General features: G+C 48.7%; 1 protein-coding gene and 4 long non-coding RNA genes across 5 annotated transcripts; 2 read left to right on the top strand and 3 right to left on the bottom strand.

Annotated features, from left to right (window-relative positions):
* Nucleotides 1-5,327: 5,327 nt before the first annotated feature.
* Nucleotides 5,328-14,864, bottom strand: LOC144180112 (uncharacterized). Its single transcript, XR_013324344.1, has 3 exons — nt 14,759-14,864; nt 12,238-12,316; nt 5,328-5,746 (listed from the first exon to the last, which is right to left on the bottom strand). It is a non-coding gene; the product is annotated as an uncharacterized LOC144180112 (long non-coding RNA).
* A 238-nt stretch (nt 14,865-15,102) lies between these two features.
* LOC144165875 (uncharacterized) lies at nt 15,103-24,757 on the top strand. The gene is made up of 3 exons (XR_013321535.1): nt 15,103-15,218; nt 17,661-17,753; nt 24,628-24,757. It is a non-coding gene; the product is annotated as an uncharacterized LOC144165875 (long non-coding RNA).
* A 2,670-nt stretch (nt 24,758-27,427) lies between these two features.
* LOC144180106 (uncharacterized) lies at nt 27,428-31,613 on the top strand. Its single transcript, XR_013324343.1, has 3 exons — nt 27,428-27,584; nt 30,581-30,782; nt 31,339-31,613. It is a non-coding gene; the product is annotated as an uncharacterized LOC144180106 (long non-coding RNA).
* A 1,711-nt stretch (nt 31,614-33,324) lies between these two features.
* LOC144180099 (uncharacterized) lies at nt 33,325-38,322 on the bottom strand. The gene is made up of 3 exons (XR_013324342.1): nt 38,181-38,322; nt 34,977-35,178; nt 33,325-34,420 (listed from the first exon to the last, which is right to left on the bottom strand). It is a non-coding gene; the product is annotated as an uncharacterized LOC144180099 (long non-coding RNA).
* A 14,144-nt stretch (nt 38,323-52,466) lies between these two features.
* LOC144180091 (intraflagellar transport protein 140 homolog) lies at nt 52,467-119,702 on the bottom strand. Its single transcript, XM_077708500.1, has 5 exons — nt 118,560-119,702; nt 96,867-97,189; nt 91,452-94,191; nt 76,634-76,842; nt 52,467-53,743 (listed from the first exon to the last, which is right to left on the bottom strand). Exons 1-5 carry the CDS (start codon nt 118,749-118,751, stop codon nt 52,918-52,920), a joined length of 4,290 nt encoding a protein of 1,429 aa, XP_077564626.1. The 5' UTR covers nt 118,752-119,702; the 3' UTR covers nt 52,467-52,917.
* Between the last annotated feature and the right edge of the window lie 7,065 nt (nt 119,703-126,767).

Here is a 126,767-nt window from a genome sequence, read left to right as displayed (position 1 = left end):
TAAATGCCAGCAGACCTGGCTCTTGCGTATGTGCAGGATATTTTGTGTAACTTGGAACAGCGGTTTAAATTTGAAATGTTAAATTTTGCAGCAGCGAAACGCTTTTTTTATTGACACCTCAAGGACCCTTTTGGGGTCATTGCATGAGGGGTGGGCAAATAAAATGGCAGGCGGAATACAAGGTAGTGGTTCAGTAATGCTCGGTGTCGGGCTAATTAAAATAGTTGGTGCAGCATCTTTTGAAGGGAAATTCTTCAAGTCAAAGTGTACGTTTCTTATGTGTCCGTCTCCGTGAGCGCAGTTTCCCTTCAACAGGGTAGAGGCGCAATTTCTATCGCAGCTATAAAAACTCGGGGACAACTTTTTGTGGCAATGGAGAGAAAGCTACAGGGGGAGGGGGGAACTAGCTGCTCAGTTTTGGTGCGACAGATATGCATGCATTTGCTAGTTTGTTTCTTCACATGACCTTCGTGGTTGAGTGTGCTGAACCGCGATCACCGAGCTTACAGGCATATGGGTGTCTCCTTCCCTATATTACGCTTTATTTGTTTCTATACACAAGCCAGCGCTTTAACTGGAGAACTCAGACTGACTTTAATGCCGTGAACAATACCGTCAAACTCTGTTTCATCTAGAAATGACAAGAGTTTTGTCAGCGCTGCAGTTTTGAGGACATGCAGTGGTGTAAACTATTCTGGAGCTGAAAACTGGCCAGCAACATTGAACGTGTAGCATTGCCAGCACGCAGAAGGTGTGCAACAACACGCTCGCGCTTTTGCTGGTAAGCTCGCTAACCAAAAGAAATGCGAAAACAACAGAGTCCTGGTTACGTCAGTTTCACTTGGGAACACACGTTGCAGACAACTTCCTTTGTTTGTTATTACAGCTTTTGGTTCTCAAACTTATTGAAAATCCTATGCGCGAATAAAGTGGTGACTACCGAACAGAAAGAAAGGTTGCTGTCACTTAATGGCTGCCGTCGAGAGGACGCCACTTTTTCTTTTTTTCTTAAAAGAAGCTATACGACACCAGTGGCAAACGCCACAACCAAGAAAACCTAATTATCTAAAAAATAATGCTCTCTGTTCACATATTCTGGCTAATAATTTAGTGGAACTATCCATCCAAGAGTAAAAAATAAGAACTATACATTTTTTAACAGCTTAGGTTACACCCAGCAATTTATTTCTGTTGCACTACTTCCAGCTGCGCAGTGAAACGTCGTGACTCGGCCCTGTAGCCTTCACTGCATCGTTTGAAGTCCGAGAAGCCCACAGCAAAATATGCTTTGAGGGGAGGTTGAGAGCAATGGATCAACGTAGGTGGACAGCTAAAGTTTTTCGGTACCTCTACATGTGTTTAATTCACCTGCGTGAGTTGAAACAATTAACTGTTGTGAATTTTATTGTGATTAATCGATTAATCGGTAGGGTAGGCTATCAGTAACCAACCTCTAGCTTTCATCGCAACGATCGCTTGATACCATCGACGCCCTTGGCTGTGCACCCTATCCTGGTAGCGTGTGCTTCAGAAACCGACTCAATGATGCAAGCACGATATTGTCACTTGCAAGGGGTGTATGCCTTGTTTTGCTTGTCCTGTTTTTATTTGATGCAGATACTTCTTCACATGTGTTGGAATAAGGAAAGGGAGTTGTGGTAAGTTGCTCGATCAACAAGCAGGTTTTTAGGTGTGGTCCGTGTCGGGGAGTTCCTAAAGGCGACATGCCCACGGCTTTTCCGGTTTAGTAATTAGTGAATCGACAGAAGGCACAGTTTCCTGTTGTGATACATTTCCGTACACTGTGTACCCCACATGTATATTCCACAGAACTGGTCTTATTTGTCACATGTAATGAATATGTGCTGTGCTTTGCTCTTTGCAGTTTTATATCTGTCATAAATTTTGGTGCGACTCTCCTGTTTCTGAGAAACTAGCGTCACGCTGGAGAGGCCGTTCTGGTAGGTTGAACAAGCGGGCTTTCAGCGTGGGCGATGTTGTGGTACGTGTCACTAAAGGAGGTCTACATGCCCTTGGAAACATATATACAGTGGATTGGCGTTTTGGTGCGAGAGTCAGTAGAAGCAGCTGTGTATTGCAATAGCTTAAATATTAGTGTATTGCTTCCATCTTTTTTTATTATTGCGTATGTCACGTTAGGTTTCTGGTGTTTCTCGTGCGGGCCTGGATTCACTCGAAACTGTCTAAGTGGAGTGAAGTACAGTCTAGTCCACTTATAACAATATCCAAGTGCCAAGGAAATCCCATCGTTATAACCGATGGTTGTTATATGCGGGTTGCTAAATAAAAAGACGTAGCAGAGCTCAAAACACTTTATCTGCATGCAAGCAAGGTTGTACTGCTACCTATTTGTGGAAAAGAAGCCATACTCGGTCAGCTTTGTTTGCTGCACATGAAGCTGGCGCACATCTTTTTCACGATCATCTATAGGTGCTTCACCTAGCTGAGCGAAGGGTCCTTGGTGGAAATGACGTCCCTGAGAGAACATCATGCGTTGGCCTCCTGCGAAAGTGCTACCCGAGTAGGCTGTGCAACTGCATCGTCAGGGTTGTCACTGCGACCGCTGTCCGCAGCACGTATCCGCGCAACGATAGCCTCTTCAGTGAGGCGCTCACACGTTTCCAACACACCGGCCCTGACGTCTGATCCGCGGAAAAACAGAGGTAGTTGAAGAGGCACCCAGTCAAATTCAAAGCAGAAGGCACGGGGACGGGGCCAAAGCGGCGGCATAGGTTCCTCGTAAGCTGCGCAGTTGACTCGTTGTCTGAGGGGTGGATGGGATGCGATGCGCATCGCGGCGCATGGTGTCGGCATGGTTGGCGTGGAAAGCCGGCGGCACCTCACATTTTCGGTGCTTGCTGTAACCCGATTCAATCGGTATATCCGATATCGCGGCACTGGAGCATTGTAATAAGCGGTTTATTTTCCCATGGAAAGCATACAAAAGCGGACGGTGCCATAGCTGTTCATCGTTATATCCGATATATTGTTATAAACGGTATCGTTATAAGTGGACTCAACTGTATTCAGTATTTCTTGCTTGCTGTGAGCCCCATTATTTAGTCATGTTAGGTCAGAACTAATTAAAAGCCATGTGCATGTGGGGTGTACCTGTAAATGTAAATGTGTGAACTTTTTTTAACACAAAAGCGTTTTATGGCCGGGTACACCAAGATCTCACCGGCGTCATACCCGTCACGGAAGTGACATCGCCAGAAAAAGTTTTATTGACGCGGCACCACCCGGATTTGAACCACGAACTCTCTCGTCAGAACGGGAGGTACGCAGCGCTGTGCCCACTGCGCTATGAATTCAAGCGCAAGTAAGCCTACTAATGCACCTTATATCTTTCCCACTACCTTATGCCTTCAGATGGCGCTGTCGTCTAGGAGAGGTGAAGCGAAGTAGTTCATCATGACACTCATGAGCGCCGACAGTTGGTGCCTCGATGCCACGTCTTCGTGTGCGCGAGACGCGGGTGAATTGAGGCACCCTCCACCACCTACTGCTTTCGGTTTCGGTTCGGTTTCGTTTGCATGGTTTTCAAGGGGCTGTGATTTCAGTCGGATTTATGCAATGTTCTGGCGTCTGCAATCCAGTGTCTAACGTTCATGCGTCTAATGGTGCCATACCAACGTAATATAAATAGCAATGTGCAAGCAATAAACATTTAAATGCTCCGATGAAGGCACATTTAATTTTCGTGTTTTACCGATTCCCATGAAAGAGGCATCAACCACAATTTTTTTCAGCAAGTAGGCCTGCTAGACGCTCACTTTCTTTTTTTTTCAGATTTTCCTGGTGAGTACTAGTTGCTAAACTGGCTTGGGATATTGTTTCGCAAGTTTATTTAGTATAAATGCACTGCAAGATATTCAACATAAAAAATTGTCTCTGGTGAAACCGCCCTCTCCTGATATAAATTAAATTTAATGGGCAATTTTATCCTTGCTGCATTTTTTCTTGTTTGACATTTCAGTATTCATCAAGCAGTACACACCATGCATTGTTTGAGTTTTGGATACCCTGCATGCGTACCCTATACGACATATAGACGGAGACAACGGGGGGGGGGGGGGGGGGGGAGCTGGGGGAATTGCAAGTTCCCTCCCGGTATTTTCTGGAAAAGGCTCTGCCCCCCCACCCGGCGATGCTGATCCCGCGTATTCCGGTTTCGGCGATGCATCACCCACGAAAGGGAGAAAAGGAGGAGTGCGAGAGGGAAAGGCGAAGGGTTGCGGGGCTGTTCTGCCGGCGCACACACTCCCCGCTCTTGGCCCGGCGGCCGGTCGGCAGTGCACCCTTTTCGCTTGCGCCAACCGGCAAGTGTTTCAATCGCGCGTTGGATTTCGCCTTCTGGGACGGCTGCGCTGTGATTCAACCACACTCCTAGATCTGGATAGTTTAACGAAGTTACAACTGTGCCTGTGTTGGATTTCGCGTCCCCTTGTGGTGCCCGCCGCTGTGCATTTCGAAGTGCTTCAACCGGGTCGTTTGATTACGTTTTACGCTGCAACAGTGTTCTAAGTAATATTACCTAAATACTTTGTCATCCGTGTCGTTTGATTACGTTTTACGCTGCAACAGTGTTCTAAGTAATATTACCTAAATACTTTGTCATCCGTGCTGTTTTGCAATCGCAGTGTAGCGTTCGAAAATTGTCGCGTGAACGGTTGCTACGCAAGCGTGCATCCACAGTTTACCCTGTGATCGGCCGCCGCTGTGAAAGTCGTCAACCTTTATTATGAATGAATTCCTGGAGTGTGACAAATAGAAATTTAGCCTAATGCCCCATAAAGTTGGGCCTAAGTCACGCTTGGAATAAGCGATAAGTATAATCACTTGTCGCCCACCTTGAACATGTTGGTACTCATATTTTCGGACGATTGCTTTCAACCTTGTCATGATGGTTGCACTTTGTGCCCTGCTTTTTATGCGATGGTACAAACAACCGGGTTGCTTGTTTTGTTTTTTTCTTTATCGTATCTAGCGCTCCGCTCAGACGAAACGGCAGTTGGCACTAAATTTTTGCCCAGACAGAATTAAAACTGTCAAATACTCCTGCTCTGATCTTCGCCTCTTAGATTTAGACACGCAGGACGACCTTTGCACCGCCTCCTCTTCGCGATCGTGTGTTCACGGGTCTTTCTTTTTTGCTTGCAAGCCCCAATGGTGCTAGCACCCACATTTATTTGCGAGTTCGATTATGAAGCCTCCACTGATGACTTACGTTTGTCCACACACACTGACCAAAACAAGCTACAAGGGGCTTTGGTATCTAGTATTCTTACGCTGGAGCATGCTTCAAGGCATGTGATCACAAAAGCACTTAAGTTTACAGCAAATACAGGTTCTCAAATTGACTGAAAAACTGAAACATAACATTAAGCCTTATAAATCTTTACCTAGTATGTGTGCTAGTTCTGCATCAATTGCTAAAAAAAAAAAAAACCCGCAACACATGCTAATGAACTGATCATGAAAAAGTGACGTAGTGAATAGTAAATCTGTCTGCTGAAAACAATTTTTTAATAAAACTACAGATTTGAATATAGATTACATGTTGCAATGTATGGGCATATGAAACAGCAGAAACCAAGTCCCAAAACTCGAAAATTCTTTATTAAATGCTTTATAACCTCAAATATACATACATTTTACGTGCCCATCACGGTTTAGGCCAGGAACATCTTGGCTCAAAACTTTCCACAATTTCTGTCAGCACCTGCAACACCAAAAGAAACAAATAAACGCTTCCTTTTACAACCACACCGCAAACGTCAAGTAAATCTAAATTCACAATATTTGGCTACATTAATATGTACACAAAAGTTAGTTTAGCCTGCTTTTGAACTATTCTAAGTGCTTATTCTGAATGTTTTTTCTACGTGACACCAGAGATCCTTTGCTGATGCAGTCTTGTGTCTAAAACCTGCTTCAGTCCCTTCACACCAAACGGTATTTTTGACTTTTTTGAGCATTTGTACAAGGCCAAATAATGGCTTACACTAGTAGGATTAAAGTTCTAAGCTAGACTGCTTTGATCTCTGATCTCGTTAACAAACTGCACTGCCTTTCCCAATAGCTAAGCAGGTGCTTACAGTGTATCTGAAGAACAGCTGTCACACAATGGCCATACAGGACAACTGGGTCGGTTTATCAGTCAGGAATTATATGAGGGGGCACTAGGCTGAGCCCAGCTCATCGCACCACTGCTGCAAAAACAAAGTGGAAAAAGATTCTATTTTGGGGGTTGTAGTTGCCGAGGCCACTCTTGGGCTATGAAGCGTGACACAGTGCTAGGTTCGATTCACGTTAATCCTGACATTTGGGTATCTTAACTCGCACTGAAATCTCCACACACGGCGTTTCCGATTTTTTTTTCTTTTTGCCTTCACTAAAAAAAAATGAAAAAAAAAAAACTTCCTTGGGCTCAGCTGCACAATGCTTTAGGAACTGCTGCTACTGCTCAGGCACAAGTTGGAGCCATTACTTGACTAGGCACAAATCCTCAAGAGTTGAAAACTGATTTCAGCGCAAAGCGGCAAAACAGCACTTTATTAAAAACAAGAGAAGTGGGAAAGACCTTATAACAACACACGTTAAAGAACGACCTTTTTGAATAAACACAGTGTCACTTTGTAAATCATCAATGCCTGGATAGCATATCCTTCATGCACAAGTATACTTAGTTGCTCCTTTAGACCGACAACGATGGCCAGAAGAAGTCAGGCTGCTGCCTTACACGCCTTGTACTTGCTGCTTCGCCTTAATATTACCATAAGTTAGGAGCCATGTATCTGAAATACCCATCTGTTTGATGCTTTGAACGTGCCATGTAGGTGTTGCCGTGCAGTAATCCTCATTGGACGACGAGAACGAATGCAAATTAAATGACTCACGAGCGAAAAATGACGTTACCAAAGTTGATCAGTTCGCTACTCTGGCACCGCTTTACCATTGAGCCAATGCTGTGGACTTGTTTGTAAACAACCTGTAATTTCTCTGCGCCACGTAACATCATTGATAGTGGTTGCGGACTGAAGTAGCGTAGAAAACCGGGCTAGTTGGTGCAGATTCATCTTCGCAGCGCACAAATAACGGGACAAAAAGGAGGATAACACTGGACAACCACTGAACCAAAACTGAATTTTTATTGAAGAGACAAATATAAAGCCATCGAGGGTATAAAACAAAGATAAAAACATGACACATGAACCCACTATAAGCAACTGTACAGACAAAGCTCTCATGTACAGCTCTCTTCAAGATACGCCAGTTCTGCATCTAAAAGTGCTAAAGACGAGCGCTAACACACGAGTCGGACATTTTTCGAATTTTATGTGCTTCCACTATACTTCCCGCACCTTTTGTTCATCGTGCGAGAACAGTAATGTTGTATCATGAAGGAAAAGCGTACAACCACAATCTTTGCAATGGGTGGGAAGAGGGCCAGAAGGCACTCAGTGAACTGGCCAACATCAAAGCGACCACAATTGAAAGGAATGCTATAAACCACATTTAATCTACAAGGAACAAACTGTTTCTCATGTTTCACACCACAGCTGTTTGCTCGGCCCCTATTACTAATATTCTTTTCGATGGCGGGACAGCTGCAGTTTAACTTAATTTTGGCTGAAAACACCACATTGATGTTATATCTGCTCCCGACTTCTTTCAAGCGGTGAGATACCTCGTGCAGGTACGAGATTACAACTATCTTTTCCTTCACAACATCACAAGCAGGAGACAAGTTTTCTTCACCAAATCCAACAACTGAAGATGGGCCGACCCAATGACTTCGTCACCGTAGCCAGCATTTTTGGGTCCAACTAACTGTTCACCAAAGCTAGACTCAATTAGGTGAAAACAAGACTGAAAACAAAACAAGATGGCTGACCTGAGGCAGTTGACAACAATCCCATATTTTACAATCCTAGAACGTGCTGATGAAGAGTTCAGTAAAGGCTTCTTCGATCGCGGGCTATAGAGCCAACATACATGATTCTGCTCGAATTTTAACAACAGGTCCAAAAACTGGATTGTTCTTTCGTTTAGCACCTTGAACATAAAGGTCAGCCTAAATGCGTGACGTTTGAATGCTTTTAAAATGTCCACCATTTTTCTTGTAGGGTCATAGTTTCCACAAAGTACTAGGTAATCGTCAACATACCCGAAAGTTTTAATTGCCAAACCCTCCAAGTCACGTTCCAATACACGGTCAACATAAGCCAAGAAATGTCACTAACAAGGTGAGGAACTTTAGAACGTCTACAGATTCCAGATCTCTGCACATATACACTGTCACACCATCCTACAATAGTTGATGCTAAGTAGAAACGCAGAAGCTCCAAAAAGGATTCCACGGAAATCCTGCAACTTTGCATAAACTTAACCTCGCCGTTGTAGACGGTGATACACTTTTTCACAGAGACCAAAACTTGTTCATGCGGAAGGGAGTAGAAAAGGTTTCCAGCGTCAATGCTAAAACCAGAGCACCAGCCTGGATTACTGCGCGCGCAGTAACCTCATTTGTGTGCTGTGAAGATGAAGAGGCTTGCGCAGCGTGCCCTATCCTGGTCCTCTTGCACTGCAACATCTGCTACCTCAAACACGGAGATGCGCAGTGGACGCCAGGTCGGCACAGAAATTTTGGCACTCGATGGAGCACTCTGGCCGACTATGCCACTTATGGTTGTCTCCCATCCCTGCAACCGCAGCACCTTCTGCGGCACCGACGTTGATGACTGGATAAGCACCTACGAGAGTGCGAGTGCTCACAACAGATGGGACGCAACCTTGGGGCTGGCCAACGTAATATTTTACCTCAAGGGCCCAGCCAGACTATTGTTGGTTTGAGACACACGAAGCAGACCCGGCAAGCTGGGAAACCTGCAAATTGACATTACGTGAGCTGTTCGGAAAGCTTGTTGGCCGCCAACTAGCCGCGAAGGAACTTTCTTCCCATGCCAAAACCTCGATGGAGTCATCCGTCGCCTATATTCAGGATGGTGTTGCTCTGTGTCACAAGATAGATGCCGACACGTCAGAAACTGGCAAAGTAGGCCATGTGCAGAAAGGAATTGCTGATGGCGCTTTCAACCTGCTTGTTTATAAGGACTGCACCAGCACAGACGGCATCATTACAGTGTGCAGACCGTTTAAACATCTTGAAAAGGGCCTCGCAGCCTCTGGAAAATGTTTCTTTGGTTATCAACGTAACTACTTGATGCATTTCTTTTTGTCATTCCCCCCCCTGTAATGCCAAAAGGCGCTGTGGGTACCAAATAAAGAAAGAAAGAAACAAGCGAAAGCTCACTGTATTGCCCCACAGTTCACTTGACTGCCTAACACGGCTCCCACATCCTATTACGAGTATACCACTCCACTGGAATGTGCCCTTCTTTGTTCGACGACTTAATTAAAATAGTACGCCGTGAGCTGGAGGCTACGGCTACGGCTGCCCTACTAGTCCCGACCCGTGAATGAACGTCACCTTCCATCTCCCTAATCCATGCGATATACAGCAAGAGCTCGCAAGCCACACCATTCCACGCATTTGCTCTGTAGCTCACCCGAAAAACGCTTTCACTGTTCCTCGTGTCTTAACTGGTCCCCACCAATATGCCCCACGCCATTTTCAGACACAAAATTCCGAAGAGTGGAGTACTCCTGAAAACAAGCCAATATGCTTCCACTGCTGTCACGGTGGGCATGTGGCCCGCTACAGCTTTCGACATTGCCAGGCTAAGCCTTCGCCTCATCAGACGACTAATCAATGCAGCTCAAGGAGGTAATACTGCACCTGTGACCTGGACGACAGATCCTCTATTAACCAAGGAGTCTAAGCCCAATTTACTAGACGTTACTGTTGATGGTGTTGCAGCCCAGGCTCTCACTGACACAAATGCTCACATCTCTGTAATCAGCTTAACCCTCCGCTGGCATCTCCGCAAAGTTCTGACGCCACTCATGCAAACATTTGTTCGAGTTGCCAATGAGAGCACACCTTCAATTGCCGGAATGCGTACCGCCTGAATATGGATTGCCGAACACGATAGTGTTGTTCTCTTCACCGTCCTTGAAAAATGCCCCCATGACATTATCCTCGATGTCGATTTTTTCTCGAACCGTTCTCATTCACTGTTCTGCGGGACTTCTCTCTTTTGAATTTCCTTCTGCCAAAAATGCTCAAAAGCACCGTTCTCATTCCACAGATTATGTCCATTTGCTGTCAAATGCTGTAATACATGCCCCTGTGATCAAGCCCACCCGTTTCTCACAGTTATTTCTCACCAGATTGTTCGACAAGCCGAGCGGAAGCTACTACAAGCACGTATCCTTGAGTGCCGCCAGAAGCTACGAGCTTTGGAGAAGCAAAGCTTCTTTGCACGCCGGCAACTTGAGTATCTTATTCCTGAGGACTTCCCAGATGTGCAGCTGCACGCAAACTTCACCGCTAGCATGGGAGAACGCCGTCATAGAACATCGCAAGAGAGGAAACTGCAAGCACTCCGGCCGGACATGCCACAATGCACCCAAGAGGTCATCAACCTATCTCCGTACACACCGAACGAAGAGGAGGCTAAGGTTTTATCCCGTGGTTTGAATTTTAACACGGAAGCACCCCCGGAGCCAGGAAAGGTTATTTGTGCGGTCGAACGCGTGGTCGGCCAGCTTCCCTCTGAAGTATGGCAAGAAGCACGCACTCGTGCTATTGGTGTGCTCTCTGGTTTGCGAAGACATTGTGCAAGACTGCATTTATCGGTAGCGGAGAGGCAAGCCATCAGGAGCCTGCGGAATAACAGCAGTATCGCAATCCTTCCTGCTGACAAAGGCAATGCCACGGTCTTGCTAGATAGCAGTGACTACCACAAGAAGATGTTGGCCCTTCTCGAAGACCAGCAGACATATGCTCCTCTAGCCCGTGACCCAACTAGCAGGTTACAGTCCAAGGTTCAAGAACTGCTAACCAGGCTTTTCAAGCTAGTCCCTCCGCACCACAAGGGCCTCTACTACAGGTTACTGTGCATGAACGGTTCAGCCCCGGCAATCTACGGTCTACCTAGAATCCACAAGCCTGGCGTTCCTCTTCGGCCTATCGTCGACTTCTCGAGGTCACCGCTCTACCGACTATCAGGCTACCTTCACCAAGTGTTGAGCCCTCTAGCCGGTAAGACGCCCACGCACGTCGGAAACTCAAGTCTCTTTTCACTAGTGTCCCAGTGGATCTGGCAGTAGCCATGTGCGAAGAAGCACTAAACGCGGACATTAGTTTTCCCGATCGCACTCCCTTTGACGTCCCCGAGCTCTGCGAGTTGCTTATGTTTTGTCTGAGCAACACCTATTTTTCTTACGGGGGAAGCCTCTATCAGCAGACCCATGGCACGGCGATGGGTGCGTCAATATCAGTTACTACGGCCAATCTAGTTATGGAGGCTTAAGAGGGGAAGGTATTGGCAACCTTCACACCGGCACCGAGGTTTTTCTGCCGCTATGTCGACGACTGTTTTTGTATTTTAAAAAATCAAGAGGTCCCATGTCTTCTGGACAGCCTCAACGCCCAGAATGTGCATATACAGTTCACCGTGGAGTTCGAGCAAGACAACATGCTTCCCTTTTTTGGATGTTCTTGTTCGCCGCGATGCGGGCGCTCTCTCCTTCTCAGTGTACAGGAAGCCCACACACACAGGTCGTTACCCCAGTTTTGAATCTTGCCACCCTCTCGGCCACAAGACATCCGTTGTGTTGTCCTTGATAAAGCGCGCCGTACGCATCTGCTCAGATGACAGTGCACTGAAACGTGAATTAGGAACGATTCGCCGCGAACTAATCGCCAATGGCTATCCTAAGCGACTTATTTGACAAACCAAGAATAAGATACTACAGTCAAGAATGGACAACAACACGACATTACGAGCACGCTCAGCCATCCCCTATGTCCCAGGAATAAGCGAAGCATTGTCGCGCGTCTTTTCAAAATATGACATGCGCATTGCCCATGTACCGACCAGCAAGCTCCGCGACGACTGAAAGAGCACCAACGTGATGTAAGAAATCATAATCACATGACGAATGCCATTGCGGAGCACGCGCACAAACACTCCCACAAGATTGACTGGGAGAACACCGCAATTTTAGCCAAGGAAAACAACACATCATCTCGGCGTCTGCTAGAGTCACTTTTTATCCTTGTCAGCACCCCTGCAGATTTACCTCTTGCAGTGCAGGCGTCCCATCAAGCACCATCAATCAAGGCAGTGGCTGCTTCAGATCTCCCTCGTCTTCTGGATTCCTGCAAGGACATCTTCGACTTAGACAACCATCCACCAACCCAAACTTCTGCAGTCACCCATCATATCAACATCAACGATGCTTCACTAGTGTACAGGTGGCCCTATTGCGTATCACTTGCTGAACGACTCGTCATCCAAAAGGTAAAAAAAAAAAAATGCTCAGTAAGGATACAGTCGAACCATCTTCCAGTCTGTGGGTGTCTCCAGTCGTGTTGGTCAGAGAAAAAGATGGGACGTAGTGCTTCTAGATGGATTATGCAAACTTAACTATTATGAAGGAAGGCCTTATACACAGGGATCTCATTGATACAATTCTGCATAATACGTTTTTCTTTTCATTCCAAGCCAAAATCCCTTAGAAATAATGCATTTTCGTGCATTTGATACGATCACATTTTTGCTAAAAATTGGATAGCACGACCACAAAAGTGAACCTTGACCATTTTTACAAACCTTACATTTATTCTTCGGTATACTAGCTCAAACCCCATGTCAACAACCCATGACCTGCATGGCAGCGCCGGTTCTGCGACAAGAACACTGCTGCCGGGCGTGGGGGCTCTGTTCAATGAGGATGATATGTGAGGCGAGGCACTGTGCCATCTAGTGAAACATATCATAATCATAGAGTTTCTCACTTTTATCATAATCGAACAAGAAGGTTCCAATGCTCTTGGCAATCGACGACTTCCCTCCCCAACTTCTCGCCATGCTCTGTGCTTCCCGCTCCGTTCTTTGTTCTCTTTCTGCGCTGTTCCTGTGTTCGGTGGTGTTGCTTATGAGGCTATTTTTGTTCTTGTTCTATTTGACTAGTCTTGTTCTCCTTAGGCTGCCTTGTTGCTGTGCGGGGTGTGCTGCCAGGCTTGTGGCAATGTCGAGGAAACGGAAGGCACTCAGTATAAAAAGAAAAAGTGGAAATTGTACAGAAATTGGAAGAAAACCCGAAGAGGAAATGCGTGGATTTGGCACACAAGCTCGGTTTGCCAGTGTCAACGCTCAACACTATTGCCGGTCAGCAAGAGGAACTTCAAAAGAATCTGCAAGTTTCCGGCCCTGATACGAAACAAGCACAAGGTGCGAAGCATGACCAAATGGAAGACATCCTGCTCACATGGTGGGAGGAAGTTAGAGCGGCAGGATGAACGCCGATAGGTCAGTACTACGCGAAAAAGTTGACAACACTGCGCTCTCCTTGGGCATTGAGGACTCCAAAGCGTCTGGTGGGTGGCTTCACCAATTCAAGGCACAACGTGAAGTGTCATACAGAACAGCATCCGCCCAAGTGAAAAATACCAGCAGATTTTTTTTTTATTTTTACATTTCCGGAGAATTTTCTCCCAGACTTCGAAAAGAAAGTGCAGCACAAATTTACCGGCTACTCCACTGTTGCTCAATAAAATTGAGTTGCTGACGGAGAATGCAGATTTTTCTCCTTTTTTTTAACAAACTCTTTGATAATACGATTTTCACATAATGCTTTTTATTTCCCGGTTCCCCTGAAAAACGTATCAACGAGATTTCACTGTACATGATACATAGACAAGATGTGGCTGGCAACTTGTGAAGGGAGGTAACTTCGTGCAACCAAAGCCTGATTAGTCATGCTAATTCCTCCTATATTTCAATATGGTCTAACACCAGCTACCCCACTTCGGCAGAGCCAGTGGGGAACATTTCAACACTACTGTCACTGTGTACTGCAGAACGAACATCCATCTCGCATTTAAAAGCCCTGCACACGAAGCTGCATCGCGCAAATTTGTTCTATGGCCACTGAATGTCCTCGCTGAATGTCAAGGAAGCGTCCTCACCGACGCGCTTTGGCGTCGTCTATCAGCGGATTCGTATGTATACAAGCGTTTACAGCAAGAACGGTAAATATATTACTACGCCCTTCAAGCACATTTCGGCAAAATGCGATTACTTCGCCGCGTTCGCAGGATTGAGCCGCACAGTAGAGAACAGAGTCGTAGCATACTAGCAGGAATGAACGCATCGTACGGCTTCTTCCACGTTTCGTCACCCCGTGACTACAGTTTACCTCAACACCAATTTATAACGCACGCCCTTAAAGAGCTTACACTCTAAAAAGCGCTACAACCTTTCTGGTAACCTTGAGTGAATGTAAAAGCGTAGCCACCGCGCACATCACGTCGTAGCTAGCGCCGACTTCAATGCGAACGCGGTCGTCGACGCGGCTACGTGAACGTACCGCTGACAGCCTCAAGGAAAGTGTATTTGGGGGCTCTAGAACAACGTATTTAAATTTAGCCCATGTTTGCGAATAACAAATGATTCCTTGAGTGCTTTAGTTACATTGTCATTCAGAATGTGCCTAGCCAGTTATGTCCAACATACGGAGAGCGCACGGCGTTTGCAGTACATGGAAAGGTATATAATTACCCGTCCCTCTTGACACCAGCCCTTAAAAAATATCTTACCTTTCGTTTATGACGCAAAAAGATGCCGAGGAGAAAGCAGCAGGTTTCGTTATCTACAAGAAATCGATGCTGGCTTGCGCTTTGAAACTCCTACACAACAGGCAAGTGGCTTCGGCTTGACACGGCTTGACCAGTGTTGCTTTTGCCTTGCGGAAAATAAATCAACTAAAAAACTCTGTCACACGACTTTTATACTCTGTTACCTCCGCAAATAACGAGTCAGAAGTATTAACTCTATGCAAATAACAGATCACGAGCGGCTATATTTAGCCGGGCGTGTGACAGAGTTTTTTAGTTGATTTATTTTGCGCAAGGCAAAAGCAACACTGGTCAAGCCGTGTCAAGCCGAAGCCACTTGCCTGTTGTGTACGAGTTTCAAAGCGCAAGCCAGCATCGATTTCTTGTAGATAACGAAACCTGCTGCTTTCTCCTCGGCATCTTTTTGCGTCATAAACGAAAGGTAAGATATTTTTTAAGGGCTGGTGTCAAGAGGGACGGGTAATTATATACCTTTCCGTGTACTGCAAACGCCGTGCGCTCTCCGTATGTTGGACATAACTGGCTAGGCACATTCTGAATGACAATGTAACTAAAGCACTCAAGGAATCATTTGTTATTCGCAAACATGGGCTCAATTTAAATACGTTGTTCTAGAGCCCCCAAATACACTTTCCTTGAGGCTGTCAGCGGTACGTTCACGTAGCCGCGTCGACGACCGCGTTCGCATTGAAGTCGGCGCTAGCTACGGCGTGATGTGCGCGGTGGCTACGCTTTTACATTCACTCAAGGTTACCAGAAAGGTTGTAGCGCTTTTTAGAGTGTAAGCTCTTTAAGGGCGTGCGTTATAAATTGGTGTTGAGGTAAACTGTAGTCACGGGGTGACGAAACGTGGAAGAAGCCGTACGATGCGTTCATTCCTGCTAGTATGCTACGACTGTGTTCTCTACTGTGCGGCTCAATCCTGCGGACGCGGCGAAGTAATCGCATTTTGCCGACATGTGCTTGAAGGACGTAGTAATATATTTACCGTTCTTGCTGTAAACGCTTGTATACATACGAATCCGCTGATAGACGACGCCAAAGCGCGTCGGTGAGGACGCTTCCTTGACATTCAGCGAGGACATTCAGTGGCCATAGAACAAATTTGCGCGATGCAGCTTCGTGTGCAGGGCTTTTAAATGCGAGATGGATGTTCGTTCTGCAGTACACAGTGACAGTAGTGTTGAAATGTTCCCCACTGGCTCTGCCGAAGTGGGGTAGCTGGTGTTAGACCATATTGAAATATAGGAGGAATTAGCATGACTAATCAGGCTTTGGTTGCACGAAGTTACCTCCCTTCACAAGTTGCCAGCCACATCTTGTCTATGTATCATGTGCAGTGAAATCCCGTTGATACGTTTTTCAGGGGAACCAGGAAATAAAAAGTATTATATGAAAATCGTATTATCCAAAGAGGTTGTTTAAAAAAAGCAAAAAAATCTGCATTCTCCGTCAGCAACTCAATTTTATTGAGCAACAGTGGAGTAGCTGGTAAATTTGTGCTGCACTTTCTTTTTCGAAGTCTGGGAGAAAATTCTCCGGAAATGTAAAAATAAAAAAAAAGCTGCTGGTATTTTTCACTTGGGCGGACGCTGTTCTGTATGACACCTCACGTTGTGCCTTGAATTGGTGAAGCCAGCCACCAGACGCTTTGGAGTCCTCAATGCCCAAGGAGAGCGCAGTGTTGTCAACTTTTTCAAGTAGTACTGACCTATCGGTGTTCATCCTGCCGCTCTAACTTCCTCCCACCATGTGAGCAGGATGTCTTCCATTTGGTCATGCTTCGCACCTTGTGCTTGTTTCGCATCAGGGCCGGAAACTTGCAGATTCTTTTGAAGTTCCTCTTGCTGACCGGCAATAGTGTTGAGCGTTGACACTGGCAAACCGAGCTTGTGTGCCAAATCCACGCATTTCCTCTTCGGATTTTCTCTCAATTTCTGTACAATTTCCACTTTTTCTTTTTATACTGAGTGCCTTCCGTTTCCTCGACATTGCCACAAGCCTGGCAGCACACCCCGCACAGCAACAAGGCAGCCTAAGGAGAACAAGACTAGTCAAATAGAACAAGAACAAAAATAGCCTCATAAGCAACACCATCGAACACAGGAACAGCGCAGAAAGAGAACAAATAACGGAGCGGGAAGCACAGAGCATGGCGAGAAGTTGGGGAGGGAAGTCGCCGCCTGCCAAGAGCATTGGAACCTTCTTCCTCGATTATGATCAAACTGAGAAACTCTGTGATTATGATATGTTTCGCTAGACGGCGCAGTGCCTCGCCTCACGTATCATCCTCATTGAACAGAGCGCCCACGCCCGGCAGCAGTATTTTTGTCGCAGAACCGGCGCTGCCATGCAAGTCATGGGTTGTTGACATGGGGTTTGAGCTAGTATACCGAAGAATAAATGTAAGGTTTCTAAAAATGGTCAAGGTTCACTTTCGTGGTCGTGCTATCCAATTTTTAGCAAAAATGTGATCGTATCAAATGCACGAAAATGCATTATTTCTAAGGGATTTTGGCTTGGAATGAAAAGAAAAACGTATTATGCAGAATTGTATCAATGAGATCCCAGTGTATAAGGCCTTCCTTCATAATAGTTTAGTTTGCATAATCCATCTAGAAGCACTACGTCCCATCTTTTTCTCTGACCAACACGACTGGAGACACCCACAGACTGGAAGATGGTTCGACTGTATCCTTACTGAGCATTTTTTTTTTTTACCTTTTGGATGACGAGTCGTTCAGCAAGTGATACGCAATAGGGCCACCTGTACACTAGTGAAGCATCGTTGGTGTTGATATGATGGGTGACTGCAGAAGTTTGGGTTGGTGGATGGTTGTCTAAGTCGAAGATGTCCTTGCAGGAATCCAGAAGACGAGGGAGATCGGCGGTATGATCCGGTGGGAGGTCTGAAGCAGCCACTGCCTTGATTGATGGGACGCCTGCACTGCAAGAGGTAAATCTGCAGGGGTGCTAGCATTCATGGCAGAACGGGCACAGCATTGCAAGCGAAATCCCCCTGGGAAAGACTTGAGGTGTGAAACTGAAGTTGAAAAACTGAAAGGGAAGGCAGGTTTGGTTCTCTACCACAGTAATGAGGATGTGTGGCAGAGTGACGTTTCACAGAAGCAGCGTGTCTGTAATAGGGAAGACCATATAATAACTTTCAAAAGAAAAGCGAACATTGACCAAGAATAAAAATATATTGACGTTTCGGAACCACATACGGGTCCCTTGTTCGCAACGTAAGACAAGCCGTCGTCGTCAATTATATAGGCAGCACATGATGTAGAGAGCATGCGTAGACGGGAGGCAAAGTCCCATCCGTCCGGTTCATTGTGGCTGGCGTTGATTGGATAAAAAGTGACTCTAGCAGACACCGAGATGATGTGTTCTTTTCCTTAGCTAAAATTGCGGTGTTCTCCGAGTCAATCTTGTGGGAATGTTTGTGCGCGTGCTCCGCAATGGCATTCGTCATGTGATTATGATTTCTTACATCACGTTGGTGCTCTTTCAGTCGTCGCGGAGCTTGCTGGTCGGTACATGGGCAATGCACATGTCATATTTTGAAAAGACGCGCGACAATGCTTCGCTTATTCCTGGGACATAGGGGATGGCTGAGCATGCTCGTAATGTCGTGTTGTTGTCCATTCTTGACTGTAGTATCTTATTCTTGGTTTGTCAAATAAGTCGCTTAGGATAGCCATTGGCGATTAGTTCGCGGCGAATCGTTCCTAATTCACGTTTCAGTGCACTGTCATCTGAGCAGATGCGTACGGCGCGCTTTATCAAGGACGACACAACGGATGTCTTGTGGCCGAGAGGGTGGCAAGATTCAAAACTGGGGTAACGACCTGTGTGTGTGGGCTTCCTGTACACTGAGAAGGAGAGAGCGCCCGCATCGTGGCGAACAAGAACATCCAAAAAAGGGAAGCATGTTGTCTTGCTCGAACTCCACGGTGAACTGTATATGCACATTCTGGGCGTTGAGGCTGTCCAGAAGACATGGGACCTCTTGATTTTTTAAAATACAAAAACAGTCGTCGACATAGCGGCAGAAAAACCTCGGTGCCGGTGTGAAGGTTGCCAATACCTTCCCCTCTTAAGCCTCCATAACTAGATTGGCCGTAGTTATTGATATTGACACACCCATCGCCGTGCCATGGGTCTGCTGATAGAGGCTTCCCCCGTAAGAAAAATAGGTGTTGCTCAGACAAAACATAAGCAACTCACAGAGCTCGGGGACGTCAAAGGGAGTGCGATCGGGAAAACTAATGTCCGCGTTTAGTGCTTCTTCGCACATGGCTACTGCCAGATCCACTGGGACACTAGTGAAAAGAGACTTGAGTTTCCGACGTGCGTGGGCGTCTTACCGGCTAGAGGGCTCAACACTTGGTGAAGGTAGCCTGATAGTCGGTAGAGCGGTGACCTCGAGAAGTCGACGATAGGCCGAAGAGGAACGCCAGGCTTGTGGATTTTAGGCAGACCGTAGATTGCCGGGGCTGAACCATTCGTGCACAGTAACCTGTAGTAGAGGCCCTTGTGGTGCGGAGGGACTAGCTTGAAAAGCCTGGTTAGCAGTTCTTGAACCTTGGACTGTAACCTGCTAGTTGGGTCACGGGCTAGAGGAGCATATGTCTGCTGGTCTTCGAGAAGGGCCAACATCTTCTTGTGGTAGTCACTGCTATCTAGCAAGACCGTGGCATTGCCTTTGTCAGCAGGAAGGATTGCGATACTGCTGTTATTCCGCAGGCTCCTGATGGCTTGCCTCTCCGCTACCGATAAATGCAGTCTTGCACAATGTCTTCGCAAACCAGAGAGCACACCAATAGCACGAGTGCGTGCTTCTTGCCATACTTCAGAGGGAAGCTGGCCGACCGCACGTTCGACCACACAAATCACCTTTCCTGGCTCCGGGGGTGCTTCCGTGTTAAAATTCAAACCACGGGACAAAACCTTAGCCTCCTCTTCGTTCGGTGTGTACGGAGATAGGTTGATGACCTCTTGGGTGCATTGTGGCACGTCCGGCCGGAGTGCTTGCAGTTTCCTCTCTTGCAACGTTCTATGACGGCCTTCAGTTTGCGTGCAGCTGCACATCTGGGAAGTCCTCAGGAATAAGATACTCAAGTTGCCGGCGTGCAAAGAAGTTTTGCTTCTCCAAAGCTCGTAGCTTCTGGCGCGGCACTCAAGGATACGTGCTTGTAGTAGCTTCCGCTCGGCTTGTCGAACGATCTGGTGAGAAATAACTGTGAGAAACGGGTGGGCTTGATCACAGGGGCATGTATTACAGCATTTGACAGCAAATTGACAAAATCTGTGGAACGAGAACGGTGCTTTTGAGCATTTTTGGCAGAAGGAAATTCAAAAGAGAGAAGTCCCGCAGAACAGTCAATGAGAACGGTTCGAGAAAAAATCGACGCCGAGGATAATGTCATGGGGGCATTTTTCAAGGACGGTGAAGAGAACAACACTATCGTGTTCGGCAATCCATATTCAGGCGGTACGCATTCCGGCAATTGAAGGTGTGCTCTCATTGGCAACTCGAACAAATGTTTGCATGGGTGGCATCATAATTTTGCGGAAATGCCAGCGGAGGGTTAAGCTGATTACAGAGATGTGAGCATTTGTGTCAGTGAGAGCCTGGGCTGCAACACCATCAACAGTAACGTCTAGTAAATTGGGCTTAGACTCCTTGGTTAATAGAGGATCTGTCGTCCAGGTCACAGGTGCAGTATTACCTCCTTGAGCTGCACTGACTAGTCTTCTGGTGAGGCGAAGGCTTAGCGTGGCAATGTCAAAAGCTGTAGCGGGCCACATGCCCACCTTGACAGCAGTGGAAGCATATTGGCTTGTTTTCAGGAGTACTCCACTCTTCGGAATTTTGTGTCTGAAAATGGCGTGGGGCATATTGGTGGGGACCCGTTAAGACACGAGGAACAGTGAAAGCGTTTTTCGGGTGAGCTACAGAGCAAATGCGTGGAATGGTGTGGCTTGCGAGCTCTTGCTGTATATCGCATGGATTAGGGAGATGGAAGGTGACGTTCATTCACGGGTCGGGGCTAGTAGGGCAGCCGTAGCTGTAGCCTCCAGCTCACGGCGTACTATTTTCATTAAGTCGTCGAACAAAGAAGGGCACATTCCAGTGGAGTGGTATACTCGTAGTAGGATGTGGGAGCCGTGTTAGTCAGTCGAGTGAACTCTGGGGCAATACAGTGAGCTTTCGCTTGTTTCTTTCTTTCTTTATTTGGTACCCACAGCGCCTGTTGGCATTACAGTGGGGGGAATAACAAAAAGAAATGCATCAACTAGTTACGTTGATAACCAAAGAAACATTTTCCAGAGGCTGCGAGACCCTTTTCAAGATGTTTAAACGGTCTGCACTCTGTAATGATGCCGTCTGTGCTGGTGCAGTCCTTATAAACAAGCAGGTTGAAAGCGCCATCAGCAATTCCTTTCTGCACATGGCCTACTTTGCCAGTTTCTGACGTGTCGGCATCTGTCTTGTGACACAGAGCAACGCCATCCTGAATATAGGCGACGGATGACTCCATCGAGGTTTTGGCATGGGAAGAAAGTTCCTTCGCGGCTAGTTGGTGGCCAACAAGCTTTCCGAACAGCTCACGTAATGTCAATTTGCAGGTTTCCCAGCTTGCCGGGTCTGCTTCGTGTGTCTCAAACCAACAATAGTCTGGCTGGGCCCTTGAGGTAAAATATTACGTTGGCCAGCCCCAAGGTTGCGTCCCATCTGTTGTGAGCACTCGCACTCTCGTAGGTTCTTATCCAGTCATCAACGTCAGTGCCGCAGAAGGTGCTGCGGTCGCAGGGATGGGAGACGACCATAAGTGGCATAGTCGGCCAGAGGGCTCCATCGAGTGCCAAAATTTCTGTGCCGACCTGGTGTCCACTGCGCAGCTCCGTGTTTGAGGTAGCAGATGTTGCAGTGCAAGAGGACCAGGATAGGGCACGCTGCGCAAGCGTCTTCATCTTCACAGCACACAAATGAGGTTACTGCGCGCACAGTAATCCAGGCTGGTGCTCTGGTTTCAGCATTGACGCTGGAAACGTCTTCTACTCCCTTCCGCATGAACAAGTTTTGGTCTCTGTGAAAAAGTGTATCACCGTCTACAACGGCGAGGTTAAGTTTATGCAAAGTTGCGGGATTTCCGTGGAATCCTTTTTGGAGCTTCTGCGTTTCTACTTAGCATCAACTAGTGTAGGATGGTGTGACAGTGTCTTTGTGCAGAGATCTGGAATCTGTAGACGTTCTAAAGTTCCTCACCTTGTTAGTGACATTTTCTTGGCTCATGTTGACCGTGTATTGGGACGTGACTTGGAGGGTTTGGCAATTAAAATTTTCATGTATGCTGACGATTACCTAGTACTTTGTGGAAACTATGACCCTACAAGAAAAATGGTAGACATTTTAAGAGCATTCAAACGTCACGCATTTAGGCTGACCTTTATGTCCAAGGCGCTAAACGAATGAACAATCCAGTTTTTGGACCTGTTGTTAAAATTCGAGCAGAATCATGTATGTTGGCTCTATAGCCCGCGATCGAAGAAGCCTTTACTGAACTCTTCATCAGCACGTTCTAGGATTGCAAAATATGGGATTGTTGTCAACTGCCTCAGGTCAGCCATCTTGTTTTGTTTTCAGTCTTGTTTTCACCTAATTGAGTCTAGCTTTGGTGAACAGTTAGTTGGACCCAAAAATGCTGGCTACGGTGACGGAGTCATTGGGTCGGTCTGTCTTCAGTTGTTGGATTTGGTGAAGAAAACTTGTCTCCTGCTTGTGATGTTGTGAAGGAAGAGATAGTTGTAATCTCGTACCTGCACGATGTATCTCACCGCTTGAAAGAAGTGGGGAGCAGATATAACATCAATGTGGTGTTTTCAGCCAAAATTAAGTTAAACTGCAGCTGTCCCGCCATCGAAAAGAATATTAGTAATAAGGGCCGAGCAAACAGCTGTGGTGTGAAACATGAGAAACCGGTTGTTCCTTATAGATTAAATGTGGTTTATTGCATTCCTTTCAATGGTGGTCGCTTTGATGTTGGCCAGTTCACTGAGTGCCTTCTGGCCCTCTTCCCACCCGTTGCAAAGATTGTGGTTGCACGCTTTTCCTTCATGATACAACGGTACTGTTCTTGCACGATGAACAAAAGGTGAGGGAAGTATAGTGGAAGCACATAAAATTCGAAAAATGTCTGACTCGTGTGTTAGCACTCGTCTTTAGCACTTTTAGATGCAGAATTGGCGTATCTTGAAGAGAGCAGTACTTGAGAGCGTTCGTCTGTACAGTTGCTTATAGTGGTTTCATGTGTCATGTTTTTATCTTTATTTTATTCCTTCGATGGCTTTATATTTGTCTCTTCAATAAAAATTCAGTTTTGGTTCAGTGGTTGTCCAGTGTTATCCTCCTTTTTGTCTCGTTATTTGTGCGCTGCGAAGATGAATCTGCACCAACTAGCCCGGTTTTCTACGCTACTTCAGTCCGCAACCACTATCAATGATGTTACGTGGCGCGGAGAAATTACAGGTTGTTTACAAACAAGTCGACAGCATTGGCTCAATGGTAAAGCGGCGCCAGAGTCGCGAACTGATCAACTTTGGTAACGTCATTTTTCGCTCGCGAGTCATTTAATTTGCATTTGTTCTCGTTGTCCAATGAGGATTACTGCACGACAACGCCTACATGGCATGTTCAAAGCATCAAACAGATGGGTATTTCAGATACTTGGCTCCTAACTTATGGTAATATTAAGGCGAAGCAGTAAGTACAAGGCGTGCAAGGCAGCAGCCTGACTTCTTCTGGCCATCTTTGTCGGTCTAAAGGAGCAACTAAGTATACTTGTGCATGAAGGATATGCTATCCAGGCATTGACGATTTACAAAGTGACACTGTGTTTATTCAAAAAGGTCGTTCTTTAGCGCGTGTTGTTATAAGGTCTTTCCCACTTCTCTTGTTTTTAATAAAGTGCTGTTTTGCCGCTTTGCGCTGAAATCAGTTTTCAACTCTTGAGGATTTGTGCCTAGTCAAGTAATGGCTCCAACTTGTGCCTGAGCAGTAGCAGCAGTTCCTAAAGCATTGTGCAGCTGAGCCCAAGGAAGTTTTTTTTTGTTTTTTTTCATTTTTTTTTTTTTAGTGAAGGCAAAAAGAAAAAAATCGAAAACGCCCGTGCGTGGAGATTTCAGTGCGAGTTAAGATACCCAAATGTCAGGATTAACGTGGATCGAACCTAGCACGCTTCATAGCCCAAGAGTGGCCTCGGCACCTTCAACCCCCCAAATAGAATCTTTTTCAACTTTGTTTTTGCAGCAGTGGTGCGATGAGCTGGGCTCAGCCTAGTGCCCCCTCATATAATTCCTGACTGATAAACTGACCCAGTTGTCCTGTATGGCCATTGCGTGACAGCTGTTCTGTCAGATACACTGTAAGCACCTGCTTAGCTATTGGGAAAGGCAGTGCAGTTTGTTAACGAGATCAGAGATCAAAGCAGTCTAGCTCAGAACTTTATTCCTACTAGTGTAAGCCATTATTTGGCCTTGTACAAATTCTCAAAAAAGTAAAAAATACCGTTTGGTGTGAAGGGACTAAAGCAGGTTTTAGACACAAGACTGCATCAGCAAAGGATTTCTGGTGTCACGTAGAAAAAAACTTCAAAATAAGCAGTTAGAATAGTTCAAAAGCAGGCTAAACTAACTTTTGTGTACATATTAATGTAGCCATATATGGGACAAAATACACATCAATTGTGAATTTAGATGCACTTGACGTTTGCGGTGTGGTTGTAAGAGGAAGCGTTTATTTGTTTCTTTTGGTGTTGCAGGTGCTGACTGAGAAATTGTGGAAAGTTTTGAGCCAAGATGTTCCTGGCCTAAACCGTGATGGGCACGTAAAATGTTGTATGTATATTTGAGGTTATAAAGCATTTAATAAAGAATTTTCGAGCTTTGGGACTTGGTTTCTGCTGTTTCATATGCCCATACATTGCAACATGTAATCTATATTCAAATCTGTAGTTTTGTTTTCAGCAGACAGATTTACTATTCACTACGTCACTTTTTCATGATCAGTTCATTAGCATGTGTTGCGGGTTTTTTTTTTTAGCAATTGATGCAGAACTAGCACACATACTAGGTAAAGATTTATAAGGCTTAATGTTATGTTTCAGTTTTTCAGTCAATTTGAGAACCTGTATTTGCTGTAAACTTAAGTGCTTTTGTGATCACATGCCTTGAAGCATGCTCCAGCGTAAGAATACTGGATACCAAAGCCCCTTGTAGCTTGTTTTGGTCAGTGTGTGTGGACAAACGTAAGTCATCAGTGGAGGCTTCATAGTCCAACTCGCAAATAAATGTGGGTGCTAGCACCATTGGGGCTTGCAAGCAAAAAAGAAAAAGACCCGTGAACACGCGATCGCGAAGAGGAGCCGGTGCAAAGGTAGTCCTGCGTGTCTAATCTAAGAGGCGAAGATCAAAGCAGGAGTATTTGACAGTTTTAATTCTGCGTGGGCAAAACTTTAGTGCCAACTGCCGTTTCGTCTGGGCGGAGCGCTAGATACGATAAAGAAAAAAAAACAAGCCACCCGGTTGTTCGTGCCATCGCATAAAAAGCAGCAGGGCAAAAAGTGCAACCATCGTGACAAGGTTGAAAGCAATCGTCAGAAAATCTGAGTACCAACATGTTCAAGGTGGGCGACAAGTGATTATACTTATCGCGTATTCCCAGCGTGACTTAGGCCCAACTTTATGGGGCATTAGGCTAAATTTCTATTTGTCACACTCCAGGAATTCATTCATAATAAAGGTTGACGACTTTCACAGCGGCGGCCGATCACAGGGTAAACTGTGGATGCACGCTTGCGAAGCAACCGTTCACGCGACGATTTGCGAACGCTACACTGCGATTGCAAAACAGCACGGATGACAAAGTATTTAGGTAATATTACTTAGAACACTGTTGCAGCGTAAAACGTAATCAAACGACCCGGTTGAAGCACTTCGAAATGCACAGCGGCGGGCACCACAAGGGGACGCGAAATCCAACACAGGCACAGTTGTAACTTCGTTAAACTATCCAGATCTAGGAGTGTGGTTGAATCACAGCGCAGCCGTCCCAGAAGGCGAAATCCAACGCGCGATTGAAACACTTGCCGGTTCGCGCAAGTGAAAAGGGCGCACGCTTCGGTATTAGAGAGTTTTAGCATAGCGGCTCCCGTACGCTACGCTAAGGTTAGCGGGTAGCGGGACCGGACTGCGCATGCGCGCGCGGGGAGTGCGAGGAGGTTTCCCCTCAGCGGAGGGAAAGAGCGGGCATGGCGAAGGCAGGCCGCGCGGAACTAATCCACCCCACCGTGACGAATTTGCTCTCCCCAGTCGCGCCCCGCTACCCGCCGCCGTAGCGCTAGCGGACGGAGCACGCTATGCTAAAACACCCTATTCACTGCCGGGCGGCCGCCGGGCCAATAGCGGGGAGTGTGCACACCGGCAGAACAGCCCCGCAACCCTTCGCCTTTCCCTCTCGCACTCCTCCTTTTCTCCCTTTCGTGGTTGATGCATCGCGGAAACCGGAATACGCGCTGATCCCTGCCCCCTCCCCCCCTAATCTCCTCCCCCACCCGGCGATGCTGATCCCTGCCCCCTCACCCCCTAATCTCGTAAGTGCCATTACCGATGCCATTACCAGTTGACATTTCTTTAGAGTTGCCTTTAGAGAGAGAGAGAGTGTGTGCGTGTGCGTGCGTGCGTGTATATATATATATATATATATATATATATATATATATATATATATATATCATGATGGGTGATTGTATCACCATCATCATCATGTGCTGCAAGTCGGGGGCGGGGCCAAGACCGGAAAAATGAAAATTCTCCGTCTTTGCTATCTTGTATTGAGGCGCGCATGCATGGCACCCGTACGGTTGCCTGCATGCGCCTGATCTCGGAGGCCATGGGCGCACTCACACGTGTGAGTGCGCCCGTGGCTCTAAAGCGTGAACCGCATGGAGCGTTTTTTCACGCGATTTGCGCGCGTCGGCGTTGCGCGTGCGTTTTTTCGACGCCCGCGTCGACGATTCCGCGCCCGCGGCAGCATCTGCCTTCGCTAGATTTTGACGCGCGTCGCGCGCAGCAGTGGGAGGAGCCTGGCGACTTGCGCCAATGGGGAGGCGCGCGCCTCATGGCGGCGGTTTCAAAGCACTCGAGACAGCCGGCTCGCTCCGCCGGGGATCTTTAGGCTTACCCAGGTAGCACAAAAGAGCTTAAAGACTTCTACTACCGCGATTTTTCAGGACAAAAGAAACGGCTTGCAAACATCCCAAACAATCCGATCACGCATTCCCCAGGCAGCACAGAATGTCTAGAAAACGTCGTATTTATGGAGGAAACGTCAGAAAGGGATTTCAGACAGGAAAAGATGGCTTCTAGAAGTCAATCATTGCCAGGATAATATCCCTCCGACTATGACGCCTTTAAAACGTATTTCTGATAACTGCTTTTAGCAGTTCTTCCTCTAGCCTTCTTGTAGACGGCCGTAAAGTCCCGCGCTTGGGCGCGCACTGGTTTGAGAGTAATCGGGTTTGGCGCCAACGGTATGGCCTGATGTGACTCCATGGACTATGGACTGGGATAACAGTGGCTTTCCTCTCTGCCTCTACCTCCTCCGCAGCGTTCGCATAAGCTTGGGCCCGCGCTGGGTTGAGAGTAATCATTTTGGCGCCAACGGTCAGTTTGCGGCTGGGCACCGATCTTCGAGCTTCTTTGTGTAGCCCTCATTTTTGTAAGTATTTGCTATTTCTGCCCTTTTCATAGGTCACATTTTGTTTCGCCCGTTGATACCGCCGCGCTGTGACTCGTAAATGTTTCTGGTGCATTTGGGACAGTGATTCTGAAAAAAACCTTTATTTCCAGCCACAAGCGCCCGTAAAGTTCTCTTGATGTGTGCAGTTTCGCGATGTTGTCAAACACGAGTGTTTTATACGTAATACCGTGGTTAGTTTCAAGCGAGAAGTGTTTGGTTAAGCAGCTGCTCCTGGAATATTTTGTTCGCATTGTAACATTATTAAATGTTTTGGTTTACTAGCGCGACAACTTGCGCTCCATCTTGGCATCCTTGGTCGGAAACGCTGAGCTGCGCTTTTACCGTAATTTTTGGGAAAGGCGGCGTCAAAATTTTGCGGCATCTTTTGTGCACTAACCCAGGAGGGCCGCAGACGAACAAGTGGGTTTGTTTCACTCCTTATGAGAGAATTCTGTCGTCCCATGCCATGACGCAGTGCCTACCTGACAGGGCGTCGTGGGTGAACGTTTAGCCAGCCGCAGCGCCTGAGATATCCGTGTTTTGATGCCGATAAAGCCAATAAAGCTCTGCAAACTGCCTCCAGCACGGGTGCCTCTGCTCGAAGCGGCACTGCAATTTTACTGGCGACTGTTTATTTATTTTTTTTTTTTGCAGCATGCATTTCCGCTATTAAATCTACGCAGGTTCAAATCGCGATCTGTTTCGGCACCGACCCGACTGTTGCCATCGCGACATGCCGCCCCAGCCATAGATATGATAGACGTGGTAAGCATCGCAAGATGTTAAATCCTGGTTAGAGATAAGGCTCTTTCGGCAATGTTAAATTAAAGTAGTGCAAAAATGTCGCGCGATGGTTAGTTTAGCATATTTTAAGCAAATTTTAAAATATATCAGCTTGAAACATCAATTCTTCGGAGTAGATATTCGGCCGGCAGCTTTGCCGGCAGTATCCCCTTATTAGCTTGCTGCGGTCATATGATTAGTGCCGGCATGCTGTATGAGAACGCGCTTTGCCGGCAGACAGCTGGCCAGTTTTCTTTCGCAAGCTGCCGTGCAGCGAAGAGCTAGTGCCGGTCTTCCGCGCTGTAAGCTGTTATTAGCCGGCAGCTTTCTTGACAGTTTTCTGTAGGAGCTGCCTAAATATTTGCCGGCTGCTTGCCTCAGCCGCGGCGCGTCAATGTTCCGTCAGGTGAAGGGTGCAGGCCTTTTACGCTGCCGGCAGCTTGGTTTAAATAAAGGTCATATTCTAGGCCCAATTTTAATGCGCTGTGGCGGCGCAAATAACCGAAATAAGCCACCCGGCCGTGCTCTCACGGCAAATAATTATTCTGACACGAAATGCCGGCACTCTTTGCTCGCGAAGGACACTTCCGTGCCAGTACGACCGCGTGGGTTATTTCGGTCGTTTGCGCCTTCACAACGCATTTAAAATGGACCTAGAATCGGACCTTTACTTAAACCAAGCTGCCGGGAAATAATTATCCTAGCGCAAAAGGCCTGCACCCTTCACCTGACGGAAGATCTCTGTTCCGTGGCTAAGCGAAGCAGCTGGCAAATAATTAGGCAGCTCGCGACAGAAAACTGCCGGTGAGATCGCAACCGGACAGCGGCCGAATATCGACTCCCTTAATTTTTCCAGGCATGCCAGCGTTGACCTTTTCCTTATTGTCTTAACTGTCCCTTTACAGCTGATAAAAATCTTTCATCATTATCACTCACGGGATCGCTTTTGTCTTTAATTTCAAAACTAGAGGCTATAGTTCCCGCACAAGTTTGAGTAAACGCCAGTTTACCTAAATGTGAAAAACTTTAAGGCTGCCTGGTTGCAAACGAACTTAGTGCATTGTGCCTGTTTGCAGCCTTTACGATTGTACGATTCGTGAAGAGTAATGAAGTTGTAGGCTGTGCCGCCATCGTGGGGAGAGAAGGAAGGAAGTGGAAGGGTTGGCTTGTGAGCCCATCTGATGACGATGATATGGGTTAGGGTGCCTGGTTGAGAACAAATTTTACATTCTAAGGGGTATTTAGTTGGATAAAGGTGGTGCAGCCAGGTCGGGTGAGGGAAAGTGTTTGTGTGAATTCTACTGAGAGTAGTTTATTCGTGTTTGAGTAGGTTAGAATGAAGAGGGGAGGGATTGCCGAAGGGCGCGGTAATGCTGCCTGATTGATGTCTTGGAAGGTGACCAGGGGTGGAGTGTCCAAATCGCCCTCGGTAGCCTTGCAAAAACGGCCGTGGGCCTGCTGGTGGGCATAGTCGCTGCCCACCAGTGAGGAATGAGCTAGAGTCCAAAGAAAACCAATGTTCGAGTGGAGTGACCATGGCTCAGTAGCTGGAGGGCTTTTGGGACCACTTTATCCAACAAGAAGCTACAACAGGCAGCCTGGGAATCCGTGAGTATGATCGGTGACGTAGATTGCCAGAGGAACAGTGAGTTCTCGGCGACCCAGGCGGAGGGGGTGTTAAGGAAGGCGCAAGTAATGAGCTTATGTTGTGTAGTCGCCACTTCCAGGTGCCGAGACTGGGTACGAACTTGCATCCGTGTACGCTATGTCATGGTGTTTTCCATATGCCCGTTGGTGGGCCTGGCGAGACATTGACCTCAGTGAAGTGTGGGATGCATGTTCTTGAGTAAAGGATAAACTTTAATGCGTTGCCGCCAGTGGTGAGGATTACTGCTCGTTAAAGCACATTAGTGGAATTTTGTTTCATTGCTGAGGCATAGCCTGCACGGTTAAGAGTTCAACTCCCTACGTCTACAGTGGCACTGAATATGCACCACTGTGTCTTTGTTTAGGTCGCGCTGGGGTAGCCGTTTAGGATAGCCGTGAGCAGAGTTGTGCTGTCATTTATACTGATATGTTTTGACTGTTTCACTGGAGCGAGACCTAGGCCATAAAACATAAAGTAGCTGTCCCTCTCCGTACATCTGCAACTGGTCTGCATTGCGCGTCTTTGTATTGTTTTACCAATGCAGCTGACAGGAAGCTCATCATGAAGGAGCTTGCTTACGTACGGCAGCAAAATGAGCAATCTTCTGAACCGATGGTGCGAGAGGCCTCAACTGAACATGGACGACTGGAGCTTTCCCCTGAAGTGTGCTGAAGATTTAGGAAGACTGGACGACAGCCTTCAGGAAAACAAGGACCTCGAACGCAGCCTGGCAGGCCATTCTAAAGGTGTTTGAAGTTCCCGCCTCACTTGCTGTTTATTTTCAAGCGACTTGCAGGCTTAGGTGGCGTATCCATTGGCCATGCTGTGGGGCTCAGTTGCGGTTCTTATTTGTAGACGAATTGACGGCGAACTTCAGCTACTCGAGCCAGAAAAACAAGGCTTGTGCCGCCTCGTCAGAGGTTAGTCAATAGGTAGTTTGGGCTGTCAAGCCTGCAGTGTTAAATGAAATAGCACCATGCTTGCTGCTTCAGCTTGCCCTGGTCCAACTTTTTATTATCTTATTGCAACTGCTTAGTTTAGTTAAATTTATCTGGTAACGTACAAGAGGCCGTAAAAAAGGGATGTTCTCTGAATTATGCGTGCGTGTACAATTCTTTCTGGGAGGCTGTGAGAGCAAATATGCAAACACGAGGAGCCATGGACGCAGAAATGAAGACTAGTCATCATGATCCAGCTCAAGAATGCAAAGGCACGAACGTAAGGCTCACATTGACTAACACATAAGACGGTATTTTAAACGGATTACACATCTAGGCGTCTTTATTGGCTTTTTTTCTGCAGTTCATCCAGACAACTTGAACAGCTGGAGGTACGACCAGTACAGCGCAGCTAAGGAAAGTGCAAGAAATGGGAAAGGCGTCGTCGACAGAAAGGTCACAGAGGATTTGCCCCTCATCAGTGCAGAGAAGAGGACCCCATTATCTGTTGTGGTTGTTGAGGGTATTTTTTTTTTTCAAGCATGTATGAACCATGCGTATTGATGAAAAGTTTTGGCATTTAAGATAGGTTCACTACTACTGGTGATAATAGCTAGTCGTGCTGCACATGGCTTTTTATTTGTTTAGAAAAATTGTGCATTGTTTTCTTTTTTTTTTTTTTCAACCATGTATGAACCATGTGTATTGAAGAAAAGCTTTCGCATTCAAAGATATGTTCACTCCCGCTGGTGATGCTTTGTTAGTCATACTGCACGTGGCTTTTTATTTGGAAGGACGTATTTAACACTGCTGGCTCCAGGTGACCACTGGTATTCTGCCTAGTAATTTCGTGGTACATTTTTACAATTTGATCTATCAGATAATATCATTTTTTGTAGAACAAGCGCTTGCATCTTATTGTTTCAGTTTAAAAACAAATGTACAAAGTTGTGGACCTGGTGGTACAATTTTCTTCTATTTATATTTTTTCGTGAAAGTTTTATTTGTGCTGCATACTTGCTTTCAAATAATCATACACAACTGTACAAGTTATGGACGTGATGGTGAGAGTTTCTTGCGTGTGCCTTTTTTGTGGTGTTTTATTTGTGCTTCATTCGCACCTTCCAATATCCATAAGCAAGTTCACACAGTTATGGACTTGATTTTACAAGTTTCTTTCATTGATTTCTTTTGTTTTTGTTTTCAGAGTTATGTTTGCCCTCCATTCTTTCTTTAAAAATAAGAAAGTGTAGAGTTCTGGACTTGTTGCTACAAGTTTTTTGCATTGCTCTTTTTTTGTTCAATGTTTTATTTGCACAGAATTCTTTCTTTCGTATGACCACTGTAATGTTTTTATATAAGATGCTTCTGGCAGCTGGAAAGGACGCTTTCACCGCATTGTGTTCTGAATTGTAACGGTATTTTTCTCCTCAGTACATTACCCCCATGGCTTGGTCTCAATTTAATAAAATCTTTGCTCGAGCCAAATGGCTTTTAATTGCGAATGCATGCAGCAAAGCCGCTGCATTCGCCCCCAGCATCACCTCCGGGGGAGGGGGGTATGGGAGGGGGGTTCATAAAGCCGTATTTAATACGTCTAAAAAGCGGCTCTAAATATCCCAAGAAAGGGATTCTTAGCATCTTTCTAAAGCCCTTTTCTAGACCAGAATTATCAGAACGTCTTCTAACCCTCTAAAATGCGGATTGAGTCACATTAACAGACTTATACAGCTCTTGTAAAATCCCACTTCTAAACCGATTTTCGAGGATGTTTTAAAGAGAGTAAATAAATCGTCTAGAAATAGTAATACCCGCTGGACATTAGACGTGATTTAAGACCTTTCGAAAACGTCGCGACCCAGGTAGCACAAAAGAGCTTAAAGACTTCTACTACCGCGATTTTTCAGGACAAAAGAAACGGCTTGCAAACATCCCAAACAATCCGATCACGCATTCGCGACGTTTTCGAAAGGTCTTAAATCACGTCTAATGTCCAGCGGGTATTACTATTTCTAGACGATTTATTTACTCTCTTTAAAACATCCTCGAAAATCGGTTTAGAAGTGGGATTTTACAAGAGCTGTATAAGTCTGTTAATGTGACTCAATCCGCATTTTAGAGGGTTAGAAGACGTTCTGATAATTCTGGTCTAGAAAAGGGCTTTAGAAAGATGCTAAGAATCCCTTTCTTGGGATATTTAGAGCCGCTTTTTAGACGTATTAAATACGGCTTTATGAACCCCCCTCCCATACCCCCCTCCCCCGGAGGTGATGCTGGGGGCGAATGCAGCGGCTTTGCTGCATGCATTCGCAATTAAAAGCCATTTGGCTCGAGCAAAGATTTTATTAAATTGAGACCAAGCCATGGGGGTAATGTACTGAGGAGAAAAATACCGTTACAATTCAGAACACAATGCGGTGAAAGCGTCCTTTCCAGCTGCCAGAAGCATCTTATATAAAAACATTACAGTGGTCATACGAAAGAAAGAATTCTGTGCAAATAAAACATTGAACAAAAAAAGAGCAATGCAAAAAACTTGTAGCAACAAGTCCAGAACTCTACACTTTCTTATTTTTAAAGAAAGAATGGAGGGCAAACATAACTCTGAAAACAAAAACAAAAGAAATCAATGAAAGAAACTTGTAAAATCAAGTCCATAACTGTGTGAACTTGCTTATGGATATTGGAAGGTGCGAATGAAGCACAAATAAAACACCACAAAAAAGGCACACGCAAGAAACTCTCACCATCACGTCCATAACTTGTACAGTTGTGTATGATTATTTGAAAGCAAGTATGCAGCACAAATAAAACTTTCACGAAAAAATATAAATAGAAGAAAATTGTACCACCAGGTCCACAACTTTGTACATTTGTTTTTAAACTGAAACAATAAGATGCAAGCGCTTGTTCTACAAAAAATGATATTATCTGATAGATCAAATTGTAAAAATGTACCACGAAATTACTAGGCAGAATACCAGTGGTCACCTGGAGCCAGCAGTGTTAAATACGTCCTTCCAAATAAAAAGCCACGTGCAGTATGACTAACAAAGCATCACCAGCGGGAGTGAACATATCTTTGAATGCGAAAGCTTTTCTTCAATACACATGGTTCATACATGGTTGAAAAAAAAAAAAAGAAAACAATGCACAATTTTTCTAAACAAATAAAAAGCCATGTGCAGCACGACTAGCTATTATCACCAGTAGTAGTGAACCTATCTTAAATGCCAAAACTTTTCATCAATACGCATGGTTCATACATGCTTGAAAAAAAAAAATACCCTCAACAACCACAACAGATAATGGGGTCCTCTTCTCTGCACTGATGAGGGGCAAATCCTCTGTGACCTTTCTGTCGACGACGCCTTTCCCATTTCTTGCACTTTCCTTAGCTGCGCTGTACTGGTCGTACCTCCAGCTGTTCAAGTTGTCTGGATGAACTGCAGAAAAAAAGCCAATAAAGACGCCTAGATGTGTAATCCGTTTAAAATACCGTCTTATGTGTTAGTCAATGTGAGCCTTACGTTCGTGCCTTTGCATTCTTGAGCTGGATCATGATGACTAGTCTTCATTTCTGCGTCCATGGCTCCTCGTGTTTGCATATTTGCTCTCACAGCCTCCCAGAAAGAATTGTACACGCACGCATAATTCAGAGAACATCCCTTTTTTACGGCCTCTTGTACGTTACCAGATAAATTTAACTAAACTAAGCAGTTGCAATAAGATAATAAAAAGTTGGACCAGGGCAAGCTGAAGCAGCAAGCATGGTGCTATTTCATTTAACACTGCAGGCTTGACAGCCCAAACTACCTATTGACTAACCTCTGACGAGGCGGCACAAGCCTTGTTTTTCTGGCTCGAGTAGCTGAAGTTCGCCGTCAATTCGTCTACAAATAAGAACCGCAACTGAGCCCCACAGCATGGCCAATGGATACGCCACCTAAGCCTGCAAGTCGCTTGAAAATAAACAGCAAGTGAGGCGGGAACTTCAAACACCTTTAGAATGGCCTGCCAGGCTGCGTTCGAGGTCCTTGTTTTCCTGAAGGCTGTCGTCCAGTCTTCCTAAATCTTCAGCACACTTCAGGGGAAAGCTCCAGTCGTCCATGTTCAGTTGAGGCCTCTCGCACCATCGGTTCAGAAGATTGCTCATTTTGCTGCCGTACGTAAGCAAGCTCCTTCATGATGAGCTTCCTGTCAGCTGCATTGGTAAAACAATACAAAGACGCGCAATGCAGACCAGTTGCAGATGTACGGAGAGGGACAGCTACTTTATGTTTTATGGCCTAGGTCTCGCTCCAGTGAAACAGTCAAAACATATCAGTATAAATGACAGCACAACTCTGCTCACGGCTATCCTAAACGGCTACCCCAGCGCGACCTAAACAAAGACACAGTGGTGCATATTCAGTGCCACTGTAGACGTAGGGAGTTGAACTCTTAACCGTGCAGGCTATGCCTCAGCAATGAAACAAAATTCCACTAATGTGCTTTAACGAGCAGTAATCCTCACCACTGGCGGCAACGCATTAAAGTTTATCCTTTACTCAAGAACATGCATCCCACACTTCACTGAGGTCAATGTCTCGCCAGGCCCACCAACGGGCATATGGAAAACACCATGACATAGCGTACACGGATGCAAGTTCGTACCCAGTCTCGGCACCTGGAAGTGGCGACTACACAACATAAGCTCATTACTTGCGCCTTCCTTAACACCCCCTCCGCCTGGGTCGCCGAGAACTCACTGTTCCTCTGGCAATCTACGTCACCGATCATACTCACGGATTCCCAGGCTGCCTGTTGTAGCTTCTTGTTGGATAAAGTGGTCCCAAAAGCCCTCCAGCTACTGAGCCATGGTCACTCCACTCGAACATTGGTTTTCTTTGGACTCTAGCTCATTCCTCACTGGTGGGCAGCGACTATGCCCACCAGCAGGCCCACGGCCGTTTTTGCAAGGCTACCGAGGGCGATTTGGACACTCCACCCCTGGTCACCTTCCAAGACATCAATCAGGCAGCATTACCGCGCCCTTCGGCAATCCCTCCCCTCTTCATTCTAACCTACTCAAACACGAATAAACTACTCTCAGTAGAATTCACACAAACACTTTCCCTCACCCGACCTGGCTGCACCACCTTTATCCAACTAAATACCCCTTAGAATGTAAAATTTGTTCTCAACCAGGCACCCTAACCCATATCATCGTCATCAGATGGGCTCACAAGCCAACCCTTCCACTTCCTTCTCTCCCCACGATGGCGGCACAGCCTACACCACCTACACTTCATTACTCTTCACGAATCGTACAATCGTAAAGGCTGCAAACAGGCACAATGCACTAAGTTCGTTTGCAACCAGGCAGCCTTAAAGTTTTTCACATTTAGGTAAACTGGCGTTTACTCAAACTTGTGCGGGAACTATAGCCTCTAGTTTTGAAATTAAAGACAAAAGCGATCCCGTGAGTGATAATGATGAAAGATTTTTATCAGCTGTAAAGGGACAGTTAAGACAATAAGGAAAAGGTCAACGCTGGCATGCCTGGAAAAATTAAGGGAGTCGATATTCGGCCGCTGTCCGGTTGCGATCTCACCGGCAGTTTTCTGTCGCGAGCTGCCTAATTATTTGCCAGCTGCTTCGCTTAGCCACGGAACAGAGATCTTCCGTCAGGTGAAGGGTGCAGGCCTTTTGCGCTAGGATAATTATTTCCCGGCAGCTTGGTTTAAGTAAAGGTCCGATTCTAGGTCCATTTTAAATGCGTTGTGAAGGCGCAAACGACCGAAATAACCCACGCGGTCGTACTGGCACGGAAGTGTCCTTCGCGAGCAAAGAGTGCCGGCATTTCGTGTCAGAATAATTATTTGCCGTGAGAGCACGGCCGGGTGGCTTATTTCGGTTATTTGCGCCGCCACAGCGCATTAAAATTGGGCCTAGAATATGACCTTTATTTAAACCAAGCTGCCGGCAGCGTAAAAGGCCTGCACCCTTCACCTGACGGAACATTGACGCGCCGCGGCTGAGGCAAGCAGCCGGCAAATATTTAGGCAGCTCCTACAGAAAACTGTCAAGAAAGCTGCCGGCTAATAACAGCTTACAGCGCGGAAGACCGGCACTAGCTCTTCGCTGCACGGCAGCTTGCGAAAGAAAACTGGCCAGCTGTCTGCCGGCAAAGCGCGTTCTCATACAGCATGCCGGCACTAATCATATGACCGCAGCAAGCTAATAAGGGGATACTGCCGGCAAAGCTGCCGGCCGAATATCTACTCCGAAGAATTGATGTTTCAAGCTGATATATTTTAAAATTTGCTTAAAATATGCTAAACTAACCATCGCGCGACATTTTTGCACTACTTTAATTTAACATTGCCGAAAGAGCCTTATCTCTAACCAGGATTTAACATCTTGCGATGCTTACCACGTCTATCATATCTATGGCTGGGGCGGCATGTCGCGATGGCAACAGTCGGGTCGGTGCCGAAACAGATCGCGATTTGAACCTGCGTAGATTTAATAGCGGAAATGCATGCTGCAAAAAAAAAAAAAATAAATAAACAGTCGCCAGTAAAATTGCAGTGCCGCTTCGAGCAGAGGCACCCGTGCTGGAGGCAGTTTGCAGAGCTTTATTGGCTTTATCGGCATCAAAACACGGATATCTCAGGCGCTGCGGCTGGCTAAACGTTCACCCACGACGCCCTGTCAGGTAGGCACTGCGTCATGGCATGGGACGACAGAATTCTCTCATAAGGAGTGAAACAAACCCACTTGTTCGTCTGCGGCCCTCCTGGGTTAGTGCACAAAAGATGCCGCAAAATTTTGACGCCGCCTTTCCCAAAAATTACGGTAAAAGCGCAGCTCAGCGTTTCCGACCAAGGATGCCAAGATGGAGCGCAAGTTGTCGCGCTAGTAAACCAAAACATTTAATAATGTTACAATGCGAACAAAATATTCCAGGAGCAGCTGCTTAACCAAACACTTCTCGCTTGAAACTAACCACGGTATTACGTATAAAACACTCGTGTTTGACAACATCGCGAAACTGCACACATCAAGAGAACTTTACGGGCGCTTGTGGCTGGAAATAAAGGTTTTTTTCAGAATCACTGTCCCAAATGCACCAGAAACATTTACGAGTCACAGCGCGGCGGTATCAACGGGCGAAACAAAATGTGACCTATGAAAAGGGCAGAAATAGCAAATACTTACAAAAATGAGGGCTACACAAAGAAGCTCGAAGATCGGTGCCCAGCCGCAAACTGACCGTTGGCGCCAAAATGATTACTCTCAACCCAGCGCGGGCCCAAGCTTATGCGAACGCTGCGGAGGAGGTAGAGGCAGAGAGGAAAGCCACTGTTATCCCAGTCCATAGTCCATGGAGTCACATCAGGCCATACCGTTGGCGCCAAACCCGATTACTCTCAAACCAGTGCGCGCCCAAGCGCGGGACTTTACGGCCGTCTACAAGAAGGCTAGAGGAAGAACTGCTAAAAGCAGTCATCAGAAATACGTTTTAAAGGCGTCATAGTCGGAGGGATATTATCCTGGCAATGATTGACTTCTAGAAGCCATCTTTTCCTGTCTGAAATCCCTTTCTGACGTTTCCTCCATAAATACGACGTTTTCTAGACATTCTGTGCTGCCTGGGTACCACCCCGGCAGATATTCCTTGGGCTCATTCAGTAGCGGCGCGGATGATGTTTTATAGTACCGTTTTTACCCACATTATAAGCTCCTTTACCGCTCAAGCAACTTCGTGCGTGTCTTGAGCGGCATTTTAGAGAGCGCTCAGAAGCGGTCGCTCGAGCTCCCGACGCCATAGAGTTCCATACTAATTAGTATGAAACTCTATGCCCGACGCCACTTCGCAGCCGAAGCCGCCGCCATGTTTCCGCCGCCTGCCGCGCCGCGCGCAGCGTGCGGGTGGCTCCGCGGCAGCGGCAGCGCGCCTGTGGCGTGCGCGGCGCGTTTTCGCGAGCAGAAAACGCTCCATGCGAAGTCGAAAAGGGGGCGTGGCCGCGTTTTTCGCCGAACCGCGGCGCGCGTAGCCCAAGGTCGCTTTCCCTGGCGCGGGCGCAGAGGACGAAAATTCGGACTTTGCAGCCTGTGTGCGACGTTTAATAAAAAACAAGTTACCGCCCACCAGTGCAGGAGAAAGGTAGAAGTAGTTACTGGTGCCTTTGAATTTTCGACGTAGAGTACGCCCGGGGTGAGCATGAGTGGATCTGTTGCACAGAATAAGCACGTATTCTTTTTTGTAGTCACGCGTGGTTCCAATTAATACACAACACTATTTTCCGATTTTATTTCTGAAAATCTCGTACATGTTTGGAACGCACCGAACGTGCGTTCCGAGCAAGAACTAGATTATGGGAATTAAACCGAACGAAATGCAATCATTAGTCAACATACCACATATATACAGGGTGTTGCGACGATAATTGGAACACTTTACAAAATACCGGGCCTGTGCCACCCTCGAAATGTTTCTTGCCAGGCTAAGGTGCGGTTCAAGTAGCCCGAAGAGCCGCCTGAAGTCGCCTGCAGGTGCGGAACCTGCAGTTTTGAGGACAAATTCTTGTTCATTTAAAGCTGAAAATAATTGGGCTACGTCAACGTCTGATCCCTGTGCCCGCTCCAGATGCTGTAGACGTCAACATATACAGCCCGGCTGCATTTCGCGCCGCATACACCGAGCTGCTCCGGGGACCTGCCGCGAGCCGATCGAGACAGTGCCGCCAAAGTGTCCCGCTTTTTCGCTGGCGGAACAGCACGGCCGGGAAATGGCGGAGCAGCAAGAGCGTTATATAGGGATACATGTGGTCTGGACTTTAGTGTGTCATTCACATGTCTTTACACTTACGCAAAGTGTAATAACATATGACAGAGCATGTCACTGTATTTTGTTCAGTCAACTATCAATCCTCGATATGTTTATTTTTCTACCGGCAATGCATTACATTGACTATTGCGGTTCCATAATTTATGCTGTATGCAATTACGTGGACGGTGGACGGTAGCTACTCCATAGAAACTCTGTGCTCGCAGCCTTTTCGCTTCCTTTCTAATGGCGGCGCAGCGGGTGCACAGTGTTGCCAGAGTGGCTTGCTGCTTTTCCGCCAACGATTTGGCCATTTTGCAAAGGGTCTATTTCCTCCACATCAACAAAACTGTACAATTCTCTTTATTTCAGAGCTTTGTCTTTTTGGCACTATATTCCATTGCTTTCTCGGCCTCCCTCTTGGTTAGAATCAGCATTCCGAATTTGCTTAACCGGAATTTTACTGAAGCCATGTCTGTTCGATTTAACGGCTAGAAATAGAATGAAATTTAAGAAACGTGCAACAATTGCTCAACATTCAACAGCAGTGCAATAAGGCTTTCCACTAAGCGTAAGTTTACTATTCACGTTACTAGCACAAAAAATAACAAAAAGATGATTACTTAAGGACGAAGACGCACGGTTGCTAGCTTCACCTCCATAATATACGAATGTGCCGCACGTACAGTCCAGTGCGATTCGAAGGTTATTGCGGGAAAGCTACTCTTTCAAATGAAGCAGACAGGGCACCAGCTTTAGCAAATCTTCCATGCAGGGGCGGATCCAGCCACTCATTTTAGGGGGGGCGGTCACTTGAAGTACAAATGAAGAGGGGGAGGGTGACTTGTTTTTAGTAGTTACTATTGTCAAAGGAACCCCGTCAGAGCATAAATACTGTTAATTTTTGCTCACAGTGGTTCTACTCATTTGTTGTAATCAGTTTTCCAATCTTAATGAATTTCAAGAAATACTACAAATATCCGGCTACCATACTTCAGATGTAGGCACATTTCGCTGTGCTAAGCCTTTGTTAGGAATCGGGTTGCGTGGCCGGTGCGAACACGGGTTGGTGTCGTGCCGGGCAGTCATCAGGACAAGTTGATGTGAGAAAGAACGCTGTCTTTATACAAGTATTTACATTATCCCGATCACAGTGAACAGGCAAGGCACTTTCCGGTGCACCGGCACCATAATAAATGAGCCGGTTGACGTCCAATCATTTTCCCTCTTTCCACGTGGTCACCAGAATTCCACTAATTGTTGGATATTTCCGGGGTCATAATGATGAGCACATACCTGCACTTCAAAAGTGAATGTCCCATTTATAACCAAGCATTACTGCAGATACAGTGGGAGTTCATGTACGAGACTGCAGAAACAATGCCACAGAAATATGTGCAGCTAGAGCACCACGACGTCTGGTTGGTAGATTTGGGAACTTCTACTGAGAGTTATAATGTGAGCAATCCAATGCTACAACACAAATTCCAACCTCCGTCGTCCACGATTTCCGTTGGCGAAGCGATCAATAACTTTTTCACAGTCAACAGGGATGTCTCTGTGCGTATGTAGCAAGGCGAGGCCGGTCAGGCGTGTCTCACTCGTCTATGATCGCAGCCATGTCTTTAAGCGGCGGAGCGTAGAGAAGGATCTTTCGGCGCTGGCGACGCTGACAGGGAGAGTGGCCAGTATTTGTAGTAGTGCTTTGATCGAAGGAAAGATGTCGACGTCGCACATGCAGAATGCATCAACAGCAGTCGCAGGGATGTCGGCTCCTTGTTCTCTTTCACGCTTCCACTTTTCCCGCCATAGCCGCAGTTCTGCTGCAATAACACTAGCACTTATTGGGCCGTGCCTTATGAGCGATCCTTACCGCTGGGCAATCTGCTTGACTACTTTTGCTTCGTATTCTGATGCTATGGTACTCAGCAGCTGGGACGGCAAAAATAGGAAGAGCTCACAAACTCCAAAAGTATCATAATTGAATCTCCATTTCAGGTCTGCCAACACATTATCCAGTAGAGGAATATGCACTGATGTCCTGAAGAAGCTCTCTGGATCAAACGCTGGAGTGTTAGACCTGTATGACTGTCTCTTCGTGATGCGAGGGAGCCGCAGCTTTGTTTCAAGTTCGTCCGCGAGCGCGACGGCTTTCTCGTAGAGAGGTGTGAACGCCTCTTCACTGTCACGCCTTTGAGCAGTGAGGGCAGCTACAGTGTCTGTCAGCGTATTCCTTGCTGTATGCACATCAACGCACTCCTTCTGGTAGAGACGACTCAACAGAAGCGTGTGAGCCAAAAGGTCCGAGAGGCAAACTATCGCCATGATGAACTCACCATCGCCAACGGTGACGCGGAGCGTCCTTCCATTTGCAGCGCTTTGAAGCTCCTTCCAGTTGGCGACGGCGTCAAGAGCTTTCACCACGAATGTCGCTCCACCCATCTCGTCTCGCAAAGGCTTTTCAGCTGGTAGCCATTAGTTTTGGTGAGGCGGTGAAGAAGGAAATTACATCCTTCATAACCCCCACCGCGTTCCTAACGGCTTGAACGCGCGATGACTTCGAGATCGACAAGTTGAATGCGTGGTTAAAACACGGAGAGTGAACTGCTTTTGTGGCACACCGCTTAATTTCTGACACGGCGCCACTCAGCTCTGACACCATGAGGCTGCATCCATCTGTAGCTATGCCGACGCACCTGCCCAAGTCGAATTGTAGGTCCTTCAGCATCTTCAGAACCCGCTCACCAAGTACTCTTCCTGTCAGGATAGGCTCAGTTATGTTGGCGTCGACAGCATGGCTGTCATTGCGAGGGTGAACAAATTGGAAAAAGTCCTCTCGTACAGCGTTCTCGTGTACATAGCGCAGAGCAAGACTTAGCTGCGACGTGTGAGATACATCGGTTATTTCGTCGAACATAATGCTGTAGACGCCCGACTCGTGCACCCACTGAATAAGGGTAGCAAGAACCTCTTCTCCACAGCACTTGATCAATTCGTTCTGGGTCGTCTTGAACGTGGCTCGAGATGATGTGCTGGCAAGGTGCTTCTGAAGTTCAGTGTCCCCGCTTGATACTCGAAAGCGCAGAAGCTCGCGGAAATTGCCCTCATTCGAAGTCATTGAGGCCTCATTTGACCGCTCAAGAAGTCTTCCGCCGTCTCGATGCCCACGAAATGGTATGTTTTGGCGCCCTAGAAAGATGATAGACGTTATAATTGGGCCCAGCGGGTTCGGTTCTCGTTTACTTGATGTAGACGCTGATTGCTGATTTGGTTGGCTACATCTTTTTCGGGTGCCTTCAGACGTGCGAGAAATTCCTCCCCTGCCTGCATTGCTTCATTGTGGTACTTGCTTGCTTCATGTACAGAAAGATCGCCGTCCTTTCCCAGAAGTTTCGCAAAGGATGTGAGTGGCTTGGTGACCAGTTTTTGGAGGGGGACATTTTTCTGGTAGCCTCCCATCGCACCTGTTACGAATTCAAAACGCAGTACTTGCAGTACAGGCCCTTGCTATAATCGGGCAGGACAAGCCACTTGAACTTGTTTAAATGCGACCGACTTACGTATCGCTTCTCATTTTTGCCATTTTTCCGGTGAAGTGAGAATGGAAAACTGTAGTTATCCGGAGGGCACCAATGCGTTTCCAACAAACGCCGTTTAGTGTAGTCATCGACTCTCCTACCGATGAACTTTCCTATGTCACTCGAGAATTCCGCGGAGATGCTCGGAGATACCACGTCCAATCTTTCGCTTTCAAATTCGGTAGTCTGGTAGCATGGAGAAGAAAGGGGTGAACATTCGCCTTGCAGAGGTAGCGATGCGCTACATGCTGCCGACCGGGGAAGAATACAGGTGTTAGCGTATTTCTCGTCCAGTCGTAGCGTTGCCACAACTGCTGATGAGGTGGCCTGTTCCGTGCCTTCGACTGCAACATGTAGGGGTTTCTTAGCAGCAGGAAGGAAGAACTTGTCGATCTTCTGCGAACTTGCCCTCTTCATTCTTCAGAGAGAGCTTTGGGGTTGCAAACAGACGAAAGAAATTGTGATAGTCCAATGCTGTCGGTGTACATGAGAAGCCGCAATTGCGAGCTTCATGTTTTAAGATGTTTCATGTATCAATATGCAGAATACAAAAAAGTAATATTTGCTGACCTGACGATAGAACGAGAACTCATGACTTAAAGCCACATCCTAGAATCTGTACAAGAGTATATGAGCATTTAAATTACTAACAGGGGAGCTTACCCATGAAAAGAAAATTCTTCGAACAATAAATGGATACACACAGGTGATTGCGCAAGCACTGCTCCACTTACTCATCTTCAATTGGGCGTGGCATCGTTTTAACAAGTAAAACAGTGCGAGAGCAACTTCAACGTGCAGAAGCATCACAGACGACGAAAATTAGCAAACGGCGCAGTGCTTAGGCATATTTACGTAAACCTTACAGGGGACTTTCAGCGGAATACTTTAAAAAGAACTGTTCATCGTGTAATCGAAAGAATGAACCACAAAGCGCGTAGCGACATGATGTCGTGCTAAGCTTGAGCAAGAGATGCTGTATCAGCTTGCGATAATCAAATCGCTTGTACTTTAGCAAAATTATTTCAGTCTATGTGACATTGCTTCACTACCTTTGAAACTCCCCAGCATAAAATCGTGGGCAGTGTTCATTTCATCAATATGAAACAACACATGCTCGTATACTTTGTAAACGCATGTTTAGAAAAACGTACCTTGAAGTTTTATCATATGAATAACCTATACAGCTGCAAAAAGTACTTAATTCAATCACTGATGCATATCGTCGTAGCGGGTTCTATAGGATTTTGGTACATTCCTCGTAACTGCGTTAGAAGGGTCAGTATAGTAACTACAACATCCAGGGTATGCTTGGCTGAATACTGGCGTGACTGGCATCTCGAATACTGCAGCTAGCAATGATAGGCACGTTTCAAGTCTTCTTGTACTCTAAAACGAAACAATTAAGGGGTGCGGGTATCAAATCTAAAGTTCTAAACGCAAGCTATATATTTGCGCGTGGCCAACGCTTACCTCGAGTCGTCAGGATTGGTCAAGTGGCTACTACAGTACCAGTCGTCAGATTCATGCGACTCGGCCGACGAAATCACGTGCTGGTCATGTAGTGAGCACGTGAGTGTTTCGTCACCTTCAACTACATGTCACATCTCCTTCAACTTGTGCCGCAGTACTGAACCAACTGAACCACCGAACCTTCTTGCCTCGTCGGCTGACGAATGACAATAAAAGCCTACATACTGATCGGTTGCTGGAACTAAAGTGTCTTTATTAAGCGAAGAGAAATGGTGACCCCCCCGCCCTCCCTTCACCGGTCCCCGATAACGCGGCAGCGCAGGCGTGGAACACTATATCTCACGTGTCATACATCCGGCGGGTCAGGTAACGCGAACCGCCCGAGCAAGCGTGAGAAAGGCCCCTTCAGTGAGCCGTGAAGTGCGCGTCCACTACACTTTTGTTTATTTTGATAGAAAAAAAAAAAAACAGAGCGGTTAGAGCGGCTGTAGCAATCCCGGCTACGCAGCGGCGGCCGCGGCTTATTGCACCGTCTGAATAAATACAAAAACACACAGAAATGTGGGAGGTCGCTGCTCTTTTTGTTTCAATCTCCTGAACGACAGCATGCGCGAAGAAAGCGGGGGCAGAGAGAAAGCCCAAGCACGGCTGCTCCCCCCGCCGCTCCGCGAAGCTGTCGATTAACTTGCGCCGGTTCACGGCTGGTGCACCTGCAGCTCCTCGGTTTGTGAGGGTAAACCGTGCTTGCCTAGCTCGGTTTGCGATAACCACGGTTAGGAGACTAACTTCGGTTACGCCTGCCGTGTAGCTACCTCTCAAGCCGTGAAGGCCGATCATAACAGCCGTTCTAGCCATTCGGCTTCCTCTGCGCTTAGGGCAGTCCTGTCGGGGCAACCTGACCAAGGAGGTGGCCACAGGCACTGAAGGGAGGGGGATGTTGACACAGGCTTTGGGGGGGGCGATCGCCCCTACCGCCCCCCCTCTGGATCCGCCACTGCTTCCATGCCAGTTTCGTTATCGTCGGCGTAGATAAAAGGCAACCAAGTCTGTGCTTGATAACAACGAATGTAAAGCTTGAAACCCAAAGGGTGGCAAGCAGGGGTTTCCCCAGGCATCGAATCAAGGGGGGGTGTCTCAATGGCTCTTGGGGGGGGGGGGGGGTTAATAAACTGGAAAAGCTGTTTTTTTATCCCACTAGTTAAATAATGGACGTCTGTTAACCAAACGCTCATCCCCGTGACGAATCGATATGTTATTTATTTGCAGTTCTTATAATTAAACTTGCACACGTCTTACTGGACGCAGCGTGAAAGCAGCGCTAATCATCCAGGGTCCATAAAAACAAAAGCAATTGAAGACCGGGCACATGGTACTAGGCCAAATAAAGACGCTGAAAAAAATCTTCGAATATCGAAAGCGTGAAATTTTATTTATACATTTACAGAAACAAAGCGTTTTTATTGCGAATGCTCGCAGCGTGGTCAGCCTCAAACCACTTTGCCCCTTTCTTTTGAAAGCCTTTTTTTGTGCACATACGAACTTGCCACGAGCTGTCGAAAAAAAGGAAATAAATACGTGCAACGCTAACAGCAAGCTCGGGGGGCGCACTTTTGTTTATTTTGCCCGAGGCTACTGCCAAGAATAGCAGACGGGCAGCCCGCGCATGCGCAGATCGATACTGAAAAAGGTCCATACAAGGACTGGCAAGAGTGAAATTTGGGGATTCAAGGGGGGGTGTCCAGAAAAACTAGGGGGGGTCTACACACCCCCTAGGGGGGGTGTAGGGAAATCACTGGTGGCAAGTCAGTCGTGCGGGCCATTGTTGTAGCATGGAACAGCCGACAAGGGAGAGAAGAGTGCGAAATCTTGATTTTCATGGTTCGAAAGGAAACCGTAGGCCGGTGGCACGCTTGGCCTCTCGATGCTGGCGCGATAACCTTCAAATCGTGCTCGACTGTACTTCATAGCTGATACGAAAACTTATTAGTCCCTTTCTTAAAGAAAAATCTAAAACACGCGAATCTTTAGTAAACACCCAGTGTTGGCCTCCACTTCCGCCTGACGAACTGCGGACCGCGCGCAACTCACGAGCACACTCATGATCACGCTCACGAGCGCGTGCCCGCGTAACCGCCTGCTCTATGGACGAACGAATCACCTGTGGCCTACCCATGGACCGGCGAACGGGAATTTAGGTCGTCATCATCATCACCACCACCACCATCATCATCTAAGCTCCTTAAGGTGGGCTTTACTGTTAGCGTTCAGCATACACAAATGACATGTTGAAGTCAGTTATTTCAAGCTTCGTTTGAAAAACAGCGTGCCAGAAACCTTGCCTACATATTTACCCCTGCCACATTTTGGTCCACCGCGGTCCCCCCCCCCCCCTCCCCGAAAAAAATTCCTGGCTACGCCTCTGCCTGCTTGTCCTTGCTAAGCACATGACTGTGTTGCACGTTAACAAACTCTACCTGCTGTATTGCCACGTATTGAACGCAAAGTATTGCCACGAGTCCAATGTGAGTGCGATTACTAACATCTATGTTGACACCACCGTTGAGAATCGGGTTGAAACGGAGCAGGCGACGCACGCCGGTGTTTCTAAAGCAAAGCTTTTTACCTCTACCCCCCAAGGGTTCTTTCGCGACCGTTGGTGTCAACAGAAAACTCCCGCGAACAAATAAAAGAAGTTACTGGCACCATCAGGATTCGAACCTGGAATTAATATAGTAACGGAGCGTGAGCCCGTTGTCGTACTGATTGAGCTACGAGCCATTTTTTTTCTTTAATGCCTTTTTTGTTACAAATGAACATGCGTCAACGCCGGATGAGCTACGAGCCCACGTGGAAACGGAGAAGACAGGCGGTGCACTCACCAAGCACAGCTGCGGGTTTACCCCCTGCGTGCTCGCTGAATGCCACGTGTAAGCGTCGCGCGACCTCTCGCGCCGCTGTGAGCTCCGCCTACGGCACGTGTAGCGGCCGTGTGCGCACCAAGAGCATGCGCTAGGACTTACAAAATTTGAAGGAAGCTCACACCAACGCATGCAATCTCACTTCCAGTACGCCAATATGCTAAAGCCTGTGGCCTCCAATGTTCACCTCAAAAATCAGAGCTCCTTATAGTCAGCCCTCGAAAGGAAGACACTCAAACACTCCTTGATGGCCAGGCCATCACTCCAAGCCCCATCACCAAGATCCTGGGCCTACATCTCCAGTCCAACACCAAGAATGACGATCCTTGCAGCGCCTCAAACACAGCATCAATCCAATCATACACATGATCAGGCGTGTTGCCACCAAGAAGCCAGGCCTCAAGCAAGCCAATACGCTTAGATTAATTCAAGCTTTCGTCCTCTAGAGTATCACTTACGTCACCCCTATCTTCTTCTCGGCAAGGAGGACATAAAGATGCTTGATGCAATGATTATCAATGCGGTTAAGTGGGCCATTGGTCTTCCCATGAGTGCGTCCACGGAGTTCCTGCTTATGATGGGGCTCCACTACACGGCGGAAGAGCTGATAGAGGCCATCCAGAAGCTCCGATTGAGCAGACCTGCAGTGGGTCGCCGCATCCTTCACCAGATTGGCTGGGCAGCACAAAATGTCACTCCCGGACTCTTGGCGACAAGAACTAAGATGCTCTCCCTTTAACTAGACATATGAACTTCTCACACCACGAGGGTCACCGAAAAGCACGGGCTCAAGCACTCAGCGCCACCCTCGATCGGCATGGATCGTGCAGTTATTTACACAGACGCCTCCGAACGTCGAAGGCAGCAGTATGCCATCATCGTGGCTACCACCAGAACCAACCTCCTTACGTATGCCTCACTCAAGATCCAAGACATGACGGCACCAGAAGAGGCAGCCATCGCCTTGGCTCTCGCTCAGCCATGGGTTCGGAAGGTAGTCACCGATTCCCAACAAGCTAAGCTTAGCAGAATTACCAGTCGGGGTGGGTGTCCCAAGCTGCACTGCGTGTGCTAAAAACCACTGCCCAACCGGTTCCATTCAGCTCATCTCGACGCCTGCTCACGCTTCCATGGAGGACAACCAATACGCCCACCAACAGGCCTGCGCCAACCCCAACTGCACCAACCACCCATGCTATGTAGCTGCACGAGGACAGTCACCCGCTTGTCACGTTCGGGGACATAACCCAGCATTATCGCCTTCAGAGACAGACCCTACTTTCACCGCACCCTGAACTTTCCACGGAACTACCCTACGGTTCATACCAATTCGGACGCGTTTCACTCAATGCACCCGAATGGCTACGACACTGAATGTAAATTTTTCTCAGAAGTAGAAACACTCCACCACATAATCAGGGTGTGCGACTTTAGCCCTGAGCACTCCTCTCTTTCTGTCAACCACCCAACAACAGCAATGGGAGATGTTGCTGTCCAGCTCTCCCTGCCTACCCAGCTTCAGCTGGTGGACACAGCACAGGCGGCGGGGGATGCATGTGGGCTCCAGGGAAGAAGGAACCACTCCCCTGGCCCGCCCTTTGGGCCGTTCAGAAATCTGAATAAAAGCATTTCCTTCCTTTCCCCCTTTTCCATCTCTCTCAGATTTTGTCGCCTCTGTCGGCGGCGGCAGAGACGGAAAGTGAGATCGTCTAACACCGGGTTTGAGCTTCCTTTAATTTTATAAAAAAAAGAGTTTCCACTCATGTGATTCCCAAATACAACTGAAACACCGTTCGTTAATCATGCATTGATCTGACATTAGAAAAGAATATCTCTTTGAAATAATAAAGGGTGTGGTTAAGTGCATTTCACTTGTCTCTGGTTGCACTATTTGTAAGGCCACGTGAGTGAATTTAACAGATGTCGCATGTGTAATCGTTGTAGATGCCGCTTACGGCTTTGCTTCACAAGCACATTCACAGGGTGGATTGGCGAGCATTTTTTATTCTTCGGTGCGCAGGCGCAGTGGCCCAAGCTGCGCCATGTCCATGGTGCATCAGCCATGTCTGTGGCCGTTTCCAGTGTTGTCAAGCGAAGAAATTGACGGCTGAACTTTACAACGAATACCACCTATACGAAATAACGAAAAATCAATTGAGGTATACATTGCATGACATCTGATCATTGAAACAAGCTATCAGGCGCCACGTCACAGGCTTGTGCAAATACATTTTTTTTCAAATAAATGGATAGTTCACGAATCCTGGGCTTTATAATTAAACTAGCCATCATTTGTCATTCAAGAATTTTGTTATTGATTCTATAGCATAATCCAGCTGCATGCGGGAAGCGAGTGTGTATTTCACGCCAGGTTGGCGCGTCGCGTGAGAAAAGAGAATATGAGATGGAAGTGGTATTCCAAAACGGCTCACTGTGCAATGTAACTGCCGCAGTTTTGTTCAAACTGGTACCCTCCCTAAACATAAAATTTCAAATCTACAACCCCTTGTTCTACTACATGAGAATCGGGGTCCTTGTAAAATACCAGATTAATCTGGTATTTTACAAGGACCCCGAGTAGCACATATATGAGTCTTTGATCCTAAAATTTCACACTTCTTTAGAGGAGTGATCAATTTTAAGACCATTCTAATGGTCCTACTGCCTGTGGACAAACAGCAGTCCTTGTACATAAGTCCTGCCAAGCAGTGCAACACCACTGGGACGGTGGGGGCAACACTAACCGCGAAGTGGTTGTCGTTCGCATTATTCCTCCTGGAGTAAAACCACTCTTCCTTATCTCTGTCTACTATCGTCCACAAAGCAGCTCTCGTAACCGTGACACTTGCGATTGGTTGCCAGATATTCTGTCCCTTAATTTTTCCGGACCTATCATCATAGGAGAGGATTTCAACCATAAGTACTCATTGAGGTTACTCGACTTCTGATCTACGCGGTAAAAACTTGTAACAGGCCATTGAACTCAGTTAATTGCAACTGCGCAATGAACCATTTATCCCTACACGCGTAGGGCGGCACTGTTCACGAAAGGACTCAACAACATATTACCTCGATAGTGGATAGGTCCAAGAATGGAGCCCCTCAGGGATCCATCCTTGGGCCTATACTCTTAACCTTGTCATGAACCGAGTTCGAGAACCGTTCCGCATGCCTCTTTGGATGATATCATTTTTCGTTTAGGCCATTGGATCACTAGGAGAGACATTTTGCTCCTGATCATCAGGTTTTAAGGGACACACGCCTCAGTGGCTCCTGGTGATTTCCCACGCATAGCGGCAGAAAGGTGCTGATCAAGTGACCCCTGGTGATCCCCCGTGCATAGCGGCAAGAGGGTGTTGATCGGGGGAGCAATTTCCAGCATTCCAAGCAAGGCTAGGTCCTTCCGTTAATAAAAGTCATCACCACCAACACTGCCGCCGCCGCCGCCGTGTACGCTGACGACATCAGAGAGTTTTAGCATAGCGGCTACCGGAGGCTCACGCTACTGCGGCGGATTACCGGGACCCGACTGCGCAGGCGCGCACAGGGAGGGCGAGGAGGTTGCCCCTCAGTGGAGTGAATGCGCGGGCATGGCGAAGGCCGGCCCGTGGAACTAATCCACTCTACCGGAACGAATGTGCACCTGCCCAGCCGGGCCCCGCCACCCGCTTCCGTAGCGCTAAAACTCTATTGCCGCATGGGTGGAAGTGGAAGAGTACTAAATCCAAGACATGCAACCTTAGTTACAAGCCGCAGTCCTTAGCTTGGCTAAGTGCTTATCTACCTTTAACCTGCAGCCTTCAACGGCAGACGAGACATGGATCCGTTCCGGACCATCTCTCTCTCTCGGCATCAGTGATACTGACATCACGTCTAAAAATGGCTCTGTATGCCTGCTTGGTTTGCAACTTGGAAGCGGTCACAGCATATGCACTCGGATTAGGCATCTCCGTACAACTTGGCGTGCCACGAAGCATCTCACCCCACGAATCCCCAACAAATACGGCAGTGCCCAACAAGCCTCAGCCAAATGCTAGTGAGAGCATGGCTCACGGCCGCATTACATATGGCTTCCCTATTTACGAACTTACTTTTCGACCTCTCCAAGGTTTGGAGATGTTCAAAAGCCTCTCAAAAATATTCAAAAAGAAGCAGCATACAGTACGTGCCTGGAGTGAGTGAGACTTTGGCCCGTGTTCTGCGCACGTACGACGTGCACGTGGTCCACGCTCCTACCCAGAAGTTACGGAACACTCGTGTGACGGTAAAAAAAAAGATTACTGAAAAAACGATTTCCCGGTGTTGTGTATGAAGTGCCATGCGCGAACTGCGATAGAGCATACATTGTGGAATCTGAGAATTTCGAAATACTGTTAAAAGAGCATTGTAATGATGTAAAAAGGGGAAAAGTGTCTGCTAATGCCCTCGCAGAACATGCACAATCTTCTAACCATGAGATAGAATGGGGTAAGGCACGTGTTGCCGCCACCGAGGACTTCGCCTCTGGGCTGTATCTGGAATCAATTTTGATACAGGCGATAAAAATTACTCTGAACCTCACAGACTGCAATCTTCCCCCCGCCTACGCAAGGTGTTTAGGTCACGTGTTTAGGTCACGCCTATTTAAACTTAGATTTCTTTCTTAGCTTTTAGTGTGAACAGGGCTCCCGTTCGGGGGCCGAAAGGTCATTGTTTTGTTTTCTCTTGTCGGCGTATTCTTTATTTTGTTTTAAATGGTCATTCCGGACCAGACGGGCGGCCGTCGAAGCCTCGATTTCAGACACTTTAGAATTTCTCACCTGTTCGGGCTGCTCCATCACGCGGTCCAGCAGCGGCTCCGTGCAGCGACGGCCTCCCTTTTCGCCATCTGTGCCGTCTGGCACTGCAGCTAACTCGCTCAGCAGGATGCGCTTTGAGCGCGCTTTGAGCTATACGGGAAACACGACACGAAACCAACAAATCCCGTTACTGCGTGCGATACGGGCGTGCAGACTGTGAGTGAGATGAAGCCGGACTATGACGTCACTTGGCCAACACGAAGCAATTTACTGCTATCGAGTTACGATGAACAACCACAGCTTACACCGTATTAACCGCGCGGTCTGGTTTTCTGCAGACAGTCGGAGTGACATTGCGCAGCAGCTTTTCCGCGTGATTTAAGGGGCGTCGGACAGTTCCTCCTGCACCTCCCCGTCCGAGCTGTCTCTGTCCCCGTCAGCGGTGCGCCTCGCGAGCAGCGACTGAAGCTTGCGCCGGTCGTCCGAGCTCCAGCCAACGAGCCTGAGCACCTCGGCGTCCACAAACTCGGCCACCTCAGGCATCTCCCGCAGGCAGCGCCTCGCCGCGGCGTAGTCCCTCTCGCCGACGTAATGCTGGACGAGGAAGGCCAGCAAGTCCCCCTTGCGCACGGCCGGCTCCAGGTCCAGGCGGGCCATGGCTTCGCACTGAGCCACCGCTTCAAGTGGACTGTCCGCGTACAGCTCCTGGATGGCGAGGAACTTGCGCACGGCGTCCATGTGCTCCCGCACCCTGGTCACCGCTGCCTTTGGCGCGGCCTCCCCGCAAAGCTGCAGGCACTCGTGGGCCTCGCCCAGGGCGGCCAGCGCCTTCTCGTAGTCGCGACGCTCCTCGACCTCGGCTCTGGCGCACGACTCGTAGAAGCCGGCCAGGAGGTCGAACGCCCTGGCCTTGGTGTAGAAGGAGACGACGTTCTTGGCCGCGTCGCCGTCCCGCTGCCAGTCCAGCGACTGCAGGTAGTTGGCGGCGAGGATGTAGATGTCGCGCTGCCGCGACACGTTGGCGAAGAAGATGATCTTGCGCGTGTCCCCAGACTTGAGCAGTGCCCGCATGGCGCGCACTTTGTCTCCAGCTTGGGTGAACTTCTTCGCAGCCAAGTGGTAGTTGTCCTGCTTGAGGCAGCACTCGGCAATCTTCTCCAGGACTTTGCGCAGCTTGGCTTTGTCTTCGATGCCCTCGGTAAGTCTGTTGGAGTGAAACGGAGAGCAACGTCAAGAAATGGACTCCAAGGGACACGACAGGTCACTCGTATAGCCAGAGACCCACACTGCTACATAATTTCAAAGCTCTAAAATACACTTACAACATGATAAACAAAGCAAAATTGATTAGATTTGCTGATAGCCAACATTACGGCCGTACTGCAGGGATTAGGAATTGACTCAAAAGATTCAAGGCGAAAGCCTAAAAACGTTCCATCAAACGCGGAAAATGACCGCCGTCGTCGGCAGCGTCAACACGAATGGTACCAAAAGCCACGTGACCTCGATCAGCAGCCGAAACTGCGCAGTGGAGGAGCGCAGTGGTGCTAACGCACCTTGACCAGGCTTTTGTAAGCAGTCTTTGGCTAATTTGTTGTTCTTCCTCCATCAGCGCGCGAATTAAAGGGGGAGGGATTTCTGCTGCTAACACGAGGGTCCAGATGCAGTCCCCAGCATCGTGGGGAACTCCAGTGGCCCATTTGTCTTCTATATTATTTAGTTTGATTGTTTTAATATTGGCATGATGGTTATTCTTACGTGGCGATATTCCGACTGCAAGCAAACTTTATTTCGCCTCCAACGTCTTTTGAAGCGACATCACGCTCATGTGCCGCACGGTTCAGTGGCTAAGCCGTTGTGCTGCTGCGAACGACACTGCATGCCTGTTTTCCGGTCGTGGCAAATGTTAAAAACAACAACAAAAAAAGCGCGTCTGTGGTCAAGACTGTGGCTCACGCTGAACAACCTCGGGTGCTCCTCTAACTTAATCCCCCAACCCAAATCTCCGATGCAGCTTCGATGCGCAAAGTCTATTTTCAGTTCCGACGGTTGCCACAGTGCTACCACGGGAATATGCCGATGCCCTCGACCTATAGCTTCTCCTCCAACTGACAGCGGATCCCAGGAGAGAGGGGGCAGCCGGACCACAGCAGTGCAAAACCATTTCGGACGGCAATAAATCAAATATTATTAAAGTACTATGTACAGTGTTTTATTCACTAGCAATCGTCTTTCGCTTCCGACGGCACAGCCACAAAAGGCAAATCCTCTTGTAGCACGCCCTCGCCCCGGTAGACCTCCACTTCATCAGCTGGTCCGATGACTCTCTCCAGGTGTGGATTGTGAAGGGATGGCTTGACAGATTCGTCGTCAGCGCCCTCGGCGCGGCGGACCCGTGGCGCGCCGGTCGCTATGCGACGACGACGACGAAGGCAGAAGCGCGCGTAAGCTCACGCGCAAGCCTGGACGACGCCTCGGACGGTCGCCGCGAGGCACGCGCTCACGTGCGCTCGAGGTTTTCTGTCTCCGCCGGACGGATTTGTGTCGGCCTAAACCGTTGTGCAGTTAACAAAGCCCTCTCTCCCGCAGATGGGATTGCGCTGCGGGCCTGCATGTACTGAGGTGTCCCATAGCCTGTATGCCTAACGGGCGAGTCGGCCGTGGCCGTGCCCTGCCCCCGACTGTGAGCGCGGCCTGACTGGTCTGCATCCGAACTCGTGGTGCGGGGCTGCACTTGACAGGTGATGACACGGCAGCGTCAAAATAAGCATGATGATGATGATAAGGTGCGTGACGTGATGGTGGTGCCACAACACAATCGCGGGTATTCTCCCATTGCGATAAAAGCATAAAAAAAGCTGGGAAATAAGTTCATCACTGGTATGATGCGACGAATACAAAAAAGGACCAATCAGGCATTTATTTCGTAGGGTAATCATTGACATGTTCTGCCCACCTCTCTCTAGGGCCTGTTCTCCCTACATCCCCGACCCCTAGCAGAGAAGCATGTAGGCGATCGCAAACGCCGGCAAAACTCTCTGCTTTTTCAATAAAGAGCCTTCTCTCTCTCTCTCTCATTGACAGGCGGAGACAGAGACAATGTGTTTACGATTGACTCATCAACAGCGGAGAAAATCAAACAAAAACTCTAACTGGGGTTTAGCTATAGTGGATGGATGCACAATAATTTTGGATAGTTTCAGTGAACGAGCATTTTTCTTTTTACCCTCGGTCACGACATCGAAGATGCATTTGCTGTGCCTGCAAACAAGAATTTTTTTTTGTAATAACAGCACGTCGTAGGTGTTTTTACAGCCGAGCTGCATACGCCTTGGTTTCAACATTTCGTCTGTATGGACAAATCGGCGTAGAACGGACATTTTTCGCACCCAAAAGCTAGCTTGTTTTGATTTCCCTTCAACGGCTCCTGGAGTGACGTTCTGGCCAGAGTTTTTTCCGCCCAGCTTGAAGTGCTTCCGGGGCGACGTTTCGGTCAGTGTCTTCCAAGTCTAAGCACGCGCACATCGCCGGTCGCCCCGTTATGCGTGCACGGGCGGGGTTGGGGTTGAAGATAAAGGGAGGGGGTGCAGCACACGCAGCCAAGCTTCATGCTCTCACATGTTACACGGCAGTTGTGGCGGCGCGCGGTTTAAACGTGGTCGTCTCACGGCCCGGACTGTTATCCTCCACGGTCAAGTTGTTTAGGTTGGTGTGTTATACACAGACAGTAAGCAGAGTGTAGTATTGGGAGAGTTGGTGATTCATCTTTACAGTACAGCGCAACAGAAACAAAGACTTAAGCTGAGGCACACAGGACGAGCGCTGCGTCCCGTGTGCCTCAGCTTTAAGTTTTTGTTTCTGTTGCGCTGTATTGTTAAGAAAAACAGACAGTAAGATGCCTTCGACGAGCGAGGGCAAGGGACAGCCTCATAAAAGGGTGGTAGGCTGCGCAGGTTGGCATGGTGAAAATTGAGCGGGGGAAGTCTTGCGTTATTTCAAATACTCGCCATACTTCTATTCTCTGCATGCTGAACCCGTAAAACTCGCTATCCGTGATTTGGCTATAATGCTGGATGGAAAACTACTTTTCAACTCGCATGTGAACTACCTGACCAACCCTTGTCTTCTTATGCTTGGTGGGATTTCCTAAGCGACCAGTCAATTCACTGAGTGCTGTTACGAATCGGCTGTGTATGCGCGTGCTGCGATAGCGCGCAGCAAGGCCGCGCGCCAAGATGCTTTCCCGCATTTTACATTGCATGCTGGAACACTTAAGAGTAACGAAACTGATGCACGCCGGCAGCCATTTGGTGCCTATCGCCAGGGTGGCCAGCTTTATGCGCCCAATTGAGGCCGACCTTGACGGGCGGAATTGGTCCGGCCGCTGCCTGGCAGCCATGTTTACTTTTAGAGGATTTCGAGACAGGGCGCCGGTGCGACAGGGTCAGACTCGGTTACGCTAGCGTTGCTTATTTAGTGGCTCTAGGTTATGCTAGAGCCACTAAATAAGCTTGAGCCACTAAATAAGCTACGCTTTTCTAGTGGCGGTAGGTTACGCTAGGGCACTGTCGTTCTTTCGCAGCGAGAAGCGAAGCAGGCGTTTTCCACTTTGCGGTCGATTGAAACAGCCCAGTACAGAGCCGCACGGCATCGCTACTCTGTCTGCGGGACTTAAAAAATCACTCTCAACGTCTCATAAAGCCGCGATGCGCCGAGAAAATTATGATTTATCGAAGAACACGCGCACGCGACAACACAGGGACACCAACATGTCAGCGCCCATGGGTCTTCCGGTGTAAACAAATGCCACGTGACGCGGTTCGGCCAATGGCCGCTGTCGGCGGCATTCAGCAATGAGCGACAAGAGTGCCTACAGAGGACCACTTGCTTCGTGTGCCTCCGTAAGCCGCTGTCGGCGGCGGCGGCGGACTCATCGCCACCTACGCTGCAAGAAACCGCCACTTTCCCTCCCTCTTTCCGGCAACGGCATACAAGGGCCCTGTGGAGCGCATTGCGCGGTGCTCGTGTGTGTTCTGTGTTTGAACTTTTGTAGCGTAAGTTACACTAGCCGAGGTTGAGCAGTTTCGCGTGGACCTTGAAGGACCGTGCTGCACAAGCGCGAGGAGCATTGGATTGGATTGGATTTGATTGAATTGGATTGGATTGAAATTGGAGTACACGTGTGTAGAGAATTGGGTCTGCTCATTCGCCGGTCTGCGCATTCCAGAGGAGTAATGTCATAGCCGCGGCAGACGCACTGGCGCCGGCGCGTGCCCAGCTGTGCGCCTCCGTTGCGCAGTAGCCAAGTCTGACGCTGCGCCGGAGCCGCTTGATAGCCGTTTCCCGTGGCTCCTGGAGAGCCGTGCTGCGTGTGCGCGGGGAGTAGTGACTGGACTGGACCGGACTGGATTGAATTAGATTAGATGGTTGAACCTTAGCTCACGCTACGTATAGGCGGTATTCAATGAAAAGTTTAGCGGGCGATTTATCCGCCTGGCAACACTGAAAACCGCCATGTCGGTGGCCACCGTGCCAGCGCATGCGCTTTGCGCCCGCATCTCGAAGAAACAAAAATACCAGCGCACATCGTCTGCTGCGTTTCAGCCCGATTATCGGTAGTGGCGTCAACAGATATAATAATATTCGCACTCACATTAAATGGTGGCGCTCTACCCACCCTCGAGCACTTCGAATCCACGGAGGATGAAACCGCGGCTGCGAACGGCAGCATAAGTACGACGCTGCATTTGGCTGCTGCCGCGGATGTCGACACGAGTGCACGCGCACCGCATCCACGACTGTATTGACTTTATGTCTGGTAGGTGCCATCTAATACGTGGTTGAGTACAAAAACCGAATAATTTCTTTGGAGAAATGGTTCATGCGTACACCGATTTAGCGCTGGCTTCTCGTGCGCTAAATGTTTCACACCCAGCAAAACAACTCACGTCTGACGTTAGAGCGCGGCGGCTGGCTATCAGCCGATCTGCGGCGGCTACTTCATACGCGTCTGGCGATAGGTAGATCGTACTGTGCTGCACTCAACAGCACTTGGCGTCGAGGTATTACCGGTATTACTTTGCGTTTATAGGGCAACAATTTGGTAATGATGCAGTTCCTGCTGCCAAACGGACCACTGCGCTCACGTTGCAACCTTTGTGCCACGACCGACTCGCACTCGCTCGTAGGTGCGCGCGGAGGCTGGGGTTGAATTGCAGATGAAGTTGTCACACTCATGAGCGGAATGGTGACTTTTCGCGTAACCAACGCTATCGCGGCCCAACCGACTATCGAATCACTCGCACACGCCTTGCACGGGAACCCAAGGTCACTCGCGGCCTGCGGCCTGCCTGGCCGCCATGAAGGCATGGAGAAGAGGGGTGCCTGATCTGGGGGCCGGGCGCACAACGTCGCCTTGGCAACAGACGCTTGGCCACAGATATGGCAGCGCACTCGCACGGTTGCCTGCATGCATTCCACGCTATTGAATACCGGCTATATCCTGGCATAGCCGAGCTAAGTCACTGCTAATTTTTTTAGTACTATGCGCAATGCACTGAAATCCTGGAAGACAGTTGGCGCTTTTGGTTAAAAATATTCGTTCCCCTTGAGCGCCCTTCAGTACGTCGGCACGTTACTCCGCTCGAGTCGTGTGAGCACGCCAGGGTGCTGCTCCTGTAATCGTCGCTGTTCATCTCGCCATGCAGTAAATCTGTAAAGTTTTGCTTTGCTCGCCCATTCCAGTCAATATCGATCTTCCCCTCGGTCTCTCTTTCTGTCAAAGGAGTTCGCCTTCTAGGGTCGTACAACGACTGGAGAGCTCCAGGGAATTTCTCAGATCTCCATTTCGTGGACATGTGTAAAACCGAACTCCTTTCCATCGGTCATTTCAGCGTGAGTAATTTCAGCAGCTAAATATCCTGTCTGCTTGTGCTTGGTGATGCGAATCATGCCGATTTTCTTTTTGTAGCGTGAGCTACAGTGGCCGAGGTTGAGCAGTTTCGCGTGGCTCCTGGAGAGCCGTGCAACGCAAGCGCGAGGAGCAGTGACGTCTCACGGCGCACAGCTGGTGCGCCGGAGCCGCCGCCGCGATTGGACTTGATTGGAAATCATTTTAGGAGCAGTAAGCATGATAATCAGTTATTCCTAGACAACCAGGAGACCTAAGAATAACCAGCTGAACCTTAGCTCACGCTACGTATAATCCTGGCATAGCCGAGCTAAGCCACCACTACTTTTACGTGGTGCCGACGCGCGGCGTTAGAGCCGCGCACCGCTTAAGGTAGGGACCTTAGCACCGCTACGCCTCCATGGCTATGCGGGTTTAACCGCGGGAGTGAGATGACGCCGGTGTCTCGGCGGCGGCCTCAACGCACACTCATTGTGATTTTGCATTTCTTTTTATCAGGCATAACTCCATCCATACATGATAAAATTATGGTGAGAAGAGAATTTATTATAAAACCACATATCAGCACGCAGCGACTAGTGGTAACAGCGCTGCCCGAAAAACAGAAAAACAAAATTCAATCAGTTTCCAAATACTCCGGGCAGTCAACACTTTGCACGACAAATGTCTATGGTGGTAAAACAAGCTACTCAGAAATCAATCCATAAAACGTTCACATGCGTTCACAGAAAGAGTTCATAAACTCGTTGAAAGTCAATACGGCACAATAGTGATGCTCAAGATGTTGTTCCTGGCCACTATGAAACACGTGGACCAGCGTAATAGGAAGACTTCTTCGCCTAGAACTGCCAATTCATTTTCCAAGTGACTCATAAGGATTGACCGCACACGCCACAACAATGGAAACATCGCCCGTTGCGGTCGGGCGCGAAGACATGCGGCACCACGATTTCGCCACAATACAAAAGCCCCATCACACATGAGGAAGTTCACCAACGTGTCATTTGAACGTGTTCTCATTCTAAGCGTAACACCAAACAACCTGCTTAGCAAAGTCCGAAACGTTACCGCTACACGACACTGAAACAAGGCATGTTCCATGCCCGCAGTGCGGACACCGTGAGGAACGCACGATGCCGAATCTCGCCAGACGGTCACACGTTGGAAGAACTTGCCATCCACGCAACCATCCGAAATCCCTAACATCAGAAGGAAGCTCCGTCGAAGTCAGCTGATGCCAACGGACACCGCGTGATCTTGCTGTCTGCTGATTATCTAATTGGTTTATTGCCAATTTTTCGCACAATTCGCTCGCTGTACTTTCTCTGAAATTTAGGCTTGGCAAGGTAGACTGGACGTTCCTCAGTGTTTTGACTACATAGGCATAAAATGGCGGTGACTGCTCAGCAGAAGGACCGGCAATGCGTTCGTCATAAAACATTGAGCGGTAAGTTCCCAGAAAGTACTGCAGAAGCGCCCTCCCTGGGTACTCAGTTGAGTCCACAAGGTCGAACACTGCGCGTACGGCCAGCACGCTACACATGGTTTGCAAGCAAGGCAGACTGAAACCACCCATTGACTTGGGCAGTCGCAACAGCGCACGCGACAATGTTTCCGTCTTGCCAGCCCAAAAGAACGACCCGAACTTCGTGGCGAGCTGACGGGTGAAATGGCGCGGCGGTTTCGCTACGTGTGCTACATAAAAAAGCGCCGCCGAGACGGGCGACTTAATTATGTATCTGCGCTCTGCGAGGGAAAGTCTGAACTTTGACGCAACCTCAAGACGCTGCTCCACCACCTCACGTCGCGGCTATCCACGGAAACGCTGGTTGGACAAAGAGGTAAAGGAAGCTCTCGACGCGCGACGGAAGGCTAACCGCCTCCATCGTCAAGCTGTAAAGACTGGCAGCGCTGAGGATTGCCAGCAAGCCTGGGAAAACTACCTCGTGCAAAAGCGACATATGCAGCAGGTGGTACAGCGAAAAAATTGCACACCATGCCCACCAACAGCTGCAGGACCTTACGATGGCTGGCCGGGAAGGTGGGCGTAGGTTTTGGAGGTATGTGGGGTCTCTGGACCGTAAGGCTTCAGAACCTATACTTCGGAAGGAGGCTACAGGTGAGGTTATCACTGACATCGAGCGGCACCTCACGGCGCATATCCGATGCATCTACAGTTCCTCACAGTCTGCGCTAGCGGAGGACCCGGGGGGAGGGCAACCTGTCGTTGATGCCAGTAGCGACACCGACCAATGCGAGTGGGAAGTGACCCACCGGGCTCTCGACCGGATCATTGCCCGACTCGGAGCACACACTGCGCAAGGTCTCGATGGCATCCCGGCGGGGCTAGTCAAGCACCTGGGAAGCAGAGCCCGGGAATACCTCGCCATGATCTTCACAGGCATCATCAACGGTGCATCCCAGAAGACTGGCTCAGAGGAAGAGTTTGTCTGCTGCTCAAGAACGGCGGCAACCCCAGCCTACTAAAGGATCACAGACCCCTCACGGTGACTAGTGTTCTTTACAGAGTGTTCGCAAAAGTAGTCAAAGGTTGGGTGTCGGCATGGGCTGAGGCCAGTGGGCACCTTACCGAGCTCCAAAACGGTTTTCGCCCCAACAGACAACTTGAAGACATCTATGTTTTGTCTCAGTGTGTGGACATTGCACGTCAGCGGGATCGTGGCCTTGTGACATGCTTTTTGGATGTGTCAAAAGCCTACGACAATGTACCACATGACGGGCTGCTGCGACACATGGCTGAGATCGTCATGCCACCTGTATGGATTCAGCTGTCTCGAAGATTATACAGAAACAACACCGTTGTGGCCTCCTTTGGGGGAAGGGTATCGGACTCTGTGCCTGTCCGCAGGGGTCTAAAGCAGGGGTGCCCTCTATCACCAATCCTGTTTATGCTGTATGCCGCGAAGATAGAACACGCTCTTCTCGCTTCAGGACTAGGCTTCACATTGTGTTTCACTGCGGCAGGATTACCAGAGACGTGGACACTACCAGAACTGGTGTTTGCCGACGACATGGTTCTCCTGAGTGAAGACGCCGCTTCGCTACAGGGGCTTGTCACTGCGTTGGCGACTCAGCTCGGTGAACTATAGGCCTCTGTTTCAACGCGAAGAAGTCGGCTGTTCTCCGTTTCTCTCGCCCCGATGATGACGCACGCATCACGCTCCCCAGTGGCGACAAAGTGCCGCAAGAGGTGACGTATTGATACCTCGGTGTTACTCTCAGTGCGGGACAAGATCGGTACTCGGAACATGCAGCGCATCTAAAACAGTCAGCGCAGCGAGCATGCCGCATCTTACGCAGGCGATCGTTATGGGGATGTAGTCGGTACATGATGGCACGCGAGCTCTGGAAGGCCGTGCATGTACCGTGCCTAACGTTTGCCAACGCCATCGTCTGCTTTCCGCACTCAACTAGAGCATGGCTGGAGCGCTGCCAGAGCGAAGTGGGACGTGTGGCGTTGGGTTGCCACGGCCTCGTGGCAAAAGCCGCCATTCAAGGCGATATGGGCTGGTCCTCATTCGAGGCCCGCGAGGCCCAAAACAAAATCGCTTACAAGGGGAGACTTCGCCGCATGACGGACACCAGATGGGCTCGGAATGTATCCAGGTACATTCATTTCACTGGCATCCGGACGAAGTGGTGCACTCGCCTCCACGTGCTTCGCCGGAAATTCGTTTTTTTTTTTTTGCTCATACTACCCAGGTGCCCTCTGAACACTAACACGCCAAAGAAGTTCATACACGGGTAGGGGAAGCAGAGACCACCCACAGGAGATCGGCAATGGAAGAAAAGAGCATCCTCTATTTGTACTGCACCTACAAGGCGGCGATTCGTAAGGAGGGAATGTTCAACAACGGTTCTGAGAGCGCGTTGCTCTTCGAGGCCCGAGCAGGAGCGCTGCGGACACTGACGTATCGGCGCCACTACGAGTCTTCCTCTGATGTTCAGGCCGCGAGGTGCAGAGTGTGTGGTGAGGACGACGGGACGATCGAGCACATCGTGCTCCTGTGCGACGCGTTACAACCGAAGCACCGAGCTGGCGTGACACTGAAAGAAGCGCTGGGATTCGCCGCCGCAGTTTCCACCGCCGAATGCAGCGTGGCAGCGCTGCAGGCGACCAAGGAGAGACTGCTGCGTTGGTTCAAGGCGGCATGCCGGCGAAACTGACCTGGGTTAAAAGTTGTGGGTGTTCTGATGTTGTGCTTTCGTGGGTTTCCACTGTGTCATGAGCTGACCTTCGTTCTGACAATGCGCTGACTTTCCGTATTCTACTTGTGGTTTTTGTGTTTGTGATACGGGTGTGTTTCTGTATGTGGGCTGGACTGTATAAATAAATAAATAAATAAATAAATAAATAAATAAATAAATATATATATATATATATATATATATATATATATATATATATATATATATATATATATATATATATATATATATATACCGTAAAATTCCGAGCAAGCGCCCCCACCCGTGCAAGCGCCCCCCCACCACTTCAGTGCTAATTTCAAATTTGCGCGCCGTTCCGGGAAAGCGCCCCCCCCTCCCCTTTCCCTCCGCGCAGTTATCACGCACCGCGTGCAGGCAACACTGGCTTGCCGGAGCCAGTCTAAGAATCCAATCCAATCCAATCCTGCTTCAACCGAACGCTACGCGCATGGAGGAAAGAATACTCAGGAGAGGCCCCTAGCATCCCAATGCATTGCGAAAAGTGTGGAGGAAGTGATGTCATTTCTCTTGAGCCCATGGACAATGTTGCTTACTTGTTTACAACTGCGGTGGCCAAGTTTGGGCGAATAGAACGGACAAATTTTTAAGGTGCTTGGTATGTGGCTGCCTCGCTACGCTTGCAAACCAGCGCAGTTGCTACGACAAACGTTTTTAGATTAGGCCAGTTTGAAAACTCCACCGTCGGAGGCGGCCTAACTCGTACCCCGGCCGCAGCGGCGCTTACGTCGCGTCGAGATCGGCGAAGCGAGCCGCTGCCGCCGCCGGCGACCTGCCGGGAAAATCCCCTTTCGCTCAGCGTTGGCGAGAGCCACAGTTCGTTCTTTGCTCACTGCGTGTTTCTTCGTTGTGAAGTGAAGTGAAATTTATCGCTGCTGAGACGTAGCGCGCAGACCGCAGTGATGTACCACCCCAAACAATGCTCCAGTCGTCTGCGTTCGCCATCCCGCGAGCCTGTTGCTATGACGACGACAAACGCTACTTTACCAGAAAATCGTCCTTCTATCTCAAAAACGAAGGCCGTTTTTCGATTGAAACTTTGGATGAGGGTTAGAATGGGCAAATTGAAGGCGAAATCAACAGCTTAGAACATGACATCGCACCGAGGAATCAGCGACGAAGCTGTTTTCGCTTCGAAGCGGGAGGGCAGGGCGACGCCATGTTGTTCAAATCAAACCGGAGATAGCAAATGATGATGGGATAGAGTGCTGGGCTCAGTGGGCTCAAGTCATGGCGGGACTCGGCTTCACAAATGTGACGTCAGGGCCTCTTCTAACCTTTTCTTTCCTCCATGGCTACGCGCCATTTGTTACTTTGTTTTGGCGGTGGTAGGTCATGCATTCCTACACAGTTGCAAAGAAAATCGAGGTGATCCGATGGCACCGAGAGCACGGGAAAAACGTGCACCAGACCTCTCGACAGTTCAAGCTCGACCGAAAGCGCATACGGGAGAATGGGTGAAGAATTTCGACAATCTCCTGCAGCAAAACTTCGACGGAAGCTAAGCAACAGCGTCCCAGTGTTCAGCGAGTACGTGAACGATGCGCTGTTCTTCTTAGAGCGCGAAGGAAGCGCGGGACGCGCCGTTAGCAACCGGCTGCTGTCTGAAGAGGCTGTGAAAATAGCAAACAGCATGCAGTTGGGTAACTTCGTAGCTTCCAGCCACTACATAAGCAGGTGGAAGCAGCGGTTCGGCGTTGCAATGCGCCGCGCTATGAACGAGAGCCAGAGGACGCCCGAGGAATCTGCGGAAGCAGTAAGCACCTTCCGGACTTCCGCGAACTCCCTGCGATGGCGAAACGACGCCAAAAGGCAACTTTAAGAAGCCGTCGTGGCAGCAGGTCCTTGATTTTGTTGCCGAGGCGTGGGCTGCTGTACCGGAGGAAACAGTAGCGCGCGCTGCTTCAAGGGGTGCGGCATTGCAAACGCACTCGATGGCTCCGAGGACGGCGACCTGCACGGCGAGCTGGCAGATGTCGGAGCCGTGGTGCCATAAGACCGGGGCGGACTGGAAGACGAGTGCACCGAACTTTTTTTGCTACAGACTCTGAGGAGTCTTTCGATGGTTTCGAAAGTGACGAACAGCAGTAAGATCAAACCGTGGCACCCGAAGACTGGGGCAGCAGAGTGCTGTGAACTTTTTTTTTTTTTTTTTTTTTGCTGCTAAGTTTTGCAGTGGTTTCCAAAGTAACTAACAGTAACATCTTTTGTGTAATGAAGTTCATCTTCCTAATGAAAGCTTAAAACTACACACACTGCGTTTTTTTTTCGTAAAAACAATTGTCGCCGCCATCTTGAATTTCGGTGCCGTTCCGGGATAGCGCCCCCCCTCCACTTTGCCGGTAATTCCGACTTGCTGAGGGGGGGCGCTTGCTCGGAATTTTACAGTATATATATATATATATATATATATATATATATATATATATATATATATATATATATATATATACAGAAAGAAATGCCGGCAGTCTACAACGCCAAAGGAGGCATAGGGGAAGGTTAGACTATTTTTTCACCGTTAGTGACGTTACATTATTATTAATTTTTATTAATTACGTGAGAAAGAAAGAAAGAAAAACACGCGCCCAGAGTGGGGACCGAACCCACGCCTTTCGATTAGATCTCGAATGCCTTACCAATTCGGCTATCTGGGCGACTGTGTTCTGCTTCACTTTCTGGGGTATTTATATTTACTACAACTGTATCTGACGCTTGAGGGTGGTAGCCAGCGCCACTCAGACTACACGGGGAGAAGGGGACCTTCTTTTTCAACCCCCGGGGCGTGACGCGAACGTCTACAGCCTGTCATGAGCGGTCAACTGGCGGGAAACCCTCTTATGCTACCTTGGCATCAAGGCTGCCAGAACCGAGGCCCTCGCTAAGCTTTCGCACGATAATAGGGTTTGGAAATGAGGGGCTCGTTAGGAAATGCAGAAAGAAATGCCGGCAGTCTACAACGCCAAAGAAGGCATAGGGGAAGGTTAGACTATTTTTTTACCGTTAGTGACGTTACATTATTATTAATTTTTATTAATTACGTGAGAAAGAAAGAAAGAAAAACACGCACCCAGAGTGGGGACCGAACCCACGCCTTTCGATTAGATCTCGAATGCCTTACCAATTCGGCTATCTGGGCGACTGTGTTCTGCTTCACTTTCTGGGGTATTTATATTTACTACAACTGTATCTGACGCTTGAGGGTGGTAGCCAGCGCCACTCAGACGTCTACAGCCTGTCATGAGCGGTCAACTGGCGGGAAACCCTCTTATGCTACCTTGGCATCAAGGCTGCCAGAACCGAGGCCCTCGCTAAGCTTTCGCACGATAATAGGGTTTGGAAATGAGGGGCTCGTTAGGAAATACAGAAAGAAATGCCGGCAGTCTACAACGCCAAAGAAGGCATAGGGGAAGGTTAGACTATTTTTTTACCGTTAGTGACGTTACATTATTATTAATTTTTATTAATTACGTGAGAAAGAAAGAAAGAAAAACACGCGCCCAGAGTGGGGACCGAACCCACGCCTTTCGATTAGATCTCGAATGCCTTACCAATTCGGCTATCTGGGCGACTGTGTTCTGCTTCACTTTCTGGGGTATTTATATTTACTACAACTGTATCTGACGCTTGAGGGTGGTAGCCAGCGCCACTCAGACTACACGGGGAGAAGGGGACCTTCTTTTTCAACCCCCGGGGCGTGACGCGAACGTCTACAGCCTGTCATGAGCGGTCAACTGGCGGGAAACCTTCTTATGCTACCTTGGCATCAAGGCTGCCAGAACCGAGGCCCTCGCTAAGCTTTCGCACGATAATAGGGTTTGGAAATGAGGGGCTCGTTAGGAAATACAGAAAGAAATGCCGGCAGTCTACAACGCCAAAGAAGGCATAGGGGAAGGTTAGACTATTTTTTTAGCGTTAGTGACGTTACATTATATATATATATATATTACAATATTACATTATACATTATATTACACTATATATATATATATATATATATATATATATAAATATATATATATATATATATATATATATATATATATATATATATATATATATATATATATATATAGCAAGGAAATGAGGGGCTCGTTGAGGAAATACAGAAAGATAGGTCAGCAGTCTACAACGCCAAAGGAGGCATAGGGGTGTGGTTAGGTTCTGTTCTTTTTTACTACGGTTAATGAAGTACACATTTTTTTAAATATACAGAAGAAAGAAAGAAAGAAAAACACGCGCCCAGAGTGGGGACCGAACCCACGCCTTTCGATTACATGTCGAATGCCTTACCAATTCGGCTATCTGGGCGACTGTGTTCTCCTTCACTTTCTGGGCTATTTATATTTACTAGAAGTGTATCTGACACTTGAGGGTGGTAGCCAGCGCCACTCTGACTACACGGGGAGAAGGGGACCTTCTTTTCAACCCCCGGGGCGTGACTCCAACGTCTACAGCCTGTCATGAGCGGGTAACTGGCGGGAAGCCCTCTTATGCTACCTAGGCATCAAGGCTGCCAGAACCGAGACCCTCGCTAGGCTTTCGCAGAATAATATAGCAAGGAAATGAGGGGCTCGTTGAGGAAATACAGAAAGATAGGTCAGCAGTCTACAACGCCAAAGGAGGCATAGGGGTGTGGTTAGGTTCTGTTCTTTTTTACTACGGTTAATGAAGTACACATTTTTTTAAATATACAGAAGAAAGAAAGAAAGAAAAACACGCGCCCAGAGTGGGGACCGAACCCACGCCTTTCGATTACATGTCGAATGCCTTACCAATTCGGCTATCTGGGCGACTGTGTTCTCCTTCACTTTCTGGGCTATTTATATTTACTAGAAGTGTATCTGACACTTGAGGGTGGTAGCCAGCGCCACTCTGACTACACGGGGAGAAGGGGACCTTCTTTTTAACCCCCGGGGCGTGACTCCAACGTCTACAGCCTGTCATGAGCGGGTAACTGGCGGGAAGCCCTCTTATGCTACCTAGGCATCAAGGCTGCCAGAACCGAGACCCTCGCTAGGCTTTCGCAGAATAATATAGCAAGGAAATGAGGGGCTCGTTGAGGAAATACAGAAAGATAGGTCAGCAGTCTACAACGCCAAAGGAGGCATAGGGGTGTGGTTAGGTTCTGTTCTTTTTTACTACGGTTAATGAAGTACACATTTTTTTAAATATACAGAAGAAAGAAAGAAAGAAAAACACGCGCCCAGAGTGGGGACCGAACCCACGCCTTTCGATTACATGTCGAATGCCTTACCAATTCGGCTATCTGGGCGACTGTGTTCTCCTTCACTTTCTGGGCTATTTATATTTACTAGAAGTGTATCTGGGGTGGTAGCCAGCGCCACTCTGACTACACGGGGAGAAGGGGACCTTCTTTTCAACCCCCGGGGCGTGACTCCAACGTCTACAGCCTGTCATGAGCGGGTAACTGGCGGGAAGCCCTCTTATGCTACCTAGGCATCAAGGCTGCCAGAACCGAGACCCTCGCTAGGCTTTCGCAGAATAATATAGCAAGGAAATGAGGGGCTCGTTGAGGAAATACAGAAAGATAGGTCAGCAGTCTACAACGCCAAAGGAGGCATAGGGGTGTGGTTAGGTTCTGTTCTTTTTTACTACGGTTAATGAAGTACACATTTTTTTAAATATACAGAAGAAAGAAAGAAAGAAAAACACGCGCCCAGAGTGGGGACCGAACCCACGCCTTTCGATTACATGTCGAATGCCTTACCAATTCGGCTATCTGGGCGACTGTGTTCTCCTTCACTTTCTGGGCTATTTATATTTACTAGAAGTGTATCTGACACTTGAGGGTGGTAGCCAGCGCCACTCTGACTACACGGGGAGAAGGGGACCTTCTTTTCAACCCCCTGGGCGTGACTCCAACGTCTACAGCCTGTCATGAGCGGGTAACTGGCGGGAAGCCCTCTTATGCTACCTAGGCATCAAGGCTGCCAGAACCGAGACCCTCGCTAGGCTTTCGCAGAATAATATAGCAAGGAAATGAGGGGCTCGTTGAGGAAATACAGAAAGATAGGTCAGCAGTCTACAACGCCAAAGGAGGCATAGGGGTGTGGTTAGGTTCTGTTCTTTTTTACTACGGTTAATGAAGTACACATTTTTTTAAATATACAGAAGAAAGAAAGAAAGAAAAACACGCGCCCAGAGTGGGGACCGAACCCACGCCTTTCGATTACATGTCGAATGCCTTACCAATTCGGCTATCTGGGCGACTGTGTTCTCCTTCACTTTCTGGGCTATTTATATTTACTAGAAGTGTATCTGACACTTGAGGGTGGTAGCCAGCGCCACTCTGACTACACGGGGAGAAGGGGACCTTCTTTTCAACCCCCGGGGCGTGACTCCAACGTCTACAGCCTGTCATGAGCGGGTAACTGGCGGGAAGCCCTCTTATGCTACCTAGGCATCAAAGCTGCCAGAACCGAGACCCTCGCTAGGCTTTCGCAGAATAATATAGCAAGGAAATGAGGGGCTCGTTGAGGAAATACAGAAAGATAGGTCAGCAGTCTACAACGCCAAAGGAGGCATAGGGGTGTGGTTAGGTTCTGTTCTTTTTTACTACGGTTAATGAAGTACACATTTTTTTAAATATACAGAAGAAAGAAAGAAAGAAAAACACGCGCCCAGAGTGGGGACCGAACCCACGCCTTTCGATTACATGTCGAATGCCTTACCAATTCGGCTATCTGGGCGACTGTGTTCTCCTTCACTTTCTGGGCTATTTATATTTACTAGAAGTGTATCTGACACTTGAGGGTGGTAGCCAGCGCCACTCTGACTACACGGGGAGAAGGGGACCTTCTCCCCGTCACGCCCCGGGGGTTGAAAAGAAGGTCCCCTTCTCCCCGTGTAGTCAGAGTGGCGCTGGCTACCACCCTCAAGTGCGCGCTTATCTACTCGGATCACAGGCCCTGAAATTTTCTGAGGGGGGCATCCCCCCTCTATCCCCTCCGCATTTAGGTATTGTTTTGACCCCCCTGTTCGCACTCCGCATCGGTACGCACTTCTAAAATTGAGGACTGTACTGTAGAAGCGCCCGGACAGCGTGGCGGGATCCAAGCTGCTTATCCTTTTGTTTCCTATAATTTTCTGAAGTTTACAAGCACGTGATATTATTGAAAAGTAACCGTAGAAGTGAGCGCCTGAACAAAAAACGTGCACGCAATTTTTTCTTCTCTGAATACTCCAGAAAGAAAAATATCAGTAAAATAATGGCTGCCCATCCGAAAATATCGTTTTTCTGTTAGCTATATGTCTACCCGACAATCAGAATGTTCTTGAACTATTTCAGTCCGCCTCCGTCTTTATCTTTGGAAAAATGCTGCAAGTATGAAGCGAGCGACACGTTGAACGAGATCTCCAGTGCGCCACAGAACTAGCGCCCCGTCACGGCTAAGATGTAAGCGAAACGGCCCTTGAAGCCCAACAGGCAAGCTGACAGACACACGTCGTAGAAGTGGGTGCAGCGTTCGCGACTCGCGAGCAGTGACGTAAGGCGAGATGTCCACCGGCACGCGCCACATAGCGGATCAGTGCCTGAACTAAGCGTCCCTACCCTTCCCATTGAAAAGCGCGCGACGCGTCAGGCAATATTAATACAGGCGGCGTTGCTCGAACCGACGATTCACATCCAGAACATTGTAGATCACAGGAGATTATTCTGGGCTAGCGACGTTAGGGCGAAACAGTCTACTTATCTGAATGAGATAGCCCGTGCGGCATAAAAATAAAGAATGGAAACACGCGCTTCGCATGGGACACAGATAACAAAGCCGGGTGCGGCCGGGCATTAAAAACAAACAATAAATAAACAAACCCGTTCATGGTTCGCGGCAATATATATATATATATATATATATATATTAATGACAATATATAAAGGACAACATCGGTCCTGAAACGTGTCCTAGTACTTTGTACACGTAGTGATATACATGCATATATATACATATCTCCACACACACACACACACACACACACACACACACACACACACACACACACACACACACACACACACACACACACACATATATATATAAATATATATATATTACTAGGACACGTTTCAGGACCGATGTTGTCCTTCTTGGTTTTCCTTTTGTTTAGTTTTTTTGCTATGCCAGTTTGTTATATCTGCTGTGCTTCCTTGGTTTTCGTGTGCAGAAGGTATTTGTTTGTAGAAGGCTAGAACAGTTTATTATGTCCGCTCGTTTCAAAGGGAAAAGCCCCATCATCATCATCATAATAATCATCATCATCATGCCCCACTGACTGGCTACAGTGAACTGGCCGCGTGGGGACCTGTTTTTCGCACTTGATCTTACCGCCACTGCTCTCTGCGCACACGCCACGTTGCTCTAGCAATGAAGGCGCGTTGTTTACTTCCAGGACGCCGCGGCGCCAAATTAAAACTGGAGGGCGCGGTGGTGTCGCACGCCGCACGTCAAAACGCGCTATCGGCAGCGAGAAGCGTCGTCGCCCCATATACGATAGCGATAAATAAATGCGAACATACAGTTCGAGGCACTCGGCGCATTTAGCTTAGCCTAGCGGCGGGCAGCTCATCTGACAATTCGTGACAAATTTAGATATGCGCTGGCGGTGGCTAGGCTAATAAGCGGTGTCATGCGCTAGCATGCTCTTGTTAGCGCTGGGCATCGATTAAAAAAATTAATCCGATATATCGAGAGACATTAATCAATTAACTGATACATCAATCGGTTGGTGCCAAAAACTACATTCTGAGTTCAAAGTTGTTTTCTTTTGTTATGGGGTCTTCCACACTGCAGAGTGAAAATCGTATAAACTTTGATGCAATATATCGTCTACGTGTGTGGTTGTCCAGATGGCGCGCAAAACAGACCCTCGCGTAGTAGATGTGGCTGGCATATGGTGGCTCGAATGCCGGCTTAGTGTCGCTATTTCTCGAAGAGAAACCGGAGCTTCTCGTCGTTACCGCTTCATACTTGCGGTTTTACTTATTGCATTATACGAGCGGGCTGTTATGATGTAAGGTGACAGCGTGAGATAATGTAACGTAGAGCTTTGCGGAGCTTGATTTCTGGTTTAATGCGCTCACGTGAGTTGAACCGATTAACTGGTAAAAAACGTTATCGCGATTAATTCGTTAATCGATTAATTGGTACTGTAATCTATCAATCGCCCACCTCTAGCTTTTATCACATGGTCGCTTGGTACCATCGATGTCCTTGGCTGTCCACCCTACCCGGTAGCGCGTGCTCCGGAAACCGACTCCACGATGGAAGCACAATATGGTCATTTGCAATGGATGTATGCTTTGTTTTGCTTTCCCTGTATTTATTTGATCAATGTATTCTATTACACGTGTGTTGGAAAAAGAAAATTTAAGGGAGTTCTGGTAAGTTGCTCGATCAACAAGCAAGTTTTTAGGTGTGGTCAATGTCAGGGAGTTAGTAAAGGAAACGTGCCCACGGCTGTTCCAGTTTAGTAATTAGTGAATCAACAGAAGGCGCTGCTTCCTGTTGTGATACATTTGCATGCACGGTGTACCCCACATGTATATTCCACAAAACTGGTCTTATTTGTCACATGTAATGAATATGTGCTCTGCTTTGCTCTTTGCAGTTTTATATCTGTCATAAATTTTGGTGCAACTCTCCTGTTTCTATATCATGACCCGAGATGGCACGCCCCACTGTCAGGTGTGTGGTGCCTATCCCGACGTTAAACACACCTACTAGACTTGTCCTCGCGCCAGGAGATCACCTCACTTTCTTCATCCACACCTTTTACCATCCCACATTCCATACTCATGGGAATACTGGGTCGCTCCTCCGCCTGATCTTCGCCCCATCCTTTGGCCTCGCCTCGCCCGGCACATTGCCCACGTGCGGGGCCCTGACACCTGTGGAATTCCCACCTGAACGTCTTCCAGGCCCACCAGAACCACATTTTCGGCAGCCCGGACATGGGCCGCTTTAAATAAAGTTTGATCTCTCTCTCTCCTGTTTCTGAGAAACTAGCGTCACACTAGACAGGCCGTTCTGGTAGGTTGAACAAGCGGACTTTCAGTGTGGGCGATGTTGTGGTACGTGTCACGAAAGGTGTACATGCCCTCGGAAACGTATATAGTGAATTGGCATTTTGGTGAGATAGTCAGTAGAAACAGCTGTGTATTGCAATAGCTTAAATATTACTGTATTGTTGTGTAAAGGGAGCCCTAGTAAGGTGCTCAACAAGCAGGTGTTTAGGTGTGGTCAGTGCATGGAGTTACTAAAAGAGACAATCCACATACCCATGGCTGTAATTAGTGAATCAAATGAAACAGCGTCCTGGTGGGATACATTTGCATACACTGTGTACCCCACATATGTCTATTCAACAAGGATGGCCTTATTTGTCCCAATGTAATGAATATGGGACGCGTGCTTTGCTCTTGGAGTTTTATCTGTCACCAATTTTGGTGCAACACTCCTGTTCGTGAGAGACTGGCGTCACACTAGAGAGGCCGTTCTGATAGGTTGGCCAAGCGGGCTTTCAGTGTAGCCGATGCTGTGGTGTCACTAAATGAGGTCTACATGCCCTTGGAAACAGAGTGGACTGGCGTTTTGGGGAGAGAGTCAGTAGCAGCAGTAGTGTATTGTAATGGCTTAGTTAATGGTGTATTGCTTCCATCTTTTTGATATTGTGTATGTTACGTTAGGTTTCATTTGGGGTGTGGGCCTGGCTCACACGAAACTGTGTTAGTGGAGTGAGGTATTTTTCAAGATTTCTTGTTTGCTGTGAGCACCATTATTTAGTCCTGCAAACATCGTAAACATTGCAAAACATTGATCGTGCTTGTGCAGGGGTACTCATGCAGGGGTACCTGCTTCTGCAGGAGTCATATACGTGTGCGGTGTTCCTGCATTTTAGTCCCACATACAGTGATATTTCCCGAGTCATTCTGGAGTCAATTACGGCTATACTACTATTATTTCACTACCAATGTCTGAACTGTTTGTTCAAGGTCTGTTCAACCAATGTCTGAACTAACAGCTATGCCAAGTGTTAATTTTACGCAGCCCAGCGATTGGAAGCAGCATATAAAAATTAGTTTCGTTTCATGAGTCGATCTAAAGCTATGAAAGTTTTAGATGGGAACCGCGATTATCCTTGTGTCTGATTCGTTTGTAGGCGTGCGGCGTTAATTGATGCGGAGTTTGTACGATCATTTCCCGACAGCAGAAGCGGTACACGCATTCTCACTTTGCTTTCGTATCCACGAGTGTTGTCTGCGCCGTTGTGCTCTCGTCCCATAAAGTGCTATTAAAAATGCATTACTATTTTTAGGGAGCCCGTAGGGCATGCCGGTTCTCCCTTGGCGTGTGAACAAACGTGATAAACCTTCCTCATCACCATCATCGTTATTGTCATCATCAGCACTGCAAAAAACTTCCAAGGAGTTCATCTCAAGGGCAAGAGCGGCAGCAAAATCCAGCGGACCCCCGGAATAGGGGGACCGACAAGCAATTTTAAATTCAAATAATGGACGTTTTCATCGTCGTCGTCACCATCACTCGGGCTCACTGACAAATCCGCCCCTGGAATGGTACATACCCGCCGAGGTGTACCGGGCAACGATTTTAGATTAGACCTAATCTAAAAACGTTGGTACCGGGCAAGGCTTTTCAGGCAGCAGCTGGCTCTGAGTCTGATGCGCGCACGTGAAAGGCGCCACGAAGACAAAATACTGCTTTGTTGAGTTCATTTGAAAGAACTGACGACTGCATTTCAGTAGCGAAAAAAAGGGAGGGGAAGGAAGGCTTCAAATGAAATTTCACTTCGCGCACGTGAAACATGGAAAGATAATATAAAACAGCACATATTTCCCGTCACAGCGCTACTCCCCACCGCACACACGCCAAGCTACGTATCGCACATGCGGCCTCGTAAAAAGGCATAACTACTTTTATGCGAGAGCAATCGAAGGCGCGCTCACGCAATTGCCTGCTTCCCTAGACATGATAGGCGTCGAGATCTCCCGACTGGTTTGGTCGCGTCCACATCGTAGCACACGTGTGTCATCAGACGCACCGCTGACTATGGTCGGCGGGGTGGCCGGTGCTCCCTCCCTCGGTGCTCTGCAAATTATTGCACTTGGGCCCACTCAAAGTTGCCCCAGCGCTGCACAGCCACGGACTGCCTTTCAGAAGGCAAGCGCACACAAGGTGGCCAGAAGTATGCAGGCGCTCGTGGCGCGTCTGACGCTGGCGGGCGTCCCTCTGCAACTTGTGGTCGCCGAAGCCTCATCAAGGAGGTTAAAGCTAGTACGCGTTCTCCAAGGAGAGATGACGCCAATCGAATTAGGTCGCGGCGCGTATAGCTGTGCTGCGCGTACTACACCAGCTGACGCACCGCCCGAAAAAAAGTGGGAAAAATGCGACGTTGACGTGCTGGTCACCCCGCCTGGCAAGCTGATGCGGATGTGCCCCGCCGTAAACGAGAAACGACGACAAGCTCGTGCCAGAAAAATACGCTGCCAGGTTTGTCACCTGCAAAGAAGGTGTCATATACGCATCCCATTGTCCTGTGGCCCATGCATGCTACGTGGGGCAGACGGAGCGGGGCATAAATGAGAGACTCAGGGAGAACGGAACAGCGTCGCTGGCTGCGTAGAGGGAGCGGCGGGGGGTGGGGGGGTGGGGGGGGGCGGCACCTGGTCGACCGTCGTAAGCGGTGCCCTGGATGCGTCCCATTGTTTGAATACGCGCGCGTGTTGCGATGTGGAAAACGAGTCGGGAGATCTACGAGGCCCACCATGCCTTCAGGGAAGCAGACAATTGTGCGAGCGCGCCTCGATTGCTATCGCAGAAAAGGAGTTACTGGGCACAGAAATGTACCCAGTAATCGGCTATTTCTGGCATGCTCAGGTACACAGGGCGAGGGCACCTTTCGGCGAGCTCCTCGGTGACCAGGACGTTGGCGTCTACGCAGAGCTGTAGCGCGGCGTCGCTCTGCCCGCTGGCGGCGAGCAGCAGGACGGCCTGGTCGTGCTTGCCCGTGGCCGCCAGTCGGTCGGCCGTGCTGCGCACCAGACCCGGGTCGGCGGTGGGACCCAGCTCCTGGGCGGCCTGCTGCAGCGCCGACACGTCACCCGCCTGCAGACAAGTGCACGCGCAGGATCATTAGGGAGTTTTAGAATCATCATCACCACCATCATCATCACCAGCCTATCTACGCCCACTGCAGGGCAAATGTCTCTCCCATTAATCTCCAATTACCCCGGTCCTGTGCTAACTGTGACCAATTTTTAGAATAGGGGGCCCCAACGCTCTGGGGTCCCCAAGCGTCTTGGGGCGCCGTACTGCGCATGCGCAGAACCTAAGCCGTCCTTGGGGTTTTGTGTTTGCGTTTAGTGCACACGCTATTTTCCTGAAATAGCGGGCGTCCCAAAGCTGGCCCCAAGATGAGCTTGCGTTCTTGCGTCGCTATCGCAGCCAACGAGACTGCGCGGGACCATGGCTGAAGCTAAACCTGCGGCTCGTTTCTCGATTCACCCAATCAACTACAACAATCGCTGGGCTGAATTTGTAGATTCCGTGCGTCGTTCGCAAGAGAGGGATAAAGCAGGCAATCGTGAAGCGTTTTCTGCCCTCGGAAACAGTCCGCGCACAAGCCGGCCGTGCCTGCCCGCTCGGCCCACTAATCGGCTCGAACTGGCGCAGACCACGGGAGCAACAGTTTGTCGCCACCCTTCCAATCAATCTGATCGCTGAAAAGAAGTTCCACTCGCGCGAAAATAGATGTTAGTGTGGTAAACAAATGTGCTAGGGATTGTTATCAGCGCTGATTTTAAAAGCGGTGATCAGATATCTGCCGCGATGCTAAGCCTACGCTGACCGGACGCGGAGGTTCGGTGGTCCGACCGGGCACTGCGGCGCACGGTGCGGCGAGCGGCCGAAGGATGGCGCTGCCTGCACGGAAGCATCGAAACACGCTACGGCAGATGTCCTGGTCACCGATCGCTCAAACGGCAATTATAGCGAAAATAAAGTTCCACATGCGAGAAAGGGGATGACAGTGCGGTGAAAAGTTGTGTAAGGGATTGTCATTCACAGTTGTACAGATAGCGGCGATCAAATATCCCCCAAGGTGCTAAGCCTAAAGTTCCCATCACTCGAGCCGATCCGGGCAACGCAAGCCGGTTGCGGGCTGTTGGGGACGCCCCTCCTCTAAAACTCGCTGGGCACGAGGGCGTTGCGTTTGGGTTCCCCTAACTTCTTGAGGGCCCCCAACGCCGGGTTCCCCTATTCTAAAACTGCCTGGGCGGGAATTATCCTGGGTGGGAGTACGGCGGCTACTCTCCCTGCGGAATTGCGCGAATCGGGGCTCTGAGGGGGAAGTCGGCCAGTCGCGCCACCTTCAGTGTGGCACTAGGGCGTACACTGGAGGCGAAATCCTTGTGTGCCCAGTGAGCGCGGCGTTAATTTTGCGGGCACCCCAGCGCTCGCAGGCGAAGAGCAGCGCGTTAGGGAAGCCGCCGCGGAAATTCTGGCCGAGCAATCTGGCTGTTCAAGGGATGCACGCACCCCCTTTCTGTGCTTCGGCTTCTCAGTACGGAGTTCCAAAGAGTCTGGCAACCGATAAAGACGAAGGAAGGAAATGGCAAATATCGCCTCTTTCAAAGCACGTAAGCAGCCCGAGGAAGGAAACTTTGTTTTTTGCCTCGATTAAAACTCTTGGAATCGAACAAGTGGCCTCGTGCTCCTGGGCCTCAGTGCTTCACCACGGTAGATTACGAGGTCACTTCTGGGACGTTCTGGTGCTGAGCCCAAGCACATGGCTTCCATCTGGGCCGTTTTTCTGATGGAGGAGAAAAAGGAAAATTGTCGCGTATCGAGATTTCGGCGCACGGCAAATATATCCAGGTGGTCAAAATTGACCGCCAGCGTGCACCTCACGGCCTGAGTGTGGCTTTCGCGCGTTAAACCACAAATTCTTTTTGCCACGCCTGCACCGCGAAATGAAAGCACGGACTGAGCTTTTTTCTCACAAGTGCCGTCCGGTGCAAAAATGCCGCATCTATACTTCGGCGTCGTGGTGTGTAGTGCGTGCAAATGACACGAAGTTTGTTCTGAGAGACTGAGCGGTACCGTCGGCTTGTGCAGCAAGTGCTCTGTTGAGAGACACTGCATGCAGGCCGTGTCACATGCGATTTCTTGCCCGCACGACGGAGGAGCAGCAGAGACGATAATACGGCTGAGTAATCAAGAGTCGCAAAATATAGAACTAAGCAATATCCAACATATATCTTGAGACACTACAGCTTTACCAGCCCCGCACGCACGCCCTGTTCAGCTCCGTCTAGCGCTCAGCAAGCGCTGAAAATTACGATGAGGAATAACACCGATTTCATTTTTGATCAACAGAATTGATTGGACAGCTTCATATTTGAAAAAAAAAAAAACTCTTCGGAACCATGGCCCACACGGTATAATTTGACCAGCGTCAGTGAATTTGCTTTTCTTATTTCGTATAGTAGCTGTAGGCGGAGTCAAATTGGGATGCCTCATCACGGAATGGACATTCGAGCCGCATAGCAATTTTCCCCAACGAAACTCCAAGAAATCCTCACGGAGCGAAATTCCATGTGCATCTACAGCTTTTGCTTCTGGGCTATGGGTACCAAAAAGCGCGTTGTGAACCGTGTTGTTTAGACGCCGCCCAAGCTACGGTATCGCATAAGAGGACGGGCGCACATGGTTTGGAATCTGGCAGCCTTGTTTCAGGTTGCCTAGCCGTGGAGGCTGGGCAATGACGCTCAGTGGGAGATGCGACCGGAACAATAAAAAATGGCGGAGCGCCCACATGAATCTTCCCCCTTTCCCCTTCAAGCTCAGTTCTATTCTTACGTCTGTGGCACGTATACGTACGTGCACAGACGTTGGGCATTCCCGTAATTGTGCCATCATATTGGCGGCATTACCCTCCTCCCTGGAATGCATCGACTCTTTGCGCGGAAAAACGGCAAGAGACAGCGTACATAGCGGGAAATGAAATGAAGCGGACAGCTGCACAGCACCGAATTGGTCTACGGCAGCGTTCAAGGCGGATTTTCACTCTGGCGACGTTCGGACCGCGATGTCCAGCGAGGGGAACGCACAGATCCTCCACGAAGAACTTCATACTTCACACCAGTGGTCCGACAGAGAATACTGCAAGGGGCAAAGTAGCGGCGCATTAACTTGTAGCAGTGGCCTCGTCGCGGAGCGGGACTCCATACCCAGACTTATTCTCCTGGCGTATATACGGCCTGCAGTGTCGGGCATTGTGTCGCTGTGCATCGTTTGCTTGCTGGGATCGAATTAGTTGCCGCCGTGTATATAAGTTTGCGCGTGGCCTCTGCTTGGCGGCCGATTTTTGCAGCGTCCGTATGTGGCGGCGGCAGAATCGTCAGGGAGGAGCATCGATTCGCTTGCAACACTGTCGTCCCATGTCGGCCATAGACCAAGCCGAATTGTGCGAAGCGTGTAGTTTCATGTGCGCTCTGTTATAGACGAATGTGATAGGCAGAAGCAGGCAGTTCCAGTCCCGTGGTGCGCGTTGACGTACATCTGAAAGCATATCTGCCATAGTTCCGTTCAGCCGCTCAGTCAGTCCATTCGCCTGCGCGTGGTGGGCCGTCGTCCTACAGTGATTGGCGCAACTGAGCTGCATGACTTCATGGCTGCATGGCTTCGTGGATTCGGTCACTGAGCACTACAGAATCTGGAAGCACGACGAAGCACAATGTTCTCAAACGAAAACTTGACAACTTCGTCGGCAGTACATCGAGGACGAACCTTTATTAAACAATAGCGAGTTAAGTGGTCGGTGGCCACAGCAATTTACCGCGGTTACCAGAGGGTGATAGACGAAGAGACCCTACAGCCCAACTGCTGAAGTGGTGCTGCAGAAAGCCAGCTGGCTTTGTGGACGCTATGTGCTGTCTTTCTTCCCTACAAGAACCACAGGCGATGGCCATCAGCTTTTTGACAGCTGCATATGGTCGTCGTGGAGTATTTCATTGACCTGAAGGCGAATAGCGCCCTGTTGGGCAGCCGAAACTCTGTAAGGGGGTGGATGTGTGTATAGGTCGCTTTTAATCGTCCGTGACGATGGAACGTTTAGCGACTCGCTTTCTTCCGCATTTTCGACGATAGAGAAAATCAGTCGCCGAAGAAGCCGATGACGATTAAAAGCTGCTGACGCTGTAACATGGTTACGTGGAGGTTCACGTCTATTTTGGATTTTTCTGTCTTTTGCAGCCTTAATTTATGCTGATAGTGCCCCTTGCGGACATCGTGGACTAAGTAGGCGACTGCAGCCTTGCGTGTTCTCGACTGAAGTTTTTACCGAGCGTTTCTTTTCGTCCGCTACCGTTGGGAACGAGACCACGATACTTACCTGGTAAGTGAAAGCTACGCGAATTGTTCTCCAACGTCACCACTAGCGGGCGATCGATCGCGTTCGACTGTGACGAACATCCTGGATCGGGGTGGAATGTCACACTCTCGTCACATAACGCCGTCCTGATTCGGCCACTGTCGAATCAGGACGTCCTGATTCGGTCTTGTCGACTGCCCGTGGTGACCAAAACTGGTAGACTCTTAGACCAATACAATTATCTTCAATTGCAGAGAACTAGTATTCGGTTACTCATCTCCATTACAGCGACTAATCAACGAAAAAACGCCAAAATTATTTAAAAGCGTTCCAATTTCGCGCTACAGTGACGAAATATGGGCAGGAATTATATATGGGCCACCACTAAGAAAATGTCGTTTCAGTGCGTTAACTGCCCGTGCATTCAAGTAATAGGATAAAACGAAACTAGAGACGCCACTACGATCACCCGATCATGATTTTAGGTCAGTGGTCACCAGTTGCACCGGTACAAACGTTTTCCTGGACCTTCAAAGACCTCTTATAGCGGCAATGATGACCGGCGTACCGGTGACCGCAGCATCCGTCGCCGTGACTACTCGTATATAGTGTAGTGTATCCGTTGGATAAACAGGTCCCGGGCCCACCGTCGGGTAAAGGGCTACAGGTTGAAAGGAAATGTTGGAGAATTTCGGCTGCTCCACTGCCAGGCAGTTGGGGAAGGGGTCAATAGAAGAATGCAAAAATGGCTCACTTCGCTGCAAATGTCGTCGAAAGACGATGCTCTTCTCCTCCTGTCACCTAACTGCCCCTCTTCTCGTCTGCGCCCACCTCCTACGCTCTTCCCCTATCGGTCCCGCTCCCTTCACAAAAAAACAAAAAAAAAAACATGGTGCAGGTTTGTTCAAGTAGATTCAATTTTTCCGCGTTCTACGGCTCACGTGCCATCTATTAGAAACAATTTCGTTACTGTTGGACTTGGAATGCCGTCACGAGGCCTCGGCTGGGGCGCGAGCTCCCTTTGTATTTTTGGGTAAAAGCACTGTCATCAAGACGTATTTTTTTATTTTATGTCGCAAATATCAAGCACACATCTATTTTATATTTAAAGAGCATTGCTTGCAGCAGTTATGTATTGCCTCCAACGTACCTTATGTTTTCTCGTTGCTCAACAATGTTGAAAGTATGTGCAGTATTTGTAAAACCTTCTAGGCCAAGCGGAAAGGGCGCAGGCCGCAAAAAAAAAGTCAATGTACAAGCTTACATCCCGAGCGAGGCGGAAACATTTTGTGCCCTAAAGCTAGAGAAAATACATTTCTTACCGTCATAAAATATTTTTGCCCCATTTAAAGGCCCTACTTATTCTCTGAATTGTTTGTTATCGATAAGGCTTAGGATTGGCCTAGAAAATTTTGACAAAGGGTGTACGTGTTACCGAGATTTAATTGTTTAGAAAGGTTTTGTCTATATAAACTTCTCGTTAAAGAAATCTGACCGGGTGGCTGAATCGAGGGACCGACAGACGAAAATTTTCGGGCCCAAGAAACAAGGCGGTGGCGACACGGGAGGGCTTGTTACTAGACGCCATAGGCGTTCTTCGGCGCTGGATAACTCCGGGTATGCAGAGAGGAGCTGGCGACGTGAGAGGCGGTTACTGTACCCTAATGCCTTGAAAGGTTAAGCGACTGTCGCACAAACAAGATTCTGTGATGTCATAAAGAAATCGCCAGAAAAGTGGCCACTGCTTTATGTTTTTTGCAATGCTTCGCTTATTTGTTTCCTAGTTTTGGCTACAAAGCGCCGCATTTTAATGAACCAAACGTGTATTTCTTCTTCATGGCCCCTATAAGCTTCGCATTTAAGCGTGGAACAGGGCCCCGTAATCGTACTAGGCGATAAGGAAGAATGTAGTGCGCCTGGACACGCGTATCATAGGCAATCGCGCGCCACGGAGTATTAAGGCAACTTTACTGGAAGAACTCGGAGTTGGGCGAGTTGGGCGTCTTACCCAACATGATTTACTCTACTGGGAAGCACGCGATCCGCGCAGCGGCGTTCCAGTTGTGCGACGTCAGGTTCGTCACATCACGTAGGCACGAAAAACAACTTCTTTATATAGGGACCGGGCGGCCGTTGTATGGCACCACCGTCGTTTCAGCGAACAGCGCCGCCTGGGGCGAACCGCTCGTCAGTGGAATTCCGGTGGCGGTCAGCGCAGGGTTGTTGTGCACGGCTTTCTGTCGTTCTGCTGAGGTGCGGCTTGCGAAACGAACAGAACCACAAGGACGTTTTCAGATCAGTAAATCTTGAAAGTGGAGGCGACCTTTACGTGGCATGCCATGTGTATGATTTACACCCATTAGTAGTAACTGCAAATCGCAGACGACGCTCAATGCGCCAAGCCGGAATTCGAGCTTGAAGCGCAAGTCTCTTCCTCCGTGCAAAATTTTCATGCAGTATTGTTGCCAGCGTGCAGTTAGGCGCATCGAGGAATTTATGGCAGCTAAATGGTCCTTCAAAGCCCTGCGTGGGCAGCCGATCCAAGCATGCTGCGGCGACGTCGTGCACGAGCGAAAGACAAAAGGCCGAGGGGCGACGCTGCGTAACTTCATTACGGTAGAAACGTGATTAATTTTACAGGAATACGTTTACAACAGCCATTGGAAATCGTTTCCAGAATAAATACCGCATGATAGTAGAAAGTTCTTGCTCGACGCGGACAATTAAGCATTGCCTTATGCCTATAAAAAGACTTAATTGCTAGCTAATTGGTAAATTGTTCTTCAAAAAACAATTACTTCGTGGCTGTAGGACTAAAGACAGGAGGGCGCCAAAACATGCTTTTAGTTTCACAACTGAATGTTGCCATCACGTTTTACCGAATGATGACACCTACGCTTGAATAAACAGAAACTGCGTCGCTTTCGGTGCACTGAAACCCCTGTCACAAGTTATAGTACTAAACAAAGCCCATGGCATAAAAAATTCAGACAATTTTGAGAATTGTCTACTGATGCGTAACAATTCTTATGCAGTTTTTCCGTTTCACCAACTTCGTGTTTTCATGGAGGCATTAAATGACTAAATCCAGACAGCTAATCACGGGTGTTGCGACCGGGTGGGCCGACCCGAGCCGAGCTCCGTCGCCTCCGACATACGTGTGGTAGCGTGGTGTGAAGCGAGCGGCCAGCCGCTGTTGCAGCCGTGAAGAAGTCCAGAAGCCTTAGGCTAACGTAACTTTTTACTTCATAGCGAGAGGTGAGCCGGAGCCAAAGAACAATGCCCCGACGGGCGAGGTTACAATAGAGGACTCGAGCAGAGCGACAGCATTGATTCACTGCTCAAACAGGAATGAGTCATAGCGCTTGAGGGGCTCGTATTTATACCCAAAAGCGCCAACGGTCAAAACAGCGTTCCCTCTAGATTGTGCACACGCCACGAACGTCACAGACACACACAACACTCTTTCCTGAGTTCGTGAGCAGTCGGTAGTAGCGGTGCACGCTGAGTCCGAGAGAGGGGAGAGAGGAGGACGCCGCTGCGGGCGCGGGGCCTCTGTGTCCTTGCGGCGAGTCTCCACGTGTTGCGTCGGCACGCCATCGAATGTTGATCGCGCCGATAGATGGCCGCCAGAGATCCCAGGCTTTTCGAGACGTGAAAGCATGAGTCACCGACACGGGGGGGTCACTTGAAAGGCGCACGTAGCGGAGGCTTCGCCGCACAGCCGAGGTGTGTTGAAACAAAGCCAAACGGCGGGCTCAATCGTAACACGGGAGAGCGTGGGATCGGAATACACGTTGATTTCGTCAGGTCGTCTTTAGTTCGTTTTTAACAGCGAAGATACTGAACAAATCATTTGTGTATGGTTTCCGCAGTTACAAATACCAAGAAAAGGCCAACCGCTCGTGCATGCGTGCCTCGAGCTCACGCTTGTAAGCTACGCATACCCACTTAAGGAGATTGGCCAACATTGGCCACCAAAACAACTCCAGCATTCGCCGTATCGCGGCAACATTTGCTCAGAACGAGACAGACATGTCGTAGCGTACGCCCCTCGTTCGTTCGTCCTCGTGTCGTCGTGCGCATGCGCTCTGCACCGTAGAAGAGCTGCGACTTTAATGTCAAAGCTGCTGTACATGATCATTGACTCTACATCTCCAGGCCACGGATAGTTCGCACGGCCGAGGAAGATTTCATTCATTCATTCATTCTAGAGGCTCGGCTTGCAAAGCATCCGCTAGAGACGATACGTCGCGCTTGCAGAGTGGCGTACGAAAACGTCGACGAAAACGACGAGCTCACTCAGGCCTTGCTCAACATAAGGTTATTGAGATGCCATGCCACCGCGTCAACCACGACACCACAACGATACGAAAACTCAACTTTGTGTCCGTCAATGTTCAGCTACAAAAGCTTCGCCATTCAAGTCTTGCGCGTGAGTGCAAGCTTCCCTGAATATTTTTCTGCTTTTTAGACGCATGAAATCGCAGGATTGTGTAGAACTAACTGTGACTTATTAATTTTACTGCGATAGTATGCATTATGCCCTAAAGTCATTCATTACAAGCTGTGGACACAGTAATTAATTTTCAATATATTTTTATTTTCGCGCGTTCCCTGCAACAAACGATAGTTGCCAGATTTGGCAGATTTTGCGGTCACTATCGAAATTGGGTGCTTTTGTTGCGTTTGGTTATATTTTTGTTTTTCTTTGCTTCAGTGATTTACATTTACTCTTATAACCATGAATATATTGACAAGACATTACACAATTTGCGTTGAGGTACTCGGAAAAGAATGCTTACACATTAAAAAATGGAGGCTGACGTTAAAACTCTGCCGAATTTTTAACGCATTGGGCGCCTTTCGGTGCCAGCCTTTATTTCACACTGGTAGTAAAATGGGGAGAGGAAGGAGGGTGAGTTTGTGGCTTGGGTTGTTGAGTGATTAAATTACTTTGGCTTTCGATAAAATGACCACTACAGACGCGGGAGTTCCGCTTCAGCTCTCGGGCTCCCATGCTGGCGCTCATGGAAACAGAAGACACAATGCCCACGGGGACAGAAAGAGATTGTAAACTGCCGCCACGTTGCCACGGCCTCCAGGTAATAGTACTCGTGCGTAAGTGCCTTTCTCTTCAAAGCACATGTATCCCACCGTTAAGGTTGGTGTGCAAACCGTAGTCATTGAAACTATAGTGAAAATAATCTATAGGCCGCGACTTGAATGTCGAAGCTGCTGTAGGTGATCATTGACTCCACATGGCCCTGCCACGGATAGTGAGTGTGCGCGTTCCATTCGTTCGTGGAAAAAGACCCCCTCCTCACGTCGTCCACATTTGAAGTCGATTTGCTTCTTCTTCGCCGTTATAGCAACAAAGATGGAGAAAAGGTCGTTGCGCCATCCAAGAAGAAGCAAATAGACTGAAATCGTGGAATTAGACCGTCGCGGTGGTCGTGAAGGTTGCGTACAGCTTCGCTACTTTCAAGTGTTACGCGTTAGTGGGAGCTTCCAGCATTTTTATGTGCTCCTTCAGAAGCAACAGGGTGTATTAGGTACACAGATGCTGTCAGAACCGAAACATCGTGTCCGGTATGCACACGTTGTCCTCGAGGTATGGCGGGAGCCGTTCGTGGGCCGTATATGTTCCAGAAGTTAACCCGCGCAGGAAGTCTTTCAATACTTAATAGCCGCTCACAAGCTCTGCCCCCCCCCCCTTCTGTGGGTACGTGCGGTACCCACAGTAAGAAGAAGTGGGTACAGTAAGAAGAAGAAAAAGAGTAGACAGGCGAGGTCAGGCGATCGCTCACGAGGTGAAGGAAGGCACGCGACATAGCGTGTACTTGTGACGCGCACCTAAAAAGCCAATCGGGACGCGACGCGTTCCGAACTGCGCCCTATTGCTTACTGCGTTAACTGATCAGGGACGCCAATGGTGGCCCGACACGGATTGGAACGAGCTGATGAGTGAAGGAACGTGGCACCGAGGAAGCAGTCAAGGTGTCGTCTTAAGTTCTCGCGGCGAGGCTGGAAGAGTCCCGAGGCCGACCACACTTTTGCATTCCGGGGAAGACTGCCTCTTCGGCCTCCTGGCACTGAGGTCGTTATGGCATCGGCGCTTCTGAGTTGGCGAGACGCCTGCGCCTGCCGGGTGTATATCCACGAGTCGGCAGGGCGCAATGCAGTGCAGCCGTCAGCATCGTTCTTCCACCCCGCGTTGACTGTCCGCAGCCAGCAAGCCTCTCGGACACGTCGACGTCTTCACTCACGCGGAACTGAAGCGCCGTGGGGTCTTCGGCGCTGTTCGTTTCGCTGTGCCGACCCCCAGCGCCTCACCGACACCACGACTCCCATGCACTCGTGAGCTACTTCTTTTTTGGAAGTTTTGGAAGTTTATTCATCATGGTTTCAAACATACATCACTTATCCAGTGGTTGAATGGAAAAGGCTGGTGAAGCTTATCCGATTCGTGAAGCTTATCCGATTTAACGACTTCCTTCTTCATCGTCCCGAAGCTCACCTTCGCTATGAGGCAGGTCGCAGTGGATAATTAATTTACACTGCCTGGGAATTTTTATTGCATGCCGCTAGTTTCGTATACAAGGGCATTTTAATATCCCGCGTTTGTAATAAAAACGTTCGCGAAGGCCGGGAACGCGAAGACCTTGTAGGGGAACGCCTTTAACCCCTGAGTAAGCGACCACGGCAAATAGTTGGCTTTCTCTTGTAGCGTTACAGCTAGTTGCAGTTTGGTTGGTTTGAGTCGACTGGACACGAGCACATGACAAACGTTTTCCCATCTGTTAATACGGACACTGCCCTGTCAGAGTAGCCGATTCAGCAGATATTTCTGTTGTATAATCGCGTGGATTGGCCTTTTACAGGGAGATGTTTTTAAACTTAAATTCATGTGTATGTATTCATGTCGGGAAACTAAGATTGCTAAGAATGATGTTTAATGATTCAGAAGGCCTTGTAATACCTCTTATACAATCGTTTTTTTTTTCCGTTGGTTAACTTTTTTTAGTTTTTTACATGAGCCCTGTGCAGGTAATTCTTGCAAAATTCTAGTTAATAACTTGCGTCTTAGTACATTAGTTCAAACTATTTGTACGACTTAATTCATATGTAGGAGCGCCAACTGGCCAAAAGACAGTATACCCTCACAAATTTTGATGTATGTCCTTTATTTTAATTTGACGAGTGAGTTTTTCAGTGCAGCCGAGAAATTAATTAGTAATGCGGAGTGATACTGCCAAAACTCCTTATTTTTGTCCTTTTGTCAGTGCGTTTTTATTTATCCCCTCCAACTGGAGCACAGCAACCTCGTTGGCCCTTGCTGTTCGCCCTTGATGGCCCTTGCTGTTCGCCCTTCGAGAACTCCGCTCTCATCCCGTATTCAACGCACTGTGCAGGACGCAGCCGATGGCACCGAAGGGTGCCCTCAGCTCCGGCTCTTCCAGGGCCTTCTGCGTGAACATTCGGCTGGGAGGACATCCTATGCTGTCCTTGATGGGTGACCGCACCACTGTGCTCGGCATGCTAGCCGCCTCGTGCTTCGCCTGGTACGACTGTTCCTTGCAGAGGAGCACCACTTGGGAGAAGAGTTAGGTGACGAAGCGAGGCGTCGCCCAAGTCTCCGGCTGCCAGGTCTTCCCCCGTCCAGCACAGGCCGCGACACCTCTCGGCATTGCTGCCATCATCGGCCTCGATTCGCCCTGACTGCGGCCGACTGGTTTCCTAGACGGGGCCGCTATGCTTGAAGTGGTTGCGTGTACGACTTCAGCGAGCCCGTCGCTGCCAGTGGGGACGCGTAGGCCGCGCCCAGCTCTTCGTGAGAGCGGCAGCAGTTCACTGCAGGCTGGCGGTGAGGGAGGCAGCAGTCTTCGACGTTGCTGTGACGTTCGCCTTCGAATCTCTTCCCTGCCGTACGGTATGCGCCGTCTGGCACGCAACTTCCGTTTACGCGATTTCTACGGGAATAAATATGTGAGCGTTGTACGTTGCGTGCTTATTCATTTATACGGCGAATTTTGTTTCAGTGTCGTGCAATATGAAGCATGCCGCAGCGACATGCATGTTTCATGCATCATATGTGTGCAAATAAATGAATGTTTGGAAGAGGGTTGTTTGGCATGCGTGCGGTTTGTCATTAAGAAAACTACCGTATGATACGTAAAGGTTGGGGCCTCATTTCAGCCTGTTCACAGGCGAAAAATTTACCAGCTAATGTACAATAGGACGTAGAATGGGGCTAGTTGGTGATGCTTCGTACTGAATTGCGCTAATTATACAGACGAATAGGACGCTAACGTCCTATATGACGTTAGCGTTCTATTGGCCAGTTGGTACATATTTCTGAGATTAACAGCGCGAAAGAACGGGACAGAGGAGTAGACTAACACAGCGCTGACAACTGAAGTTTTATTATCGCTGGACAGCCCCATAAATAGGAAAAAGGAGGGTGACACGTGATGGTAGACTTAACAAAACATTTTTTACAAACAAAAACAAGAACTAAATGCCACGAAATCTAAACACAGTAATCTGCACAGCTAAAGCAGACCAGCACAAACAGTCCACCACATATCGGAGGCTCCTCCGCACGTGTATTCGGCTAGCTATCTAAATAACTGATTTCTTTGTCCGTAAGGGCGATGGAGGGTGTGCTGACACAATCTTGCTCCCGCTTCTGAATTTCCCAAGCCTCTCATATCTCTCGCCTCATTCTGTCAGGATTAACGAGCCAGCACGTGGCACTGCTGAAATGCAGTGCCACGTGCTGGCACTGCCACATGCGCGGCCACATGCGCGGCCCGAGGGGTTGCGTACATCGCACGCGTGCTCTCGTAGGCGATCGTTGAGGCAGCGCCCCGTCTGCCCCACGTACAGAAGCGGGGCAGAAGCGGGAGCAAGATTGTGTCAGCACACCCTCCATCGCCCTTACGGACAAAGAAATCAGTTATTTAGATAGCTAGCAGAATCCATGTGCGGAGGAGCCTCCGATATGTGGTGGACTGTTTGTGCTGGTCTGCTTTAGCTGTGCAGATTACTGTGTTTAGATTTCGTGGCATTTAGTTCTTGTTTTTGTTTGTAAAAAATGTTTTGTTAAGTCTACCATCACGTGTCACCCTCCTTTTTCCTATTTATTGGGCTGTCCAGCGATAAAACTTCAGTTGTTAGACAGCGCTGCGTTTGTCTACTCCTCTGTTGTCCCGTTCTTTCGCGCTGTTAATCTCAGCAAATTTCTACTCGTGCCTATAAGTGGCGCTGTACGGTGGTGTGTGTGAGTATCTGATTCGTGTAGACTTTGACATATCACCGTCATCTGCCTCAAAGTTTGTTATATTCCGGTTGTTCAGTTTGTCTCGACGGTTGAACTGCTTTGGGAGGTCACATAAGGCACTTTTTGTGGTAAGTGGGGCGTCGGAAGGGCTCGGAAAAATATAAAATCACCAATGCCCAAAGGAGCGAGGACTCAGAAGGTAGCCATGTCGCCACACAGAAATTTCCGTCGCCATGAGTATCGAAAAGTCGTGTGCTTAGAGACAAATCGCCAGACCTGGCAACCCTGCTTAGCGCCACTGCGGAGGCAAGCGCTGACCTTTGAAAACTGCCACGCCCAGTCAGGCGGCGGGGCCAGTGTGCACGCACCCCCGAACGCAGCCGCTTGTTTCTTGTCGGCCTTCTTTTCGGCTGTGCCGGGTTGCGATTATGCTCCCTTCCTGTGCCCCGTCAACGTCTACGCGGACCTGTACAGTGCCGTCCACTGGTCGAACGCGGCAACGCGATCCAAGTGGTCTACAAGCCCCCCACGTCCTCGAAAGTGCTGCCGTGAATGACAGTGGCGTGCGCTTCCTGTGGAGAACAAATGGCGAGGTAGCTCCGCGGAACTGCTTAGTTTTGTGATTGTCATCGCCAAGGGTGAAGTCACAACCGGGCCAAATTCTGGGTGTAAGCCTTCAGCGCGGCGACTCCATTCGTGCACGGGTGTCGCCTCCTGATGACAGGTGCCCGTTCTGCTGCACGATGACTGGTGATGGTGTTCGGCACGTTCGCCTGGCTCAAACTGCACCTCCGCCACAAATATAGTATATTTCGCAGCACGGAACTTGTTCTCTTATTTTGTTCGGTTATTTTCCTGAACCAAGGTTATTTTCCTGAACCACTGACCAGTTGCAGAAAATTTTGGGTGTCGGATTTTCCTCAATACCAATACAATGAGGAATCGGTGCACAAAGAGTGAAAGGGTGCATGTATTTGAACACTAATGGGAAGTTAACGGCGAAATTACATTGTTTAAAGTGAGCATCAACGCAGCCCATATACAGCAGCAACATACCTGCAGCGCCAGTTCGGCCGCCTTGGAAGCCCATCCTCCCCGCTGGTAAAGGGTGACCGCCTTCTCCAGGTCCTGTGGCCGCTCCTCGAAGTAGCGGGCCGCCTCGAGCGCCTCCTTGGGCCCCGCTTGTAGTGCAAGGCTGTACAGCTGGTCGTCCATCTCGTTCTCCCGGCAGACCCTCACCGCGTTGCCGAACGCTCGGGCCCTGGCGAAGAAGTGCACCGCCTGCAGCACGTTGTCCTGGTTCTCCAGGTAGCGCGCCAGGTGGAAGCAGGCTGCCCTGTCTCCCGTCTCGTTGGCGATCTCGCACGCCCTGTCCACGTTTCCGAAGTAGCAGTGGACGCGAAGCAGAGACAGATAATCCCGTGCTGCTTCGTAGAAGTGCAGCGCGGCTTCCATCTCCCCGACACTTTCCATGTACTGAGCCCACCATTTGAGCATGTCTGCGTTTCCGCTGGCGCGAACGTACTGCTCCAGTGCTTGCGGGTCATCGAATAGCATCCGAGGCACGTCGAACAGGTGAGTCTCGGCCTTCTCGTACGCAGCTACCGCTTTCTCCAGCTCACCAGACGCTTCCAGGTGCTTGGCGTAGTTATGGTACGTGGCGCGCAGCCGAATCCTGTCGTGGCTTCTGGCTACTTCGATAGCTCGTTCCCACTGACCAGAGTCTTCGAGAAGCCTGACCAACAGGTCGTAACGGCCACAGCTTTCCAGCAAGGACTGCGCTTCCTGGACCATTCCCAGCTGGAGGGCCAGGATAGCCGTCTGGGCCTCAAGCTCGGGTTCGTTGTCCACGGCTCTTCTAACAGACCACGCACCACGCGCATGCGCCATTTTCCCCAAGCATATCCTGGCCACGTCGAGTCGCTTAGTCTTCACACACATGCGGGCCATGTTCTCCCAGACTGCCTCATTCTTGAGCGCTTTTATTGCCTTAAACGCCTCATCCATGTCCCGTAGCGTCATGAAATAACTGAACGTCATGATGGCTTCACGAACGCTGTCATCGCAGTTTTCAAAGCCGACAAAATCTCTCATCGGGAGCCTGAAGACATGTTTCGAACCCGCCACTCTAACCGCACCGCCTGTTCGGTCGACATCAGTAGAGTGTTTAGCCAGCAGGTAAAAGAAAGGCACCTGGACACCCATTAAACGGAACCTATCCTCGAGTGGAAAAACGTCTTGCTCCAAAATTCCGTGTTCCGTGGTTACGAACAAGGACGCCACCACGACACTGTGCTGTTGATTATCTGGCAGGTCCGTTTTGCCATCTATGTGCCGGGCCTCGCAAACAAGAAGCCTGGGATCGCTTTCATCCCAGTAATGTGAGATGGGAGCTCGACTGCGCACTGTACCGCTCACCGTGGCCCCATTTTTCCCATTCCTGGTTTGCCCAGTATCAAAATCGTATTCGAATAGTACGTCATCCTCGATGCTCCACACGAAGAGAACGGAGCCTTCGCGGCGAACCCATTGTTTCTGAGTGGAGTCCCCGACGACGAGAATACTCACATTAGTTCCTGTACAATTGCATTTTATGCTGGAAATTCTTTGAGCCGACTCGCTTTGTCGTCTGGAAGCAAGGGGAGTCTTGAGCTCCGCATGAAGCTTGGCCTCTCGTCTGCTAAGGTCCCATACACGAACTCGACCATTGGATAGACCCAAAGCCAGGAAGATGCCTGAAACGTCGATGCAAACGACGCTTGCTTCATCTTCGGAGACAGGGATAGCTTGCTTTAGAATGCCCTGGAAAGTTTTCGCCTGTAATTTGCCGTTTTCTACAAGGTACACGCTCGCTTCGTGGAGCCCAATAAGTGCGGAGGCCGTGTTCATTGCTCCAAGAAACTTGGCCGATTTACTGCCAGGCAGCGTCTCGTAAAAGAACAAGCGCTTCCCGTTAGACACGGCCACGTGATGGAGACAGACAAATATGGACTTCACTGGGATTTCGGTTTGCAAAACTATTTGGCTGCCGTCGGACACACTGTCAATAATTACTTGCTTGGCTGCTGTTTGGAGAGCCAGACGGCCTTCCCGGAAGTCGAAACACGCTTCTTGTTCCACTAGAAGAAACAGGTCCTCCCCCGTCAGAGCTCCCCCGATTCGATGAGTCTCCGACCAGGCTAGTTCTCGCACAGGGCTGCGCAAACTCGCGGCCAGCTGCGACCGCCAGTGAGTTGCACCTCCGTCGTTTTCTGTCAGTGAATACACGACCACGCGCCCGGTATTCGTACCGACAAGAAGGGTCTTACCGTGTGCATCTGCTACGAGGCACGAGACGGCTTCTCCGTATTCCCCTCTCTCTGGTAGCGTGAGTACAGTGGTCTCTCCGGTCTGCAAGTTCAGCAAGCGAACACTGGCTTCCCCAGCTGCGATGGCAACGATTCCGTCCCGGCTGCCTACCCACGTGACCACCGTTTCTGCTCCATGACCGCTGACTTTGAAGCGGCTCTTCTCCGAGAGCGACCCGTCGTCCGCCACTGAGAACTCGACAAGGGTCAGCGTGTCGGTGAGCACAACCAGAGCGTCTCTCGAGGCGTCGTGCAGAAGACGCGCCACGCCGGCGTCCATCTGGTAGACGTCCCCGCAGCTGCCGTTCTCGCTGACAAAGTAGATGACTCCCGTCGTCGAGCCGACGTAAAAATCGTTTGCGGCTGCCTCGTCCGTCAGCACTGCGGCTCCGATGTTCTTGTCTGATGGCGGGAACGCCTCCTCGCCACCCGCGCCCAGTGCTCGAACGCTGGTCAGGAAAGCAATGCGCACAGTTGGAATCACACCTGTGCGAATCACAGAAACTTTGATAACGTTGCTTTGGAAGCGCCAAACAACGGAACACGAGAAACAACGTGAACAGGAACAGAGATCACTGGCAAGTACATTCATTCAACCGAACGCAGTGCCTTTTGATGGCACGCATCCAGCCGAAGAGAAAACATTAGATATGGGTGATTACAAAACAACCGTATGTGTAATGGTGGTAGCCCAAACCAAGAGCTAGATTTTGCTCTACACGTAACTTCCTTTGTTCGACCTTTCACATAACCGAATTTGTCTTGTAACCGAAGCATGTCTTGAAATTTGTCCCCTGTACTGTTGCAGTGTTCCAAGCAACCCGACAGTACAGGGGACATATTTCAAGACATGCTTAGGCAATACCAAATTTCGGCTCACCACGGATTCGCACACTGCCTTACAGGATCTAAGCAAGGCGTTCCCAACTAACATGACCGTCAACAAGATAACCGGTGACTCCAGGTTGCGAAAGAGCAAGGCCTGCGAGTGAGACTTGCCGGGACACCGGGGCACACGGCGGGCGCAGACGGGAACCAGCAAGCACCTAATGCTGCAAGGGAGTGCTTACTCCCAACCCCTTCTCTGGCAAAATGAGAGGAGGGGTAAATCAGATCGTGCTTTCAGTGATGACACGCTGCTGTCATACGATTACCAACTATGGATGAATCTAGCGGCGCGGTTTTGGAGTGACTCAAGGTCGTCTTGCAGACAGGATTGCCGCGGGTTCCCAATTCGCGAAGCATAGTCGAGTTTTGTTCTTGACACGACCGGCGGACTGCCCATAGCATCTGGCGACAACGGGAGCCAGCGAGCCAAAAAATGGGTGGGTAGGGACGGCGCGCTCAGTCAGGTGGCGCTAAATTTAATGCCCGACCTCAGCAACTTCGCTTCGCTGCCGAAGTGAGCTCCGCTGTTTCAGCTAATTTGACCGGCGTGGAACTGGTTTTAATTTTTTATCTCGCCATTTTGCCACAGGGTGTCAAAAGCAAGAGGAAGCTATGGGGTACAGAACCATCAAACGGATAAGAAACAGAAATAAAGGACAGCAAAAAAGCGACATGATGCGGGTGGCTTCGTGTACTACAGAAAACTGTAGAGGCCAGTTTCCGAACTGTACGCCCTTGCTACGCTCTAGTTCGAACTCTATCAGCGCGGTTGTAAAGATTCTTTCTTTTTTCTATCGTCTGACTCTCAAGCAATTGCTGGTTCACGGATGCCGTGCCGAGGGCTCTTTGTGATGAAGAGGCATGCAGTGCTGCGGTGTCGTGATGCTGTTACAACAAGCCAGTAACTGCGATTTATTGATACTCGTAAATAGAAAATATGGAACGTTTTTTTATGCTGATCTGCCTTTGACTTTATGATTCATTTTGTGTAGTTTTGTACAGTTTGTTGTGCGAAACGGCGGCCATTTCTAAGGCCGTAGACCTGAGAACTGGCACCATTATACGTCATCTTTAATACTGCGAACACATACACAGGCACTTGGCGAGGCAGAAGCACGCGACACAACTCAGAGCCAATCAGAAAACGCTTCCAGTCAAGATGCGGAGTTCGCGTAAGATCCGCAAATCAAGGACAGGGATCAGGTTATCGGCGGAAGGAGAGCGCCTTTCACGGCCGCCTCATCGACTACGTCAGGACCGCACGCCAGTTTTCTTCGGGTTTGCATGCTGTATCAGCCTTCGTAAAAACAATTTCGTGGTTAATGCCGACCTGTTGGTTATCCACGCACAGGCTATACAGTCGGAAATGGGGTACCAATAAAAACAGGTTTTTTTTTTGAAGGCCTGTGCGGTAGTAGTGAGTGATTCATGCACCCAAATGAATTGAGTGCATGCACATACAGCGTTCGAGGTGAATTCCTCTGGCGTGTTGAATGAGCGAATGGCGTGCGTCGAATAGAACACGGTGGGTGCGACGCTTATTTGTAATTCGGTAGAACTGTTAGAAGATTTTTGCGCTGCATTCCAGACAAAATTGAGAGTTCAAGCTTGAGCGCCGAGCGAGAGGCTTCCCAAGGCAGTCCTGTTGGGACTGATTGAGGAAGACAGGCCTGGAAGAACTAAGAGGCTCGCTAATGTATTGCAGACGATGCAAACATGAACCGCCTCTACCAAAGCGCAGTTCCTCAAGGAATAAAACAGAGTATGCACGAACAAAGAAAGATAAAGAAAGACCGCAGTGAGTGACTGCCGTTATCCCCCCAATAAAATGAGATTGTATAATTTTACGTTTTCTACAATTCTCATTGGTGTTTAGCCTCTGATAGCAGCTTGTTTCCGCCATTACTTATAATTGCCCGTTTGAACCTTTTGGTAACGAGATGGTATCGTAAACAAATACTCTTAATTGCTTTCAACTTGTGCAATGTGTCGCGGAGTGACTTGAGCTGCGCGAAATTTGCCGGGCATTTGACCACGGTGCTCGTTCGCTTCCAGCTCCCTCAAGGGCCGTCTAAAAGGTACTCGCGTGCTGTGTGGTGAACACTTGCACCCACGTGTGGCGTCGTGCGAGAAAGAACTGAGCTTGGTGGTTTCACTGATTGCGCCATGCGTGCTCAGCTCTGGACCGAGAAGGCACTGGCAGTCAGTGCGTGAACCCTCGCAGAGCGTGACGTACGAGTGGGACGGCGAGGTGGCACTGGGCCGGCGGTCCCTGAAGGCGACGTCGGCGAGCGAGTCCCTGAGCTCGTGGTAGAAGGCGGCGGCGAAGGCGGCCGGCGGCCGGCCCGAGGCCTTCCAGCCGATGCAGGTACCGACGGCGTCGATGGATACGAGCCGCGTGCCGGCCCCGTTCCACAGGAGGCGCGCCACGGCGCGCTTGTGCTGCGTCTGCGGCTCGTGCAGCACTGCCTGCCGCTCGTCCCACACGCACAGCTCGCCGCTGTCCCAACCCAGCGCCAGCAGTGGCACCGGCCCCGGGTGCCAGCACATGGCGCTCACCTGCGCAGCACAACCACCCACGCTACGAGCTTCAGTGAACCTTCCGATTCAGTGAACTCTTCCCGAAGCCAAACCCGGAAAAAGATCCAATTGAGTGTTTTTGCGTTGCGAGTGATGTTACTGAGGCTTGCCACGGGTTGTGTTTCCGAGTTTCGCGAATACATTTTGGCAGGAGCAGGTGGTATTTAAAGCTTTGACGTTAGCACGTTGGGTGTTGGTGCGGCCACTGCGGAGCCCGCCTAGGCGTTTCCCTGCAGCACGGTCCTTCTCTCGTCTTCCACTAATGCGAGGCACGTGAGATGGAACGCTTTGGAGCCATTATTATGGGGCTGCTTTGGTGCCACAGACGGTTAAGGTGGCCTTTTCACTGAATGGGGAGAAATCAGTCATCAATAACAAATACGTCTCTAACTGCAGACCCACCCCAATCCTACCCCGCTTTTCGAAATGTCTGGAAAAACTATTAACAGAATGGCAAACTTGTGAGAAAAAACATTAATCGTTACGGGGAATTGCTATTCCATACATTCAGCATTCCTCATGCAAAAAGAGTTACTTCTGCAAGAAATCGAACAAAAACTCTTCACGCTAGGAATTTTCGTGTATTTCTCCGAGGCGCTGGACCGCATTAACCACAGCACATTATTAAAAATATTAGAAGCGTACTGTTTTTACGGGACTGTTTCTAGCAATAATAGAATCGTAACTTAAGTATTACCAGACCAAGTCTTTATAAACGATAAATGTCTAGTTTAAAACGCCATCAAATATGGAGTACGGCAGGGAAGCATCCTCGGGTGACTTCTTTTGAACAGCTACATTAACATTATGAACATTGATGACACCCTACCCTAAAATGTGTTATTCATGCAGGTGGCAGTAGCCTCCTTTTTACCTGCAACGCACTACACAGATGCTACGTCCATCTAACTCTGTTCTGACTAAACTAAATATATGGAGTAAATTAAATGCAGTAACTATCACCACCTCCAAAACACAGGCCGTGCTTTCTAGAGCCATAAACCAAATAATAAGTATTAATAACTACCTGCAGATTGGATATTTCGCCATTGAAATAGACTCCGCAGTGAAAAGCCTTGGTGTCATATTTGAAGTATACCTGATGTGGAATGAGCCCGTTTAAACGCTGCGTAACCGTTAAAAGATCAGTAAAAGCTTACCCCCGTAGTCGGCATTCTACGAAGGCTGCGAACTTTTTTCCCAACAAAAATAAAGATTGTCATATACAGCGCACCTTTTCTTTCCCAAATCAACTGCTGTCACTCGTTGCAATATCAACAAGCTACTTCTCTAACGCATCACTGAGTGGCCACACGGAACTTTTTACAAAACGGACCCTTCTTAAAGTTGGATTTATTCACGATAATATCTTGCTTGAACGTTATTGTTCGGGGCAAAAGAAAACGACCAACTTTATCCTACAGCCATCAAACCAAACTCCGAATTACACCAACTGTGACACGCGCCAAAAAGAATCCTGGGAAATATCTCGTGCGCCCACAAATTACAGTGTTCAAGTGCTTGTGCATACGTTGCCATCCTTACTAAATTCATCAGGTCTTTGATTGATCGTGGGGCCTAACGCACCGAAGTTACACCTGTGCTGACTTGGGCTGGGTTGGGCTAACTTTGGTTGACTTTATAGGAGTGCCAATTTCCTGAGGGGCCGCTGGCGCGGACTCAGTCAAGGCGATCCTGTGAAGGCTTTTAAAGCGAAGCTCTCCTGTCTCACTGATGGCGTATGTCGCGTCGAAGGCGCACTGCAGGAAAGCCAACTTTCTCTCACGATGATGGCGATCGTGGGTGAAGGGAAACGGAAAAAAATGCTTCCCGTGGTAGGAATCGAACCTGGGTCCCTCGGGTTATGGCGCCAACATGGTGGCGGTGGTAATAAAACGTTTATTTCAAATGAGAGGAGGTTCACGCTCGGAAGCGGGAGAAGTCCTCAGCCCAGCGCTTCAGCGGCGGCTGCTGTCCTGCGGGCCCGGTCCACCAAGTGTCGCTGGGCCTCAGGGTCCGAGCTGCACAACGCGGCCTCCCACTGCTCGATCGAGGGGGGGGGGGGGGGGGTGCGGGGTGCGAATAATGGGGACTGCTGGTGTGTTCTGGCAAGCCCACGTGGTGTGGTACAGTGTTGGGTGTTCGTTGCAGTGCGGGCATGTTGGTGGACATATGGTGGCATGTATGATCCTCAGGTGCATGATATCTGTTTGTCTGTAGTTGCCGCAAGGCTATAGCCTCCTCTTAGGTGTGCTTCTGGTGCGGTGGTGGGTAGGCACATCTGGAAAGGCAGTGGAAGCAAACGTCTATCCCATTACGCCATTGCGACACTGTCGAAGCAGTTTGTACTTGGAGAGGGGTGGATGGATGCGCAAAATCACACGGAAAAATTTCACCATCTTCCCGTAGGGGAACCCTGAATAGTATGCGAAGCATCCATGGGGTCGACTCAAGTTCCCATTAGTTTTCAGTTCGATCGCAGCGTTGCGGGAGGAGAATGAGGGGAGCAGAGTGAGCGGAGTGAGCGCGCGCGTCATTTGTATACCGCGGAGCTACAGTGGCGCCCCCAGCGGAGTATGCAGCGGCTACCATCGCGCCTCTAGCCCTAAGCTGCTTCGCATTATCACGCGCGGAGCCGCAGGTGTTGCCATTCGTTGCGCAATCCCGGAGAGGAGAGGAGCTTCGGAGAGGAGAGGAGGAATGCCGGAGAGGGGAGGAGGGGGAGAGGATGCGCATGCGCAGTGGGGGCGTGGACGCCGCACAACGGGACGCACAACGGCGGAGTAAACAGGCGCGACCATAAGCTGCTCCGCATCTAAAATCATGTCGCCCTCTGTCTAACGACGACGATGGTTGAACGCGGCACTTTATACGTGTGAAATCGAATGGCGCAGAGTGTGTGGTAGTGTGCTGCGACCTTGCGTGGCAGTTTACGCTTGACCAAGCGAAGAAAAACAAGATATGTACCTCTAATGAGGACGAGGGAGAGAAAAACGGGGCGCGGGAGATAGGGCTTTGGAATCGCGTCAAGGTGGGCGTGGTGAGCCGGGCTCCGTATAGTCTTGAACGCCTTTCCCACTCCCACGCCTGTTCTGGTGGATCCTGCCTGGGTGTTCCCGGAAGTCCTGGCCATTTGTGTCACCAAAGAGGCTCACGGCGTAAGCCCGAGGTGCCGCCGTAAGCGCTCAAGATCTCACCGCCGGTCTCGTCAGCTCTCACGTCACCGACATGAGTGGATGGTGTGACTGACTTGCATCGAATGTGCTGAGGCCAGTGCATTGATATTTCCTTGGAGTGAGACTTGTCTGCGAACGCTACTTAATTATTGCGTGTTTGTGTCGATCGCTTGTTGTCTCCCGTGCCCTTCCTCCCTCGCGTTTCCTCTTGCTTCTATTCTTGCGTGAGTCAAATATTTACATGTGGAGCGCCGCACCCGACGTCCTCACTCCGTCTGAAGGTTTAGCGCGAGGTGCTAGCGGGGACCTTTATCCCAGGGTGAAAGTCAAAGACACTGCGATCAAAAGTCCAAACTGCTTGCGACTCAAAGCCAACGCTCAACAAATCAAAGTCCAAAGAAAGACGACACCCAAGGAATACCCCAGAAAAAAGCTTCGCGTTCTACCATCCTCGTCGTTAGCGGGAGGGGTGCGTGATATTTTGTCCCTGTTGCCAGCATCGCGGAGAACGATGTTGTATAAAGTATGATTTGATTTCAAAAATGAAGGAAGCTCACACTAACGCGTAAGACTTGAAGGTAGTGAAGCTGTACGCAACCTTCACGACCATCACGACGGTTGAAGTCCACGATTGCAGCCGAATTGCTTCTTCTTCGCTGCCGCAACGACCTTTAATCCATCATTACAAAAGGGTGACAGCGCAATCTCAGACAAAACACAAGAAGAAGAAGGTGACAAACACGAGTGTTTACGCTGTTCCCCTTTTGCAATCATGCACCAACTCGCCCAAGCCTTAACCCTTGCAAGCTTTAATCCATCATTGTTGCTATAAGTGTGAGCTTCCTTCATTTTTTTTTTTTGGAGATGATAATCATTGGACATCCCCTCAGATGGGCGTACGTTATGTGTCTCTCGTTCCAAGCAAGCGCTGCCAAGGTTACATCGAACGCTGGAGTTTTTTTTTTTTTTTTGCCAATTTTACTATGTATATGCTTGGCTGTACAAACGTGCGCCAGGGACGCTGGGGGGTCGCCGGGAGGGGCGCACACACAAGCGCCAGACATATTCTTAGTTTTTTTAACTCCGGAGCGGTCGCCGCGAAGCCCGCGCTCACGTCCGCGCTCTTACGTGTGCGCGATCGGCAATTTCTTGGTATTTCTAACTGCGGACACGAAAAATTGCGATATGGTAAACAGCTTCGCTGTTAATATATCAGGCGTTGGCATTGCTTTAGTGGCGTTGTACTGTTGAGTACGGGGACCCGGGTTCGATCCCGGTCGCCGCGGCCGTTTTTCCAACTCAGGAGAAGAACGGAACTTCAGATGCAGAATGAAACATCCTGCATCGTACTGTGAAGGAAAATTTGACATCCACTTCAAGTGCAACCGTAAGGCTACATTTGAGGTGGATTAACGGCTTCCTTTGTAGCCGTATGGCTGCATTTGAGGTGGCTGTCAAATGTTCCTTCGCAGAAGCTTACTCCACCTTGAGGATTTCCTCTAAATGTGGTTTATTAAATTCTGCATCGTATTTCGAGAGTGTGGACACGCGAGGTGTTCTCCGGTTGCTCGAGTTGAGTCGCATTGCTGTCGCCGTATGTTCCCTGCATGGCGCTATCAGCCACTCACTTTTTCTCGTCGCTTCCAGCAGGCAAATGGCCTGACAATGTTACAGTAGATCGCCTTAGATTAGATGGCCTGAAAGAGTTGCAACAAATATTTTACCAGCAAGTACACAGACTTTAGCACGGGGTCTTCCAGCAATATGTGATTTCCCCCACAAGAAAAAAGATGATTGAATGTCCCGCGACACCATGTCCACCTAACGCTCCGGGTACGGAATCAGAAAAGCTGAAAGGTTGCCGCCACCCCTAACCGGCACGGGTTTTCTCGTGGGTTGAAAAACGGGGCACACTGCAGCCGGGGCATCGCCATGGGTGCATCCGCTCCACGGACCACTCCAAAGGTCACTACCTATCTGCGCTTAATCAGGGAGGTTGCGCCCCTGTGTATCAGCGACAGGCGCGTAGCCAGGATCTTATTTCGGGGCGGGGGGTCTAAGGTTGCGTACACTCACTCGGTAGTTTACTAGCGCCTTTGAGGTCTCTCTCATGATACTGGTCTTGATTATTATGGTGTTTTAATGCCAGGTGAAGTTGTGCGGTGGCTGAAAGTCAGAATTCCGCGTGGTGCGGATCCGCGCCGGTGAATCATGGACGTAATGCACGCACGGCTAGGCATACATTACATGAAGATAGCTCTATGTGATTACTTGCGATAAAATAACGTGCGTATTATGATGAGTGTGGCATCAACAACCCCAATGTCGAAAGAGAGAGTGAGAGACAAAACTATTTGAAGCAACCCATGTCCGGGCTGCCGAAAAAGGGGTTTTGGTGGGCCTGGAATACGTTTAGACGGGTACTCTACCGGAGTCAGTGCCCCGCACGTGGGCAATGTGCCGGGCGAGGCGAGGCCAGAGAATCGGGCGATGGTGCGGTGGAGGAGCGGCCCAGCTTTCCCATGAGTATACGGAACATGTGAGGTGGTAAAAGGTGTGGATGAAGAAAGTGGGGTGATCGCCTGGCGCGAGGACAAGTCCAGTAAGTATGATTTACGACAAGATAATGATTTACGGTATGATTTACGGCACACACCTGACCGTGGGGCGTGCCAGTTCGGATCATATGACGAAGAATGAGGTCGCAAAGGAGGGAGAGAGACTGCGCGTGCGCCTTATCGGCGTATGAGCTCAAAGTGGGAGGACGACGGTTGCGGCGGGATCTGCCAAGGTCCTTCAGATGGTCCTCCGAGCCTTGCGGTGCGTTATTTTAGGGCTGTAGTCCTGGGGCCAGGGTTGAGTGCACTGTAATGAGTTGTCCCTTGGTATTCTCCAATAGCTACATTATTCTCTGTCAAGTTTCCCATGCTTAATGCGTAAAGGCCGTTGGTCTGCCTGAAGGCGTGTATTATTTTGTAACTTGTCTGCACCGGACATCCCCTTTAGGTGTAGGTCGCATTCAATTTCAGTTTAGTTCAGTATCAGTTTCAGTTTATTGTCATGTTAAATACAGTGTGTAATTCCTGGATAATGAAGATGAATTTACTACAGTGTTCACTATTCAATGCATATGGAACTTTAAATTTAGCAAAGAAATTAGTAAACTCTGATTTATTCGAACAAGAAGGGGATCTTAAATTAGTTCGAATTAAGCGGAGTTCGAATTAGCGAGGGCGGGCGCTTTGAGCGGCCATCGCGCCGCGCTGCGCGGGCAGACCCTGGAATTATTATCCGCGAATAACGCGTGATGCTGCACGTGATTTCGAGAATTAAGAAAATGGCGCCTCGATGATAGTTGATTGAAGGGTTTAACGCGCTGACGCAACGCAGGCGATGAGGCACGCCGTAGTGGAGGGCTCCGGATTAGTTTTGACCACCTGGGGATCTTTAACGTGCGCCGAAATCTCGTACACACGGGCGTTTTTTTCTTTTCGCCTCCATCAGAAAAGCGGCCGCCGCGGACGGGAATCGAACTCGCGTCCTCGTGCTCAGCAGCACAACGCCTTAGCCACTGAGCCACCTCGGCGGGTGAAAATGGCGCCTTGTGACGACTTGTGCCGCAACATTTGTGGTGCCAGCGGCGCCCGCTGTGCAATCGAAGACCTGCTACGCACCGGAGCGCTGGCGTGCGCTGGTAATCAAGTGCATTCCGTGCCTCGTGCGCGTTTGCGTGTGCTTATTTCTCGTTGTTTTGCGTGTCTCTTAAATTTGGTTTTGTTTTGCAGTGCATTCCACTCACTATGGGCCGACTTCCATCTCCGAGGAGTGATGTAAGCCAGGGGCTGCTAGTTTAATTAAATTAGCCGCTGTGAACACCGACGCGACCGAATTATCGGGGTTTTTCGTCCGTTGAAATAAACAGCGTTGTGCCAGGACCCGGGCGTTAGTTCAAATTGACTGTAAGTTCGAAGTAACGGAGACCAACTTTTACTGACGGCGCCGTCTGATCATGCTATCGCGGGTATGTTCTGTGCAAGTTAAGCAGAATGTTACTGTGCTTGGAATTTTCTCGTGAGATCTGAAGAAGGAACTATAATAAGGTCCAACTATGTTGGTTTCAAACATTAGGAAATAGCGCATTTTCAGCGGACGCGTGCGCTGCTGATATTCAGACGAGTACATACAGCCGGTTTTAAAGCTAAATGATATGTAGCTCTTTGCAGTACTTGAGCTTGGACGCAATTTTTGTATGTGTATGCAGCGCATAGAAACTTAGTAGTTTTCGTTAGTGACTCGAGAAATATATATTATCTTGGGAATATTTTCGGTCCACCAGAAAACATGGAGCATCGGGCAGTTGTGCAGAGCCAGCAGAAGCTTAAGGCTTTCGTCGATGCTCGAAATGAGTCAGTGTTTTGTTTCCCGCTGTGCACAAAAAAAAAAAAAAAAAAAAACCCATCCATATTGGCATGGCCCGGCCACGGCCCCTTCCGGCATACTTAAATGCTATAAACTATAGTATTCAGCAGGAAATTGTCTGTAATGGGCACAGTTAAAGTATAGCTCTGGTTGACAGCGACCGTGATGTTCAAACTGAAGCATGTTATAGGCTACTAAGCCAAGACATGCAAGATTCGCTGAAAATTTGAAAGTAGTTTAACGGTGATAATTCCTCGATCATTTTCGTTACTTAAGTAATGCTGACGATTGTTCAAAGATTGCTCCATGGGACAGAAACAGTTACGACTATATGGATCTATGCAGGTCCACATCACGGCGCACCCCAAGGTGGTGGGGGGGTGGCATAGGTATGGTAGTGCTCTTGACAGGGCCTGTGGTCTGTGGCGTATTTTAACTCTGACATTCATTTGCCATGCCAGACTGAGTCTGAGCATTGACAAAACGCTACTGTTGTGCCCACAAAACTTCAAAGACGGCAAGGAAGAGTTGAAAAAACAAATCTTTCGGAAATGCACGTTAGTTTTCCCGCCACCAGTACGAAGGTTCGTTGCTTGCGCACGCTGCTATTATAACATTAAAATAAAGTGCTACGATGGATGCATGCGTCAGCATTAAACGTGCTAAGAAAAGTCACGATAACGGGCACACCATGCGACAGCCGCTTCCAGTAAATGCTTGCCAAAACTGCAGCAAGCACCAATATATTTAGGGGCAGCCCTCTGGCAGCTGTTACCTGGGTTTGGCGTCGGCGATTATGTCCGAGTAACCGAGTGAGCGAAGGCCGCAGTGATGGCAGCAAAAGAAACGGAGAGGAGCGTCTGGCGAATGGTGAGGAGGAGTGTCACGACCTTGGCATCATCTAAGGCCGCCATACCGCACGCGCGTTTATGGCATCATCTCTCTCACTGGCTCCCCCTCACTCTTGTTTCATGCGTCACCGCGAAGGCCCTCACCACGGAGCAAGATCTTGCTCCGTGGCCCTGACACATTCCCCAGACGCTGTTACGTTCGCCGCTCATCCAAACCACGTGATATTTGCGCTGGAGGTTCAAACACAATTTGCAGCAACATGCTCGCTGCTCCCCCGTGCGTGGCTAATCCGAACCACGTGACATTTGCGCGGGAGGTTCAAACCCCATTTTTAACAGCACGTTACAGGCGGCGGCGACGACGCGCTGCGAGGTGATAACAGCAGAGTAGCCTGCGCCGCCGTGCGTTCGCCAATCACGCGATCGCTTCCTGAGACACAGCAGCTATGCGCCTTGATCGAGAAGACTAAAGTTCGCGCTGCGCACAAATTTCGCATTAGGGAGTACCGTATTCGCAAGGCGCTTTCCTTGGTATTTTTTGCTAACGCCGCCAAACCTAGCTCCAGCTTGAACAGCTCCGCCCGTAAGAAATTATGCCAATGCATATTGTTTTAAACATCGTGAGGTGCAAAACATTCCCGCGCTTGTAGAAAACTTTCAGTCCACCCGTGTAAACGGGCACAAAATTGCAAAGTAGGTCTTTCGCACCATTTTTCTTAGTTGGCCATCTTTCACACCCGTTTTCCTAGTTTTCAACGCCATAATTTCTAGCTTTACACCCTTGTGGGAAAAAGGATGTTAGCATAATGAAAACTCTTCTTGGTGGGTGTTGAAATGGTGTGTAATAGGAGCTTGATATGTAATAAAATTTTATGACTTATTGAATATAATAACCACCTCCCGGTTAAAAAAGTTGATCTGATTTTTGCGACCAGCCCACCGACGCTATCAGGGGACTTTTCTCTGGTGGCTATAAAAGCAAGAAGAGCAGATCTATTTCTAAGTATGTAGCCGCTCTGCCCATGCATCCCGTTGATTTTCTTGCTCAATTCATTTATGGTTCAAGCGTGACTCGTACGTGTTGAATGTGTCTGTGTGTCATGCTGCGCGCTCAGCCGATCCACATTGTCAGCGTCACTGCGCTGCACACACCCTTTTTATGGTATGAAGGAACCTTACACCCTTATTTTATGGTGTTTCCAAGCACCCTTTTTTTCACCCTTCCATTTTTTTTTTACACAAAATACCCTTAAAGGTGTGCGCCATGGAACAAGATTTCCACACTCTTTTCGGCTAAAAATGGTGCAAAAAAAGTTTAGTGTGATGTTTAACGCCATGGCGTCCACGTACAGTTGCATCTGCCAACTTCTTATCTACCGCGCAACATATTGTCACGAAGCCAAGGACGACGCAGTTGTCTTGAATTAGAAACAAGTTTATTGGAGCGAAGTTGTGCTCCCCTAAAAACACAAAAGAATACCGAGGCGGCGAAGCAGCGGTCAACAAAGTGACTAGCACAGGCGAGTGTCGTCGAATGAATGCCGCGGCGTCTGCTCTGCAGGCTTTTATCTTTCGGCGCAAGTGTTTCTGGAACCGTCGATTCACATCCAGAACATTGTAGATCACAGAGGATTATTCTGGGCTAGTTAGGGCGAAACAGTCTGCTTATCTGAATGTGATAGCCCGTGCGGCATAAAAGTAAAGAATGTAAGACGCGCTTCGTTTGGAACGAAGATAACACAGCCGGGCGTGGCCCGGCACTAAAAACAAACAATAAATAAACAAACCCATACATGGTTCGCGGCAATATCTTTCCCAATTTCTTTGGCGCCGAAAACAGGACGTTTACACTGCAACGTAACGCTACATTATTTAAACCATAGGACATGTGCACATATGGCATGACCGAGAAGTCTTTTTCCTAGACTCAGCTTCCCTGCGCGCTACCGAAAGAGATTTCACCCACTTTTGTACTTTGCCAACGGCAAGGTGTATCCCAGCCGACGCCAGCCTTACTATTTGCTCATAAAAACTGCTGCCTTACCGATGAACCCACGACTTGGCAAAACCGCAGCGTAAGAAAGATACAGCTATGCCGGTCTTCACAATCTTGGAATGCCCAGAATTTAAATTGAGCACCGGCTTCCTAGACCTAGGGCTATGCTCCTAGGAGGAGGAGGAGAATAAACTTTTATTGAGCGTAAGTACTCATGGCAGGGCACTCGCCCGGTGGAGGGAATCCTTATTCCGGTATACCCAGGCTACGACTTGCCGTTCACGCCCTCTTTACCAGTTCTTGCTGGTGTACAAGGTTCGGATCAACCAGACGAGCCAACCACTGCTCAAAAGATGGGAAGGGGATAGGGGGTAGTTTGGGAGTTTGTTGGCACTTCCATACCTGGTGGTACAGGGTGCCGGGCGTCGGACAGAAATTGCAAAGGGAGGGATACTGAGTGGGGTAGATAAAATAGACGAAAATGCAGTGGGAATAGCAATTTGTCTGCAATCGCCGAAGAGATGGTGGCTTCTCTGGTTAACCGAGGATGAGGTGGTGGGAATTTCCTTATGCCAGCAAACATGTCTTCTTTCAATAAACAACTTCAGGTCCTAGAACTAAATCCGGTTTTGCTCTGTGATTTCGAACGTAAATTTTAGACCTAAGCCACACTCCTTGAAAATTTTCGCTACGTCAGGTACCCTGCGCACGAGATGACAACGTTCTGTAAAAACTAGAAATTCACCAACATACCTAGACACTTCTGTGCACATCCCGCTTAAGTTCCTTTCACGATTTCTGTCAACCTTAGCCAGAAGAATACTGCTAAGCACTGGACCCAACTTTGAGCCTATGCGAATTGCACTTTTCTGCGTGTACAACCCATCTCGCCCCTCAACAAGGGTAGAATTAGATGAAGAAAGTTGCAGATGACATCTACGTTTACGTCTTAAGATGCATGACAAGCTAGCATTACTCCAGCGTCGAGGGGGCGTTTTGGAACGGAGTTGCTGCATTTGCTATGTATGCTTTCCAAGTGCTGAAGGTCGGTGACGAGAGCTAGGCTAGCCACAATGGTTAATCAATGCGGTTAATCACAAACGGTTAATCACACTAAACTCGGAGGACATCTACGCTTGCGTGGCTTAAGATATGGGCATGGAAAAATTGCGGCTGCGGGGTGTTGGTCAGTTCGAAAGCGAGAGCAACAGTGTCAAGGTTTAAAAGTGTTTATCGGGGTGGCCTGACTGAAATTATGAGTTTTACTGTACACAAACAGAGGGAGAGATAGAAAGAAGTTTCTTTGTTGAGGAAGATTTATTGAAAGTTTGGGAAAAGGGGGCAAAGAGATGGTAGACCCTATGGGTTGAACCAGAATTCTATTGTCCCAAAATCAGCTCACTCTGATCTTGAGGTGACAAGCTGGTCAGGGCAGCCTGTCATGTGTCGATATCAGTTGGATATGCAATGTTTGAGCTGTTCACCCCTGAGTGTATCCGTGGATAAGACCAGGTTTCGCAGAAGAGAGTGGGCGTTTGCCCGCATTTAGCAGTTTCAAGTTAATGTCGGGCAATTCCTACCAAACATCTTTGCCCATCTAGATTTGTGGATATATACGCCGGCTTGTATCCGGAGAAGAGTTAGCAATTCTTGAGTGATGAAATCCCCGTGTGGCACGGGGAAGGATGGTGTTCCTAAGTGTAGGGTGAGGGGTCGTTTTCCATATTTTTCAGAGAGGGGAGTGTGATAGTCGTGGTCAACAGGGAGCACGGAATGCGAGTTCGAGTGGATATTGGTCGGCGGCGTCACTCCATTCCAGGCCCTTATGTTAATGCGTTGATGATTGTGAACTTTTATCAATGTGGATTGAGGAATCTTTCTGAAGCGTTTAGGTACTCTGCCTGTAGCCAAGAGACTAATGGCCTACTGAGCGTGTGTAATGGTGTTTAAGCATCTATTCGATACTATTCCGGTAGAGGGATCGCAAAGAGGATTCAATTCCAGTATGTAGGAAGGTAATGCAATTCCACGGATTGTGACGGCACTCCAGTACGATAATTGTTGCCTGCGTACTTTCGAACGTCCAGGCGTCGGTGTGTACTGTTGTTTTCATGTTTTTGGAACTTTCTTTCAGAGAATTTGATCCTGGCTTGTCGCCTGTCCTCGCGTAGGTTTGTATCTATGTTTTTCAGTTGGTGGAGGGCTTTTATGGGAATTCGCTGGATGGGTGACCTATTCATCGTGGCGCCCAGCTTTTTTTTTCTGGAGGTGTGCCTACATTTTAGAGGACGACCCATTCCCAATTTCTTTTTCCCAGACACTCCTTTTGTGCTCGGAGAGTGGCCTCTCTGACGTCTTCTAAGGTATTATAAGACACAATTAAAAGGAACTTGCGGTGATCGTGAAAACAGGAAGGTTCCCTGTACTTCCCCTGTTTAGGCCCTTTACAATGTGAGTTAAATCGTGAAACATTTCCTGTATTTTGGCGATTGTGAGATCTGCTCTGCTGCTTGTCTGTTGGGCCATACCGAGGACTCTTACGTGACTCGATTCGGGGATCACATGCTGGCAGATTTTGCGGTTTTTTTTTAATTTGCCGCATGTCGTCATTCATCGTTTGCCGGACTGAGCTTATGGCGGCGACACAACCGTGCAAATTATTAATTTATTTTAAAATTTGTGTAATTAGAAGCCATATATACTCCTTTTTGCTTCGTATGGGATGTATTTTATTTCATTTCTGGTAGCAATGTAGGCTTTCCTTGGTTTTTGAGAGCCTGGCGTTAATGGTTTTCCCCCTTTTTTAACTAGGTGACAATGTTCGTCCCGCTGCCATTTTAGGTCATCGGAGAGGCGCTTTGGTGGAGGAGGAAGTTGCGATCACGGCTGGCGACCATGTCTGCTTAGCAACAAACTTCAGTGCGCAGGCGTGCTGTACTAGTACCATTGTCCTCCTTTCTAAACTCAAGTTTCCGCTACTTGGTGCTCCCAATTCCGGCGAGCCCTCGTATTTGGCTGCCTCAGTTGCATGCAGTTTCCTGTTAGCACCGATGAAGTACTTCCGCGGACGCTTGATGAGCGCGGCTGATAGCGGATGGCTAGCAGCCACGGTAAATCAAAATATGAGCCTAATAACGCTTGCGCGTTAAAAAAGAATCTCCAGGAGACTGCTAAGTGGTGATGGCCTGGGCCATTGCATGTCATGTCAAGGAAAGTGAACGCCCAAGGTTTCTGCCTGAGAGTGTTGATGTCTACTCTGGAGTCGAAGGTACGAGGTTACGTCACGAACCTTCCCACCTGTTAACTGATTTTCTAGTTGGGTTGCATGTAATAGTCGAATATAAGAAAATATGTTGTTTTCTTGTCCTTACTGAATCAGCTTACTGCGAAAAAGCGTTGACTGCGTTAGAAAGAAATTTTTAAAAAGTGGAAGATAAGCCAAGCAAGGTAAAGGAACGTGCATTAGCACTACTAAATCACCGCCACCTGCAAAAAGAAGCGTCGAATGTGAGGGAGGCGAAACATAATGTTTTAGATGTGTTATTTGCAGCCAAAACGCACAAGACAGATGTACCGTTCCGTGCAATAGTATCTGAGAAGAAGACGTGGCATTCTAGCAGGTCTGCATACCTGCAGAAGCATTTCAATTCGCCGATTCAGAGGGACCCATTCTTTGTGTCAAATCCCGGTGCGGTCGTGAGATACCTCCAAGAACATAACCCTGGTACTTGTCAAGCGTTCAGCGTGGCAGCAGAAGATCTGTATTGCACCATTACGCATGACAAACGTCTGACAACCGTCAGGGAATCTACAACTGATGACAACGATGAAATGCAATTCAGAACAAGTCCGCGATATTAGCAGTTTCGTTGAGATTTTATTTTATCTTAATTTTACCCTTGTTGAGTGGCGAGATGGGATGCATGCGCACAAAAGGGGAATTTGCATGGGCTCAAAGGAGGCTCCAGTGCTCAGCAGTATTTTTTTTGGCCCGTTGACCTCCAGTGCTTAGCAATATTTTTCTGGCTAAGGTTGACAGAACTCTTCAAAGTAACTTAAAGGGACCCAGAAAAGCTTTGTGAAGGTGGCAATCAAATGCCTTCATGTGGTAGAACACATAACGGGGGATTTTTGAGCCAAGTGCGAGCCCCATACGTTGTACGGATAATTTGTAAACAAATTTTGAAGATCGCGTTTCTCGGCCGATGAGCGCGCCGCCGGAGCGAGCCGACCGCGGCCGACGCAACGCCGACCGCGGCTGACGCAACGGCGAGGCGCCCCCCTGACTCCGGCCGATCTTCGGTCGCCGGCAACGTCACTGCCATTGGCTTCCGGTTGCCCTTCCTCCTTCCTGCGCGATCCCGAGGCAAAGGCAGGTCTGCAGCGATTGACGCGTGCCTAGGCGCAGGAATGTAGCTAGCAGAGAACGGAAGTCGAGCGTCGCGATGTCACATGGCTATTCCCAGTGTTTCCAGCTGCTTTGAAAGAAACAGAGAGGAAGGCGGAATCGATCGGAAAGGGAGGGGAGGTGCACTTAATTGCTTCTGGCGCAGCTAATACTGAATTTAGATCAATAATTCCAATGGCATTGCATCGCTATGTTGGTACTACGCGACAATAAAGGCCTTTTGTAACTTTTACGAAAGGCTTTTCTGGATCCCTTTAAGTGGGATATGCACAGAAGTGTTTAGGTATGTTGATGATTTCTAGTTTTTACACAGCCTTCGTGATCTCGTGCGCAGGGTACCTGACGTAGCGACGTTTTTTAAGGAGTGCAACTTAGGTCTAAAAGTTACGTTCGAGCTCCCAAAGGAAAACTGGATCCAGTTATTGAACCTGAAGTTGTTCATTGAAACAAGATATGTTTGTTGGAAGTTTAGCCCCAGGTCGAGGAAGCCGGTGCTCAATTTGTTGCAAGTGTACCCAGGTCAAGGAAGCCGGTGTTTAATATCAATTCTGGGCATTCAAAGATTGTGAAGACCGGCATAGCTGTATCTTCCTTACGTTGCTTGTTTGCCAAGTCGTGCGTCCATCGGTATGACAACAGTTTCTATGAACAATTAGGAAGGCTGACGTTGGCAGGGTACAGCCAGCATTTAATACGTCTTGCCGGTGGCAAAGTACGAAAGTGGGTGCAATCTGCTTCGGTAGCGCGCAGGGAAGCTGAGGCTAAGGAAAAAGACTTCTCGGTCGTGCCGTATGTGCACATATTGTCCCATGATTTAAAGAATATAGTGGGACGTTACAGTTTAAACGCCCTGTTCTCGGCGCCAAACAAATTAGGAAAGATATGTAGCGCGGTAGATAAAAAGTTGGCAGATAGATTGATTTATTGATTGATTTTTTTGTTGATGGATTGATTGATTAGTTATTTAATGAGTAATCGAGAAATTGTTAATTTATTTATTATTAATCAATTAATCAGTATTAATAAATAATTGTATCAATTAATTGCATTAATTAATTAACGGTCAATTAATTGATCGATTGATTGATTAATAGATCGATTCTGTCATTTAACGCGCCGACGCAACGCAGGCGATAGGGCCCGCCGTAGTGGGAGGGCTCAGGATCAATTTTGACCACCTGGGGATCTTTAACGTGCGCCGAAATCTCGTACACACGGGCGTTTTTGGTTTTCGCCTTCATCAGAAAAGCGGCCGCCGCGGCCGGGAATCGAACCCGCGTTCTCGTGCTCAGCAGCGCAACGCCTTAGCCACTGAGCCACCGCGGAGGGTAGTTGGCAGATTCACCTACACGTGGACGCTGTGGCGTTAAACATGTGTCAAGACTTGGGCCTTGCAGTGTTGGTTTCATATGATTCCATTTTTCTGCGGTCAAGTTTATATTGGGCAAGCGGGCCGATGCTTTGACATTCAGCTCATGGAGCATAGACGTTCTTGGAAAGGAGATGAGGATTCACACATTGCACAGCGCTGCAAAAAATGTAGCGGTTGTTCCCTGTCTTTAAAGATACAAAAGTAGTCGCCAAACATCAAAATCAGTATGTCAGAGAGATAATAGAGGCTTTTCATATCAGAACGGACGAGGGTAAGTGTGCTAGTGCTCGTTCTGCGTCATTACTGGACAAGGAATTTGAATTCATTATCCCCTAGCACAGTGCAATCACTTCTAGGATTCGGAGCAACGTCACGTGTCACACGGTTTGAGGATGTTAACCTGTGGCCGATTACATGCACTCCCGGTGTAATCCGTCCACGCGATTGTACGGTTTTGTGTATGTGTTTCAGGTCTTTGAAAAAATGACAGCGTCTCCACTCCGTGGATGATGGCGAGGGTGCAGAGTACGGGGACTCGAAATGACATCCAAGTTGCGCCCCGAGTGACATCCAATTTGCGCCCCGACTGTCATTCGATTTGAGCCGTGAGTTGCACCTTGATTATTCCCTAAATGAAACTGCAACTCACGGCTCGAATCAAATTTCGCTTGATTTTCGCTTGATGGTGGTGTGCGCGCGGATGGACGCGGACGGACCTAGGTCCTAAGGTACTCCACACCGTTACAGGCGAAGGAGTAAGCCGTCTGACTCATCGGTACTGACTCACGGTCGTAGCCCAATGGATAAGACGACTCACTAACTCTGTCTCGGCTACCGGACACAGGCTCGAATCCTGCTGGTGCCTGTGCGATTTTTTGCGATTGTAAATGCTATGCGCACGGAATCGGACGGACATTGTGCGGTCCTAAGGTGCTCCGCACCTAAAAATCTGTGGTTGATTCCTCTGTCATAGGAATCAGTAAAACACGAAAGTAAAATGTGCAGCGAAATCTCCAGCTGAGCATGATTTGCGGGTCGGCGGCTGTCTTGTGGGTGTGCTTGGCTAGCGACGCAGTGCTGGCGGTTCGCTTCGGCAAAGACGTACTGGCGTCATTTTCGTGACGGATATGACGTCAAATAATTTTTGGGGTATCGCGGCATAAAACACTTTCGTGTCAAAATATAAAACATGAAAACAAACAACCCTAAGTATAACGTACTGATGATGATGATGATGATGATGATGATGATGCTGATGATTGCTATTGGTTTCCCCTTTGAAGCGGGGTGATGACATGTCATCTTACCAAAAAGCCCTAATACAACCATGTTTTACACTATTGGTTTAATACTAGCGCTGCTTAGGGCAGGCACTAAAGCTTATTAGGCCCGAAATACTTTTTTTTCCCTGTTACAGGTGGTAACTGTCCTAGGCAATATTCCCCTCTCTGCTTTTCGTCCACCAGCATTCTAATCTTCTTTTCGTCCCCTCGACAGCTTTGAAGTTAACTTCCTCTCTGATACCCTTAAATCCTATGGCTTCTTGAAGCCCAATATTCCCTTCATGTAGATTTGGATGGATACCCTCACATTCGAATACTATGTGCCGCATAGGTTCTGTTTCTTTTACGCAGACCACGCATACCCCATCATTTTGTGAATACTTCCCCACAAAGCTCTTAGTTCGCAGGCAACCTGCTCTAGCCTCAAAAAGCAAAGCACTGCCATGGGAATTATCGTAGAAAGTTTCCTTTCTGATGTTCAATTTCTCAGCCCTGTACACCTCTAACGACGTTTTAGCTTCTATTTTTTCCCTCCATTTATTCGTTTCAATCTGCCTTGCCTCTTTTTTGGTTACCTTGGCTGTTTTGGATTCTCCACTGTTCTTTCTGTATTTCATCGTTAGCCTTCTGGTCTTTCTTAACCACTGCATGTCCACGCTTTTCAAGTATAGGTACCTAAATACCTTAGCTGCCCACCTTCGTTGATCCATTGCCCTCAACCTCATCTCAAAGCATATTTTACTCTGTGCTTCTCTAACTTCAAACGACGCCCAGCCCATATCTCCCTGAACTGCTTCGTTACTTGTTTTTCCATGCGCGCCTAAGGCCAAACGTCCTAGCGTTCTCTGGTTTACTTCCAGGCCTGATAGAACGTCTGATTTTAAGCAGAGTACAGCATTCGCAAACGTGAGACCCGGAACCATTACTCCTTTCCACATTCCTCTTACTACTTCATATCTGTTATACCCCCACAGAGCTCTATGCTTCATTATAGCTGCGTTTCGCTTTCCCTTAACCTTAAGTTGCACCTCGTGAGTTCTTAAGTAGTTATCCCCTTCGTTTATCCACACTCCCAAGTACTTATATTCCTTCACTCTAGGTAATTCGCCTTGCTGGATAGACACTACATCAGTGGTAGCGTCACTGAAAACCATTATTCCTGATTTTTCTGCACTGAAATCTAACCCGAGGTCGGTGGCTTCCTGGCCGCTAATATTTATCAGCCGCTGCATATCGGATTGGTTATCAGCTAAAAGAACAATGTCGTCTGCGTATAACATTCCCGGAATGTTGTACCACTTCGCCTTGCAGCATATAGGTTAGGCTAAACCCTACTTGACTTTCTTCCAGTTTCTTTTCCAACCCTGCCATGTAAAGCATGAACAGTATTGGGCTCAAAGGGCATCCCTGTTTCAGTCCCCGATGGATGTTGACCTGCCTGCTGGACGCATTTCTGTCCTTCCCAAGTAAGGTGCACTCTATTGTCTGTATAGATTGCTATAAGGAACTGTACTAACTCGTCATCTAATCCCTGGAGTTTCAGCGTTCTCCACAGCCGTTCTCTGTTTACGTTGTCATATGCCCCTTTAATGTCCAAGAACGTGATCCATAGTGGTCTATTCTGTGTTTTCGCAATTTCAATGCATTGCGTTATCACGAACAAAGTGTCATCCAGTCGCCTGTCTTGTCTAAATCCATTCTGCAGTTCGCCAAGTATTTCATTTTCTTCCATCCATGCTTGAATTTCTGATTTTATCGCCTGCATTACGAATCTATACACCACTGACGTCACTGTGAGTGGTCTGTATGAATCAATACTGGCTTTGTCTCCTCTGCCTTTATATATTCAATTCATCCTACTTTCTAACCAGTCCTCTGGTATTTGTTTGGTTTCTATCACGTTATCTATTGCTCTCATAAACGATTCCTTATTTTTAGGTCCAAGCAGGTTTATCAGTTGCATTGGTATTCCGTCCGGGCCCACTGCTGTCTGGGGGGAAACCTTTTGCTCTGCTTTTTTCCAATCAAGGTTGCTCAAACTTATTTCCCTTACCGCAGTCTTCTGTGGCGCTGATGTTATCGGTGCTGGTTTCCCTGCCACTCTTTATTACTAAAGGTTGCTTCCCCTCAAGAAGACCCTGTGTGTAAGGGTGCACCCTTTACAGGCCACTTGCTTCGTCGTACTGGTGTCACTTCCGTGACGTGTAAAAAAAATCAGTTGCGAGGTTAGCGGTGTGCGTCGTCCCCTCTTCTTTTGTCCCTGTATTTCTTGCGCTGTTTTTCGTCACGAATTTGAATCTGAACTAACTAGCTAAACTTGCCACCCTACTTGACTAGAAGAGGAGAGAGGAGTGGGGATATGAGGGGGAGGGAACGATAGAAAGCCAAACCAAGGAAGGAAACTAAGAGGAGGAGGGGGGGTGAGGTGAGTGGGACGGAAATGTGGATTGCAAAAAAATCTCGCAAGGCAGGGGACGAGGAGGCAGAGTGGGGAGGAATGGCTACCTGTCAGCGGAGGCGCTAGCGCTTCCGGTGTTCGAAGCCATTTTCAGCAAACTTAATGGATATACGCCCCATTTTGCCTTGGCGTCCGACTACTCTCAGGAGAATGCCCTCTGGTTCCTATCACACGGATCGCCTGCTCTGCAGTAGCAAAGGAAAAGTCACGCAGCACCGGTAAAGCGTGCTCATCTTGACTGTCCGTCTCCGCATGAGTGCAGAATGTTCGGCCAAGGCGGGTGAGGCCAGCCGCGGTGGCAGCGCAACATTACTTCATTGAACGCCATTGCTATGCGTCCGAAAATACAGCTCCGGCGAATTGGTATTATACGGTACTTTTCACGGCGCTTGTGTGAGCCGATGGATACTGCGAGGGACCTCCGACTGGAAGCGGAGCGCTTGCCGGCTGCTTCCACTTCGATGCGGTAAATATCAGTTAGGATCGTGCCAGCCTCACTGATTCGCACGAGCCTCATGAGGCTCGCAGGAAGCGGGTATTGGCAGAGCAGAAGTGAATGTTGAAAATCCTCTGCCGGCTCACCTCGCAGTATGCTGTGGGATTCCATGTGCACGCTGTTGATAGCATTGAAGAGCCGTGATTGGCTTTGCGTTCGACCGTAACTGCTGCCACGCGTATCGTCATACTGAAAAATGATAAAAGCCTGGGGGACTCCCATCTAGGCTAACGGCATAAACGCATGGAATGGTGAATGTACGTAAGTGCGTAGCTCACGCAACATGTATCGCGTTTTAATAATCCAGAGCCGTCCTTGTTCCGGGACGTTCAAGGTTCCACTATATAGGGTCTTGCATACCAGCAGCACACCTACAAACCGTGTCAATGCGGCACGGAAAATGGGCAGCGCTCATCATTTTTTGCGCACCAGTCGTGTCCCCGCGATCTGTGCGCAAACATGGCTGGTGTCGGTGACGAGACGTTTACCATACGAGTGGGTGGGCAGTGCAGACGTGGAAAATTGGGGTTTTTTTTGCTTGACATGTACAAAGGACTTGCAAAAGCGTTAGTAGGATGTATCAAACCTAGTTGCTATGAATTCCACACGAGCAGTTGTGCTTTTTTACGGTTTCTACAAAAAGAATTAACCTGTAGTACTTTTTGCTTCCATGTGGTCAGCAAATTGAACCAAGCTAAACAGGGCTTAATTTCCATAACTCTCCACGATTGCGTCACTCCTCGCTGCAGCGCTACACCATAATTTTGCAAAGCGGCCTAAACTAGTACAAGTAATAGTTTAGGCCGCTCTACAATTTTCCGGAATCAGGCGCGTGATGCAATACTGATACTCAATGTGCGTAAAAGCCCCTACCTCAATGGCCCCTTTACCTGTGCTCCCGACTTCCTCGGCAACTCGCTGGGAAGCGGTACGCCCTCTTCGGACAGAAGCCGCACACTGCCGTAGTCCTTGTCACGGAAGGCCACCGCAAACAGGGCTCCCCCGCGGAAACAGGACAGCCGGGTCTTTACCGCAGACGACAGGCCTACGTCTTCCACGCGACAGTCCAAATAAACCGCCATATTTTCACGCCGTAAGCACCTTTTCCCTCCCCTTACTGAAAGGCTGCAGAGGCCCCCGAGAATTCCTTACAGGCTTTAGGGTGAGTCTAGAGCAGCCTTATCATTCAGAGCTCGTCTGAAATCACAATATGGGTGCGTTCTTCGACACCATCTTGTCCTGGACGGTTTGTGCGAGTTTCCCCTTCGAAATAATTATTATCGGAGTCGTACGTTTTTCTGCTCAGCATGTCCCGTAGCACATCAAACGGGTCACGACAGGGATGTCCAAGGTCCCGCGATCAAATCACTGCGGTCTTGTCTTGGTGGTTTGCAAAAGTGTTACGTAGCAGTTATACAGTTGGGTACCTTCGGAAGTCCACACAGCACACTCTTCAAAAAATGTAGATCTTGACCATGTGTTTTCACACCTGCAGTATTTAACAGCGCCATGCAGTCTCTGTCTTTGCGGTTCATGTCAAGCTGTCCTTGCTTGCGCAAAATTATTCGGAGTGGAACAGAGCTTCCGCGGCCAACTAAGACACTTGCTCGAACAAGGCGCTTTGTCGGGGGCGCTCTTTCGTCGTTCCCTTCCAGCGGCACAGTTGTTCGACGTGGCTCGTTGGCTCGTGGCGTGGGCTAAGCAGGCGGGAGCATTCTCAGCACCGGTAATGATCGACACGAATGCATCGTGAACTTGATACAAGCAGCACTCCACCGGGTATGACTGAAATCCAGGGAGCATGAGTGATCACCAGTCGAGAACGTGCCCTAGGAGCACAACTCTACATCGAACTTGCACAGTTGCGTGGCCAACGGACGAAGACAAGCCGCAGAACAGCGGCAGCTGCCAAGCGAGGTGTCCTCATTTATGTCACGACCAGGCAGCGCTTGCGTTCTGTACATTGGCATCGATTCGTAGCGAAACGCGAGCAAACAATGTTGCGCACTGTCTCAGGAATGCGCCGCGTTCGACCGCCGAGCGAACACGGAAAACAAAACTCCCCTCGGCAACGCGCGGTTGCTACGAGAGACACGAGGCTGTCATCTGGTGGACCTCTCAGCAATTAAAAAGCCCGCGCCGATCGGATCGCCCGTACAAAGGGTGGGTCTGCGCTTTGCATTTTTCGTTACCAGGCCCGGCAAAGCATTCTTGGTTCTTGTTACTGCGAGGCAGTATATGCCTAACCCTCCCAGTTTTCATCCCGGTGGATCCGCTTTGCTCGGCACCGCTCCGTCGTTCCTTTTTGCCGCCGCCTACCCCTCATTCACAACTCTTTTATGCCGGTGTCTGCGCACATAAGAGAGAGCGGTTGCCGGTTTTTGCGTGCACGTGCGGGGAGTGGAGGGAGGAAGTGGGAAGGAGGGGTGGGGGCGCACGCGAATCTAGGTTCCATACCCTCATTGATGACATGTCCGCTGTGCTGGCTGGAGGCTTACACGCGGACGTCAAACAGCCCATTGCGACCTGTCCAGTGTCTTCACAGTCCAACGGATTAGTTTGGTGCGTTACACAGACGGTAAGATGCCTACGACGCGGCAGGGTAACAGGCAGCCCCATGTTTGTTCGCTAGAATAAAGCTCGAGGTCTTCCAAGTTTCATTTAGCTAAATGGCTAGGAAGTATGCTCAATCGAAAATTACAAACAAATGTCGTTTGTTTCGTGCACTCCATCGACTCTTCGCCTGTCATGCACCTTCACAGAATGGAAGGGCACTAAATTTTTACACGCATTTATGTCTATCGCGCCGATGCTGCGTATTAATTTACATCATCTGGGAGAACATATGGTTAAATAAAAACAAGCAAAGTTTGGCAAAGACAGCCTTCAAAGCATAGAAAACGAGAATACCAAGCAAGCAGGTTTATTGATTTCAAAGAAAATAGTACGTCCACGTGGGTATACCGACGAGAGTCCCTAAGTCAAAAGGCTGAAAAGTAGTTAACTACTTAGTAGTTGACATCTGTAGTTAACTACTAAGGTAAATGTATTGATAACGCAGTGAGAACGAGAGTAATTGGTATATTCAAAGAAAGCACAAAATGAAATGCAACACTCCAAAAAAAGGCAGATAAGAAAACAGTCAAATTTGAAACCGCTATCAAGTGGATCCACAATGCAGTTAAACCTGGATGTAACGAAGTTTACAAAAGTTCGCAATTTTTCGTTACACACAGGTTTTCGTTACATGCAGGTTTTGAGTTTAGGCTCGCGTGATTGAAGCCGAAACGAAACCAAAATGCTGGACATCAGTGAAGGTGAACTCACCCTTCAAGGATTCATTCCACAGGGAAAAACTAGGTTAGTTGCGCCTGCTGCTTTTGCACGAGCTTGGGCACTAAACGGCGTCCCAAGGAGGGGAGGTCACTTACCCACATATTCACAAGCGTAGCTTAAGTATCGCTCTGGTTGCATACTGAAAGTGCGCCTTTTTGCGAAATTCGTGCTCTTTGCCGCACTCAATATTGCTGAGAGGGTGCTAGCTGGAATAGTGTACCGGGTAGCAACAATCTTCTTTCTCGACGGCGTAGACGGCATTTGAAATTGCGAGCTTGTCTTGAAAAGACGAAACTTTTCGTTTTGTGGCAGCAGAACTCATCACCGCGGACCGATAACACATGTAGCAACGGAGACACATGACTACGCGCCGACAGGACGGCCTAGCACTTCACTTGAACCGACGCCGCACGCACACGTGGAAACGCACGGTAGTTTGCGGTGCGGGCAAAAAACAAAGTGAAGTGTAGTTACTCTTGCTACCTTGTGCGGTGTCATGCTACACAATAAAAACAAAAAGTGGTTGCTAAGTTAACCACGGGATGGGAGTAGCCGCTTCGTTCATAATCATCGTCATGACAAATTTCGTTTTTAGTCAATTCTAGACGCTCTCCTAGCTTGTGGTTTCATACAGTATTGCTTGCTAGTGCTCGCTAAATAAGTGCATTTCTCCTGCCGATTTTTCAATAAAAGTGATAAAAACAATGACAGATCAACTTAGCGACTTTGTTATATCAAGGTTAACATCCGCACAGCTTCGTTACAGAGAGGTCACATACACAAGGGCTTCCATGGGCGTGGCAATATGGAAAAGAAAAGCTTCGTTAAATCCAGGAATTCGTTACATCCAGGTTTACCTGCACCTACTAACATCACAAAAACGGCAAAAACTTTCTTCCCTTTTAGCAGGCACATTGTATCGTGTGTTTTTTTTTACACCAAGGCACAAGATTTAAGCAAGGAGACGCGTTATGAAAACGAACAAAAACACCTAAGTGCACCCCAACTAGAGGTGTGCACGGGCTCGGGCCATCCGACTTACTTATCACCCGGGCCCGGGCCGGACTCGGGCCGAAATGTAAATGCTTCGGACGGGCCGGGCCGTCCTGACGGCCCGGGCTGGCCCGGCACAGTGAAGCAATACTTAGGTTTTCTATGATATCACAGAAACTACATGTTGCTGACGCGGTGAAACACGGTTCAGGTTTCTTTTTACATTCCAAGGGACTTATCGTTAGGCCCTGAGGCACATGTGGGCGTATGGCAAGCCGGTAAGTGTGAGAGATCTGCAACTGCATGTCTTGGGATGAACTGAGCAGCACATGCGGCTCAGAGACACACCGCCTAGAGAAGTACAACGAATGACAATTATTTCAGCGTGACTAGTTTCCAGATCTAAGTTCGGGCGAAAACAAATTTTCAAGATGGAACACTTTGAACTGTAAACACTGCCAGAGAAACCTGCGTCTCCTTCTGTTTTCTGTAGAAGTGCCCTATTCAGAGTTGCGTTTCCTTCTCTGAGCCAACAAAAGTGAAGCTGTCAAAGACTGAGGTGACAATTCAACTTTAGTTTCGCTCTTTGTTTCGGCGGGAAAACATCGTGGCGAGCGTAGCTGGTTTTAGGAGGTGGCCTGTGCCCTCGGGCGTCGTGGCCGGCAGACGAAGACGAAAGGAAAAGCGCAACAGGGGAGTAGGGTGGTTTAAATAGGCCAACAGCCGCCTAAACAGTAACACTTAATATGATTGAAACTTTATAGATAAGCGATATGAGTCGGTATAGAACGTAGTGAAGCGGCAAGAATAAATTGTGCATAAGTGCACGCGTGTACTTTGCGTCTCGATAAAAAGAAGGGACCGAGACCGACAGCCCTATATACTCTTGAGAAAAGGAAACGCATACGGACGAAACAACAAAGCAAGTACACACCCTGTTTAAACAAACACGAACCGGCTGGTCCCTTGGCATACAGGTTCCATTTCTGGATAGCAACCGCAAGAATCAGGTTCAAATGCCCAAGGTGCCATTCTATTTTTAATTGCTTGTTTTAATTCATTTATGGAACATTATGAAATTCTACGCAAAATGCCGGGTGGTTTTGTTCCCGTTAGGTGAGCTCCAGCTCTTTTTTTTTTACTTTTCAGTGGTTTGGGCCATTTCGGTTTGGGCTACTTTTCCTGAATATTTTTCAATTGTACCATGACTTTGTCCGTGGTTAAGGGGTTTTGGTTCATCTTTTTTTTAGGTTGGGTGGTTCGGTCACCTTTATGTCGGTTTCAATTCTTTCGTATGTAGCTGAGCGAAGGACAGCTGCGGTAGGGATATGTGCATGATTGTTATGTTTAATTGAGGTTGTTTTGCCCGTTTAATGTTGGTTTTGCCTGTTATCATTTCCCTTAAGATGCATTTTATCGCCTTTAGGTAGTTTTCGCTTCCAAACGTGCCCCAATCAGGCGCGGGCCCCTGCGGTATTTGGGTTGGAAACACGCAGCCGGGCCGGGCCGGGCAAGGGCCATAAGGTTAAGGTATCGGGCCAGGCCGGGCCGGCCCGTCGGCCTTCTTCGTCGGTTCGGGCCGGGCCTACTGCGATAAGCACCGGGCCCGGGCTGGGCTCGGGCCCAAATTTTCGGTCCGTGCACAGCTCTAACCCCAACCTCTCGTGCTGTATTAAATGCAGATAATAACATTAGGGACTGTGGAGTATGAGGCGGATGGTTCCAGAGTCCAATGGCACTGAAATGGATACCTTTTTTTCGTAATTATTATGGAGAATCGGGAGAAAAAATTTATTGCCAGAGGCAAACCTGGTCGGGTTCATATTGCGTGCGGAATAAGCGTTTATGGACTGAAAGTAAATTTAATTGTTTAGTAGCCTAAAGAAAATAATTGCAGGACTAATGAAATAAGTGATCTATAGATACGATTCTTGACTGGTTACGTAGTAACCAAACGTCAACACTAATATTGCTGGCGGTAATGATACGTATCGCTTGATTTTGAATGTGTTGAACCTATTTTAAGTAACATGGGTAAGCGCTTCCCCGCGCGATGGTACCATACGATATGTGACTGTATGCAGGAGAAACACAGAGGTAACAGTGCGGAAGACCAAAATAAATTCAGGGCTTTAACGAGCGTACGAACTCCACACGCGTTCCAGCGCAACCCCCGAACCGCACCGACTATTCCGACACCAAGCTTTACTCAAGTACCTGTGGCTCCGCGAGTAGAGCAGTGGTGGCCGCGAATGCAATGGCTGCGTCTTGGGCCGTTGTAGCGGTGGTGGTACGGATAGTAGCCTCCGGGAACATAACGCGGGGTAAGAAGGGAGGGCGAGTGCGACAGCAGGTGGAGAAAGTGGTGTGGTAGGCTCTCGGAGCTGCGTGAGAGCTGCGGACCGCGGATAGAGGACGCAGCGCAGCAGCACTCAAAGTGGAGTGTCGCTTCGAACACGGCACAGCCGCTCCTTCCGCCAGTCACGTGGACACCGTCGGACTCAGCAGCAGCTTCGTTCACCCCGATGTACTGCGCACCGGCCAATCGTGTTTTGTTCCGTGAGTGGGTGCAATGCAGCATAACCAAAACAGCGTCTCTGGGTAATCTGTCACCGATTTTAGTGTTCTCCGAAGAGGATGACAGCAAGCAGCGCCATGACCAGAAATTATTTTCACGAGGGAGGGAGATATCGTTTATGGGAAGAGAGGAATTTTGCCGAAAGGGACGCTAGCACTCGCTAGCACTGCCTGGCGAAAGTTTTGAATCCCCCGTGGTTGCGTCCGTGATACCAAGAAATATCGGGTGTTCTAGCCCCAGTAAACCATGGTATTGCTAAACGCGGAAGGATATGTAACTTTATGAAAATGGGGTGCTATTTCGTGCGAACTGAGAACAGAGGCCAACTGATGTTTGGTGAAAGAAATCTCCGACAACAGAGATAAGTTTTTTTTTTTTTTCTGACAATGAAAGGCGTACATTATCGCAAATGGAGGCGCTATACTTCGATTATTTCCCTGCTCGGAATACCCACGTAATATGTTCAGCGGTGATTAGCTCCAGTGATAAGATGTCGCTAACGGCCTTTCATAACATCCTCCTTTCGTATATCGTGTCGATATCACGTTTAAGTCAGTGCTAATTACGATACCCGCAATAAAGCCCGAACAGCTCCATAATCTTGGCTCCCCAGAGTATAATAATGCCAGGACAAATAAAAGGTTTCGAACTGGCCGCTTAAACAATGATTTCTACTAGGGAAATTAGGCCACACATGTGCTACTAAATTAAAACAAAGCACCAACAGACGTAGACATAAGACACACCGCGTTTTTCGGTGTTCCTGAATGAGTTCGACGTCCGTCAAAGCTAACAGTGTACTTTCGCGCGCCTTGCTACGTCGCCCTCGAAGTCAGGCAGCGAAGTTTGTGCATTGCGAGAGCGCGTAGCACGCTGCCACTAATGCGAACTTCCCGCTCATCCTGGTACCCACAGCGCGGCTTGATAAGTGGCGCCATGGCGCGCGTGGTCAGCGAAACAGTGACCTGGGGTTGCTCGCATCGATGTGACTCCAGGACGCGAGCGGCATCGCTCACTGCTCCCGACATGCAGCATACGCGCTCTGTGAAGGCCACGGGACACGGAACGCTAGTTGTGACGAAGTTCAAGCAATGTCATGTTGATGCACTGCGTGATTTGGTAAAATGCAAGGGCAGCTTGGAAAACGAGGGAAGGAGTAGGGTGTGAGGCCTACGGAATACCATTCATTCATTCATTCATTCATTCATTCATTCATTCATTCATTCATTCATTCATTCATTCATTTTTATTGCGTGCCCAAACACCCCAAGGACTTTTACATTGGTACACATTTCATGACAACCGAAGGTAAGAGTACTTGTAAAGGTAACATGTCCTAATAACTACAAGCACATATCTTAATCGTGAGCACAGATTGGACAAGGAGATAATCGTGCATGCATGGCAGAACAGCGAGTCATGGCATTAGAAGCAGATTAAGTTGCGATAAAAAGCACTCAGAGGCGTAAAAAATCAATCTCTGTTGAGATACTATTGCCCAGAACTTGTAGGCGACGGTGATTCGCTATGGAACAGTGGCGTGTAAATCGGTGAGGCACATGTAAATTAACGCTGCGCAGTAAATCAGGTGCGTCAAGATGACCGTTTAGGACCCCAAAGAAAAACATCACGTCATGCCAACATCAGCGACTATCTAGATCGTTAATGCGTATTATATTTAAAAGAGAGTAGTATTCATAATAAACTTTTCGTTCGAAATGTCGGTTATAGCTAATTCGAACCAGGCGTTGCTGGACTGATTCGATGGAGCTGGAATGCGTCTTTGCGAGCAGCTTCCATGCGACGGAACCAAATTCTAAACGTGGTGGGGATTGTAGGGATTTGCTGGAAATTGAAATTCTAAACGTCATCTTACCAAAGAGCAAAACAGGCGGATAGTGGTATCAGGGAATTTAAAATTGCGTGTGAGGCGCGAAATTACACCCATCAGTTTAAAACCGCGCTGTTACGAAGGGGCGCAACGCGCGGTTTGAAATTAAGGTGACTATCAAAGAGTACACCCAAATCCCTGATAACATTTACGCGAGAAATTGCTTGTTTACCCAACTTGTATGGAAACATAACCGGTGCCTCCTGCCTTGACAAAGTAATGATTTTCGTTTTATACGCGTTTAGCGACATACAATTATTCGTACACCAGAGCGTGATTCTAAAATATCCCCCTGAAGAT

This window comes from Haemaphysalis longicornis, unplaced genomic scaffold (assembly GCF_048455015.1).
Source record: "Haemaphysalis longicornis isolate Haplotype H1 unplaced genomic scaffold, Haemaphysalis longicornis Haplotype H1 scaffold_1, whole genome shotgun sequence".
Taxonomy (NCBI): domain Eukaryota; kingdom Metazoa; phylum Arthropoda; class Arachnida; order Ixodida; family Ixodidae; genus Haemaphysalis; species Haemaphysalis longicornis.
Note: the sequence above shows the minus strand (reverse complement) of the source record. Positions and strands in the feature narration are given on the sequence as shown.

Excerpts from the sequence above, each read along its gene's own strand:
- LOC144180091 (XM_077708500.1), bottom strand. The coding sequence starts at position 118,751 with ATGGCGGTTTATTTGGACTGTCGCGTGGAAGACGTAGGCCTGTCGTCT. Across the intron at positions 97,190-118,559 it reads CGAGGAAGTCGGGAGCACAG|GTGAGCGCCATGTGCTGGCA; the intron begins GTAAAGGGGCCA and ends TGTGCTGCGCAG. Across the intron at positions 53,744-76,633 it reads ACCGAGGAGCTCGCCGAAAG|ACTTACCGAGGGCATCGAAG; the intron begins GTGCCCTCGCCC and ends TCACTCCAACAG.